The sequence below is a fragment of the Delphinapterus leucas genome, chromosome 1 (assembly GCF_059928025.1).
Source record: "Delphinapterus leucas isolate spDelLeu-1000000601 "Yukka" chromosome 1, BTC_Dleu_Yukka2, whole genome shotgun sequence".
NCBI lineage: Eukaryota > Metazoa > Chordata > Mammalia > Artiodactyla > Monodontidae > Delphinapterus > Delphinapterus leucas.
In genome coordinates, this window is record NC_143129.1 from 74,254,855 (window position 1) to 74,399,033 (window position 144,179).

At 39.1% G+C, this 144,179-nt stretch overlaps 2 protein-coding genes across 12 annotated transcripts; both read left to right on the forward strand.

Moving 5' to 3' along the window:
* Window positions 1–28,679: 28,679 nt before the first annotated feature.
* On the forward strand, window positions 28,680–66,669 carry CD84 (CD84 molecule). 4 transcript variants are annotated; one of them, XM_022559262.2, is made up of 8 exons: window positions 28,680–28,798; window positions 46,744–47,091; window positions 58,702–58,953; window positions 59,353–59,472; window positions 60,136–60,168; window positions 61,340–61,437; window positions 62,348–62,410; window positions 64,110–66,669. In XM_022559262.2, exons 1-8 carry the CDS (start codon window positions 28,753–28,755, stop codon window positions 64,173–64,175), a joined length of 1,026 nt encoding a protein of 341 aa, XP_022414970.1. In that variant the 5' UTR covers window positions 28,680–28,752; the 3' UTR covers window positions 64,176–66,669. The 4 variants fall into 4 exon arrangements, with proteins under 4 accessions (XP_022414970.1, XP_022414972.1, XP_022414973.1 ...); XM_022559263.2 differs by lacking the exon at window positions 28,680–28,798 and adding an exon at window positions 38,202–38,220; XM_022559264.2 differs by lacking the exon at window positions 62,348–62,410.
* Window positions 66,670–82,735: 16,066 nt separating this feature from the next.
* SLAMF6 (SLAM family member 6) lies at window positions 82,736–113,081 on the forward strand. Of its 8 annotated transcripts, none has more exons than XR_016393473.1 (9): window positions 82,736–82,959; window positions 102,978–103,301; window positions 106,057–106,320; window positions 106,792–106,908; window positions 107,233–107,271; window positions 108,297–108,376; window positions 110,183–110,375; window positions 110,930–111,004; window positions 111,354–111,391. XR_016393473.1 is itself a non-coding variant. In XM_089912736.1 (9 exons), exons 2-9 carry the CDS (start codon window positions 96,608–96,610, stop codon window positions 111,405–111,407), a joined length of 1,008 nt encoding a protein of 335 aa, XP_089768862.1. In that variant the 5' UTR covers window positions 82,877–82,959; window positions 96,569–96,607; the 3' UTR covers window positions 111,408–113,081. The 8 variants fall into 8 exon arrangements, 5 of the variants coding, with proteins under 5 accessions (XP_089768864.1, XP_089768857.1, XP_022414976.1 ...); XM_089912736.1 differs by lacking the exon at window positions 110,183–110,375 and adding an exon at window positions 96,569–96,662 and having other exon boundaries at window positions 82,877–82,959; window positions 111,354–113,081; XR_002642722.3 differs by lacking the exon at window positions 110,183–110,375 and having other exon boundaries at window positions 82,741–82,959; window positions 108,297–109,168; window positions 111,354–111,390.
* Window positions 113,082–144,179: the final 31,098 nt, after the last annotated feature.

Consider the following 144,179-nt stretch of genomic DNA (forward strand, 5'->3'; position numbering starts at 1 on the left):
AATTTTTCAGCAATAAAATTATCTTCATATGATATTGTCATAACTAATGAAAAAGAGGTAAATGGTAAAGATGTCTTACATGAAATCTTTAGAAATAATTATGTTTTAGTTTTTATAGATTCTTAGTAACTTGAAACTTTAGGGTTTTGCTAAGTTAACTTCAATGATAAAAATTCATTGAAAGTCTAGGTCATTTTAATTAAGATAAGATACTAGGACATTGTTTGCTAGACAAGCCATTTTATTAAGAGAAAAAAACTTAAAGATATTTGGGTTTATTAGGTACATGTTTTGTACCACATTAAAAATTATGCTATAAAAATGTGTGTTTTTAGAGGTTATGGTATATGTTGTTAAGTTCTTTGCTATTCAGGAAATACTGGTATGACATACGGTTCACAATTGCTTGTTTCTTGATTTTCATTTGAGATTAAGGTTTTAATGGTTAAAAATGGTAATATATGTAATTCACTCTACTAAAAATGACAAAGGAAGCATTTCAGTGTGTAAAGAATGTAGGAAATAGGTTGTCAGTGATATAAAATATGAAAACTAGATATACATTTGTTGGAGAAAAAAGAAGAATAATTTTTTCTTAGAGTTGATTATTTCTGGATGGAAAAATGGGACAAATTAATATGGATTCAGAAAACTATGAAAAAAATGTAGAAAAAGAACCTTGAAAAAAGAGTTTTGTACATGGTCAGGATTGATTAAGATTTTAGTGAATTTAATTAGTTAAATGAATTTTGTTATTAACAGTAAACTAATTTAAGGCTGGAATCTGATTCTCTCTCTCTGTTAAGAGAACAAAGTTTCCTTAGAATGCTGCTTTTGATAACAGGCTAAAGCTTTTTCTCTAGCTAACTTTAGGATGCTTTACAGGGTCCCTGAAGCATCTCAGAAAAATATTAAACTAACTAGGATTATTTGGTAGATTGGATTACAGGGGAAGCATTGTCAAATAAAAGGTAATGTTAAGCCTTCTTATGTTATGTCTATATAAATATATATTATAGGTGTTCCAGAAGTTATATGAAGTTCCTGGAAATCATATATGTCCTAACATAAAATATTATCTGTCATCAAAACTGAGGCTCACTCTAAGGGGACTGAACCCGAGTATTAAGGAAATGCGCTAGCTGACTTTCATGTAAAGGCAACAACAACAGAATCTATAAAGATTAGGGCACATATAGATAAAGTCCATTCTACTTCTACAAAAAATTAACCCCGCATGTCAGATTTTTGTCTTGTGTCATGGCAACAGTCTGCTCCTAAATCAGAGAAATTAAGATGGGTAAACAATAGTTGTGAATTAAATAATCAGGGCTATGGGAAACCTAATACAGCCAATTGGCTCTTCCCGGCTCCCTGGAAAACCCCATTTTCCTACTTGGTGGGTTAAAGCCTTCCCTTGATGCAACGCTGATGCTCTCACAATAAAAAAAAAGAAATGGTTAAAAATGTATTTTCTACTTGGGGTATACTTTCTACAATCTCCAGTGATCGAGGCATCCACTTCACTGGACAACATATACAAGCCTTAAAAAAATCCCACAAACTTGTTGAAATTATCACTGTCACTATCATTCTTAATCATCAGGCAAGGTCAACAAAACTAATGGAAAAAATGGACTCAAACAGAACAAAAATTAATTACATGGGACTGAATGAACTGAAAAATATGATTATAATTTTTATGACTTTTTGTCTGACATATTACTGGCTTTCAATCTTTGTTTTTCAGCTGTAAGGGAACCTTTCCCCTTAAGCTGATTATGATTTACAACAATTTGGTAAATTATACCTTATAAATTGAAATATTTATCTTTTCTCTCTACCTGATCTCTCCAGAAATTAGAAACTCTCAGGTTCCCAGAAGCCTAATCAGATGAATAAGGAAGGCCACCTCTTAACAAGTTCAAGAATCTCAAGGGAGTTCCCTGGTGGCCTAGCGTTTAGGATTCAGTGCTGTCACTGCTGTGGCATATATGTGTGTGTGTGTGTGTGTGTGTGTGTGTGTGTGTGTGTGTGTATGTGTGCACGCGCATGTAAAATCTCAAGCTATTTTGGGGACCTTGAGAAGAGAAGAATTCACCCAAATCTATAGATATTGCAGGCAGAATCTGTGACAACACTTGGTGTGGCTTTACTGGCCTTGAGATTCCTTTTAAAAGTTCAGTCTGAGATCCCTTATGAAAAGTTTAAGCACAGCCAATTTTTTAAAAGCCTATGTGATCAATGAATCAGACTTATTTTACAAACAAATTAATCTTAATTTGGCTATATTTGGTAAAAATGAGGGTAATTTTAGAGAGAAAAAGATTGTGTTTTGTTATATATTAAATTCTAGTTTTGTTAATTGACATCAGTATTTACTGTCTAAAACTCATTTCCCAAATAGCTCTTTGTTGCTATGTTACATTATTGTAAAGCTTAATTGAGTTATTAAGAAGATATTCTAAGCTTGTTTCTGATCACTGTAATCTATTTTTGGATGAAGATCAGATGTACCATGATCTATAACCAGGGGATTATGCATACAGGAAAAAGCATCATTTAAAGGACTATCTCCAAACTAGATGAAAGACTACTTATCAGGTATTCTTAAGTACATCATGGACAAAGAAACTGAAGTGAATTAACTCAGATTCATATTTCTTACTTAAGAAAGGCCTCTGTATTGGACTGGTCTATAGAAAGGACTGCTGACTCCAAACAATATTAATACCAGAATGAGAAGAAGACAACAGCAGTGGTAGGCAGTTGAACCAGACTGGACCTGTAAGGCCTATCATACAAATCTAATGGAACTGTTTACCAAATGTTTGTCTCCCTATCAACATCGAAAGTTACTGTTTTACTTTTAACGACACTGTTGCCCTCAGTGTTTAGGATAGGAATATAATTCTCTAATGGAGCTTTCACAGAGTATAACTACTCATGATGTAAAACTGCTGGCTTAAACCTATTGCTGAAAGCACATGTACAATGCTTATGTGACAACTGATTTTTGTGACAATTATTGATAAAATGTATAGCCTATAAAATGTTTCCCCATTAACATACCTCTGAGCCTGTTCACAATATCTGATTAGTTTCCCTCAATGTGCATAACTAGGCAAATATAAAGGAGGCCTAGCACCTAGGGACATGATCTAACCCTGGGGCAGGCAGCTGAACCACCCCAGCATCAAGGGACAGATATGCTGATTACCAATACTTTCTATTGAAAGATTTGCCATCAAAAGTTGAAAATAATGAAAGAAACTTTTACATATTGAGGTATGTGGAGGTCATTCTGGCTTTAGGCTAACCAGAACAGCCTGTTTGTGGGCTTTTAAACATGCATTGTATATCTGCTTTAGCCATTAAGGAAACATACATTAAAAAAATCAGGATGGAGTAACTGTGGTTCAGACATCCAAAATGGAGATAGGTGGCCATTGTGGACCTGGGTTCAGACACATTCCTATGTTACTGAGAACTTTGTTTCTAAACTTTATTAGACTTAAGGACATCACCAGCTGTTCTCAAAACAATATCTACTAACAGCTGCCAAGGGCAACCTTATGGTTTCAAGGTCTCCTTGTAACTATGAAACCTTTTCTCACTTTAGAAATAGTATTGGCAAATTAGACAGCTCAAGCTATAGCCTCCCAGCAAAAGGCACTTGTCTCTTTAGTCAGAATAATATTAGCTAATAAAATTGCTTTAAATTATATTTTGGCCAAAAATAAAGGGAGCCATGTATAGTGGCCAATAGTTACTGTTATGTATAATTAGTACCCCTGGAAAAGTTAAAACCCAAATATAGAACAATTCAAAAATCTACTTGATTACTGAATGTATGTAAAGAGGAAATACTCTAAAACTTATTTTCCTGGTTGCCATCTAAAGTAGGAGGACTCTTTTGAAAAATACTATAAACTATAGTTTGATCATTATCCTCATTGTAATATGTTTATTAATATTCAAATGTTTGTCCAGGTGGTATAACAAAACAATCAAAGATGGAAGTACTGTTTTCATAATACAAAATATTGATGCTGAGCTTGGAACTAGAGACTATTTCCAATTCTGTGTCCAGTTCCCAAATTAGGCAGGACTATGCCCCATTTCAGCAGGAAGAGGGGTCATCACCCCATTCCCTCAAAGAGTTGGGGAAAATTGAAACAGAAATGGAAACTAAAACTGAGTTCCTCTGCCAAGTTTATGATTAACCTCTCAATCCAAAACTATATTCCCTTTCTTGTTATGCATCTGTTCTCCCTCAAGATTGAGGAGTATCCAAGGAAAGGGGGGAATTGTAACTGAGCAGGTCTCTATGGGGCCTTTCCTGAACATACCACCCCCCATGTCTTCTGCCTGCATTTTGTCTGTAGAAAAACTTAGTCAAAGAATAAATTTAATCAGAGAAGTGAGAAAATGAAGAAAGAAGGAAAACAGTTTGGTTTAGTAACCTAGGATAAAGAGAAAGTCTTAAATATTTCCAGACAGAGAAATTACAGAACAAGAATAAAAATAGCATACTTTTTTATGCAAGTCTAAATGCTACTCACACATAAAAAAGAATAAAATTTTGCCATTTGCAACAACATGGATGAACCTGGAGGATATTGTGCTAAGTGAAATAAGGCAGACAGAGAAAGATAAATACTGGATGATATCATTTATATGTGGAATCTAAAAAATAAAACAAATGAATGAATATAACAAAACAAAAAAATTCACAGGCATAGAGAACAGACTGGTGTTTACCAGAGGGGAGAGGGAGGTGGGGAGAGGTGGGATGGGGTGCTGATTGAGAAATACAAATGTGTAAAACAGATAGGCTACAGGGATTTATTGTACAGCACAGAGAAATATAGTCATTATTTTATGGTGACTTTCAATGGAGTATAATCTATAAAAATGTTGAGTTGCTATGATGTACACCTGAAACTAGTATGATGTTGTAAATCAACTATACTTCAACTTAAAAAATAGATTAAAATAAATATTTCCAAAAAGAGGGGCAAGTTATGGAACTCAAGATAAACTGGTGAGAAAGAAAACAGTAATAGTAAATTCCCAAACTGCTGAGAATAAAATTTCTAACATAAGTATTACTAGGAGAGGATTCATAAAACAGGAAATGATTTTTTAAAGTAATAAAGGAATACAATTCCAGCTTATTTCAATGAAATGAAGAGATTGAGAGAAATAAATGCTAATATTTCATCTTGCTGGGAGTTAGGAATATCAACACTAATTAATTCTCATTACTGATAGAAAAATATAGATTTGTATGTTCCTTAAAATGCTATGTGTAACCACTAATAGAACAGATTAGTTTCAAAAGTTAGCCCAGTCTGTTAAGGCATTGACATATTGGTGAAAGAACTTGGCAGTAGAAAAACTGACTTCTGGCTAACCAGTTTGTGGATATGAGGCTAGGTAGCTCCACCAAATAGAAATTAGAAGAAAACACTGCAGTGAGCAGGACAAGAGACACCATCATGAGACTGTTAACTGGCCAAGTTAATTAGAATGAAAAGAAACATAACCATCCTTCTGACCAATTTTACTTGTATTCTAAGCTTTTTTTGTATAGGAATGTAAATGCTATGTTGTTAGGTGCCTAAAGTTTTATGATCACTATATCTTTTAAGCCTATTGTATATATTTTTTATCATCATGCATTTTCTCATTGAAACAACATACTACAATGTGCTTATTGCACAAAGCTCATATTAAAAAGGAAATTTAGAAATTATGTTGGAGGCTTGGTGACACCCAGAGTCTTGACAGTTTAATGTAAATTTGAGGACTTGGAACTAGATGATGCACAAGATGATGCACAATCTACCATTTTCCAAGGAGAGGTGAAACTGATTATTTAAAATGTCTAATAGTAATATTGAGAGTATGACATTTGGGGGTATTCAGTCAAATCTGAACACTTAAGACAAAAATTGAAAATAGCGTAAATTGAGTTTCAGGTACCCAAGTTGCTCTCTACTCAAGAGAACAGATGTAGGAGACTCCAAAAGTTCTTTGCTTAATTGTGTGAATACCTACATTTTTCACATATGTATACACAATGAAACATTACTACATTCAAGATAATGAACAGATCCATTACTGCCAAAAGTTTTTTTGTAACCACTAATCTTTTTTCTATCCCTATAGATGTCTCATTTTCTAAAAATTTTTATAACTGGAATTTAGAGTATGTTTTGTGTCTGGCTTCTTTCACTTGGCATAATTATGCTGATTCATCTATGTAGTCATATTTCATGTGTATTAATGGTTCATTCTTTTTTCCGCTGAGTAGTATTGTATTCAATTAGTATAACACAATTTATTTATTCATTCTCTTGTTGAGAGACATTGGGGTTGTTTCCAGTTTTTGGCTATTACAAATAAAGTTGTACCGAACATTCATCTACAAGACTTTGTACAGCCATATGCTTTCATTTTCTTTAATAAATACCCAGAAGTGGAATAGCTGAATTTTATGGTAGGTGTAGCTTAACTTTTTAAGAAATTGTCACTGTTTTCTAAGTGGTTGTCCATTGTCTTAAGTCCATTCAGGCTGCTATAAAAAAAAATACCATAAACTAGGCAGCTTATAAACACCAAAAACTTACTTCTTACAGTTTTAGACGCTGGGAAGTCCAAGATCAAAGAGCAAACAGATTCGGTGTCTGGTGGGGGCAAAATTCCTGGTTCATAGATGGCTGTCTTTTTGCTGTGTTCTCACATAGTGGAAGAGTGGAGGAAGCTCTCTGGGACCTCTTTTTTTTTTCTTTTAGATTTCATTTACTTTTTAATTCAGATATAATTGACATATGACATTATATTAGTTTTTCTAATAGATCTTTTTTGGAGTATAATTGTTTCACAGTACTGTGTTAGTTTCTCTTGCACAACAAAGCGAATCAGCCATATGCGTATGCATGTCCCCATATCTCCTCCCTCTTGAGCCTCCCTCCCATCCTCCCTATCCCACCCTCTCTAGGTCATGACAAAGCACCAAGCCGATTGCCCTGTGCTATGCTGCTGCTTCCCACCAGCCAACTATTTTACATTCTGTAGTATATATATGTCGATGCTACTCTCAGTTTGCCCCAGCTTCACCTTCCCATCCCATGTCCTCAAGTCCATTTCTTATGTCTACCTCTTTATTCCTGCCCTTTAACTAGGTTCATCAGTACCTTTTTTTTTTTTAGATTCCATATATATGCATTAGTATACAGTATTTGTTTTTCTCTTTCTGACTTACTTCACTCTGTGAAGTACAAATAACTCACTACAAATAACTCAATTTCATTTCTTTTTATGGATGAGTAATATTCCATTGTATATATATGCCATTTATGCATTAATCTGTCAATGCACATTTTGCTTGCTTCCATGTCCTGGCTATTGTAAATAGTGCTGCAATGGACATTGTGGTACATGACTCTTTTTGAATTATGGGTTTCTCAGGGTATCTGCCCAATAGTAGGATTGCTGGGTTGCTTGGTAGTTCTATTTTTAGTTTTTTAAGGAACACCGATACTGTTTTCCATAGTGGTTGTATCAATTTACATTCCCACAAAGAGTACAAGAGGGTTCCCTTTTCACCACACCCTTTTCAGCATTTATTGTTTCTAGATTTTTTGATCGTGGTCATTCTGACCAACATGAGGTGATACCACATTGTAATTTTGATTTGCATTTCACTAATAATAGTGATGTTGAGCATCTTTTATGTGCCTCTTGGCCATCTGTATGTCTTCCTTGGTGAAACGTCTATTTAGGTCTTCCACTCAGTTTTTAACTGGATTGTTTGTTTTTTTGATATTGAGCTCCATGAGCTGTTTGTATATTTTGGAGATTAATCCTTTGTCTGTTGTTTGATTTGCAAATATTTTCTCCCATTCTGAGGGCTGTCTTTTTCTCTTGTTTATGGTTTCCTTTGCTGTGCAAAAGCTTTTAAATTTAATTAAGTTCCATTTGTTTATTTTTATTTCTGTTACTCTAGTAAGTGTGTCAAAAAAGATCTTGTTGTGGTTTATGTCAAAGACTGTTTTTCCTATGTTTTCCTCTAAGAGTTTTATAGTGTCTGGTCTTACATTTAAGTCTTTAAGCCATTTGGAGTTTATTTTTGTGTATGGTGTTAGGTAGTGTTCTAATTTCATTCTTTTACATGTAGCTGTCCAGTTTTCCCAGCACCACTTATTGAACAAGCTGTCTTTTCTCCATTGTATGTTCTTGCCTCCTTTGTCATAAATTAGGTGCCCATATGTGGGTGGGTTTATCTCTGGGCATTCTATCTTGTACCATTGATCTATATTTCTGTTTTTGTACCATACCATACTGCCTTGATTACTATAGCTTTGTGGTATAGTTTGAAGTCAGGGAGCCTGATTCCTCCAACTCCGTTTTTCTTTCTCAAGATTGCTTTGGCTATTTGGAGGTCTTTTGTGTTTCCATACGAATTGCAAAAACTTTGGTTCTAATTCTGTGAAGAATACCATTGGTAGCTTGATAGGGATTGCATTGAATCTTTAGATTGTTTTAGGTAGTATAGTCATTTTCACAATATTGATTCTTCCAATCCAAGAACATGGTATATTCCTCCATCTGTTTATGTCATCTTTGATTTCTTTCATCAGTGTTTTATAGTTTTCTGAGTACAAGTGTTTTGCCTCCTTAGTCAGGTTTATTCCTAGGTATTTTATTCTTTTTGTTGCAACGGTGAATGGGATTGTTTCATTAATTTCTCTTTCCGATTTTTTGTTGGTGGTGTATAAGAATGCCAGAGATTTCTGTGCATTAATTTTGTATCCTGCAACCTTACCAAATTCATTGATTAGTTCTAGAAGTTTTCTGTGGCATCTTTAGGATTTTCTATGTATAGTATCATGTCATCAGCAAACAGTGGCAGTTTTACTTCTTCTTTTCTGATTTATATTCCTTTTATTTCATTTTCTTCTCTGATTGCTATGGCTAGGACTTCCAAAGCTATGTTGAATAAGAGTGGTGAGAGTGGACATACTTGTCTTGTTCCTAATCTTAGCGGAAATGCTTTCAATTTTTCACCATTAAATATGATGCCTCCTGTGGGTTTGTCATATATGGCCTATATTATGTTGAGGTAGGTTCCCTCTATGCCCATTTTATGGAGAGTTTTTATCATAAATGGGTGTTGAATTTTGTCAAAAGCTTTTTCTGCATTTATTGTGATGATCATATGGTTTTTATTCCTTAATTTGTTAATGTGGTATATCACATTGATTGATTTGTGTTAATTGAAGAATCCTTGCATCCCTGGGATAAATCTCACCTGATCATGGTGTACGATCCTTTTAATGTGTCATGGATTCTGTTTGTTAGTATTTTGTTCATCAGTGCATCTATGTTCATCAGTGATATTGGTCTATAATTTTCTTTTTTTGTGATATCTTTTTCTGGTTTGGGTATCAGGGTGATGGTGGCTTCAAAGAATGAATTTGAGAGTGTTTGTCCCTCTGCAATTTTTTTGTAAGACTTTGAAAAGGATCGGTGTTAGGTCTTCTCTAAATGTTTAATAGAATTCAGCTGTAAAGTCATCTGATCCTGGACTTTTGTTTGTTGGAAGATTTTTAATTACGGTTTCAGTTTCATTACTTGTGATAGGTCTGTTTATATTTTCTAATTCTTCCTGGTTCAGTCTTGGAAAGTTGTACCTTTCCAAGAATTTGCCCATTTCTTCGTGGTTGTCCATTTTATTGGCATGGAGTTGTTTTGTAGTAGTCTCTTATAATCCTTTGTATTTCTGAAGTGTCAGTTGTGATTTCTCCCTTTTCATTTCTAATTTTATTGATTTGCATCCTCTCCATTTTTTTCTTGATGAGTCTGGCTAATGGTTTATCAATTTTGTTTATTTTCTCAAAGAACCAGGTTTTAGTTTTATTGATCTTTGTTATTGTTTTCTTTCTTTCTATTTCATTTATTTCTACTCCAATCTTTAAGATTTCTTTCCTTCTACTGACTATGGGTTTTCTTTGTTCTTCATTCTCTCGTTGTTTTAAGTGTAGGGTTAGACTGTTTATTTGAGATTTTTCTCATTTCTTGAGATGAGATTGTATTGCTATAAACTTCCTTCTTAGAACTGCTTTTGCTGCGTCCCATAGGTTTTGGATCGTCATGTTTTCATTGTCATTTGTTTCTATGTATTTTTAAATTTCTTCTTTGATTTCTTCAGTGATCTCTTGGTTATTTAGTAGTGCACTGTTTACTCTCCATGTATTTGTGTTTTTTACAGTTTTTTTTCCTGTAATTGATTTCCAATCTCATAGCATTGTTGTCAGAAAAAATCCTTGATAGGATTTCAATTTTCTTAAATTTACTGAGCCTTGATTTGTTACCCAAGATCTGATCTATCCTGGAGAATGTTCCATGTGCACTTGGGAGGAAAGTGTATTCTGCCACTTTGGGGTGGAATGTTGTATAAATATCAATTAGATTTATCTGGTGTGTTGTGTCATTTAAAGCTTGTAGCTCCTTATTTATTTTCTGTTTGGATGATCTGTCCATTGCTGTAAGTGGGGTGTTAAAGTCCCCTACTGTTGTCTTACTGTTGATTTCTCCTTTCATGGTTGTTAGCATTTGTCTTATGTTTTGAGGTGTTCCTATCTTGGGTGCATAAACATTTATTATTGTTATAACTTCTTCTTGGATTGATCCCTTGATCATTACGTAGTGTCCCTTCTTATCTCTTGTAAGAGTCTTTATTTTAAAGTATATTTTGTCTGATACAAGTATTGCTACTCCAGCTTTCTTTTGATTTACATTTGCATGGAATATCTTTTTCCATCCCTTCACTTTTATTTATTTATTTATTTATTTAACATCTTTATTGGGGTATAATTGCTTTACAATGGTGTGTTAGTTTCTGCTTTATAACAAAGTGAATCAGTTATACATATACATATGTTCCCATATGTCTTCCCTCTTGCATCATCCCTTCACTTTTAGTCTGTATGTGTCCCTATGTTTGAAGTAGATCTCTTGTAGAAAGCATATATATGAGCCTTGTTTTTGTATCTCTTCAGCCAGGCTGTGTCTTTTGGTTGGGGCATTTAATCTATTTACATTCAAGGTTATTATTGATATGTATATTACTATTACCATTTTCTTAATTGTTTTGGGTTTGTTTTTGTGGGTCTTTTTCTTTTCTTGTGTTTCTTGCTTAGAGAAGTTTCTTTAGCATTTGTTGTAAAGTTGGTTTGGTGATGCTGAATTCTCTTAGCTTTTGTTTGTCTGAAAAGCTTTTGATTTCTCCATTGATTCTGAATGAGATCCTTGCTGGTAGATTAATCTTGGTTGTACATTTTTTCTCTTTCATCACTTCAAATATAGCCTGCCAATCCCTTCTTGCTTGCGGAGTTTCCATTGAAAAATCAGCTGATAACCTTATGGGGATTCCTTTGCATGTTATTTTTTGTTTTTCCCTTGCTGCTTTTAATATTTTTTCTTTGAATTTAATTTTTGCTATTTGATTAATGTGTGCCTTGGTGTGTTTTTCCTAGGGTTTATCCTGTATGGGACTCTCTGTGCTTCCTGGGCTTGATTAACTATTTCCTTTCCCAAGTAAGGGACATTTTCAACTATAATCTCTGCAAATATTTTCTTAGCCTCTTTCTTTTTCTCTTCTTCTTCTGGGACCCCTACAATTCGAATGTTGGTGTGTTTAGTGTTGTCCCAGAGGTCTCTGAGATTGTCTTCAATTCCTTTCATTCTTTTTTTCTTTATTCTGCCCCTCGGCAGTTATTTCCACCATTTTGTCTTTCAGCTTACTTATTCGTTTTTCTGCATCAGTTATTCTGTTATTGATTACTTCTAGTGTAGTTTTCATTTCAGTTGTTGTGTTGTTTATCTCTGTTTCTTCTTTAGTTCTTCTAGATCTTTGTTAAACATTTCTTGTATTTTCTCAATCCATGCCTCCATTCTATTTTCAAGATTCTGGATCATCTTTACTATCATTACTCTGAATTCTTTTCAGGTAGATTGCCTATTTCCCCTTCATTTATTTGGTCTTGTAGTTTTTTACCTTGCTTCTTCATCTGTGATATATTTTTTGCTGTCTCTCTTTTTTTTTTTTTTTTAATGAGTGGGATTGTGTTCCTCTCTTACTGTTTTTTTGGTCCGAGGCTTCCAAAACTGGGGTTTGTAAGCTATTGGGTAGAGCTGGGTCTTGGTGCTGAGATGAGAAACTCCATGAGACTTCACCCCGATGAATATTCCCTGGAGTCTGAGGTTCTCTGTTAGTCTAGTGGTTTGGACTCAGAGCTCCCACTGCAGGAGCTTTGGCTGGACACTGGGTTCATGAACCAAGATCCTGCAAGCTTCCTGAGGTGGCAAAAATAAATAAATAAATAACAAAGTAAAAACTAAAATTAGACTAGGAAACTAACAGACATGTTGGAAGAATATAAAAATTAAAATATAGATGAGTTGACAACTGGATGGTACATCAGTACCACAATAGTAAAAAAGAGGAAGAGAGAAAGAAAGAAAAAAAAAGGGGGAGGGATGGAAAGGCCTTGGCTGTGTTGGGCAGGGCCAATGCTCAGGATCCACAGGGCTGGAAAAGGCCCTGGGGGCTGTGGGGTGTGGGGCTTAGGCTCAAGGAACAGAAGAGACCCTGGTGTGCCCCCAACCCGTGGTCTCAGAGGGCAGGGGACCTCACCTGGGAGCCCAGCAGGTTTATTGGGCTCTAGTGGGTGGGGCAAATGCCCTCCTCTCCTCTCCTTCTCCTCTGGTTTGGGAGGGCCCCTCCTGTCTGCTTCTCCTGATCTCCCTGGCCTCCCTCCTATGCCCCCAAGGACCCATGCAGTCCAGAGGGGGCTTTGGAGGGCAGAGAGCTGGCCTGGAAGCTCAGCAGGCTCCCCAGCCCAAGTGGGCCAGGCAATCACCCTCCACTCCTCTCTCGCTCTTCCCGGAGAGTCCCTCCCACCTGCCTTTCCTGATCTCCCTGGCCTCAAGGGCACCAATCCTGCCTGGCCTCCACTTCTCCTCCCCCCTCAGTCACCCTACATCCTACCAGTTCAGTTTGGGGTTCCTTCCATCTCTTTGGGCATCAGAGTCTCCCACCAGTGGCCAGCAGGTGCCCTAGTTGTAGGGAGACGCTAACTCCACATCTTTCCACACCATCATCTTGACTCTGCCTCTCTAAGACCCCTTTTATAAGGGCACTAATTCCTTTTATGAGGGCTCCAGATTCATGATCAAATCATTTTCCATGGCCCCCACCTCTTAATACTGTCACATTGGAGGTTAGGTTTCAACATATGAATTATAGGGGGACACTAACATTCAGTTTATAGCAACCATTTAACATACATATACACCAAAAGTGTATAAAAGTTTTAGTTCCTCCATAACCTTGCCAACACTTGGTATGGTGAGTGTATTAGTCAAGGTTCTCTAGAGAAACAGAATCAATAGAATATATACATATATAACTAGAATGAGCGCTATTATAAGGAATTGACTCATATGATTATGGAAGCTGTAAAGTCCCACAGTCTGCTGTCTGCAAGCTGAAGAACCAGGAAAGCTGGTGGTGTAAATTCCAGTCTGAGTCTGAAGGCCTGAGAACCAAGAACACTGATGGTGTAAATCCCAGTCCAAGGGCAAAAGACAAATGGCTTAGCTCAAGCTGTCAGGCAGAGAGAGCCAGTTCAACCTTCCTCTACCTTTTTGTTCTATTCAGGTCCTCAACAGATTGGGTCATGCCCACTGACAATGGGGAGAGCAATCTACTTTACTCAGTCCACCAATTCAAATGCTAATCTCTTCCAGAAACACCCTCACAATACATTCAGAAATAATGTGCAACCAGATATCTGGGCATCTCATGGTCAAGTTGACATAAAACTAACCGTCACAGTGAGTATTTTTAATTTTAAAGGATGTTTAAATGTATCTCATTGTAGTTTTAATTCAATTTCCCTAAAGATTAATGAAGTTGAGCATCTTTTCATTTGCTTAGTTGACAGCCTTATATCTTCTTCGATGAAGTGTCTATTTAAACTTTTGTCCATTTATTTTATTGAGTTGTTTGTTTTTTTATTATTTAGTTTTGAGATCGCTGTATTTTCTGGATATAAGTCCTTTGACAGATACATAGTTTGCAAAAAATTCCTCTCTGTGGCTTTTCTTTTCATTCTCTTAACAGTGTCTTTTGCAAAGAAGAAGTTCTTAATTTTGGTCAGTTTGGATTTGTCAATTTATTCTTCTGTGGATTGTGATTTTGGTGGTGTGTCTAAGAAATCTTCATCTGCCACAAAATTAAAAATATTTGACAAATATGTTCTCTTATGTTTTCTTCTAGATGTTTTATAATTTTAGGTTTTACCTTTAGGTCATGATCTATTTTGAATGGATTTTTAAAATATGGTACAATGTATGAATCAAAGTTATTTTTCTATTTTTTCCTTTCCTTTCTCTCTCTCTCTCTCTTTTTTTTTTTGACTGCATTGGGTCTTCATTGCTGCACGCAGGCTTTCTCTAATTGCTGCGAGTGTGAGCTACTCTCCATTGCATTGCACAGGCTTCTCACTGCGGTGGCTTCTCTTGTATCAGAGCATGGGCTCTAGGTGCACGGGCTTCAGTAGTTGTAGCACGTGGGCCCTAGAGCATGTGCGCTTCAGTAGTTGTGGTGCATGGGCTCAGAAGTTGTGGCACACAGGCTCTAGAGTGCAGGCTTGGTAGCTGTGGTGCACAGGCTTAGTTGCTTCACAGCATGTGAGATCTTCCTGGACCAGGGATTGAACCCATTTCCCCTGCACTGGCAGGCAGATTCTTAACCACTGCACCACCAGGGAAGTCCCTCCTTTCTTTTCTTTCTTTCTATTTCTTTTTCTTCCTTCCTTTCTTTATCTTCTTTTTCATATGGATATTCAATTATTCTAAAATAATTTGTGGGGAAGACTGCCCTTTATGTACCTCATTTCTTTTGTGCTTTCATCAAAATCCATTTGTCCATATATGTGTGAGTCTGTTTCTGGACTCTCTATTCTATTCCATTGATCTGTTTGTCTATCTTTAAACCAATACTACACTCTTCAACTCTATATTCATAATTATTATTTGTACCTCTCCAACTTTGATTTTCTTTTTCATAGTTGTTTTGCCTATTTAGGTTTTTTGCATTTCCATTTTAGAATCAGCTTGTAAATTTCTGTTAAAAATCCTGCTGGTTATGAATAATTATACAACTACAAATTAGACAACTTAGAAGAAATGGATAAATTCCTAGAAACATACAACATACAATGTACATACATACATACATTCTTTCTTCATCATGAAGAAATAGAAAGTCTGAACAGACAAATAGTGAATAAGGAGATTGAATTAGTAATCAACAATCTTCCAACACATAAAACCCCAGGACCAGATGACTTCACTGGTGAATTCTTCCAAGCATTAAAAGAAGAATTAATATCAATCCTCAATCTCTTCCAAAAAATAGAAGAGAGAATACTTCCAAACTCGTTTTACAAAGTCAGTATTACCCTGATACCAAAACCAGACAAGGACAACAGAAGAAAAGAAAATTACAGAACAATATCCCAGATGAACATAGATGCAAAATTCCTCAACAAAATTTTAGAAAACCAATTCAACAATACATTAAAAAATCATACACCATGATCAGGTGGGATTTATCCCTGGAATTCAAGGGTGGCTTAACATCTGCAAATCAGTCAGTGTGACACATCACATTAATAGAGTGAAAAGTAAAAATAATATGATAATTTCAGTAGATGAAAAAAATTTTGGAAAAATTATCATTAATTCATGATAAAAATTCTCTAAAAAATGGATATAGAGGGAATGTACCTTAAATTATAGAGGCCATATATGACAAGCCCACAGCTAGTGTCATACTCAACAGTAAAAACATAAGTTCCTCTAAAATCAGGAACAAGACAAGAATGTCCACTCTCACCACTTTTATTCAATGTAGTACTAGAAAACTTAATACTAGCCAGAGTATTTAGACAAGAAAAAGAAATAAAGGCATTCCAATTGAAAAGGAAACAGTAAAGTTCTCTCTGTTTGCAGATGACATAATATATGTAGAAAACCCTAAAGGCTTCACCAAAATACTCTTAGAAGTAATAAGCAAATTCAGTAAAGATGCAGGGTACAAAACCAATCTGCAAAAATCATTTGCACTTATATACACTAGTAAACTATCAGAAAGAGAAATTAAGAAAACAATCTCATTTACAATTGAATCAAAAAGAATAAAATATCTAGGAATAAATTTAATGAAGGAGGTGAAAGGTCTGTACACAAAAACTATAAGACATTGATGAAAGAAAGTGAAGAAGACACAAATCAATGAAAATGTATTCCATGCCCATGAATTAGGAGAATGAATAGTTAAAATGCCCATACCATCCAAAGCAAAAAATAGAGTCAATGCAATCCCTACGAAAATTCCAATGGCATTTTCACAGAAATAGAAAAAACAATATAAAATTTATATGAAACCAAAAAACACCCTGAATAGCCAAAGCAATTCTGAGAAAGAAAAGCAAATCTGAGGCATTACAAGTCCTGTTTTCAAACTATATTACAAAGCTATAGTAATCAAAACAGTATGATATTGGCATAAAAACAGACACATAGATTAATAGAACAGGATAAAGAGCTTAGAAATAAACTTTATGGCCAATTACTTTGTAACAAAGGAGCCAAGAATGTGCAATGAAGTAAGGATAGTCTCTTCAATAAATTGTATTGGGAAAACTCGATATTCACATGCAAAAAAATGAAACTGGACCCCTAGTTTACATCATACCCAAAAATCAACTCAGAATGGATTAAAATATAAAACCTGAAACCATAAAACTCCTAGAAAAAAGCATAGGCAGTAAGCTCTTTGACAGCAGTATTGGCAATGATTTCTTGGATTTGACACCAAAAACAAAGGCAACAAAAGAAAAAAATTAAAAAGTTGTACTCATCAAACTAAAAACCTTCTGCACAGTGAAGGAAATCATCAACAAAATGCAAAGAAAGCCTAAGGAATTCGAGAAAATATTTGCAAAACACATATATTATAAGGGATTAGTATCCAAAACATGTAAAGACCAAAACATGTAAAGAACTCATACGAGTCAATAGCAAAAAAACCCCAAACAATCCAATTTAAAAATAGGCAGAGGTACTAACTAGAAATTTATCCAAAAATGGCATACAAAAGGCAAACAGGTACATGAAAATGTGCGTAAACATATCTGGTATTTTCACAGTAAGAATCTTTGCTGCAAGCAGTTTCATCACAGCAGTTTTGTTGCCCAACTAGTTAGCCATAAGACAATTTTGCCATAAAAGAAAATAACAAAAACAAATCAAAGACAGACATAAAAAAGGACATAATGAAACATGAAAAATCAATAACAAAAGATTTTATTGTGAAACAAATGAACCTGTCTATGAAACAGAAAGACTCACAGACATAGAGAACAGACTTGTGGTTGGCAAAGGGGAGGGGGAGTGGGAGAGGGCTGAACTGGGAGTTCAGGGTTAGCAAATGCAAACTATTATAAGTAGAATGGATAAAAAACAAGGTCCTACTGTATAGCACAGGGAACTATATTCAATACCCTGAGATAAACCACATGGAAAAGAACATAAAAAAGAATTATAGGTTTTGTGATGAGAGAGGAATAGTGGTAGTTCAGAGTACAGATCTCGAGATACACCAGAAATACATCTGCATGTGGAACAACTCCTACAGAACACCCACTGAACGCTGGCAGAAGACCTCAGACCTCCCAAAAGGCAAGAAAGTCCCCACGTACCCGGAGAGGGAAAAAGAAAAAAGAATAAACACAGACAAAATGATAGGACGGGACCTGCACCAGTGGGAGGGAGCTGTGAAGGAGGAAAGGTTTCCACACACTAGGAAGCCCCTTCACTGGTGGAGACGCGGGTGGCGGAGGGGGGAAGCTTCACAGCCACAGGGGTGCGGAGGGCAAAGCGGAGAGATTCCTGCATAGAGGATTGGTGCCGACCAACACTCACCAGCCCGAGAGGCTTGTCTGCTCACCCGCCGGGGTGGCGGGGGCTGGGAGCTGAGGTTCGGGCTTCGGTCAGAGCACAGGGAGAGGACTGGGGTTGGCGGCGTGAACACAGCCTGCAGGGGGTTAGTGCCCCACGGCTAGCCGCGAGGGAGTCCAGGAAAAAGTCTGGACTTGCCGAAGAGGCAAGAGACTTTTTCTTCCCTCTTTTGTTTCCTGGTGTGCGAGGAGAGGGGATTAAGAGCGCTGCTTAAAGGAGCTCCAGAGACGGGCTCAAGCTGCGGCTAACAGCGCAGACACCAGAGACGGGCATGAGACACTAAGGCTGCTGCTGCTGCCACCAAGAAGCCTGTGTGCGAGCACAGGTCACTATCCACACCTCCCTTCCGGGGAGCCTGTGCAGCCCACCACTGCTGGGGTCCCGGGATCCAGGGAAAACTTCCCGCGGAGAACGCACGGCACGCCTCTGGCTGGTGCAACATCATGTTGGCCTCTGCCGCCGCAGGCTCACCCCGCATCCGTGCACCTCCCTCCCCCCGGCCTGAGTGAGCCAGAGTCCCCGAAGCAGCTGCTCCTTTAACCCCATCCTGTCTGAGCGAAGAACAGACGCCCTCCAGCGACCTACACGAAGAGGCGGGGCCAAATACAAAGCTGAGCCCCGTGAGCTGTGAGAACAAAGAAGAGAAAGGGGCATCTCTCCCAGCAGCCTCAGAAACAGCGGATTAAAGCTCCACAATCAACTTGATGTACCCTGCATCTGTGGAATACATGAATAGACAACGAATCATCCCAAATTGAGGAGGTGGACTTTGAGAGCAAGATTTAGGATTTTTTCCCCTTTTCCTCTTTTTGTGAGTGTGTAAGTGTATGCTTCTGTGTGAGAATTTGTCTGTATAGCTTTGCTTCCACCATTTGTCCTAGGGTCCTATCCATCCATTTGTTTGTTTTTCTCCTTTTAAAATAATTCTATTTTTCTTAATAATTATTTTTTATTTTAATAACTTTATTTTATTTTATCTTCGTTCTTTCTTTCCTTCCTTCCCTCTTACCTTCCCTCCCTCCATCCTTCCTTCCTTGCTTCCTCCCTCCCTCCCTCCCTCCTTTCTTTCCTTTTCTTTCTTTCTTTCTTTCTTTCTTTCTTTCTTTCTTTCTTTCTTTCTTTCTTTCTTTCTTTCTACTTTTTCTCCCTTTCATTATGAGCTGTGTGGATGAAAGACTCTTGATGCCACAGCCAGGAGTCAGTGCTGTGCCTCTGAGGTGGGAGAGCCAACTTCAGGACACTGGTCCACAAGAGACCTCCCAGCTCCACGTAATATCAAACGGCGAAAATCTCCCAGAGATCTCCATCTCAACACCAGCACCCAGCTTCACTCAACGACCAGAAAGCTACAGTGCTGGACACCCTATGCCAAACAACTAGCAAAACAGGAACACAACCCCACCCATTAGCAGAGAGGCTGCCTAAAACCATAATAAGTCCACAGACACCCCAAAACACACAACCAGACATGGACCTGCCCACCAGAAAGACAAGATCCAGCTTCATCCACCAGAACACAGGCACTAGTCCCCTCCACCAGGAAGCCTACACAACCCACTGAACCAAATTTAGCCACTGGGGACAGACAACAAAAACAATGGGAACTACGAACCTGTAGCCTGCAGAAAGGAGATGTGAAACACAGTAAGATAAGCAAAATGAGAGGACAGAAAAACACACAGCAGATGAAGGAGCAAGGTAAAATCCCACCAGACCTAACAAATGAAGAGGAAATAGGCAGTCTACCTGAAAAAGAATTCAGAATAATGATAGTAAAGATAATCCAAAATCTTGGAAATAGAATAGAGAAAATTCAAGAAACATTTAACAAGGACCTAGAAGAACTAAAGAGGAAACAAGCAAATGATGAACAACACAATAAATGAAATTAAAAATACTCTAGAAGGGATCAACAGCAGAATAACTGCGGCAAAAGAACGGATAAGTGACCTGGAAGATAAAATAGTCTAAATAATTGCTGCAGAGCAAAATAAAGAAAAAAGAATGAAGAGAACTTAAGACAGTCTCAGAGAACGCTGGGACAACATTAAACACACCAACATTCGAATTATAGGGGTCCCAGAAGAAGAAGAGAAAAAGAAAGGAACTAAGAAAATATTTGAAGAGATTATAGTTGAAAACTTCCCTAATATGGGAAAGGAATTAGTTAATCAAGTCCAGGAAGCACAGAGAGTCCCATACAGGATAAATCCAAGGAGAAATATGCCAAGACACATATTAATCCAACTGTCAAAAATTAAATACAAAGAAAACACATTAAAAGCAGCAAGGGAAGAGCAACAAATAACACACAAGGGAATCCCCATAAGTTTAACAGGTGATCTTTCAGCAGAAACTCTGCAAGCCAGAAGGGACTGGCAGGACATATTTTAAGTGATGAAGGAGAAAAACCTGCAACCAAGATTACTCTACCCAGCAAGGATCTCACTCAGATTTGATGGAGAAATTAAAACCTTTACAGACAAGCAAAAGCTGAGAGAGTTCAGCACCACCAAACCAGCTTTACAACAAATGCTAAAGGAACTTCTCTAGGCAAGAAACACAACAGAAGGAAAAGACCTACAATAACGAACCCAAAACAATTAAGAAAATGGGAATAGGAACATACATATCAATAATTACCTTAAATGTAAATGGACTAAATGCTCCTACCAAAAGACACATATTGGCTGAATGGATACAAAAACAAGACCCATATATATGCTTTCTACAAGAGACCTACTTCAGACCTAGAGACACATACAGACTGAAAGTAAGGGGATGGAAAAAGATATCCCATGCAAATGGAAACCAAAAGAAAGCTGGAGTAGCAATTCTCATATCAGACAAAATAGACTTTAAAATAAAGACTATTACAAGAGACAAAGAAGGACACTACATAATGATCAAGGGATCAATCCAAGAAGGAGATATAACAATTGTAATTATTTATGTATCCAACATAGGAGCACCTCAATACATAAAGCAAATACTAACAATCATAAAAGGGGATATCGATAGTAACACATTCATAGTAGGGGACTTTAACACCCCACTTTCACCAATGGACAGATCATCCAAAATGAAAATAAATAAGGAAACAAAAGCTTTAAATGATACATTAAACAAGATGGACTTAATTGATATTTATAGGACATTCCATCCAAAAACAACAGAATACACATTTTTCCCAAGTGCTCATGGAACATTCTCCAGGATAGATCATATCTTGGGTCACAAATCAAGTCTTGGTAAATTTAAGAAAATTGAAATTGTATCAAGTATCTTTTCCCACCACAGCGCTATGAGACTAGATATCTGTTACAGGAGAAGATCTGTAAAAAATACAAACACATGGAGGCTAAACAATACACTACTTAATAACGAAGTGATCACTGAAGAAATCAAAGAGGAAATAAAAAATAACTAGGAACAAATGGCAATGGAGACACGAAGACCCAAAACCTATGGGATGCAGCAAAAACAGTTCTAAGAGCGAAGTTTATAGCAATACAATCCTACCTTAAGAAACAGGAAACATCTCGAATAAACAACCTAACCTTGCACCTAAAGCAATTAGAGAAAGAAGAACAAAAAAACCACAAAGTTAGCAGAAGGAAAGAAATCATAAAGATCAGATCAGAAATAAATGAAAAAGAAATGAAGGAAATGATAACAAAGATCAATAAAACTAAAAGCTTGTTCTTTGAGAAGATAAACAAAATTGATAAACCATTAGCCAGACTTATCAAGAAAAAAAGGGAGAAGATTCAAATCAATAGAATTAGAAATGAAAAAGGAAAAGTAACAACTGACACTGCAGAAACAAAAAAGATCATGAGAGATTACTACAAGTAACTCTATGCCAATAAAATGGACAACCTGGAAAAAATGGACAAATTCTTAGAAATGCACAACCTGCCAAGAGTGAATCAGGAAAAAATAGAAAATATGAACAGACCAATCACAAGCACTGAAATTGAAACTGTGATTAAAAATGTTCCAACAGACAAAAACCCAGGACCAGATGGCTTCACAGGCGAATTCTATCAAACATTTAGAGAAGAGCTAACACCTATCCTTCTCAAACTCTTCCAAAATATAGCAGACGGAGGAACACTCCCAAACTCATTCTACGAGGCCACCATCACCTTGATACCAAAACCAGACAAGGATGTCACAAAGAAAGAAAACTACAGGCCAAAGTCACTGATGAACATAGATGCAAAAATCCTCAACAAAATACTAGCAAACAGAATCCAACAGCACATTAAAAGGATCATACATCTTGATCAAGTGGGGTTTATTCCAGGAATGCAAGGATTCTTCAATATATGCAAAGCAATCAATGTGATACACCATATTAACAAATTGAAGGAGAAAAACCATATGATCATCTCAATAGATGCAGAGAAAGCTTTCGACAAAATTCAACACCATTTATGATAAAAACCCTCCAGAAAGTAGGCATAGAGGGAACTTTCCTCAACATAATAAAGGCCATATATGACAACTCCACAGCCAAAATCATTTTCAATGGTGAAAAACTGAAAGCATTTCCACTAAAATCAGGAACAAGACAAGGTTGCCCACTCTCACCACTCTTATTCAACATAGTTTTGGAAGTTTTAGCCACGGCAATCAGAGAAGAAAAGGAAATAAAAGGGATCCAAATCGGAAAAGAAGAAGTAAAGCTGTCACTGTTGGCAGATGACATGATACTATACATAGAGAATCCTAAAGATGCTTCCAGAAAACTACTAGAGCTAATCAATGAATTTGGTAAAGTAGCAGGATACAAAATTAATGCACAGAAATCTCTGGCATTCCTATATACTAATGATGAAAAATCTGAAAGTGAAATCAAGAAAACACTCCCATTTACCATTGCAACAAAAAGAATAAAATATCTAGGAATAAACATACCTAAGGAGACAAAAGACCTGTATGCAGAAAATTATAAGACACTGATGAAAGAAATTAAAGATGATACAAATAGATGGAGAGATATACCATGTTCTTGGATTGGAAGAATCAACATTGTAAAAATGACTCTACTACCCAAAGCAATCTACAGATTCAATGCAATCCCTATCAAACTACCACTGGCATTTTTCACAGAACTAGAACAAAAAATTTCACAATTTGTATGGAAACACAAAAGACCCCGAATAGCCAAAGCAATCTTGAGAACAAAAAACGGAGCTGGAGGAATCAGGCTCCCTGACTTCAGACTATACCACAAAGCTACAGTAATCAAGACAGTATGGTACTGGCACAAAAACAGAAAGATAGATTAATGGAACAGGATAGAAAGCCCAGAGATTAACCCACGCACATATGAACACCTTATCTTTGATAAAGGTGGCAGGAATGTACAGTGGACAGCCTCTTCAATACGTGGTGCTGTGAAAACTGGACAGGTACATGTAAAAGTATGAGATTAGATCACTCCCTAACACCATACACAAATACAAGCTCAAAATGGATTAAAGACGTAAATATAAGGCCAGAAACTATCAAACTCTTAGAGGAAAACATAGGCAGAACACTCTATGACATAAATCACAGCAAGATCCTTTTTGACCCACCTCCAAGAGAAATGGAAATAAAACCAAAAATAAACAAATGGGACCTAATGAAACTTCAAAGCTTTTGCACAGCAAAGGAAACCATAAACAATACCAAAAGACAACCCTCAGAATGGGAGAAAATATTTGCAAATGAAGCAACTGACAAAGGATTAATCTCCAAAATTTACAAGCAGCTCATGCAGCTCAATAACAAAAAAACAAACAACCCAATCCAAAAATGGGCAGAAGACCTAAATAGACATTTCTCCAAAGAAGATATACAGACTGCCAACAAACACATGAAAGAATGCTCAACATCATTAATCATTAGAGAAATGCAAATCAAAACTACAATGAGATATCATCCCACACCAGTCAGAATGGCCATCATCAAAAAATCTAGAAACAATAAATGCTGGAGAGGGTGTGGAGAAAAGGGAACACTCTTGCACTGCTGGTGGGAATGTGAATTGGTTCAGCCACTATGGAGAACAGTATGGAGGTTCCTTAAAAAACTAAAAATAGAACTACCATATGACCCAGCAATCCCACTACTGGGCATATACCGTGAGAAAACCAAAATTCAAAAAGAGTCATGTACCAAAATGTTCATTGCAGCTCTATTTACAATAGCCCGGAGATGGAAACAACCTAAGTGTCCATCATCGGATGAATGGATAAAGAAGATGTGGCACATATATACAATGGAATATTACTCAGCCATAAAAAGAAACGAAATTGACCTATTTGGATTGAGGTGGATAGACCTAGAGTCTGTCATACAGAGTGAAGTAAGTCAGAAAGAAAAAGACAAATACCGTATGCTAACACATATATATGGAATTTAAGAAAAAAAATGTCATGAAGAACCTAGGGGTAAGACAGGAATAAAGACACAGACCTACTGGAGAACGGACTTGAGGATATGGGGAGGGGGAAGGGTGAGCTGTGACAGGGCGAGAGAGAGGCATGGACATATATACACTAACAAACGTAAGGTAGATAGCTAGTGGGAAGCAGCCGTATGACACAGGGATATCGGCTTGGTGCTTTGTGACAGCCTGGAGGGGTGGGTTAGGGAGGGTGGGAGGGAGGGAGGCACAAGAGGGAAGAGATATGGGAACATATGTATATGTATAACTGATTCACTTTGTTATAAAGCAGAAACTAACACACCATTGTAAAGCAATTATACCCCAATAAAGATGTTTAAAAAAAAAGAATTATATATATATATATTTATATAAAATTATATATCTATAAAATTTTGCTCTACAGCAGAAATTAACACAACAGTGTAAATCAGCTACACTTCAATTAAAAATATTTTATTGTGGAAAATAAAATACAAAAATATTTGAAAACATGTTAAATGTGTAGATTCATGGTTGTAACTGTATTTAGGTATATCTTAAATTGAAGGATGATACTTCCTTTCTCAAGGTCAGCCCTTAAGGATTCAGGATCCAATGTTGGATTCAATGTAAGTTGTTTATAATATAAGAAAGTCTGCTGTAAATCTCTTCAGATTTCCCTAGAAGCAAAATGAACAGATGAGGAATGTTGTTATCTCTTATCAATGCATATAACGTATACAACTGGTAGAACACATCTGGACTACATTTAAATGTTCCATCACATGCCCAGTCCTCATATTTCACCAAATCATCTAAGCCAGATTCCGTGCCAAATGCAAAATTCTACATCACATTCTCCACTCTCAGGTAGAAAAAATTTCCACTATTTTCAAGAAACTTATACTCATCAGGAATCTTGTAATTTGGCAGGGGTAGGGAAAGTTTGATTCTTCTGTAGTCTCCAGCATCTAATATTGCTTGACACATTTGGTAAAGATGAGATTAGAGAACAAGTGGATGTATCTAAATCAGGTAAAGAATTGATAATTAATCCTCTTGAAGACTGTTGTGAATTACTAACCACCTCTTTTATATTTGCTATAGTTTGGTAAACTTTTCGTTTTGATGGAGGGAGGGATGACTGTGCTCACCAAAGGATTTTTCAATTTTAGTTTTTGCCACAGGTTTTCTCCAGATAGTATAGTAATCATCACAGTGATTATGAAGAACTAGGCTATAATAGGGTCTACATGTTTGTAATTATTACTTGTTTAATATAATTACAGCATTTTATTATATGTATTTAGAGAAATTTATTTACTAAATAAAACAAGTGTCTTACAATGTTCAAAAACAAAAATACCTACTGGGATTTTGAGTGGGATTTTGTTGGATCTATAGATCAATCTGGGGAGAACTAACATCTTAACAATATTGAATCTTCCAACACATCAATAGGCATTCCTTCCCACTTATTTCTAGTTTCCAGTATCTTTTGTCAGATTTATCCTTAAGCTTTCATCAAATTTATCTGTAAGTATTTCATATTTTTGATCTCCTCTCTACTTCAGTTTGAATAGTTTTTATTGTCTTGACGTTCACTGACCCTTTCTTCTGAAGTGCTTATTCTGATATTAAGTCCATCTAATTAAATTTGTTTCATATATCATATTTTTACACTTTAGAATTTCAAGTTGGTTCTTCGTTGGGATTTTGATTTCTCTCTGGAAACAGGCCATCTTTTCAAAGTTTCAACACATTTTCCTGTAAATTCTTCAAAATATTTACAGCAGTTGTTTTAAAGTCTTTACCTGCTATTTCTCAAACCTGCTCATCTGTAGTTTATTTCTATTGATTTAGCTTTCTCCTGATTATGAATCATATTTTCTTGCTTCTTAACAATTCTCATAATTTTTATTGTATTCAAATAGTTGTATAAAAGAAAATATATTGTTAAGTATAATGCTTTTTTTGTTTGTTTTACTTTATTTCCCTAGGAATGCAATCCCTTCCCTCTGCCTGGCATTTTGAGTGAGAAGGTGATCATTAATATTCTCCTTAGAATTAAATTGAGCTGGGATAGTGTCATAGCTTTAATGAGATTCAGTTCACTTACAGTTAGCCTAACCCCCAACCTCCTTCACCACCACTGCCTTTCAGATCTTACTAATATTTGAAGTGGGAAGGGGTTGGGCTGTAGTTTCATTATTTTTGGTTCACTTTTATATTAAAACTCCAACTACATGTGTCATACAATCTGCCTCTGTTTTCCAGATCTTTCTCAGTGCCACTTTCTCAGCAAAATTCTGGAGGGCATGGGAAATGTTGGACAAAAAGAATTTGTTTTTGCACTGGAGGCTTTTCCAGATTCCAGCTTGTCCTGCCATCCCACAGGGTCACCTAAGTTTTATCTAATCTTTCTGTCTTCTCAAATTTTCTGTCTGTCACAGACTCTCTCTTCTATTGGTCTGGCCCTACCCCAGACTGGCCTCCTGCCCCAGATCTCAAGGTATTTGGCTCTTTGCTCATCTACAAAGGGCACATCAAGAGAAGAAGTCTCAAAAGCTAGTATCTTCTTGATAAAAAAAAATACACTATTGTGTGGCAGGTTAAGGCTGAAAGACAGAGATAAGACACTGGTTCAAGCTTAAGAGAACATAAGCCCTTGAGTAAGATACCAATATAGGAGTTCTTGTCTATGGCCATACCACCCTGAATGTGCCCTATCTCATCCAATAAAGGAGTTCTAAAGACATACACATGAGACCAAGCAAGAGTTTTAAATGCAAGAGACGAAGAAACATTTTTTCAGAGACTGAAGAAGGGAAAAAGAGGATACAAAGTCAGGTTTCCAGCAGCTCTTGGCAACTTCATAGTCTTTCTTCCTTCTCTGTACAACTAATACAAGATAGATGTGTGGTTTTGCAAATGTATTAATTACATATTTCAGGAAGATATTCTTGCTAAAACTGTGAAAGTAATATGGTTTTATCTTGTGAAAGGAAAAAATAAAATTGGGAAATTTTATTTTTATTTTAATCCTTCTTTGGTCTCAGCTTCCCAGTTCACTATATCTACATAAAGGCACTCAACTATTCAATATTGAATAAGTATATATGGAGAATGATGAGCAGGATTGTTTTATGAATGACTCCAGATGCTCAGGACCCCTAGAAATGAGCTAGCTGGCTGAGGGAAAGGCTGCATAAAATCTTACTTCCCCAGGTCTCAGGACCTATCTCCTCAGTTTTCCCAGCACTTCCCAAAACATCTGGGTCCAAGTTCAAACTGCTTAGCATCTGGCCCCAAATATTTACTCATATTACCACTCTCCAACACACCCCACACAGACAAGGTCCTTGTTATACTTCTAACAGGGATTGGCTAGGAGCATAACTAGAGGAGTATCCTAGAAGTATACTAGAGAACAGTCCTGTGTTACATCTAGCTCAATCATAACATAATTATACAAATTATACACTATATATATTATTTATGTATATACATATATACATTACAATGTATAATGTAATTTATATATTATCTGATAATATACATTATATTACTATTACATATAATATAATTATACAGTATAAATAATTTTACAGTTATATACAATTATAAAACTGTATAATAGAATTATAAATAATTATTATTACATGCAACTATAATTATGTAATATTAACTGCTACCACTTATTAAGCTCCTATAGTGTTAAAACATTCTTCCTATTCATAATCCCTACCACCTTTCTCCTAATAATGTTAACTTACTCTTCAGACCTGACTCAGCTTGGTTGTCAGTTCCTTCAGGAAGCCTTCCCCACACTGTCCTAGTCTGGGTTAGAACTCCCTGCTGCCCTCTCAGTTCCCATTATTTTCTCTTCGGCAACACTTATCACACTATATTGCCTGTTAATATTGATCTCCCCAACAAGAATATGAGCTCCATGAAAGGAGGGTGATCAATTGCTTTGTTGTTCTTTATATTGCCAGTGCCCAGAAGAGTGTCTGACACATATTAGGCATTCAATAAATATTTGTGGAAAAAATAACTAATTATACAATAGAAAAAAAAAAACTAGCATGGCCTTCATCAGCTAACTCACTTCCTTTCTTCAATGCCTTCTATAAAAAGGGGCATGAAAACAGAAGTGAAACTGATTCTCCACTGGAAGAGAGCCATACTTTTGCACAGAGTTTATACTCTGGAAGAAGATGGCTCTTCACCACCTATGGATCTTGCTCCTTTGTCTACAAACCTGTGAGTTCTGACCCTTGATGATCCCCTCCTAATTTTCTGTTGTTTTAGAAATTTCCCTTAAGGAAGACATTGAAATGCCCTTTTGATCTGCTTTAACAGAAACACCCTGGGTCTCAAAAGGAATCCAACTGACTGGGGAGAGTCCTAAAATCCAAACCTAACTGTTTTTCAGCTTTAGAGTTTATATTTCCGAATTTTACTTTGTATTCAGTCTCTAAAGATCTGAGACAAACCCTTCTGCTCAGAAGAGTCGGCATATGGTAGACCTGCCCAGAAAACCAACAGAGGAACAGATAATCCAAAACCTTGAAAAACTTAAAAGCAATTTTTTTTTGGTGTTAGAATGTGTTATATAGACTTTAACAGAGATAGACCCTTCTCAATTATTTCATTTCTCCAGCAGATTAGAGAGATGCATGACTATAATTATCATTGTAAAAATTTCATTGCTATAAGCCCCCTTTATTTTCAAAGTAAATTCAGAGCTATTGCTCTGCTTCTGTCCTCCAAAAACCCTAAAATAAATGGAGAAGAGATTATCATCCCTGTTCTACAAATAAGTTAGTTCTCAAAAAAGAAACAGAGAAGTTGAACTGAAAATTCTGTTTTCCTTACTTATGGCTTAACAGTAAATTATAAAGGTTAAATGAATATTGGTTGTTGTTAGTACAAAGAAAACTATGTAACATCAACATAGTTATGGGAGTGCTTTGTCATTGCATATATTATCTCATTGAATCCTAACAATTGCCTTATTTATGTAAAAACTGACTATATTTGGCATTTCTAAACCTACTTATAGTGTCTCTTACCAGCTTTGGAAATGCATTAGCAAATTCCTGGCATGAGTTAGAACACAGAGAATCTAGTGGGTTAGGATTTCTTGAAAAGGTAGAATCCATGCACTTTGGTCTCTCTGGTTCCCTTAACCATTTAAAACTGTGGCTCATTTAATGTGAGCTTCATAGATATTGTATCCACTGGGCAGGTCAAGTTTTTAGAGCCTATGTTAGTCATCTGGACATACAAGTAGAAAATGCAAGTAGATGGGGAAAAAAGTTGAATAGAACCTAAGTGTAAATCTAGGGATGTCCCCCAATCTTCCAAAGAAGGGTTGGACAGGGTGGTACTTGATATCACTTAACTTGGAAAGCATTTTACAATTTTTATGCCCACATTCTTATGTGATACATACTAAAATCATTTAAATAAGCAAGATAGATATTATTAATTCCATTATGCAAAAAAGTGTAATCTAAGATTCAAGTTAAAAAATTCACCTGAAATTTCACAACCTGAAATTGGTAGAGCTGGAAATGGACATTTGTTCTGTTAACCCCAGGGCTATAGTTCTTTCTGCTGCACACTTTTCTGACCTCTTCACTCATTCAGTTTCCACGTCCTTGATACTCTTCAAAGGGCAAAACATGCTACGATGAAAGGCAGCTCTAAGATACACTTGCCTCATCTACTGAAACTGAAATCGAAGTTGTCAAATCAGCTAGCAGTGAATCATTCATCCATTAGTTTTAGGACTTTGGGAAAGTTATATAAACTCCACCTGTTGTCAGGAAGAGGACTATTTCCCCTCTTCCCCCTCTTGAGTTCTTGTGGCTGGACTAATAATAAAATTGACACAAGACAAATTATAGGAGAAAAGAGACAAATTCTAATTTGTGCACACAGAAGTCTCATAGAAATTAGACCTAACAAGTGGCCAACACAAACAGCTTTTATACTTTTTAGACAAAGAAAAAATAAACTTGTGAAGAATCAACAGGACAAAGAAACTTAGGCTTTGGGTGCTCAATCAGTGAAGAATGTAAACAGTTTGGGCTTGAAGTAGTAAATTAAAGTAACAAGGTTTGTTTATACAAGCTCCTTGCCCCAAATTCCCTGTCTCTGGTGATAAGGATGTCCTTGTACCTCCAGATATAGGGAGTGCACCTTTCATATGGGAGATTTATTTTCTGCTTTCAGGGGGACAGAGAAGAGTCAGAGTTTCCCTCTTGCATTGGCTGCTTCTTAAGGAACTTCAATTCAAAATAATCAACATTGGGAGTTACCTGGTGGCCTAATGGTTAGAATTCCGGGCTTTCACTGCCATGGCCCGGGTTCAATCCCTGGTAGGGGAACTGAGATCCCTGCAAGTGGCACGGCCAAAAAGTAATAATAATAATCAATATGCCATTGTGGCGTATTTGGGGACAGCCCATCCTGGGCCCCAAAAATGTTATTTAGATTTCAAAATGGGAGAACTATTAGTACAATAGGATTGTTTTGAGAACCAAAATGATAATCCATGTACAACACTTGGCACAGTATCTGAATATAGTAGGTGCTTAACAAATATTAGCTAATGCTGTTGTTTTTCACACTTGCTTTTCACGTGGTTTTAGGAGGAGCCAGGGCTTTCTTGCACTGAGATCCTGGGCGAGACTCCTCTGTTTAGGATGATCCAAGGAACATGAGCAGATGAAAAGATGGTGGGAATTTGAGCTTAGGTGTGGGATTTTGGGGTTCCATAAGAGAAAACCAGGGATGAAATATTCATTTTGTCAGGGATCCATAAATGAGGGGTGGGGACTTGTTTTTATAGCAGTAAAACTAAAAGTACTTTCAGGTACAATTTGCCTTTGCTGAATAGATCTGTTTACTTTTTAAAATTTATTCCACCAACATTTCCTGAGTCAAAAATATACCCGAAATCCCTCCTGCTGCTATTCCTGGCAAAGGTGGTCCCTTATATTTAGCACTGGGCTTAGACATCAACACTGACTTTACTTACTTCCCTGGAATTCAGAGCAGTGGAAGCAGCTGAAATGCAGTGGGAAAAGGGGGTTGGAAATCCCATTTTCCCTTGAAATCACTGAAAGAAGAGGAATCTGAGTGTGCAAAGCTCATGACCATTCCATGTTGGAAAAGTTTTCTCTAAGAACCAAGACTCACAGTCTTATGCTCTATAATCTCAACTTCCTCATCATGACCTGTGAACACTGTGACTCTGACTGTCCCTCCAAGTATTCTACTAGCTACCTACCCTTTGGGGTAGAAAACAAGAATCCACCACTTTTGCTTCATGCCCCTCTATGTGTTCTTTCTCACACTCCTTTAATTCTTCCTTTTCTCCACACCTTTCTCACTTCTCTTTCTTCAGCCCCTCCACTTGCTCCCTTATCCTCTCTCCTGTCAATAATAGTAATAATTAACCATTTATGAAGCAATCACTACATGTCTGGCATTACTCTAAGTAGCGTACGTTTGTTATTTTGTCTAATCCTCACAACACCTTATGAGATGGATACTATTAATATCCCAGTTTACAGATGAAGACATTAACACAGAAAATCAGAAGTCATTTAGCCAAAAAGTGGGGGAAGTATGATTTGAACTCCAGTGTCTTTAGGCTTAACCACTGAGCAGTGCTGCCTTCACCCACTTTGAGGCTGAAGTGGAATTGTCCCTGAGATTGATGGTTATCCCACTTTGGGATTTATCATGAATGGTGATTTATTCCCAACAAGAAAGGATTATTCAGCAGAAGCTGGGCCTATCTCTCCACCTACCTACAGAGGAGGTTGGGGGTTAGAGGCCAGACCTTTGCCAATAACAGAAGTTTAGGCAGGCCAGCAAGGCAGAATATCCAAGGAAATGACCATATCCAGACATGGTTCAGGTATCATTCACATGAACATGGTTATGTGTTGACTTGAATTTTCTTCTTCAAAACAAACAAGGGTCCAGTATCAACAAGGTCTTGATGTCTTGTTGAATGTAGAGCACATCATGGTGTGTTCCAGCAGGTGATACTTAAAAGTACAAGAGAAGTGAGCGGGCCCCTCTGGATATCTGTTCCTGGATAAGTAGGCCCCAACCATCATCCTGGGGGTTAGGGAGAGGACTTCATGCCTGGAGAAGGGTCCTGGCAAGAGTCAATTTGCCACTAGTCCAAAGTCCTAATGAAGAGGGGCCTTCAAGATAAAGACCAAGCCTCTGTTCTAGAAAGCGATTTGAGCAGACTACTACCATAGACACTCAGAAAGGGCTTAAAAGCAAAAGCCCAAACTAACACACCATTGTAAAACAATTATACTTCAATAAAGTTGTTAAAAAAGAAAAACAAACTACTATGTATAAAACAGACAAGCAAAAGGGTGTATTGTATAGCACAGGGGAATACAGCTATTATTTTCTAATAATTTTAAATGGAGTATAATCAATAAAAATATTGAAAAATATAAATAAATAAAGCAAATCATTGTAAAGATTCCATGATACAGACCTTAGCACAAATGTCTGGCACATAGTAAGTGCTCAATAAATATTGGCTATTGTTCAAAAAAAAAAAGAGCAAAAGCCCAATTATAGACAAGAAAAAATATATTAAGTATGGGGAAAACTAGGTGTCAGGACATTAGCTTAAAAATCCAATCTCCAAGTAGAGGCTCGAAGCTGCGTACTTGTGACAACACAGGACTCCAGTAGAGGGGGTAGTGACCCACCACACCAACCCAACCCACAAAGCAGCCCTAGAGATCAATATGGTGACCCACAAAGCAGCCAGATTGCCTTCACAATAGGAGCCCCAAAGTCAGTGCTAGGCCACTTGGGTTACTCAAGTATTTTCTAAATCAAACCTTTCTTCTCTTGATAAGAGAAGGATGAATCTGTAAGTTTGGGGGTATCTAAACTCATCTACGTGGAAGTTGGAAAAGAAAGAGGTGTGAACAATCAATTGGGGAGCTGATGTTAGTAGAGGTATGTACCCACATTTCCTTTGTTATACTCGATTTTTGATTATATGCTTACAGTGCTGAGTAGTGATAAAATAATGGGTGGTCAGGACCCCATCTCTGTTTTGAGAATCTGTGTGTGTGTGTGTGTGTGTGTTTTGCAGAAGTGGAATCAAGTCAACCCAAATCTCAATAAAGATAATATAAAGTAAAAAAAAAAAAAAATCCAGCAGAAAATAGCATACTATTGTATGGGGGTGGTAGGTTCCTTTTTTTTAAAACCTCATAACCAAGGACTTTCCATGCTCATGGAGAATACCACAAAACTTCTGGCTGCTAACACTTTGTTTCCTCTTTGTCTGCTACTTCACTTCACTCAGAATAACTGGTTACAACCACCTCTCTTCTGGGTGCCATTGGGTGGTGCTACGTCTGGTCACCCTTCCAGGCCTGGAATATTCAGGCAGGCAGTGAATGGGAGGAGAGGAGGGGAAGGTTAGCTGGAGTCAAAAAAAGGACAAGAAATACTGACTTGAAGAATCCTAAAGAAGTGAGGGGGTTTGGGTCACTATTAAGCAAGAGTCTACCCTTCCTTATTTCCACTCCCATGAATAGCTTCGTGTTGGCCTTCTCTAACATCTCCCCAATACTGCAGCTCTTCTTTTGGAACACATAAAAGTTGTCTGAGGATATTATCTTAATCTCCGTAATAATGCTTTCATTTTACATAACAAACACATATGGTGCCTAGTATATGCAAGGTACTTTTCCAAAAGGCTTACAAATATTAACTTGTTTAACTCTCATAATGCTTCTATGAAGTAAGTGCTACTATTAGTCTACTGGCTTCATTTAGAAGCTGATAAAACTGAGACACAGAGAGGTGGTTAAATTTCCCAAAGTCTCATGGCTAGAACCAGGGCAGAAGCAGGATTCAAGCTCAGGCAGTCTGGATCTTCATCACTAAGTCATGGTGCTTGACACAGGGGCAGAAGGAGGGTGCTCTACATGGCAAGACTCCCTTTGGGGGTTCTAGATTCTTCTCTGTTGATATACACATCTGAGAGCACTCTATTGTCATTTGTTTTTGGAATTTTTGAATTTTATTTTATATTTTTATACAGCAGGTTCTTATTAGTCATCAATTTTATACACATCAGTGTATACATGTCAATCCCAATCACCCAATTCAGCACATCACCATCCCCAAACCCCCGTGGCTTACCACTCTTGGTGTCCATACATTTGTTCTCTACATCTGTGTCTCAACTTCTGCCCTGCAAACTGGTTCATCTGCACCATTTTTCTAGGTTCCACGTACATGTGTTAATATACGATATTTGTTTTTCTCTTTCTGACTTACTTCACTCTGTATGACAGTCTCTAGGTCCATCCACATCTCAACAAATGACTCAATTTCGTTCCTTTTTATGGCTGAGTAATATTCCATTGTATATACGTACCACGACTTCTTTATCCATTCATCCATCGATGGACATTTAGGTTGCTTCCATGACCTGGCTATTGTAAATAGTGTTGCAATGAACATTAGGGTGCATGTGTCTTTTTGAATTATGGTTTTCTCTGGGTATATGCCCAGTAGTGGGATTGCTGGATCATATGGTAATTCTATTTTTAGTTTTTTAAGGAACCTCCATATTGTTCTCCATAGTGGCTGTATCAATTTACATTCCCACCAGCAGTGCAAGAGTGTTCCCTTTTCTCCACACCCTCTCCAGCATTTGTTGTTTGTAGATTTTCTGATGATGCCCATTCTAACTGGTGTGAGGTGATACTTCATTGTAGTTTTGATTTGCATTTCTCTAATAATTAGTGATGTTGAGCAGCTTTTCATGTGCTTCTTGGCCATCTGTATGTCTTCTTTGGAGAAACGTCTATTTAGGTCTTCTGCCCATTTTTGGATTGGGTTGTTTGTTTCTTTAATATTGAGCTGCATGGGCTGTTTATATATTTTGGAGATTAATCCTTTGTCCATTAATTCTTTTGCAAATATTTTTTCCCATTCTGAGGGCTGTCTTTTTGTCTTGTTTATGGTTTCCTTTGCTGTGCAAAAGCTTTGAAGTTTCATTAGGTCCCATTTGTTTATTTTTGTTTTTATTTCCATTTCTCTAGAAGGAGGGTCAAAAGTATCTTGCTGTGATTTATGTCAAATAATGTTCTTCCTATGTTTTTCTCTAAGAGTTTTATAGTGTTCTGTCTTACATTTAGGTCTTTAATCCATTTTGAATTTATTTTTGTGTGTGGTGTTAGGGAGTGTTCTAATTTCATTCTTTTCCATGTAGCTGTCCAGTTTTCCCAGCACCACTTATTGAAGAGACTCTCTTTTCTCCATTGTATATTCTTGCCTCCTTTGCAATAGATTAGTTGACCATAGGTGTGTGGGTTTATCTCTGGGCTTTCTATCTTGTTCCATTGATCTATATTTCTGTTTTTGTGCCAGTACCATATTGTCTTGATTATTGTAGCTTTGTAGTATAGTCTGAAGTCAGGGAGTCTGATTCCTCCAGCTCCGTTTTTCTCCCTCAAGACTGCTTTGGCTATTCGGGGTCTTTTGTGTCTCCATACAAATTTTAAGATTTTTTGTTCTAGTCCTGTAAAAAATGCCATTGGTAATTTGATAGGGATTGCATTGAATCTGTAGATTGCTTTGGGTAGTAGAGTCATTTTCACAATATTGATTCTTCCAATCCAAGAACATGGTATATCTCTCCATCTGTTGGTATCACCTTTAATTTCTTTCATCAGTATCTTATAGTTTTCTGCATACAGGTCTTTTGTCTCCCTAGGTAGGTTTATTCCTAGGTATTTCATTGTTTTCATTACAATGGTAGATGGGAGTGTTTCTGTAATTTCTCTTTCAGAATTTTCATCATTAGCGTATAGGAATGCAAGAGTTCTAATTTCTCTTGTGGTCAGCAACGATGCTAGATATGATTTCAATTTTCTTAAATTTACTGAGGCTTGATTTGTGACCCAAGATGTGATCTATCCTGGAGAATGTTCCATGCGCACTTGAGAAGAAAGTGTAATCTGTTGTTTTTGGATGGAATGTCCTATAAATATCAATTAAATCTATCTGGTTTATTGTGTCATTTAAAACTTCTGTTTCCTTATTTATTTTCATTTTGGATGATCTGCCCATTGGTGCAAGTGAGGTGTTAAAGTCCCCCACTATTATTGTGTTACTGTCGATTTCCTCTTTTATAGCTGTTAGCAGTTGCCTTGTGTATTGAGGTGCTCCTATGTTGGGTGTATATATATTTATAATTGTTATATCTTCTTCTTGGATTGATCCCTTAATCATTATGTAGTGTCCTTCCTTGTCTCTTGTAGCATTCTTTATTTTAAAGTCTATTTTTTCTGATATGAGTATTGCTACTCCAGCTTTCTTTTGATTTCCATTTGCATGGAATATCTTTTTCCATCCCCTCAATTTCAGTCTGTATGTGTCCCTAGGTCTGAAGTGGGTCTCTTGTAGACAGCATATATGTGGGTCTTGTTTTTGTTTCCATTCAGCAAGCCTGTGTCTTTTGGATGGAGCATTTAATCCATTCACATTTAAGGTGATTATCGATATGTATGTTCCTATAACCATTTTCTTAATTCTTTTGCATTTGTTTTTGTAGGTCCTTTTCTTGTCTTGTGTTTCCCACTTAGAGAAGTTCCTTTAGCATTTGTTGTAGAGCTGGTTTGGTGGTGCTGAATTCTCTTAGCTTTTGCTTCTCTGTAAAGCTTTTGATTTCTCCATCGAATCTGAATGAGATCCTTGCTGGGTAGAGTAATCTTGGTTGTAGGTTCTTCCCTTTCATCACTTTAAGTATATCATGCCACTCCCTTCTGCCTTGTAGAGTTTCTGCTGAGAAATCAGCTGTTAACCTTATGGGAGTTCCCTTGTATGTTATTTGTCATTTTTCCCTTGCTGCTTTCAATAATTTTTCTTTGTCTTTAATTTTTGCCAATTTGATTACTATGTGTCTTGGCGTGTTTCTCCTTGGGTTTATCCTGTATGGGACTCGCTACGCTTCCTGGACTTGGGTGCTATTTCCTTTCCCATGTTAGGGAAGTTTTTGACTCTAATCTCTTCAAATATTTTCTCTTGTCCCTTCTCTCTCTCTTCTCCTTCTGGGACCCCTATAATTCGAATGTTTGTGCATTTAATATTGTCCCAGCTGTCTCTTAGGCTGTCTTCATTTCTTTTCATTCTTTTTTCTTTATTCTGTTCTGCAGCAGTGAATTCCACCATTCTGTCTTCCAGGTCACTTATCCATTCTTCTGACTCAGTTATTCTGCTATTGATTCCTTCTAGTGTAGTTTTCATTTCAGTTATTGTATTGTTCATCTCTGTTTGATTGTTCTTTAATTCTTCTAGGTCTCTGTTAAATATTTCTTGCATCTTCTCGATCTTTTCCTCCATTCTTTTTCCGAGGTCCTGGATCATCTTCACTATCATTATTCTGAATTCTTTTTCTAGAAGGTTGCCTATCTCTACTTCATTTAGTTGTTTTTCTGGGGTTTTATCTTGTTCCTTCATCTGGTATATAGCCCTCTGCCTTTTCATCTTGTCTATCTTTCTGTGAATGTTGTTCTTGTTCCACAGGCTGCAGGATTGTAGTTCTTCTTGCTTCTGCTGTCTGACATCTGGTGGATGAGGCTATCTAAGAGGAATGTGTAAGTTTCCTGATGGGAGGGGCTGGTGGTGGGTAGAGCTGCCTAGTGTCATTTAATCTTCATAATTCCTCAAAGTGGTAGAGGAATTTTATTTCATTTACAAACTAGAATCATGAGGTTTGGCAGGTAAGTGACTTAGTCATGGTCATTTATCTGGTTGGCAACAGAGCCTTGACTAGAACATGTTTCTTCATCCCTAGTTCAGGACACTTTTACTAACCATGCTATGAAGCCCCAGCCTCTGGACCTATGCAATTTTTTTGTTGTTGTTAACAACATGAGAATATGGAAAGTAGTTACAGTTAGCCAACTGCTCCTTCTTATTAATCAGCTTACACCATGGACCTTCCACACCAAGACCCAGAGACCAGTAGAGTTATCTCTTGCCCTCACTCTTTCTTGCTCTGAGTTTTCTACCTTGCTTTTTATTGCTAGAAAAAGGGCAGCTGGGTCAGTAGCTAAAAAAGTATTTAGTCTTTCAACAAATATTTAATAATCATCCATTAATTGTTAGGGAAATACTAGTGACCAAAAAAGACAAGGACTGCATGGCAATTATATTCTCATGGGGGTGCAAAATGGGGAAGACAACAAGTAAATACGCACATACAATGCTTTAGTAGTCAAAACTACTATGAGGAAAAATAAAGTAAGGCAAGGTCATAGAGAGTGATGGGAAGGAGACTGCTACTTAAACACGGTGTTTAAGAAAGCTCTCTCTGATGAGATGACATTGGAGCAGAGTTTCACAGTAAGGGAGTGCTAGAAACAGTGTAGAAAAGGAGGACAGCAAGCACAAAGTCTCTAAGGCAACAGCAGCTGGTTTGAAGAATGAGGAAGTCAGTGTGGTTGGAGTGAGTAGGGGAGAGAAGGGTAGGAGATGAGGCAGGAGAGCAGGGGCAGACCAGACAGGACCTAGTAGATGGTGGCAAAGTATATGAAAGGAGACTAGGGAGCCCCTCAAAACCCCAAATGTACACTGTCTTTGTTTTTAATAGACTCTAAGGAGAACTATGAGGTTTAAGTCTAAACACCTTCTTTGTTGTCATCAATATTTGATATTTCAAAATCTCTTTAGATTCCACCCAACACTTCTTAGTAAGTTTCCCTTGCTCAGCTATGAAGAATTTCCCTCTATTCAGTTATTGTTCTCCTGCCCCATCAATATTTCTAACCCAGATGAAGTTTCTGATTCTTTATTTTTCCCAAACACATTTCTTATTCTCATATTCTCTATTGCCTTCTTCCAGTTAGTGAGTCAGTGATTTTTGGCAGCTACTTTATTATGAAATGTACATTTGTGAAGTCCACCCATTCACATGGGTTCATCCAGGGGAACAGGAGTTATCACCTAATACATGAAAGATATATTAGGCTGGAAAATGTGCCCAGCTTCCCTTCCAGGAGGGGAAATCCAGCTCCAGGGAATAGCCTGTCCACGGTGCTCTCTGTCTAAGCTGGTGTCATCCTGCCCCTCCGGTCCCCTCTTCACCATAGCTACCTAGGGGTCACAGCGAACATATTTTCCCATCCAAGCCCACATCCCAGGGTTCCAGGCTTTTCTTGCCTTTGCTTCTCCCCTAGAAGTAGTGCCTTTCTCCCACCCACCCCTGCTGTGGTCTGGCTATGGGAGTCAGGATATCACACACAGTGGGAGATGTTATAAATGTGGGTCATCTCTTCTTCGTTAGGCTCCCAAGACTGCTCAGCAGTACCTTCATCCACTTAATCAATCTCTTGTTAACTCCCTGAGGTGTTCCCTAGAGCAGCATTTCCTCAAAATTTTTACATTCATCAAAATAATAATAGCAACTACCATTTTTATGTGCTAGGCGTTGTGCTAAGTGCTCTATCTTTATAATTGCATTGAATAATTATCCACATTTTAAAGGTGAGGAACGTGAGGATCAGAGAATTTCAATAATTTTCTCAAGATAACATATGTAGGTTCAAATATACCTAGATTCAAAACATGTGTCCCTAACCTTTATACTTCCTAACTAGTCCCACTCTTGCCTCTTCTTATCTCCTACATTACTGAAGAGATGAAGGCCATCAACCATGACTGTCTACTATTTTATCTTCCCTACTCCAAAATGTCCACTATGTATTAGGCACCTTCTGTGTGCCCTCACAGCAATTCCATGAGGCAAGCATTATTATATCCTATATTGTAGTTAAGTAATATAAGGGCCTCAGTAAATATCAGGGATTGAACTTGAACACAGGTCCATCTGGCTCAAACCTATGTTTCCTCCACCTCACAAAGCCGCCTTTCTTCTATCACTACTCCCAACAGGACCTTAAAATACCCGTATGCTTTCACTCATCCTTTCCTTTTTTTCTTCCACTTCAGATGAAGGCATTACCCTCCTCTGATTGAAAACCTATACCTTTCTCTGCCCACCATTTCCATTCCATCTTTTGTTCCACACAAGCATTAGTGACCAGTGTATCCTGCACTGTGCTAGGTGCTTGGGATTTGAAGGCAAGGTCCCTGGGTTCAAGTGATTCACAGTGTCCAGAAACAGACACATGGATTCATGACTACCAGCCAGTGTGGCAAGAACTATTAGAGAGAAACACCAAACTCCATGAGTAGGAGCACGTAACCTAGAGCAGACATGATCAGGGAATCTCTATCTTCTCTCCCTCCTTACCACCCTTCCCCCACCAATACCTTCTATTTTAAAACAAAATCAAATAGTAGTTTTGCTTGACCCTCTAGCTATTATTCTATCTTATAACATTTCTTTCACTATTAAGCTTTTCCACTTCTTTACCACATATTCTATCCTCAATCCTCTGTACTCTGGGCTCCATTTGAATCATCTTAACTTGCACTACATTCTCAAGCACCATCAATAACCTCCTAATGGACAAATCTAAGGATCATTTTCAGTCTTTATCTTACTTGAAGACTCTGAATCATTAGACATCAGTTACAGCCCCCTTCTTGTGATTTTTTGTCCTCCTGGATTTCATGATATTGTCCACTATTGGTTCCTCTCTTGCCACTCCTACCACTTGGTCTATTCAGTTTCTTTTGACAGTGCCTCTTTTAGAACTGTGAGCACTGTTCACAAGGCTCAGCCTTGGACTTCAGCCAGCTCTTCCTGAGTGACCCTCTTCTTCAATCATCTTCTCTCCATAGATGATTTCTAAACCACTTGAATTTCAGTTTGATGGCAAATGACAGAGACTCAAAAAAAATTACTTAAAGAAGAAAAAAGTTTATTTCTTGCTCATGTAAAATGTCTGGAGTTGGCAGTTCGGTTGGTAGAATAGTTTACAAGGTCATCAGGAATCCACACTTTTTCAGTCTTCCTGCGCCACAATTCTCAGTACTTGGCTTCCTCTTCTTGATCCAAAATGTCCAAGATCCAGTTGTCATGGCATTTCAGCCTGCAAGAGACAAGGAAGAGATGAAGAAAACAAAGCATCCTCTTCTTAAAGATATAAAAGTTGATACAATACTTTCAGTTTCATCCTATGGACCTGAACTTAGTCACATGACCAAACTGAGCTAGCAGAAGGCTGGGCAATGTAGTCTTTTTTTTTTTTTTTTAACATCTTTATTGGAGTATAATTGTTTTACAATGGTGTGTTAGTTTCTGCTTTATAACAAATTGAATCAGCTATACATATACATATAACACCATATCTCTTCCCTCTTGCATCTCTCTCCCTCCCCCCCTCCCTATCCCACCCCTCTAGGTGGTCACAAAGCACCGAGCTGATCTCTCTGTGCTATGCGGCTGCTTCCCACTAGCTATGGGTTTTACATTTGATAGTGTATATATGTCCATGCCACTCTCTCACTTTGTCCCAGCTTACCCTTCCCCCTCCCCATGTCCTCAAGTCCATTCTCTAGTAGGTCTGCGTCTTTATTCCCGTCCTGCGCCTAGGTTCTTCATGACCTTTTTTTCTTTTTTTTTCTTTTAGATTCCATATATATGTGTTACGAAGAATGGGGATGAAAACAAATATTGGAAAACAACTAGCAGATTCTGTCACAGTCCCCCAAATAATACTTTGAATCCATTAACTTTTCTTATCTTCCATCCTTCCAACTCCTTATTTAGATTGTCCACCATCATCTCACATTCAATATTTCTGACACTAAACTTGTCTTCTCCTTTTGACTTCTTTCAAGCATAAACTTAATCGATTTCCAGTAGCTATTAGTTTTCCACTGACATGAAGTAGACACTCAAAATATATTGTTGGATTCTGTGCCATGTCTCCTTATTCCTTGCCTTTATTTGTGCTCTCTCTCAAATTCAGCCCTTCCTTTCCACTCTCATCATCATTCCCCGATTCATGCCCAGATGGCTACAATAGCCCATGAAATGGTTTCTTAAGCCCAGCTTCTCTTTCCTCTTATTCTTCCTACATGTTATTACCATATTACTACGACCCTAAAACATCATTTAATTTTTATTCTCAAAAACTTTAATAGCTCCCCTCTGCCTGTGGTGTAGACTTCAAACTCAGGGCTGTCCCAAATCTAAACAATTTATATCTCCAGCCTTATTGCTCTCTACTCTGTTAGGCAAATCTATACTTATGCAACCTATATCACACATTCTCCTGCTTCTAAACTTTTATTCAGAACCTGAGGACCCGAGACACCCATCCTTTCCCTTTCTATCCAATAAAATTCTATTCACTCTTCAAGGTCTTCCTCAAATTCTCTTTCCTCCAAGAAGTTTTCTCTAACAACTGCAGATCAAAGTGATCTCTCCCTTCTTTGAAATCCTACTGCAATTATTGTCTCTACCATTTGCTTAAATTTATCATTTACCACTTCATATTGTAAAGGAGATTTTTGTGTGTCTGTGTGTGTGTCTCATTTCCTTAAGCATATATGAAATTTCTAAAAAAGACAAGGAACTTGTCTTGGTCATAGAGTTGCATAGTACATTTCATAGTAAGTCCTTAAGACATTTTTGTGCCACAAATTCTCTCTGAAATTGAGTTTTCTTAAGGTCTCCTCCAACACTAATATAATGTTTGAGTCCCCTCAGCACCTAGAAAAATAAATATTAGGGTTGGTTGATATGGAGATTCTTTTTTTAAAAGACTGAAGTCTTTAAGAGAAGAATAAAGGCCACCAAGTGGAGTGGTACTGAAAACTCTATCCCTCTGTGCTTTACTTGAATTAGCCCTTAATAATGGCTCTTCATACATTCTTCAGTATGGCCCTGGTGTCATGAAGGTCATCAGAGAGAGGGACTAGGGAAGCCCTAAAGGGCATGTCCTAATTGTTAAGGTGAGGATGAGAATGAGAATCATTACTAACATTTATTTTGGCTTGATGGTTACCAGAGTTTCTACTCATATGATTTTCTGATCACTAATTAGATAGGCAATTTTATAGTTATTATTTCCATTCTGTAGATGAAAATACTGAGACTCAGAAAAGTCTTCTGGCTTTATTAAGTTTGCCCAGCTCATAAGTAGAAGTACTAGCACCTATGTCTTCAAGGCTCCTTATCTTTCCGCTGCATGCTATGGTTTTGCAGCTGCCTCAGACCTCAGATGGAATGTCCAAAGGTGCATATTACGTTTGGGCAAGCCCTACACCTTTTCTCAGCAAGCCCAGGAATCTCATCCCCAACACCACAGCACAAAATAGCAACAGGGCTTCCGCTAGCTTAACGTATCTGCCACCCCCACTGCCTTGTCCTTTGATGCCCCAGCATCGCTTCCTGAATGACTTGCTGCAGAAGACAAGACATACTTCAAAAACAACACCACACACCAATCATTTTGTGACCACACAATTGTGTTCCTATTAAGAAGGCCTCAGCCTTAGCAAACTTCCCACCACTTCCTGGGGTTTGATAAGAGAATTATGAGTCTATGGAACCCACACCCTTTCCATCTTCTCACACTGAACCTGAATCCAAAGAGCAGAATGGAAATTAGGCACAAGGACCTGACTAAAAAAAAAAGCCTTATGAGACGTGGGAGATCTGGCACCAGGACCAGCCATATAATTTGTGGAACCCAGTAGAACATGAAAATATGGGGTCCCTTGTTCAAATAATATTAAGAAGTTCAAAGTGACATGGCAGCATTAAATCAAGTTCAGGTCCTTCTGAGCTCAAGGCTCTGTACGACTGCACAGGTCACATGTTCATATCTGGCACATCCAAGAATTCAGGCTGGGAAACTCTAAGTGCCCCTCTACCTGACCTTATCAGCCCAGAGGAAGAGTTTTTCTGGGGAGAATTAATGTTCAAGGAATGGATTTTAATAAACTCTGACTCCTGTCACTGAAGGCAAGCTTAGTCTCTCCTGTTCCCCTAGTGGTTTGTTCCTTTTGCTTTTACCATTTAGTACTCATCATATTGTATTATTGTTTACTTGAATGCTCATGTGTCTTATTCTCTGGGCTGTGAGCTCCTCAGGGCTGCCACCATGTTCTATTCATCCCTGAGTCCCTAACACAGCATCTGACACTTAATTAGCACTTAATAAATGTTTGTAGATAGGGATCATTTGTGTCGCTCTTTCCCTCAGGGCCCTGTTACGTCTCATTCTGTACTTAGCCCACCCCAACTAAGTCACCACTTCTTGCCTGGGATATTCCTCCTAAGGGAAAATCTTGGATGTTCTGAAAGGAAAGAGGTCTATATTAGAAGTCCCTGGCTCATTAAGGAGTTACTGTGTTGGAGAGCGGGGGTGGCCATAGTGAGACAGCACCATCAGGTTAAGAAATATCTTTGCTTTTCTGACACTTCAAAATGACTTGTATTCTCAATGACCTTTATTCTTGACCTCTTTTCTGTTTTTAATTAATTTATTTTTATTTTTGGCTGTGTTGGGTCTTCATTGCTGCACATGCGCTTTCTCTAGTTGTGGCGAGCGGGGGCTATACTTCGTTGTGGTGCGCAGGCTTCTCATTGTGGTGGCTTCTGTTTGTTGTGGAACACGGGCTCTAGGAATGCGGGCTTCTGTAGTTGTGGCACATGGGCTCAGTAGTTGTGGCACACGGGCTTAGTTGCTCCATGGCATGTGGATCTTCCTGGACCAGGGCTCGGACCTGTGTCCCCTGCATTGGCAGGCAGATTCTTAACCACTGTGCCACCAGGGAAGCCCTATTCTTGCCCTCTTTATGCCAAGCCTGGATAAACTTTAGGGTCAGCCTGAACTCACTTACATGGGAAACTTTTGTTCTGCTCTTCGGGGCTTACATGCAACCAGTACTCATCAGAATGGCCCTGTTACTGTTTATGGCTGAAGCCCTACTTGATTGGTCAAGGCCTGTACTTATTGGTTATTAAGCATTTTGAATATCATACATGCTGGCTTAATACACTATTTCACACTATATAGCTCAGTGAGAATAACAAAGTGATGAAAGAATAGAAGGAAAAGGAGAAAAAACACCCTATAGTTATATTGCCTTTCATTTTACAAACTATGTATTAAATCAATTTATCTTCATAAGGTAATAGAGGAGAAGAGAAAAAAATAAACATTTCATTTTTTTCCATGTTAGATTTTAAAAGCATTCATCCTTCAGCTTTTACCCGAAAGTATTCCTGGATTCCCAGAACAAATCAAGTCCCCTTCTTATTCTCTCTCAAAGTACCATAACACTTAATACCATTTGCACTTATCCAATCAAACCAGTTCTCTTCAATTAACTGTTAAGTTCCAGAGAGCAGGAACTACGTCTATTTTTACTCACCATTGTACCTCCATCTCCTTACGTCATGCTTTAAGGAGTAGATGCTCAACAAACTTTTGTATTATAATTAAATTAATAAATACCTGCCATAGTATCTGGAACAAAGCTGACCTTGAATAAATACATTCATTCATTCATAAAAGTATAAATGAATAAACGAACTTTGCTTACTTCAGAAGTTGCTCCAAAAGATCCTAGGCAACACATAACTTAATTCCATTTATTAACTCATTCCACAAATATTTACTAAGCGCCCACTATGTGTCAAGTACTTGTCTAAAGACTGGGGATATAGCAATGAACAAAAAAGCCCCCCCAAAATCACCAGCTTGGGGAATATTTACTCCAGAGCCTCTAAAGCACTCTCTGCCTATATCTTCTAGGAATAGAGGCATACGTGTAGCTCTTTATTTGCAAAGACCACAGTAGCCATCGTAGGCTCTTGTCCCAGCTCTTTGACCACTTGGCAATATGACTTGGGAAAGAAAGAACATTTAATATCTCAGACCTCATGGAAGTTTATGGCCTTCATCTCTCAAATTCCATCTAGCTCTCAGAGTCTATATGTCTAGATAAATAAATTTTAATGAAATGGATCGCTTAAAATTCACTGGGAAACTTAGTTTTTGAAAGAGAATCCTTTAGAATATTTAGCCATCATATTAAATATATTTAAAGCAGAATGCCCCCCCACAAAAAAGAAGATATCATCAAGAAACTGGATGAGATGCTCCTTGGGGAGATTCAAGCCTGGGGAAACAGGGAATTCTAAAAGGTGCAACAGTCAAATGGTTATGATTTTCTATTTATGTCCTCAGGTCTGGAAGCAGCTGGAAGTGACACAGACATCTTCATGGTGAATGGGATTCTGGGGGAGTCAGTTACTTTCCCCTTAAATATCCAACAATCACAGAAAGTTATCAGCATTTCTTGGAATTCCAAAACATCTGTCGCTTTTGTAACACCAGGAAACTCAGGAACAGCACCCACAATTTCCATAACCCACCAAAATTACCATAAACGAATAAATGTCTCAGGTCAGAACTATAACCTGGAGCTCAGAAATCTGAGGTTGGAAGACTCAGGGATCTACAAAGCCGACATAAATGTAAAGACCTCTGAAATGATCACCACCACCACCAGGTGCTACAATCTTCAAGTCTATCGTAAGTTGTGGGAAGACAGAGGGCTTGTTTTTTTATTTTTACTTTGCAATTTGCTGTCTAAAGAACACTTTTATTTCTGACAGCTGGGTTCCCTAAATCTTTTTATACTTATAAATACTTACATAAATATATCAGTACTTAAGAGGATGTGGCTTTGTTTGCTTTTAGCTACGTACTCTTCCTGTGGACCTTGTTTCTCTTTTCTATAAAATGTAAATAATCATACTATCTATTTCCCATAGTTATTGTGAAGATCAAGTAAGACAGTGTATGCAAAGTACTTTTTAAAAACCTTTTTATTTTGAAATAATTATAGATGCATAGAAAGGTGTAAAGAAATGTATAGGGAGGGCCTGTGTGCATTTCACCCCCACCTCTCCCAATGGTAACATCTTACATAACTAGAGTACAATATCAAAACCAGGAAATCGACATTGGTACAATCTGTAGAGCTTATTTATTGAATAGATTTCACCAGTTATATAGGCACTTATTTGTGTGTATGTGTGTAGCTCTGTACAGTTTATTCACAAAAATAGCCTTATGTAAACACTACCATAATCAAGATACTTAACTGTACCGATGTCACAAGATTCCTTCATCCCCTTATAGTCACTCATTGCCACCCCCTTTCCTCTCCCAAACTCCTGGAAGACATTAATCCATTCTTCATATCTAAAATTATATTACTTCACAAATGTTACATAGATAGAATCATGCAGTATGCAAGCTTTGGAGATTGGCTTTTTTCATTCAGCATAATTTCTTTGAGCCATCCTAATTGCTGCAAGTATCAATAGGTTATATATTTTTATTGTTGGATAGTATTTCATGGTACAGATGTACTACTTTGTTTAACTATTCACCTATTGAGGGATATATTAGTTGTTTCTAGTTTGGGGGTTATTACAAATAAAACTGCTATGAATATTTGTGTACAAGTTTCTGCATGAAGTAAGTTTTTGTTTCTTTAAGATAAATGTCCAAGAATGAAATCATATGGTAAGTCCATTTGTCTTTCTTTAAATGGTTTATTGTGATAAAATATACATAACATTTAACATGTTAATCATTTTTAAGTGTAACATTCAGTGGCATTAAGTACGTTTACATTGTTGTGCAATCATCACCACTCTTCAACTCCAGAAATTTTTTTCCCCTTTTAGATAGATTCTATTTTTTAGAGCAGTTCAAGGTTCATACAAAAGTTAAGTAAAAAGTACGGAGTTCCCATATGCACCCTGCCTCCTACGACATACACAGCCTCCTACATTATCTACATCCCCCACCAGAGTGATATATTTATTACAATTAATAATGTACATTGATACATCGTTAGCAACCAAAATCCACAGTTTACATTAGGGTTCACTCTTGGTGTTATACATTCTATGGGTAATGACAAATATATAATGACATTTATCCACCATGACAGTATCATTCAGAATAGTTTCACTGCCCTAAAATCCCTCTGTGTTCTGTTATTCATCCCTCCCCCCAAGCCCTGGCAACCACTGATCTTCCCGTCTCCATGGTTTTGTCTTTTTCAGAATGTCATGTAGTTGGAATCAGACAGTATGTAACCCTTTCAGGTTGGCTTCGTCCACTTAGTAATATGCATTTAAGTTATCTTCGTATCTTTTCATGGCTTCATAGCTCTCTCCAGAACTTTTGAGTCATTTTTAGTGTTAAAAGGATTGCCAAATTATTTTGCATTCCCACCAAAAATGTACGAATGATCAGTATCTCCACATCCTCACAGCATTTAGTGTTGTCACTGTTATTTTGGTCATTCTGATGAGTGAGTAGTATATTTCATTTTGGTTTTTAATTTTAATTTCTCCAGTAGCTAATGCAAAATGCCTTTAAAAGATAAAATATTAGTACTGTTATCATCACTAAAATTACCGCAATTCACTAGGAGATGTGTGTGGTGTGTTACGCAATGCTACTCAAAGTGTGGTCTGTGTGCTGGCAGCATCAGCATCACCTGGGAACTTATTGGAAATGCAGATTCTCAGGCCACAATCCTTACCATTGGTGGTGAAGCCCAGGAATCTGTGTTTTAACATTCTCTCTGAACTATTCCTATGTGTGCTGAAGTTTGAGAAGTGCTAATCTAGAACTGCCCTGTCCAACATGGTAGTCAGTAGCTACATGTAGCTATTAAGTATTTGAAATGTGGTGAGTACAAATTGAAATGTGCTCTAAGTGTAAAATACACACTAGATTTAGCGTCAATAAAGGAACCCATAAAATATCTCATTAATCAATTTTATATTGGTTCCAGGTTAAGATAACATTTTGGATATATTGAGTTAAATAAAATACATTATTATATCACCTGTTTATTTTCACTATTTTTAATGTGGCTATTAGAAAAATTTTAATTACATAAGTGATTAACATTTTATTTCAGCACTAATTTCTAGCATAGAGAATATTTGAGCCATGTCTCAAGGATTTTACTGTCCATCTACCCCACGGCAGAAAAACACAGAAATGCGACTAATAGATAAAATTCAGGTATACGGTTAATCCACTAAAGTTCAAGCTCCATAAAGGCAGAGACTGGTATAGGATACACTTCATGTTCCCAGCTCCTACCTTGCCAGGCACATAGTGGGTGCTGCAGAAGTATTTGTTGAATGGAAAAGTGAATTAATCATAATAGTCCCAGGTCCTAATACAGTGCCTGACAATTGTAAGTGCTCAATTAATATAGCATAATTCAATCAGGTTGCATCTGGATAGGACGCATACTGTAAAGAGCATTAATGTCAGAATTAGAACCCTTGCCAACTGTGTGACCCTGGCAAAGTTGTTTACCTTGTCTGGGCCTAAATTTCCTTGTCTATAGAATGTAGATTGTAATAGGTGGGATTAATTGAGATAGGGTTAGTTGAGCTCCTAGCACAGTGCAAGCCTTAAAGTAGATGCTCAATAACTAGCTGTTGTTATTAATTTTTTAACCCTTGTCCCCTTTTTAGATTCTAGTTAGGAAGAACTTCCTACATGAAGAAGGCTCTGAACTGGGCATGAGCGACAGAGTCAAAGAACCATACCCAAGTGTGGACACTTCAGAAAATATCTGACTCATTCAAGAACTTTGGCTGAGAAAATATAGAGGGCGTTCAATTTTATGATGTTTGTTTTCATCCCGTTATATGTTTAGTTTTACCCACTCAGTCTTTAAGGGGTGTTAAACCACCTGCAATTAGGGCAGACTACTGTAAAATCTTAGAGAAAGTCCATACAACAAAATCTTCATTTTTTGGGTAGTTAGCTGAGAAGATAAAGAGAGAGAAACTGACATTTAATGAACACTATCTATTTGTATGGCATTCTACCACCTAATTTTTTAAAATACATAAAGATTATACATATTTAGGCAATATATGCACAAACAGAGCAAAAGATAATACAATGAAATGCAACTCTTTCTTTTCAGAGGCAGTCACTATTGCCAGTTTATTTTGCTTCTTCAGTAGAAAATTAAAGTACATATAAGCATAGATAGATTGATGCTGGATAGATAGATAGATAGATAGATGATAGATGGATAGTAGAGTGGTCTTTGTATATAATAGCTCATCTAATCCTCACAACCACCCTAGCTAGAGAAAATTGTTGTCCCCGTGTTATAATTGAGGAAGCCAAAGCTCAATGCAGCTGGATACCTTCTCCACCATTCCATAGTTAGAGAACAGTGGAGCATGGATTCTGAACCTAGTCTCCAATGGCTTCTCCACACTTTTACTTTGGAGGATGAAGGCCTGTCAGCCACAACCCTGACCTTCTCTGCCCATCAGCTTTGTGTAGGTAACATCTCTGTTCCTGCAGAGAAAAATGAGATGGAATCCTATTCTTCACCACTATCCCCCACCTTGACACCCACAAAAAAAAAAAGTCTTTTTAAAAATAAGTGAACAACAAGCAGAGACTTAAACACTGTTGTAAATCAAGTTTCTACGGAAACACACACACACCATTTGGTTCCTTTTTCACTATACATATCTGTATCTATCACTGTTATAGCTAATCAAGGTCTTTACTCCAAACTTGTTTAGAAGCTCTTTGGCAAGTTATCACTAATTCTGATTTGGAATGGTCCCCTCTAAGAGACTCTTAGGACCAGAGTATCTGGTTAGGTTGGAATCAAAGACTTTACAGCTCTTAGTTCCCATGTTCTACTCCCTCACAGGTACAGACAAATGGTTCCTATATTTACAGTGCTGCATTTATTGCCTTTACAGACTTCACATTAATTAGAAAGTTATGTGCCATTTCCTTCCTCTATTTCCTCCATCACATGGCAATAGTGGGAGGAGCAAACCACATTGCAGCAGTTTTGACAAGAATGAACTAAACTTACCAGCTCTGAATGTGGTCCTTTTCTTATCTCCTGGTAAAATGTTTTTCCTTTCCTTCTGCCAGCTCCAGATCTAGATATTGCCTCAACTTTTATATAATTGGATTTTTGGTAACCTTTTACTACTTACAACTTTTATCATTTACTTTTTCATTGCTTTAGTAAAAACATTTTTTAAAATGAACTTTTATTTTTTTATTATTATTTTTTAAACATCTTTATTGGAGTATAATTGCTTCACAATGGTGTGTTAGTTTCTGCTTTACAACAAAGTGAATCAGCTATACATATACATACATCCCCATATCTCTTCCATCTTGCGGCTCTCTCCCACCCTCCCTATCCCACCCCTCTAGGTGGTCACAAAGCACCGAGCTGATCTCCCTGTGCTATGCGGCTGCTCCCCACTAGCTATCTATTTTACGTTTGGTAGTGTATATATGCCCATGCCACTCTCTCACTTTGTCACAGCTTACCCTTCCCCCTGCCCATATCTTCAAGTCCATTCTCTAGTAGGTCTGTGTCTTTATTCCCATCTTACCCCTAGGTTCTTCATGACATTATTTTTACTTAGATTCCATATATATGTGTTAGCATACGGTATTTGTCTTTCTCTTTCTGACTTACTTCGCTCTGTATGACAGACTCTAGGTCCATCCACTTCACTACAAATAACTCAATTTCGTTTCTTTTTATGGCTGAGTAATATTCCATTGTATATATGTGCCACATCTTCTTTATCCATTCATCTGTCGATGGACACTTAGGTTGCTTCCATGTCCTGGTTATTGTAAATAGAGCTGCAATGAACATTGTGGTACATGACTCTTTTTGAATTATGGTTTTCTCAGGGAATATGCTTAGTAGTGGGATTGCTGGCTTGTATGGTAGTCCTATTTTTAGTTTTCTGAGGAACCTCCATACTATTCTCCATAGTGGCTGTATCAATTTAAATTTCCACCAACAATGCAAGAGGGTTCCTTTTCTCCACACACTCTCCAGCATTTATTGTTTGTAGATTTTTTTTGATGATGGCCATTCTGACTGGAGTGAGGTGATACCTCATTGTAGTTTTGATTTGCATTTCTCTAATGATTAGGGATGTTGAGCATTCTTTCACGTGTTTGTTGGCAATCTGTGTATCTTCTTTGGGGAAATGTCTATTTAGGTCTTCTGCCCATTTTTGGATTGGGTTGTTTGTTATTTTGATATTGAGTTGCATGAGCTGCTTATAAATTTTGGAGGTTAATCCTTTGTCAGTTGCTTCATTTGCAAATATTTTCTCCCATTCTGAGGGTTGTCGTTTCGTCTTGTTTATGGTTTCCTTTGCTGTACAAAAGCTTTTAAGTTTCATTAGGTCCCAATAGTTTATTTTTGTTTTTATTTCCATTTTTCTAGGAGGTGGGTCAAAAAGACCTTGCTCTGATTTATGTCATAGATTGTTCTGCCTATGCTTTCCTCTAAAGTTTTATACTGTCTGTCCTTACATTTAGATCTTTAATCCATTTTGAGTTTATTTTTGTGTATGGTGTTAGGGAGTGCTCTAATTTCATTCTTTTACATGTAGCTGTCCAGTTTTCCCAGCACCACTTATTGAAGAGGTTGTCTTTTCTCTATTGTATATTCTTGCCTCCTTTATCAAAGTTAAGGTGACCATATGTGCATGGGTTTATGTCTGGGTTTACTATCCTGTTCCATTGATCTATATTTCTATTTCTGTGCAAGTACCATACTGTCTTAATTACTGTAGCTTTGTAGTGTAGTCTGAAGTCTGGGAGCCTGATTCCTCCAGTTCCGTTTTTCTTTTCTGAAGATTCCTTTGGCTATTCAGGTCTTTTGTGTTTCAGTACAAATTTTGAAAATCTTTTTCTAGTTCTGTGAAAAATGCCATTTGTAATTTGATAGGGATTGCACTGAATCTGTAGATTACTTTGGGTAGTAGAGTCATTTTCACAAGGTTGATTCTTCCAATCCAAGAACATGGTATATCTCTCCATCTGTTTGGGGTTTTTTGTTTGTTTTTGTGGTAAACGGGCTTCTCACTGTTGTGGCCTCCCCCATTGCAGAGCACAGGCTCTGGACGCACAGGCTCAGCGGCCATGGCTCATGGGCCCGGCTGCTCCGCGGCATGTGGGATCTTCCTGGACCAGGGCACAAACCCGTGTCCCCTGCATTGGCAGCCGGACTTTCGACCACTGCGCCACCAGGGAAGCCCTCTCTATTTGTTTGAATCATCTTTAATTTCTTTCATCAGTGTCTTATACTTTTCTGCATACAGGTCTTTTGCCTCCTTAGGTAGGTATATTCCTAGGTATTTTATTCTTATTTTTGCAATGGTAAATGTGAGTGTTTCCTTAATTTCTCTTTCAGATTTTTCATCATTATTGTATAGGAATGCAAGAGATTTCTGTGCATTAATTTTGTATCCTGCTACTTTACGAAATTCATTGATTAGCTCTAGTAGTTTTCTGGTGGCATCTCTAGGATTCTCTATGTATGGTATCATGTCATCTGCAAACAGTGACAGCTTTATTCTTCTTTTCTGATTTGTATTCCTTTTATTTCTTTTTCTTCTCTGATTGCTGTGGCTAAAACTTCCAAAACTATGTTGAATAATAGTGGTGAGAGTGGACAACCTTGTCTTCTTCCCACTCCTAGAGGAAATGGTTTCAGTTTTTCACCATTGAGGACGATGTTGGCTGTGGGTTTGTCATATATGACCTTTATTATGTTGAGGTAAGTTCCCTCCATGCTTACTTTCTGGAGGGCTTTTATCATAAATGGGTGTTGAATTTTGTCAAAAGCTTTTTCTACATCTATTGAAATGATCATATGGTTTTTCTCCTTCTATTTGTTAATATGATTTATCACATTGATTGATTTGCATATATTGAAGAATCCTTGCATTCCTGGGATAAACCCCACTTGATCATGGTGTATGATCATTTAAATGTGCTGTTGGATTCTGTTTGCTAGTATTTTGTTGAGGATTTTTGCAACTGTGTTCATCAGTGATATTGGTCTGTACTTTTATTTCTTTGTGATATCTTTGGTTTTGGTATCAGGGTGATGGTGGCCTTGTAGAATGAGTTCATCAGTGTTCCTCCTTCTGCTATATTTTGGAAGAGTTTGAGGAGGATAGGTGTTAGCTCTTCTCTAAATGTTTGATAGAATTTTCCTGTGAAGCCATCTGGTCCTGGGCTTTTGTTTGTTGCAAGATTTTTAATCACAGTCTCAATTTCAGTGCTTGTGATTCATTTGTTTATACTTTCTATTTCTTCCTGGATCAGTCTCAGATGGTTGTGCTTTTCTAAGAATGTGTCCCTTTCTTCCTGGTTGTCCATTTTATTGGCATATAATTGCTTGTAGTAATCTCTCATGATCCTTTGTATTTCTTCAGTGTCAGTTATTACTTCTTTTTCATTTCTAATTCTATTGATTTGAGTCTTACCCCTTTTTTTCCTGAATGAATCTGGCTAATGGTTTATCAATTTTGTTTACCTTCTCAAAGGACCAGCTTTTAGTTTTACTGATCTTTGCTATTGTTTCCTTCATTTCTTTATCATTTATTTCTGATCTGATCTTAATGATTTCTTTCCTTCTGCTAACTTTGGAGTTTTTTTGTTCTTCTTTCTCTAATTGCTGTAGGTGTAAGGTTAGGTTGTTTATTTGAGATGTTTCTTGTTTCTTCAGGTAGGATTGTATTGCTATAAACTTCCCTCATAACACTGCTTTTGCTGCATCCCATAAGTTTTGGGTTATCGTGTTTTCATTGTCATTTGTTTCTAGGTATTTTTTGATTTCCTCTTTGATTTTTTCAGTGATCTCTTGGTTATTAAGTAGTGCATTGTTTAGCCTCCATGTGTTTGTATTTTTTACAGATTGTTTCTTTTAATTGATATCTAGTCTCATAGTGTTGTGGTTGGAAAACACACTTGATATGATTTCAATTTTCTTGAATTTACCAAGGCTTGATTTGTGACCCAAGATGTGATCTATCTTGGAGGATGTTCCCTGAGCACATGAGAAGAAAGTGAAATCTGCTGTTTTGGGAAGGCATGTCCTATAAATATCAATTAAGTTTATCTTCTTTAATGTATCATTTAAAGCTTGTGTTTCCTTATTTATTTTCATTTTATATGATTGGTCCATTGGTGAAAGTGGGGTGTTAAAGTCCCCTACTATGATTGTGTTACTGTTGATTTCCCCTTTTATGGCTGTTAGCAGTTGCCTTACATATTGAGGTGCACCTATGTTGAGTGCATAAATATTTACAATTGTTATATCTTCTTCTTGGATTGATCGCTTGATCATTATGTAGTGTCCTTCTTTGTCTCTTGTAATATTCTTTATTTTAATGTCTATTTTGTCTGATATGAGAATTGCTACTCCAGCTTTCTTTTGATATCCATTTTCATAGAATATCTTTCTATCCCCTCACTTTCAATGCGTATGTATCCCTAGGTCTGAAGTGGGTCTCTTGTAGACAGCATATATAAGGGTCTTGTTTTTGTATGCATTCAGCCAGTCTATGACTTTCGGTTGGAACATTGAATCCATTTACATTTAAGGTAATTATCCATATGTATGTTCCTGTTACCAGTTTCTGAATTGTTTTTGGATTTGTTATTGTACGTCTTTTCCTTCTCTTGCGTTTCCTGCTTAATGAAGTTCCTTTTGCATTTGTTGTAAAGCTGGCTTGGTGGTGCTGAACTCTCTTAGCTTTTGTCTGTCTGTAAAGCTTTACATTTCTCTGTTGAATGTGAATGAGATCCTTGCTGGGTAGAGTAATCTTGGTTGTAGGTCTTTCCCTTTCATTACTTTAAATATGTCCTGCCAGTCCCTTCTGGCTTGCAGAGTTTCTGCTGAAAGATCAGCTGTTAACCTTGTGGAGATTCCCTTGTATGTTATTTGTTGTTTTTCCCTTGCTGCTTGTAATATTTTTTTCTTGGTATTTAATTTTTGATAGTTTGATTAATATGTGTCTTGGCATGTTTCTCCTTGGATTTATCCTGTATGGGACTCTCTGCACTTCCTGGACTTGATTGATTATTTCCTTTCCTGTATTAGAAAACTTTTCAACTATAATCTCTTCAAATATTTTCTCAGTCCCTTTCTTTTTCTCTTCTTATTCTGGGATCCTGATAATTCACATGTTGGTGCCTTTAATGTTGTCCCAGAGGTCTCTGAGACTATACTCAATTCTTTTCTTTCTTTTTTCTTTATTCTGCTCTGAAGTAGTTATTTCCACTATTCTACCTTCCTGGTCACTTACCCATTCTTCTGCCTCAGTTATTCTGCTATTGATTCCTTCTAGAGAATTTTTAATTTCATTTATAGTGCTGTTCAACATTGTTTGTTTGCTGTTTAGTTCTTCTAGGTCCTTGTTAAATGTTTCTTGTATGTTCTCCATTCTTTTTCCAGGATTTTGGATCACCTTTACTATCATTATTTTGAATTTTTTTTCAGGTAGACTGCCTATTTCCTCTTCATTTGTTTGGTCTGGTGGGTTTTTATCTTGCTCCTTCATCTGCTGTATTTTTCTGTCTTCTCATTTTGCTTCACTTACTGTGTTTTGGGTCTCCTTTTCACAGGCTGTAGGTTCGTAACTCCCATTGTTTTTGGTGTCTGTCCCCAGTGGCTAAGTTTGGTTCAGTGGGTTGTGTAGGTTTCCTAGTGGAGGGGACTAGTGCCTGTGTTCTGGTGGATGAGGCTGGATCTTGTCTTTATGGTCGGCACGACTGCATCTGGTGGTGTGTTTTGCAGTGCCTGTGACCTTATTATGATTTTAGGCAGCCTCTCTGCTACTGGATGGGGTTGTGTTCCTGTCTTGGTAGTTGTTTGGCATAGGGTGTCCAGCACTGTAGCTTTCTCATCGTTGAGTGAAGTGGGTCTTAGCATTGAGATGGAGATCTCTGGGAGAGCCTTCGCTGTTTGATACTACATGGAGCTGGGAGGTCTCTGGTGGACCCATGTCCTGAACTCAGCACTCCCACCTCAGAGGCACAGACCTGACACTCAGCTGGAGCACCAAGACCCTGTCAGCCTCACAGCTCAGAAGAAAAGGGAGAAAAAAAGGAAGAATGAAAAAATAAAATAAAGTTATTAATATAAAAAATAATTATTAACAATAGAAAAAATTTAAAAAGTAATAAAAAAAGAAAAAAAAAGAAAGAAAGAAGAGAGCAACCAAACCAAAAAACAAATCCACCAATGATAACAAGCACTAAAATCTATACTAAAAAAAAAAAAAGAAAAGAAATAAACCGGACAGACAGAACCCTAGGTCAAAGCTATACAGACAAGATCACACCAAGAATCATACACATACACACTCACAAAAAGAGGAAAAGGAAAAAAATACATATATCTTTTGAGAAGTCTGAGGTCTTCTGCCAACGTTCAATAGGTAGGTGTTCTGTAGGAGTTGTTCCACATGTAGATGTATTTCTGATATATTTGTGGGGAAGAAGGTGATCTCCACATCTTACTCCTCCTCCATCTTGAAGGTCTCCCCCCTTTCAAATGCTTTGTTGAACATTTATATCCCTAGCCAACATATGGTTGCAAATGATGAAGGAACCAACATGAGGAGTGGATAAACACAACCAACATATATATTGGTTGATACTTTCATTTAAGTTCAGTAATAAGAAAAAAGTGATTGAACAAAGACATATATTGGAACTTCACTTGTTCATCAATGACGTGAGCAACTTCTTTGCTGAACTGGATAGTGGTTTTCAAATACTGGAAGAACATTTCCAATTTTTTGTGTGCTATTCACAATATAATGGCTACAGACAGGATGCATTGTTATTTTAATCTGCTTCAGTACCCTCTCCTCCATTGCTTTCTTAAGTCTAGTGTGACAATCAAGAAAACAATAAGTCAAGCCCTAGTTTGCAGCATTTGCCAATTTCTTTGGTGTAAATACTCCCACTTTGGCTGATTTCAAGACCTGCAGAGTTGGGAAGACTTTGTATTGATACATCATTACAAGGGATAGATACAATAGATGTAAATAACCTCTAGAGCATAGATTATAGTAAATTGTCCAAAAAAAATTAGTAAGTGATGAGTTTTAAAGAGTTATTAGATTGTTTTTAATATAATTTATTTCATTGTAAGTTTTTAACATCCATCATGAAAATTTCTGAAAATTTAACAGTTGGCTCGCACAAGCTGGTATAGGCCAGCTCCAGCTTACCACTGGCTCATGTGTTTTCTCCTCATAGGTCGGCTTGGGAAGCCAAAAATTACTCAGAGTTTAATGACATCTGTGAATAGCACCTGCAATGTCACACTGACGTGTTCTGTCGAGAAAGAAGAAAAGAATGTGACATACAGCTGGAGTCCACTGGGGGAAGAAGGCAATGTTCTTCGAGTCTTCCAGACCCCTGACAACCAAGAGCTGATTTACACGTGTACAGCATGGAACCCTGTCAGCAACAATTCTGACTCCATCTCTGCCCAGCAGCTCTGTGCAGGTAACCATCTCTGTCCGTCTCTCCTGGAGTCTCAGAAATCACTCTAACCTGCTGCAAGGCCTGAATCGGCCCTAGTTCTCCAGGGAAAAGTGCCTCCCTTATACCAGGGCTGGACTCAGGGGAATTCTCTTCCCAAGAAGCCCTGGAAAAGAATCCAAAGCCTTCTGGGTGATGCTGGGCATTTCAGGGTGTTCTGAGGCAGCCCCCGCTCAGCTCCCCAATTCAGCTTCTGATCTTGACCTTTAATAGCAGGAAGTACAGTTTCCCTCTGAGCTTTGGCACTCCCCTCTATCCATATTGAGTGTCCTTCAGGGGAGTGCCCCTGAATGTGGATAAGCTTGCCCAGCCTCTAAGGCCTATTTCCTGAGAGTCAAGTCTCACCACATCTTCTATTTCCAGACATCGCAATGGGCCTCCATACTCACCGCACTGGGCTGCTGAGTGGGCTGGCTGTGCTCTCTCTGCTTCTAATCATTCTACCTTCAGTGATTTTGTTCCTTTTGCACAAAAGAGGACAAGGTAAGATTTTCTCAGAAGTTAAAATGTGGAAATGCACCTGCCTTCTTCCTTCTTCCTGGGACTGAAGTCATTTATCCAAGGTGGGGTGGAAATGTCCTTTGTTCCAGGGAATTAGCCTTCCTAAAATCCCCAGCCCCTCACCTTACCATCTCCCAGAAAGATGGTCCCGAGGACTATATAACATTACCCTGAATGGTCTTCAAAATATGTTACTGGGGTCACCAAGATGTCGTGGGCCCAGAACATGGGTTCGAGTTTAGCACTGCCATTAACAAGCAGTGCTTCATGGGATGCATGTCTTTACCTCTCTGACTTAGTGTTCTCACATGTGAAATGAGGTTTGGACTAGGTCTCCAAGGTCACTTCCAATTCCATCAAAACTGTGACCTTTGAAATGTCATTGAGGCACATGTACTAATTTTATATTCCATGGTTGTCACTAGATCCCTTTGGGTCCCTCTGGATCACTCTGTAATTGTAACCATTCTCAATTCAGAAAACCTGATCTGGGGTTCTAGGGGATCATTATACCCTCCTATTCCTCCTAACTCCGTGTCCACCCAAAATCTTGCTTTCCCACCGATCGTAATAACAAGCCTGTACGTAGCGAGGCTCTACATCTGATTCCATGTTCCTGACTCTCCTTTGTGTCTGATTCCTCAGGTTCCTACTTGAAGACCTTCAGTAAGAACCCTGGTAAGTTCTCAGCCACAAGTTTCCCTGTATGATGGAAGAGATGCATTCACAGCACAGTGATTAAGCCTAAGCTTGTACTTTGCAGGCAGTCTGGGATGAAGGTGCCAGCTTGACCATTTATCAACTACCAGTTATTTTATCACTGTCTCAGTTTTCTCTGTTGTAAAATATACATAAAAATAGGATTGCTGCATATACTTATTAAATGGATTTAATGAATTACACATATAAAATACTTGGCCCAGTGTCTGGTACCTCGTAAGTACTCAGTCAGTGTTAGATACTATACTTACAATTGACCAACCTGGGCTTGGCACAGAAGGAGGCATTCTGGGGGCAGAGAGTTTGTGACATGAACTGTAACTCAAATGGCCTCATGATGGGGAGAAATCACACAACCTGCTGTAATATCACTCAGCTCAGGCTTGTTGTCTGCAGATATGTTGGTGCCCTGGAATATGAAGGCCCCAAATTCTGGCTATCTCTTTTCAACTTGACCCTCAAATGTTCCATGTTAGGAGCAAAGAAAAGCAGTACACTGGGAGGAATTCCCACGAATTCTTAAAAGTAGGGACTTATCTCTCTTGTCTGCTGCTCCGTGACCTCATACATAGCTTGGCATGTGGAGAGAGCTTAACAAATCTTTGACTCTGTGAATCAGTCAAGCAACAAATATTTGTGGAGCATCTACTACAGGTCTAACATTGAGGTGGTAAAAGAAAGGTGTGCACCAGAAGAGGCCAACACAGTGTATAACTAGAGAGAATCATTCTAGTCAAAAAATTAAGACCCTCACATGAAAAGAAAACTAGCCATGCAAGGTAGTGGATGCTAAGTGCCAGAGACACTAAGACCCTGGGTGGAAAAGCTACCTTCAGTGCCCACACAGGGATTGGGTAGAATCTCTTTACCCTAATGTGGGCTTTGGAGCAGAAAAGAATTCCCACTGAGCTCTGGGTGAAACCTGAGCCAGGTGTCTCCCATACCACATGCCATCCCTAGAAAAGGAAAAGACAGTCAAGGATCCAAGCATCCATCTCAAGAGAATGGGAGTCATTTAACTTCTTTGGGTTTTATTTCTTCATTTGAAAAAGAGAACATTAGAATAGATCACCTCGAAAACTTCATCCACATTTCACATACTGTGGTTCTATGTTTGTTTGTGACACAGATGCTGCCTCAAAGAAAACAATATACACATATGTCACAGTTCCAAGAGACACCCAGACAGCAGAGCTCAGGATCTATGATGAAATCCCCCAGTCCAAGGTGAGGTGGTGCTACTCGTGGGTCTCCACCACAGGCCCCCAGGACAGGGAGTCATGGGCAGCAGGCACAACCAAGAGCCTGACGGGGTCCAACCAGGAAATACCAGGTCAGGGAAATGATGCCATGAGTCTTTCTATGAGGACAAGAATGTGGTCAAGTGTCACCCCATGACAGCTTCCCAGGGTTGAAGCCTCATGCTTCCACATGAGAGCCTCACTCCAGGTTAGATGAGAGTCATGACTAAGAGCAAAGCACCTTCTATAGGGGACCCACAACAGGGGAGTCCCTGATGTGAGGTGAGAGCTGTTATGTGGCCACTGACAGGTGAACAAGTTGCTAAGCAGGGTTCAAGGACACAGAACTGAGAGAGGTCCCCTTGAACTTGACTTCTTGGTCTGGCTGTGGCAACAGCTTGCTTTCCTCAGGCTGCTTCGCTCTGTTCCACAGCCTCCCCTCTTGCCTGCCTTTTACCTGCCTGTCTCTCCCTCACCTCCACCCTGAACCAGGCTTCTACATGGTATTGCCTTTCTCTGTGCCCCCACCAGCCTGCTCTCCTAAAGTCTCCAAGGAGTGAAAGGGAAACTGAGGTCTGCCCGGTCAATCCAGCCTTGTACTTGGACTGATAGGTCAGCTGGGTCCATAGAGCCCATGGAAAGCTAAAATTCTGACTAAGCAAGACTCAGTCTGACCCCTCCTCTTGGCTCCTGAAGATTTTGCCCAATGGCTGCCAACTGTCCCATGCTCACCCCCACCTGAACCTGATCCTCTCCAAAGCTGAATGGAACCAAAGTTGAAGCTGGAGAGGAGGCCACCTAGTGAAAGTGCAACCAGGGAGGGCTGATGGGCAGGAGAGGGGACTCATAAGATTTTGCCTGGGCTCCCTCACTGAGGGAAGATGGGTGTTTTACAGGTGCTCCCCACCAAGGAGGAGCCAGTGAACACGATTTATTCCATAGTGCAGTACTCTGATAAGGTAAAGACTTTCTGAATTTTAGCCCTGTTGTCCTGTCTATTCCAACCTTTCTGCTGTATCTTGTCCATCCAACCAGGAGTCAGCTGGTTCCCTTGGGACTCTATGCTTCTCAGGATTAATTGCTGAGGGCCTTGGTCTCATTCCACACATGCACACAGCCTTACTCCCCAGGTCCATGACCATCCACAAGCTGGCCTCCTTGATGCTGATCCCACACTTTATATGCGGGAGCCCCTAGGCCTCTGAACTACAGTGTGGAAACTCCAGCCTCTATAACATCCAAGGCCATTGCTAGCTCACAGTGTGGAAATTAGAAAGCAGGTGTCCCCCACCTTCCCCCTACCCTGGGCAGACACAGGTCCACACCAAGTGCACAGTACGTAGAACACAGGCTGAACCCCAGTTCCCATTTGCTCCCTCAGCAGACCCTCACAGTGTGCAACATGCCCAACCATTTGTAGAGCTCTAGTGACACTCACATTCCCTGTGCCTCAGTGTCCCTCTCTCAGTTATGCAAAGAGAGAAGGTAAGTCCTGATCTTTGACAGGACTTTCAGTTTGGGGAATCTGGTGAGGAGTTGAGACCCTGTCTGAGGGTCCTGATTTCTGCTACAGTAAGGACAGCTGTGGGGTATCTGGGTGAATCAAATATTTTGGAAGTGTTTCTGTTTAATAGCTGAGCTAATAGGTAGGAAGCTAATCATGAAAGGTAAATTTGAACCCGGAAGTGTCGGAGGAAAGGGACAATAATGATAACAAATGAAGAGTGAGAAGAAATATCGGGATACCAAAATGGAATGCAAATGAATCCATGAATAAGAATTAAGAGCTGATTCTACGAGGCATCTATGAATTGGCCAAATAGGAAGGTCGTAAGGGAACTCAATGCACAGGTCAGTTTGAATGTAAAGATAAGCCAAGTGTCCTGGAGAACAAGATAAAAGGACCTTGACTTCCTCAGTGATCAGGAGATGAAAGGAGGGAGAAGGAAAAGAAGGAGGTGAGTGAGGAAAGAGGAGGAGGAGGGAAAAGGAAGGAGAATCAGGAAGCGGGAAGCAAGGTGTCCACATGTTTGAACCAGGATTGGAAGGAGAGCGGGAGGAAACAGAGAAGAAAATACAACTGGAAAAGACTAGACTTGAGGGATTAATCAGGGACTCTTGGACTGAGACATCTCAAAGTAAACCCTCTAGACAAGTTGGATGACAATTATTAATTTGGATAATGTGTAATTTAAAACCTAGGACTCTGCAAGCCAATGGGAGGGTTGTCTGCAGTATTCTAAGTAACTAGAGCATATGACACCAGTGGAGGTGACTCACCACTAAATATAGGCCAAGGTGCAGTTACCGGGGTACAGAAGGAATGAAGGCTGAACTAGGAACATGGAACATGGGTAGCTTGAGCCTGGATGTTGCCTCAAGCCTATAATAAAAATCAGTGCAGATATCCACATTCTCTACTGCTGCTTTTTCCAAGCTAAGAAGTTGATTACCCAAGGGCTTCCAAATTGGGTGGCTGGCACAGAGGCGAGGGACTCAGCAAAGGGCAAGGCCCTGCTACCCCTGTTTACCCCAGAACCAGGGAAATCTAAGGCATCGGTCTGTGCCATTTGCATGACTCTAGAGGGCTCCTCGTGGGACTGGAATTCCCTACCAGCACCTTTCAGTCAACATGTCCTCCTTCTCCCTTTTGTGCAGATGGGGAAAACCAACACTCAGGACAGCAAACCTCCTGGGACTTCAAGCTATGAAATTGTGATCTAGGCTCCCAGATGGAATTCTCCCCATGGAAACTGAGCTACAACCATACCTACTGGCAGATGCTCCAGACCTAGACTTGCTCTGCCCAGATCTTACCTGGAGATTGCAAATCACCAGATCCCAACACGTAAGCAAAGAAGCAGACACTTTGTTGCTGGGCATAGCTCATGCCTAGATAAGCAAATGGATACATGCCCTTTCTGAAATTGCTCCCTTCCTGATGAATGACAAGGAAGGTCCTTTGGCACAGTGCTTCCCACCCTTCTTCACATCGCAGCACATGGAGAAAATATTTTTGTGGCCCAATGGGGTAAACAGTAAAGATTGCTCATGGCTGGAGGCTGTGTATGACCAGAGGTGATGACTCTTCCCAGCAACCCCATATGTGAAGGATCCACATTTTGCACACCTATAATCTGCCATGACACACCACTTAGGAGCCTCTTCTCACACTCAATATATGGGAGGAGCCCTGGTCCATGGCTTCCCCAAGTCCACACAGCACCTTGGGCAGATGAGCCCCTCACTTGAGTACATGGCTTGGCGTGTACTGCATTTCAGCCTCTGTTTGTCCCTTTGCCTGGGAAACTTTGTTCAGGGTACACCTGGCTGGACCAGCCCAACCCTATGTAACTGTGTGGCATGGGAAGCCATCAGAGTTGTGGCTCTCAGCTGTGCAGACACAGTCTCCCAATAGAGTGTTGGAAAATGCTCTTTCTGTAGGAACTAGACTGCTGAGGCATTTTTCTTCAGGCTCCACTTCAGAAACCTCATAATATATTTTTTCTGGCCAAGTTTTCCTTCTATATCACTCTGTGATTGTTAATTTTATGCATCAACTTGATTGGACCATGGGGTGCCCAGATATCTGGTTAAACATTATTCAGGCTGTGAGTTTGAGGGAAGAGGTAAACATTTGAATTGGTAGACTGAGTAAAGCAGATTAATTTTCCCCTCCAGTGTAGGTGGGCATCACCAAACCCATTGAAAACCTGAATAGAACAAAAAGGCAGAGTAAGGGAAAATCCATTCTCTCTCTCTGCCTGTCTTTGAAATGGGACATCAGTCTTCTCCTGCCTTAGGACTTGCACATGGACTGGAATGTCCACGATCAGCTCTCCTGGTTCTCAGGCCTTTGGACTCAGACCAGAACTATACCATCACCTCTCCAGCTTGCTGACTACAGATCTTGGAATTTTTCAATCTCCATAACCACATGAGTCAATTCCTTTATAGCTATTTCCTGTTAGATCTGTTTCTCTGCAGAACCAGGCTAATAGACACTCCAAACAGCCTCATCAAGAAGAAGAAGCCAGGGCTTCCTGGTGGCGCAGTGGTTGAGAGTCCACCTGCCGATGCAGGGGACACGGGTTCATGCCCCAGTCCGGGAAGATCCCACATGCCTCGGAGTGGCTAGGCCCGTGAGCCATGGCTGCTGAGCCTGCGCGTCTGCAGCCTGTGCTCTGCAACGGGAGAAGCCACAACAGTGAGAGGCCCGTGTATGGCCAAAAAAAAAAAAAGAAGTAGAAGCCATATCCAGTAACCTCATTCTCTAAAAAGAATTGCTAAGCTATATTTCTGGCACTTTAGGGGAACCCAACCATCAAAACAATAGACCTTGAAGGAAGCAGTCATTCTCTAGAGGGAACTTCGTAGATGACAGTATAGATGATGAAATTGGATTCACCTCAGTTCCTAAGGCTCATCCCAGAAAGTCGTGGAGTTCAAGCTGATGTTAATGACCCTCCCTCTTTCCCTGACCACACTAAGGAGGAATCACCTATGGCTGAGCAGAACATTGAAGTAAGCATTTGAAAAATTGTTTCCCTTATGTGTTAGCAAACATAACCAGCTAAATCCTAAAACCCCATAAAAAATCCCAGGCTGGATAGCAGAAATAAACTGCATTTAGGCAGAATGAAGTTGTTAGTCCCCATTAATGGGTCCATAGAACCACCTAGCCCTGACTCTCATTAGCACTGTGTTGGGGGTTGCAAGGCCTCCAAAGAGTAAGATGAGCATGATGTCTGCCCTGGTCTAACTACAGTACAAATACTACAGTTAAATTCTGAACTACATGCTACAGAGAGTGGCATGAGCTAGCACAGTCAGAAAAAATCTTACGGAGGAAGTGCTGCTGAAGCTGGACCTCAAAGGATGGATGGAATTTGGCAGAGAATGAAGAAGACAGAAGGCATCCAAGTGAGGAAGGCATGAAAGAAAGAAAAGGACTGGATCTGTGTCATGTATTTGGGATACCTCCCCAGATATACCATGCATGTTCACAGTCTCTTGCCTGTGTGTGGCACAGTGCTCAGCTGGAATGTATGCCCCCATCCCCTGTCCATTTACACATCCTTCAATGCCCAGCTCAAATGTCACCTCATCTATGAAGCTTTCCCGGGTATCACTAGTCAAATTAACTATGGTTCTTTTTGCACTCCTTCCCCCACCCCTTTGGTCTTTCCGTCATTAAAACTCATTTCATTTTACCTTACAGTATAGATTATTATTTGCTTCCCTCTATGTTGCCCATTACTTAAAGGCAAGGCCCGTGACTTCATGATCATGAAGAGGTAATAGCTTTATTCATCTCTGCATCTACCGCCAGCCAGCATGGTGTCTTGTACCTTGCTTGTGAGCTATAAATGCTGTTGAATAGAATTGAAAGTGACCAGCCAGCTTGCAAAGAAGATACATATTGGAAATACTGATGGATAGGAGCCAATAAGCACAGTGGAATCAAATCATGGCAAGCATTACATATCAAGAGGCAGACATCAGAGGCTATTCCTAGTATAAGGACACTTTGGAGGGAGAAGATTTTCAGAGTTAGACAGACCAGCTAAGACATCAAGTGATGCAATGAACCAGGTGTGAAGAGGTGAAAGGCAGTCACCCTAGGGAAGGGTATGAAGGAGGAAATAAAAAGATGTGGTCCTAAAGGATGAAGAAGTTCCAAAGTCACACTAACAGGCTGTTTTTTCTAAAATAAAAGTACTCTTTTATGTGAGTTGAGGGATTGCTCCTGAATATCTTCATTCTGTAACTGCTGTCCCTGCCTTTCTCTGGTGTGCTCACTCAGTCACATTCTTAGTATACTAACACTCCAGTGGAAAGGTGGGGCGGGAGAGAAAGGAAAGAAAGAAAGAAAGAAAGAAAGAAAAGAAGGAAGGAAGGAAGAGAGAGAGAGAGAAAGGAAGGAAGGAAGAAAGAAAGGGAGAGAGAGAAAGAAATGGGGGAGGAAAGAAAGAAAGAAAGAAAGGGAGAGAGAGAAAGAAAGGGGGAAAGAAAGAAAGGAAGGAAGAAAGAAAGAAGGGGGAAGGAAAGGGGGAAGGAAGGGGGAAGAGAAAGGAAGGAAGGAAGCAAGAGGGAGAAAGGAAAGAAGAAAGGAAAGAACCAGAGATAAGTGTTCCTTAGGTCTTCCAGGAGAACTAACCTGGGATGGAACCAGTGCACAGAAATTCTTCAAGTGGGCTTTGGGACTCAGGACCACCGTGTTTGATTCTTTCCTGTGAGTCTTCTGATTTATGAAGACGTAAGCTACTTACCCCATTCCCAAGGGCTCAGTTCTCAGATAATCCTTCTGTAAAATGACTGTGATCTTATTTTCCCCTTCACATATTTCCGTACAACCTAGATTATGAACAACAGGTCTATAAAATCAAAGTATTCTTTCAATGGAGAGGATCTTGTATCAGACAAAGATGTGCTAGTTTAAAAATATGCATTGAAATTGAAATCTCAGGGGCAGGGCCCTCTAGTGGAAAGCAGAGGTAAGACAGGACACTCCCTCGCAAGTCAGCATGGGCTTTACCAGGGAACTGAGTTAATGCCTCTCAGAAAAAGAAAGTGAAGCTGATTTAAAATGAGAGTTTTTTAAAGCTATAGAACATTATGAACTGCACAGCCCACAAGAGAAGATCTGGACTGGGCCACCTATGGAAAGTGGGCATAGGAAGGAGCCTGGCTTGTCCAGGCTATGTAAACAGAGAGCACTTCTCATGGTTACTCCTGGAGAAAAGAAATGACCGGGCTATATTTTCTTCAAGATCCATTACTTTCCTTCTATTTGAATTTTCTCTGAATTTCACTTGATTTGTAAAATTTTCTCACATGTAATTAGTGACAATACCTATTGGCTGTAAAATGAAGCTTAAGGACACAATAGGAAAAAGTGTAATGAGTGGTCACAAATGTGGGCTCTGATGCTAGAGTACCTGGGTCTGAATCCTGGTTTCTTAGATATGTGACCTTGGGCAAGTTATTTTAACCTCTCTGTGCCTCAGTTTGCCCATCTGTAAAATAGGTATAATACTGGCTCCTACCTTGTAGGGTTGATGTGGGGATTAAATGAGGTGTTCCGTGCCTGCACACAGTAAAACCCTGGATCATTATATTAGCTGTTCTTATAGGCCTGAAACCATCATAAGATGCTAAACCAAAATTATGAAATAAGGTTCTTGCAACGCAAATGTATCTGATATTGTGCTAGATTAACATGGTATGTCAAACTTTTAACTCTCAATCCTCAACTCAATACCTGCTCCTATTATTTCACTTATTACACTACATCTTAATTACCTGATAGCATACCTGTCTCCTCAACTAGTGAGAGCACAGGGGCTATGTCTGAATAATAGTGATGGAAATAAAGAGCTATTTGAGGGCAGGGAGCCTGTAATAGTTAATTGAGGGCTTACTTTGTACACCAACTGCTACACTAGATGCTGCAAAATAGAAATTAACTCTTCTAGTTTACATTAAGGCTGAGGGAGTAAATACCTTAGCAAAGCCAGTAAGCTTAGGAAGACAGGATTTGAACTCAGGACTTCTTGTCATCAAGGCCTAAGTACTTGCACTCTACCATGCTGCCTCCTTTACCTGCTGTGGATTCCCAACACCTGGCACTTTGCTTCAAGTATATCACACACCTGGCACCTTGCTTGACACATAATAGGTGGCCCACAAATATTTGTTGAATGAATATGTACATATAATAATATTTTAAAGACAATAACTGCAGCTCCAAGTCAACATGTTCATATATTAATTCCATTGTTCTCTGGATAACCACCCAGCTTTCCTTTTGGAAACAGCCATTAAAGAAGCTTGGATAGAAGCCCCCTCTGCATTTTGGACAGAGCTAGTTTCCTAGCAAACAAGGAATCCAGGTCTTAAGCATTTCTGATGAGTTGTTACAAAATGAGAAAAACACAGTGTAAATTTCCACTATTTACACCACAAGAAAAACAGGAACATAAGAGGTAAGAACTGGGGAGTTGTGCTATACTAGTTCATGGTTAAGAAACAGCTACGCACCTTGAGATTTTAATGATCCTCCATCCAAGTGTGAGGAGCCCTTGATGGTTTTTCACATTAAAGTGTTAATACATTTTGACAAAGGCCCATTAGTAAAAGTCCTGAAGTTCTGATTTGAGGAAGCAAAGTAGTGACTAGTATATTCTTTAGAGGCTTGTAGACTTTGAGAAATTTATTTAGAGGATGCATAAGAGAACTATCCTCTCTTCGGATGATAATTATTATCATCACTCTTGCTGGCTGATTGCCCAGGCAGTTCTGATTAGCCCTACACAAGCCTCTGGGTTTAGCGGCATCAACTCTGGGACCTGAAAGTGGCCATATCTTTGCAAGTGGGAAATAGAGATTTTTTTCTTATGAGGTTTTATCATAGGCAAATAATTACATAAATTATCTGTCAGGGAATTTTTAAAAATACACATAATCTCAATCACTAATTTATAATCTATATTTCCAACTGTTTATGGGTCATTTCTGCATGGATGTCAGAAGCCACCTTAAATTCAGTGTGCCCAAAATTGAACTCACAGGTCTTTCCTTGACCTCCCCAACTTGCTTTCTGTCTGTTTCCACTGTGCTAGTTAATGGCCCACCAAATCATAATAGCTGACACTTACTGAGTGCTTACTATGTACCATTCCCGCCCTGATGTTTTATATGTATTCACTCATCTAAAGCCCATAAGAAACATTAAAACTTATCTACCCCCAAAATAGTTGCAATCATCCTCCATTTTACAAGTTAAGAAACTGAGTCACAGAAAGGCTAAGTAACTCAGACAAACAAATATTAAAACCAGGAATCAATTCCTAGTCTTCCAACTCCAGGGGCTGTGCCCTGAACTGCTATTCTTCACTGCTTCACCAGTCAGCTGCCACCCAAAGCAAAGAAATCTTTTATCCTTGAGTCTTCTTTCTTTCTTCCCATCACCTCACCTCCCCACTACATCTAATCAGCTATTAGGTCCTGTCAATTCCAACTCCTCATCTGTCATACAGAGTGAAGTAAGTCAGAAGGAGAAAAACAAATACCATATGTTAACACATATATATGGAATCTAAGAAAAAAGAATGTCATGAAGAGCCTAGGGGTAGGATGGGAATAAAGACACAGACCTACTAGAGAATGGACTTGAGGACATGGGGAGGGGGAAGGGTAAGCTGTGACGAAGTGAGAGAGTGGCATGGACATATATACACTACCAAAGGTAAAATAGATAGCTAGTGGGAAGCAGCCGCATAGCACAGGGAGATCAGCTAGGTGGTTTGTGACCACCTAGACGGTGGGATAGGGAGGGTGGGAGGGAGGGAGACGCAAGAGGGAAGAGATATGGGAACATATGTATATGTATAACTGATTCACTTTGTTGTAAAGCAGAAACTAACACACCATTGTAAAGCAATTATACTCCAATAAAGATGTTAAATAAATAAATTAATTAATTAAAAAAAAATTCCAACTCCTCTATTTGGCCCCTCTCAACCATGTCTCCTCAATCTGTCTAATTCTCAAACACACCCTCCCTCTCTATCCCAGTCTCTCAGTTCATTCCTTTATCCTTTATTACCTGGGCTGCTATCACACAAAGAGCAATCTTTCTAAAACATGGAAGTTATCACTTCATTTTCCTGTGGGACCAGACTCCTTAGCAATCTAACCTATCAGATTTTCCAGGCCCCTCACCTGCCTCTTCCCTAGGCTCCAGCCACATAGAATATCGTGGGTCCATAAACTCACCAAATCCTTTCCCACTCCCATGCCTTTGCCTATGCTGCGTCCCCCACCTGAAATGCCTTTCTCTCCATTCCATCTCTGGCTCTTTCATATTTCAAGGATCAGACCAAGTATCCCCTCTTTGTGTAGCCTTCCAAAACCTCCCACTCAAAGCTAAATATATAGCTCCTTATTTACACTCCTGCAGCATTTAGTACATAAGTGCATAATAGTAGTCTTTATCATATTCTTTTATAATTATATAGCTGTGGCATTTTTTAAACTGTCTCCCCAACTGGCCAATAAGTTGTTTTGGCTCAGAAGACTTTCTCCTCTTCTTTGTGTCCACAGTACCTAATAAACCTTGGATCCTCAAAAACTTGGATTAATTAATACAAGCATGAAGATTATGCTTACTAGTAGCAAATGCTGCTAAACCTATTTCAGAAGCCAGGTGCCATGTTTGTAACAGGGTATTTTATCCTTTCTACATGTTACCTTTTATTTCATGTATTTGTAAATTTCCATTAATAAAGTATTGTCCGCACCTTGTAAGTGCCTAAGAAATGAGACTACAAGCTCCATTTCAGCAAGTAAACACACAAATATTTGATGATGCATCTATTCTGTTTGTGTCTTACTTGGCTTTTTCAGGAAAAGAAGAGATAAAATAAGTAGCTGAAACATCAAAAACTATCAACAATATGATAAAGGCTCTGTGCAGCTGAGAACTCAGACCCTGAATAGACACAAAGTTACCATGGATTGAGGTAGTCAGACAGAGAATGGGGAAAAGGAAGTCTGCTGTGAGAGAGATGACCAGGATCCTGAGAGAAGGTGGAAAACCTAAAGATAAGGAGGACCAGGACCAGAAACAAGAAACCAGAGCACAGCAGAGACATATGTCTAGAGGTAGAGCAGGGAGTTCTGCCTTGATCATCCTAGAAACAGAGAAACTGGGCACTTAAATCATATGTTTTGGGGTCCCTCTCCCTCTAGTATAAGAGTTTTGTCTTATTCATCTTTTCAGTAAGAGCGCTCATCACAGAAGCCAATGCCTAGGAGAGCTTAATAAGTGTTTGTTTATAAAGCAGAAGCTAGCACACCATTGTAGAGCAATTATACTCCAATAAAGAATAAAGATGTTAATAAATAAATAAATAAATAAATAATTTGTTGAACTGAACTCAGATTGGGACCCAGACATCAAGAGTAGAATAGAAGTCCTGGAAACCACTTTGAGTCTGTTTCTAGGGGATTTGAGAGTAAGATTGTATAGGTCACCCACAGTGCCCCTTGGAGAAAAGGGATAAAAGGACTAGGTTTTTCAACGACGAGACTAGGGTGTGGTTCCCTCAGAACTATGGGTGCAGGGCCTCAGGATGTTTTGTAAAACTTTGAAGAAATGACTTGCTAAGAGGTGGTATGTGAGACAGCAAACAGTATCTTCTAGATCTGAAACCACTTCCTTTACTCTCTACTTATTAAAGAAGCTTCAGATCCTCTGCTCTGAGCAACTCTTTGCAAATACGCTTGGGCTCCCAGCTCCCACAGTTACATCTCTTCATCCGTTTTTTGTTGGGCTGAAATGGAACCACTACCCAGAACAATTTCAGTGCCACCTGTGTAGCAACTTTATAAACAGATACAGATAATCTTGAAAAGATTTTTTAAAATTTTTGGTGGTGTTTTTCTAGTGCCCTCTGAGGTTCTGGCACATTTCATTTAATTTAATCTACACATTAGCCTTAGGACTCTCCCTCTGTCTGAAATGCTTTACCACCCACTCCGTACCTTCACTACCTCTAATACACACTTCACTTAGTTAATACCCAGTTATCCCTCAGGACTCAGCTCAAATGTCCCTTCCTGAGGGAAGTCTTCCTGTTCGTCAATCCATGTCTGATGCCCATTTTTACTCTCATTATACTAGATCTCTTTCCACCACAGCAGTTTTCAAATTTTGTCTTTAAATATTTCTCCTTGTGATTATCTGATCAATGTCTCTGTTTCCCCACTAGACTGTGAGCTCCATCAGGGCACAGATCACATCTGATTTTGTTCATCATTTGTATCCACAACGTCTGATCCTGTGCAAGTTACAGAGGAAGTCCTCAATGTATAATATTTTGATTAACTAGTGAAGATGCAACAGTTTGTACAGCTTTTAACTGTCTTACCTTACCTGGAATGAGTAATTCTTTGGCACATGTCTCAATGACAAAGCTATTTATTCCAAAGTATATTCCCTTAATAAGTTTCCAACCTTCAGATGGAAATGCAATAGAAAAATACTGGCTTTACTTCCTGTGTATAAAACATAGTTAGGAATTAGAAAACACAGAAAAGAGTTAACATTAACAATGTGGGCCTAAGACTGCTATCCTTTGAAAGGTGTGCTTACAAGGTTGGCCCTTGGCTGGTGTCTGGGAACTTGGATTTGGGGAGAGTTCTACCATTCCCTGATAAGAGGGAGTCACTGAACTTAAACTGCTTATACAAACAATTTGCTTTGTGCTAAACACCTGCTTTCCTTCTGGGATTCTGAAATTTTACACACGCTAGGTAGATAGCGCCTGCATGACTACTGATAAAAACCCTGGAATCCTAGGCTCAGACAAACTTCTCTAGTAGAAAATATTTCACACATGTTGTCATCACATGTCACTAGAGGAATTAAGCATATCTTATGTGACTCCACTGGGAGAAGCCTCTTGGAAGCTTGTACCTTGGTTTCTCCTGGACACCACTCTATATACCATCTCTTTTTACTGATTTTGCTTTTTATCTATTCACTGCAATAACTCACAGCCATGCGTATAACTATACGCTGAATCCTGTAAGTCCTCGTAGTGAACCATTGAACGTGGAAGTGGTCTTGAAAATCCCTGACATACCTCGTTGAATGTTTTTATAATCCATCCAACTTTTCTTCTTCCATCCAGCAGTAGCTACAGCAGTCAAGGCACTATCTTCTCTTACCTGGACAACAGCCCTTTACCTCCTGAAGTCACACTTGCCGTGGTCCAATTCATTCTCTACACCACAGCCAGAGTGATCTTTCCAAAACACAAACAATGTCATCTTGTGGCAGGAAGAACAAATGGATTGCTCTGGTATATAGCTTTACACTCATAATAGTTCATAAGTTGAAAGGTTATAACTGGAAGAACTTCTTTAACCAGAGATAAAATGGAAAATATACTCAGTTATCTAATTCCCCAAGAGGCACCAAGCCTAGATGGTCTTATGAGCTAACTCCACCACCTTCAATGAAAGGATAATTTCTATGTAATTTTAACTGTTCCAAAGTGTAAAAACTAGTGGAAATTTTCAAAATTCATTGAGCACTATTAATATAGCACTGATTCCAAACTAGATGAGGACGATTCCCAAAAAAGAAAAATATAGACCAGGGATCAGCAAACTACTTCCTGTGGACAAATCCAGTCTGCCAAGTGTTTTTATATAGCTCGTGGGTTAAGAATAGTTTTTACAATTTTTAAAAGTTGGAAAAACTCAAAAGAAGAATAATATTTGGTGACATGCAAAAATTATATGAAATTCAAATTTCAGTGTTAATAAATAAATTTTTTCTGGAACACCCCCAATACTCATTCATTTACATATTGACTGGGGCTGCTTTCATGCTACAACAGCGAAGTTGAATAGTTGCAGTGGAGACTGTACAGCCCCCAAAGTCTAAAAGTATTCACTATCTTGACCTTTATGGAAAAAATTTGTCAATTCCTGATATTGATCAGTCTCACTTATTAATATAATTGTTAAAAATGTTAATTCAAATTTTAGTAAATTGAACCAAGCAAGGAATTAAAAGGAAAAAAATGTAATCAAGTAGGGGTTCTCTCCAGAATGCAGAAATTAGTTATCTTTAAGAAATCTTTAAAAAAAATTTTTTATTGAAGTATAGTGGATTTACAATGGTGTGCCAATCTCTGCTGTACAGCAAAGTGACTCAGTTATACTCATATAGACATTTTTTTAATATTCTTTTCCATTATGGTTTATCATAGGATATTGAACATAGTTCCCTGTGCTATATATTAGAACCTTGTTGTTTATCCATCCTAAATGTAACGGTTTTCATCTACCAACCCCAAACTCCCAGTCCATCTCTCTCCCTCCCCACTCCCCCTTGGCAACCACAAGTCTGTTCTCTATGGCTATGAGTCTGTTTCTGTTTTGTAGATAGGTTCATTTGTGCCATATTTTAGATCCCACATATAAGTGATATCATATGGTGTTTGTCTTTCTCTTTCTGACTTACTTCACTTAGTATAATAAGCTCTAGATGCATCCATGTTCCTGTAAATGGCATTATTTTGTTCTTTTTTACGGCTGAGTAGTATTCCATTGTATATATGTACCACATCTTCTTTATCCATTCATCTGTCGATGGACATTTAGGTTGTCTCCATGTTTTGGCTATTGTGAATAGTGCTGCTATGAACATAGGGGTGCATGTATCTTTTTGAATTATAGCTTTATCCAGGTATATGCCCAGGAGTGGGATTGCTAGATCATATGATAATTCTATTTTTAGTTTTCTGAGGAACCTCCATAATGTTTTCCATAGTGGCTGTACCAACTTACATTCCCACCAACAGTGTAGGTGGGTTCCCTTTTCTCCACACTTTCTCTAGCATTTGTTATTTGTAGACTTTTTAATGATAGCCATTCTGACTGGTGTGAGGTGGTACCTCATTGTAGTTTTGATTTGCATTTCTTTAATAATTAGTGATGTTGAGCATCTTTTCATGTGCCTACTGGCCATCTGTGTGTCTTCTTTGGAGAAATGTCTATTAAGGTCTTCTGTCCATTTTTTGATTGGACTGTTTGTTTTTTTGTTGTTGAGTTGTATGAGCTGTTTGTGTATTTTGGAGATTATGCCTTTGTCTATCGCATCATTTGCAAATATTTTCTCCCATCCATTCCGTAGGTTGTCTTTTGTTTTTTGTTTGGTTTTTTGTTTGTTTTTATGGTCTGCTGTGCAAAAGTTTGTAAGTTTGGTTAGGTCCCATTTGTTTATTTTTGCTTTTATTTCTATTGCCTTAGGAGACTGGCCTAAGAAAACATTGGTACAGTTTACATCAGAGAATGTTTTGTCTATGCTTTTTTCTAGGAGCTTTATGGTGTTATGTCTTATGTTTAAGTCTTTAAGCCATTTGAGTTTATTTTTGTGCATGGTGTGCGGGTGTGTTCTAACTTCATTGATTTACATGAAACTGTCCAACTTTCCCAGCACCACTTGCTGAAGAAACTGTCTTTTCCCCATTTTATATTCTTGCCTCCTTTGTTGAAGATTAATTGACTGTAGGTGTGTGGGTTTATTTCTGGGCTCTCTGTTCTGTTCCATTGATCCATATGCCTGTTTTTGTACCAATACTACACTGTTTTGATTACTGTAGCTTTGCAGTATTGTCTGAAGTCTGGAAGAGTTATGCCTCCTGCTTTGTTTTTTTCCCCTCATGATTGCTCTGGTAATTCTGGGTCTTTTATGGTTCCATATAAATTTTTGGATTATTTGTTCTAGTTCTGTGAAAAAATGTCATAGGTAATTTGATAGGAATCACATTAAATCTGTAGATTGCTTTGGGTAGTATTGCCATTTTAACAATATTAATTCTTCCAATCCAAGAGCATGGGATATCTTTCCATTTCTTTGAATCCTATTTTACTTCCTTTATTAATGTTTTATAGTACTCAGCATATAAATACTTCACCTCCTTGGTCAGGTTTACTCCAGGTATTTTTCTTTCTTTGGTGCAATTTTAAAAAGTGTCTTTTTTTTGAATTCCCTTTCTAATATTTCATTGTTAGTGTAAAGGAATATAACTGATTTCTGAATGTTAATCTTCTATCATCCTACTTTGCTGAATTCATTTATTAGATCTAGTAGTTTTTGCGTGGAATCCCTAGGTTTTCTATATATAGTATCATGTCATTTGCATACAGTGACAATTTTACCTCTTCCCTTCCAATTTGGATAACTTTTCTTTTTCTTGTCTGATTGCTGTGGATGGGATTTCCAATACTATGTTGAATAGAAGTGGTGAGAGTGTGCATCCTTGTCTTGTTCCAGATTTTAGCAGGAAGGCTTTCAACTTCTCACCATTGACTGTTATATTGGCTGTGGGTTTGTCATAAATGACTTTTATTATCTTGAGATATGTTCCCTCTAGTCTCACTTTGGTAAGAGTTTTTTTTTCATGAATTCATGTTGAATTTTGTCAAATGGTTTCTCTGCATCTATTGAGATGATCATGTGGTTTTTGACTTTTCTGACTTTTCTCTTGTTAATGTGGTGTATTACATTGATTGATTGATTTGCATATGTTGAACCATCCTTGTGAACCTGGGATGAATCCCACTTGGTCGTGGTGTATGATGATTTTTATGTGTTGCTGGATTCTGTTTCCTAATATTTTGTTGAGAATTTTTGCATCTATATTCATCAAAGATATTGGCCTGTAATTTTCTTTTGTGGTGGTGTCTTTGTCTGGTTTTGGTATCAGGGTGATGGTGGCTTCATAGGATGTCTTTGGGAGTGTTCCCTCCTCTTCAATCTTTTGGAAGAATTTGGAAGAATCAGTATAAGTTCTTCTTTGTATATTTGGTAGAATTCACCTGTGAAGACATCTGGTCCTGGACTTTTGTTTGTAGAAAGTTTTTTAATTACAGATTCTATTTCACTTCTAGTAATAGGTCTGTTCAAATTATCTATTTCTGCTTGATTGAATTTTGCTGGGCTGTATGTTTCTAGGAAGCTGTCCATTTCTTCTAGGTTGTCAAATTTGTTGGCATATAATTGTTCATAGTATTCTCTTATTTTTTTTTTAATTTCTGTGCTATCAGTTGAGATTTCTCCTTTTTCATTTCTTATTTTGTTTATTTGGGTTCTCTTTCTTTTCTTCTTTGTGAGTCTGGCCAGTGATTTGTTAATTTTGTTTATGCTTTCAAAGAACAAGCTCTTGGTTTTGTTGCTTTTTTCTATTGTATTTTTAAAATCTCTATTTATTTATTTTCTCCCTGATCTTTATTATTTCCTTCCTTCTGCTAACTTTAGGTTTTGTTCTTCTTTTTCTAATTCTTTTAGGTGGTAGGTTAAGTTGTTTATTTGAGATTTTTCTTTCTTTGGATGAAAGTCTGTATCGCTATGAACTTCCCTCTGAGAAATGTTTTTGCTGCATCCCATAGATTTTGTAGGTTGTGTTTTCATTGTCATTTGTCTCAAGGCATTTTTTAATTTCCTTTGTGACTTCTTCATTGACCCATTGGTTATTTAGTGTCATGTTATTTAGTCTCCATATAATCTTTTTTTTTTTCTCATTTCTTTTCCTGTGGTTGATTTCTAGTTTCATGCCATTGTGGTCAGAGAAGATGCTTGAAATAATTTCTATACTCTTAAATTTCTTGAAGTTAGTTTTGTGCCCTAGGATTTGGTCAATTCTAGAGAATGTTCCATGTGCACTTGAAAAGAATGTATATTCTGTGGGGTTTTTTTGATGTAGTGCCCTGAAAATATCAATTAAGTCTAACTGTTCTATTGTATCATTTAGGACCTCTGTTGCCTCATTGGTTCTCTGTCTGGAAGGTCTGTCCATTGATGTGAGTGGGATGTTAACCTCTCCTAGTATTATTGTATTCATATCAATTTCTCCGTTTATGTCTGTTAGTATTTGTTTTATGTATTTGGGTCTTCCTATATTAGGTGCATATATGTTGATGAGTGTAAAAATCTCATCTTGTATTGATTCTTTTATCATTATATAGTGTACTTCTTTATCTTTATAGCCTTTGCTTTAAAGACTATTTTGTCTGATATGAGTATTGCAACTCCCACTTCCTTGTCATGTCCATTTGCATGAAATAACTTTTTTTGTTTTTTTGGCTGCATTAGGTCTCCATTGTTGCATGTGGGCTTTCTCTAGTTGTGGCAAACGGGGGCTACTCTTTGTTGTGGTGTGCAGGCTTCTCATTGTGGTGGCTTCTCTTGTTGTGGAGCACAGGGTCTAAGAAAGTGGGCTTCATTAGTTGCAGCATGTGGGCTCAGTAGTTGTGGCACATGGGCCCTAGAGCACAGGCTCAGTAGTTGTGGTGCACAGGTTTAGTTAATCCGTGGCATGTGGGATCTTCCCAGAGCAGGGATCAAGCCCATGTCCCCTTCATTGGTAAGCAGATTCTTAACTACTGAACCACCAGGGAAGTCCCTGAATGAAATCTTTTTCCAACCCCTCACTTTCAATCTATGTGTGCCTTTTTCCCTAAAGTGGGTCTCTTGTAGGCAGCATACTGTAAGCTCTTGTCTTTCAAATCCAATCTGCCACTCTATGTCTTTTGATTGGAACATTCAGTCCATCAACATTTAAGGTAATTGTTGATATATATGTATTTATTGCCATTTCAAACCTTGCTTTCTAGTTGATTCTTTATTTCTTCTGTGTTCCTTTCTTTTTTCTTTTTGTTTTTCTTTTTGTGGTTTGATGATTTCCTTTTATTTTATACTTGTATTCTCTTCTGTTAGGTTTTTGTGACTCTATTGTAAGTTTTTTATCTATTGTAAGTTTTTTATTTGTGGTTGCCCTGTTTTTCCAATATGTTAACCCATTCCTATATCTGCTTGCTTTGGACTGATAGTGATATAGACTCAAACACGTTCTAAAAAAAAGGAAAAAGAGGGCTTCCCTGGTGGCACAGTGGTTAAGAATCTGCCTGCCAATGCAGGGAACATGGGTTCGAGCCCTGGTCTGGGAAGATCCCACATGCCACAGAACAACTAAGCCTGTGTGCCACAACTACTGAACCTGTGCTCTAGAGCCCACAAGCCACAACTACTGAGCCTGCATGCCTAAAGCCCATGCTCCGCAACAAGAGAAGCCACCACAATGAGAAGCTCATGCACTGCCGTGAAGAGTAGCCCCTGCTCGCTGCAACTAGAGAAAGCCTCTGCGCAGCAACGAAGACCCAACACAACCAAAAAAAGTAAAAATACATAAAATAAATAAATGTTTAAAAATAAAGAAAAAGAATATGGATTTTCTTACTCTCCTTCCCCACACTTTATGATTTTGATGTCCCTTTTTACATCTTCATGTTTATCCTTTTGCTGTTCCTTGTGTTTATCATTGCTTTCACAAATAGTTTTTTTTTTCTTTTTGATCTGTATACTGGGTAATTTAAGTGATTTACTTTCCAGCTGGATTTACTCCTTCCTATTTCTTCTTGCTTCTCTTCTATTTAGAGATGGCCTTTCAATATATCTTTTAGGATAGGTTTAGTATTGCTGTATTCTTTTAGTTTTTGCTTGTCTGAGAAATTCTTTATTTCTCCACCTATTCTAAATGGCAATCTTGCTGGATAGAGTATTCTAGGTGGAAGATTTTTCTCTTTTAAGACTTTGAATATATTTTGCAAAAGAAATCATTTATTGCAAGATTTGTTTAAACAAATTAAAGGGGAGAAAAGAAATAATCATCTGGAGAGATTCCAAAACATGTATTTGATTAAATTCAACCCTGAATGGCCAAAACAATCCTGAAAAGGAACAAAGTTAGAGGACTCACACTTTCTGATTTCAAAACTTACTACAAAGCTACAGTAATCAAAAGAGTGTGGCAGGGGCATAAGACAGACACAGGGTGCTGTAGAATAAAACAGAAGAGACCAGATATAAACCCTCAAATATATGTCCAAATGATTTTTGACAAGGATGCCAAGAACATTCAATAGGGAAAGGACAGCCTTTTCAACAAATGGTACTGGGAAAATAAGACATCCTAATGCAAAAGAATGCAGGTGAATCTTGCCTTAAATAATATAGAAAAATCAACTCAAATGTATCAAAGAGATAAATATAAAAACTAAGACTATAAAACTCTTAGAGGAAACACAGGGGAAAATCTTCATTACATTGGATTTGGCACAATTTCTTGAATATGACACCAAAAGCATAGGCAACAAAAGAAAAAAACAAATAAACCAGCCTTCATTAAAACGAAAAACTTTTGTGCATCAAATGATACTATCAGGGACTTCCCTGGTGGCACAGTGGTTAAGAATCTGCCTGTGACATATGGTCACCTTATCTTTGATAAATGAGGCAAGAATATACAATGGAGAAAAGACAGCCTCTTCAATAAGTGGTGTTGGGAAAACCAGACAGTTACATGTAAAAGAATGAAATTAGAACACTCCCTAACACCATACCCAAAAATAAACTCAAAATGTATTAAAGACCTAAATGTAAGATCAGACACTGCCAAACTCTTAGAGGAAAACATAGGCAGAACACTCTGACATAAATCACAGCAAGATCCTTTTTGACCCACCTCCTAGAGAAATGGAAATAAAAATAAACAAATGGGACCTAATGAAACTTAAAAGCTTTTGCACAGCAAAGGAAACCATAAACAAGATGAAAAGACAGCCTTCAGAATTGGAGAAAATATATGCAAATGAACCAACTGACAAAAGATTAATCTCCAAAATATACAAGCAGCTCATGCAGCTCAATATCAAAAAAACAAACAACCCAATCCAAAAATGGGCAGAAGACTTAAATAGACATTTCTCCAAAGAAGGTATACAGATTGCCAACAAACACAGGAAAGGATGCTCAACATCATTAATCATTAGAAAAATGCAAATCAAAGCTATAATGTGGTATCACCTCACACCAGTCAGGATGGCCATCATCAAAAAATCTATGAACAATAAATGCTGGAGAGGGTGTGGAGAAAAGGGAACCCTCCTGCGCTCTTGGTGGGAATGTATATTGATACAGCCACTATGGAGAACAGTATAGAATTTCCTTAAAAAACTAAAAATAGAATTACCATATGACCCAGCAATCCTAAAACTGGGCATATACCCAGAGAAAACCATAATTCAAAAAGACACATGCACCCCAATGTTCATTGCAGCTCTATTTACAATAGCCAGGTCATGGAAGCAACCTAAATATCCATCGATGGATGAATGGATAATGAAGATGTGATACATATATACAATGGAATATTAATCAGCCATAAAAAGGAACAAAATTTGGTCATTTGTAGAGACGTGGATGGATCTAGAGACTGTCATACAGAGTGAAGTAAGTCAGAAAGAGAAGAACAAATATCGTGTATTAATGCATATATATGGAACCAAGAAAAATGGTACAGATGAACCGGTTTGCAGGGCAGAAATGGAGGCACAGTTGTAGAGAACAAACATATGGACACCAAGGGGAGAAAGTGGCAGGGGGTTGGGGGTGGGGGTGTGATGAATTGGGAGATTGAGATTGACATATATACACTAATATGTATAAAATGGATAACTAATAAGAACCTGCTGTATAAAAAAATAAAATAAAATTCAAAAAAAAACCCAGTTAATTTTAGGTTGCATAACCACAATATGTAATTTAGGTTGTTTTACTACCATACAAAAGAAAGAAAAAAGGATATAGATAGTGAAAATTCCAATTCACATCACACACAAGATTTTTGCACTTTGCTCAGAAAAAAAATAAGTAGAGTAATAAAATAAAACTGGAACTCTTTGTATGGGGGAAGAAAGCCTTGCCACGCCTCTGAGAGGAAGAGGGCAGTTTCAGTAGAAGCACTTTCAGTCTATGAGAGAATGCCAAGAACATTGACTGCCTTGAGGTCTCCAGCACCATTCTCCACTGCTAAGAGCATGATCTGGCTGCTCCAGTCTCTCACGCTTGTCTCCTGCCTTGGCCCAGGTAAATGCTGAAGCGGACCCATGTAGTCATGAGTCACTCCTGGTTTTGTGCAGCTTGCTCAATCTAAATCACCTATTTATAGGTGTCTGTCTGTCTCTCTGCCAAGGGATCCGGTGGGGCTCACAGTGGTGCCTGATAAACTGCCATTGCCTCTCAACCTAAAAGCTTATGGCCTGAGATGGTTCAGAGTTAAGAGCTTCAACTGTGCTTTCATTTAAGTGAATTATCTGCTGGGGCATGGTAAATGTGCTTTTATGAGACAAGACTCTTTGGGTTTTATGACCAGCATGTTGTGATATAAAGAGACCTAAAGTTAAGAGGCCTTCTCACTCACTGTGGTATCACAGGTAGGTTACACGTTCCTCCTGAGCCTCACGATCTTCATTGGAAATATTGAAACTCTATGGTTGGGCTTAGCTGAAATTTCTGAACCCAACTAAAACACTAGAAATAGTCCTCTCAGTTTTTGCTTACTGTGATAAAAAGCGTTCTCCAGCTTTCCTTTCCTTTGATGCAAATCAGGGGCTATCTAGTCCAGCAGCACCCAATTTGGCAGACAGAAAGGAATTATCTGATCCTGCCTGCTTCTCAGTCCCTGCTGTCCATTCCATGGAAAGCATGAAGGTTCATGTCAGGTTTGGAGAACCACAAGTGGTCAGCTGGGGCCAAAGTATAGGATGGGGCAGAAGACAAAACAGGAAAGCTAGCCCAGAACTAGCCCAGGGTAGCAGATAAAAATAGTTAATATTCATTGAGGGCTCATACTGTTCCAGAAACTGGGTCAAATATTGTACATACATCATATACATAAGCCTTATGATAGTTCTATGAGTCTATACTATTATTATCCCCTTTTTGAATAACTTGCCCAAATTTCATTAGACAGTAGGTGGCAAGCTCTTGCAATATTTTTGAGGAACAGTGACAGTTGAATAAACACGGTAGCAGCACAAGAGGAAGAAGGACAGAAGCAAAAATCATCATAGATGTAGAATTAACTAGATTAACTGGCAATGGGAATTAGGGGGGAAGAGAATTCACTGTCATCCAATAAATATTCATTGAGCACCTACTGGATGCCTGGCACTGTTCTAGTTCCTGGGGATACACCATGAACAAAGGAGGCAAAAATTCCTGCTCTCGTGGAGTTAACTTTTTAGCGGGGGAGACAAACTATAAACAAGATAAATAAGTGAAATAGTATATTTGATAGTGATAAATGATAAGAAGGAAATAAATCAAGCAGGGAAAGGAGATATGAAATATTGGGGGGGGTGAAATTTCAGGGTAGCCAAAGAAGGTTACAAAGTTGCGGGGATGAGGGAGCAGCCATGAAGAGAAGGTGATTTCTATTTTGGAGCTACTAATTTTAAGATGTTAGTGTGATATCCATGAGAAGATTTCCTGAAAGCAGCTGGAAATTTAGGACTGGAGGTAGAGCTGAGGCTGGAAGCTTAGAAGTCACAGCATAGAAGTAATAAATGAAGTTAAGGAGAAAAGTGTAAGGACAGAAACTTGGGAAATAAGTATAAGATGTAGAAAGAGGGAGAATTTACTTACACATTCAAGAGCCACTCCCCAGCATGGGAGCAGAGACCCGTGTCTTTGCCTACTTGCAAAATTGAACCCATCTCTAGAATTAAATGTTCTGAACGTCCTCAGGTTAAAATTCCCCTGCTTCTCCTCATTCCCATCAATACTTCTCATAGGGCCCTATGAAATATACACTATCCTCACTTTAAGGAAGAGTAAAGAAGGCATACAACACTTAAGTAACTTGCTTAATGTCACACTGTTATGGGGGAAGTGGGGATGGTGCAGAAAAGAAACATGCTTGAATGTGATTTCCAGGGTTAGAAATCAGGGAACCTGGCTCCAGAGTCTGTATTCATAACCACTTTACTCTGCTAGTTAGTTTATACACAGTTATATATTCACATAAATGTATATATAATTATAAACTGTGATACTAGGAAGAAAATAAGCAGGGTATTGATGCCAAAAACTTGGCTTCTGTACACTGGTGCTGAATTGAATCTCAGAGACAGAGTTTTAGGTGAAATAGAAAAGTGTAGCTTTATTGCTTTGCCAGACAAGGGAGACACAGCAGGCTCCTGTCCTCAAAAACTGTGTGTCCCAACCTGGGACCATTTGGTGAGGAGTTTTTTGGGGTTTTTTTTCTGTGGTATGCGGGCCTCTCACTGCTGTGGCCTCTCCCGCCGTGGAGCACAGGCTCCTGACGCGCAGGCCCAGCAGCCATGGCCCACGGGCCCAGCCGCTCCGTGGCATGTGGGACCCTCCCGGACTGGGGCACGAACCCATGTCCCCTGCATCGGCAGGCGGACTCCCAACCACTGCACCACCAGGGAAGCCCTGGTGAGGAGTTTTATAGCAACGGTTCAAGGTTGGGGTTGCTGATAAGATTAGGGTGTGTGCAGGACCTGCACTCCTTCAATTTGATCTCAGGTAATCTGATGAGTTTCTATGGTTCCTTTAATCTGGCCTCAGGTGGTCTTCTTGAAGAGCTTCTCTGGTTCCTTAATCTGGAATGAAGAATGCTGATATATTCCATTTTGGGGGTTTTAGTTCTGCAGAAGAGCTCAAAGATATTGCTGTTTAACCCTTGAGGCGGAACCAGGACTCTGCCCCGAGGTTGCACTATATTTTCTTGGCTGCTCCTCTCTCGTCTCTGCATCCCCTCTCTTCCTTGATTAGCAACTATTCTAATCCGCCCTTAGGAACTCAGGGAAGGTCATGGAGGCTGGAGTCTATTCCCTACAAACAAGAAATGGGGGACATAAAGCCTTCCATGCCCAGGAGTCCCCACAGTGTCCTTCTTGGTTTCAGTACCATTGCAGAGAAAAACAAGAGGATCTGCTTTGGATGAGGTGATGTGGAATGGATTTCCTGGAAAGGTAGCATCTCCTCTGATATTTAAGGAGTGTGAGAAGTCAAACAGGGGAGGAGTCTAATGAAGAAGCATTCAAAGCAGTGGGAATTACATGTGCGAAGGCCCTGGTGCAGGGAAGAGTTTGGAGTGATTAAGGAAGGGAAAGAAAACTACTGTGACAAGAGTATGGCACAAATAAAATCAGTCTTGAAAACAAGCATGAAGGAAGATGACTCATGCCAGCCTACATTCTTTCAAGGGGCTGGACACCATAACTTGCTCCTTTTAAGAAATGTATCTGAAAAGATAAACCATGTTAAGAAAGAATCCCAATTGGTATAACTGAAATCAGACATTATCATGCCCTGGAGAAAATGAATCTCATTTGCTTCCCCGTTTTATTCTTTATAGGTGGGAACTTACTTATCAAATGTCAATATGCATACAAATTATTAGGAAATCTTATTATAGTGCTGATTCTGGAATGGAGACTAAGATTCTGCATTTATAACAAGCTCCCAGGCAACCCCAATGCTGCTTCATGAACCACACTCATGAGACTTTAGTCACAGTGGGGTTGGAGGGATGGAGAAATAAGAACAAATTCTTCAAGTGTGTTTGCAGGAAGCAGATACAGGTATTCTGATGCTGAAGAGAGAACAGTGGTAGGAAATATATGTACAGCCAATACACATGGGCCAACCAAATGATTCTGACGTTTTGAGTCAAAAACTTACAGGCTCTTCTGCTAAGAGATTGTAATCCGATGACTCCCCTTCCCCTGAGCAGCATTATCTACTTCTTACTAACCATCCACACCTTCAAATGTTTATTGTTGCTCACCACAGGCAGAGAGTTGTTTATATTTTGTCACTATCCTCAAAGGCAACTGTGTCTTTCCACCTCTCAGAATCTGTGGTCTGTGCCCACTGGACTACCAGCCTTCCACACCTCCCAATTTTCAGTCTCCCACTACAGATCTAGCCTCAGTTGTGTCTCCATGTGCACACAAAATTTTTGTCTTTCTTTTTTTTCATTAAGGTGAAATTCACAAAACAAAATAATAATATTAAAATGTACAATTCAGTGACATTTAGTAAATTCACAATGTTGGGCAACCACCACTTCTGTTGCTCCAAAACATTTAGTCACCCCAAAAGGAAACCTTGTACCCATTAAACAATCACTTCTCATTTCTCCTTCCCCCTATCCCTCTTAAAACACCAATCTGCTTTCTGGCTCAATGGGTTTACCTATCTGAATATTTCCTATAAATGAAGTCATGCAACATGTGACTTTTTATGTCTGACTTCTTTCACTTAGTACAATGTTTTCAATGTTTATTCATATTGTAACATGTATCAGTACTTTGTTCCTCTTTATTGCTGAATAATATTCCATTGTATGTGTGTACCATATTTATTTATCCACTCATCTACAGATGGACATTTGTGTTGTTTCCACCTTTTGGCTTTTGCAAATAGTTCTATTATGAAGACTTTTGGACAAGTATTGTTTTCAATTCTTCTGGGTATATAACCAGGAATGAAATTGCTGGATCATATGGTAATGTTGTACTTAATTTTTTGAGGGATCACTAAATAGTTTTTTCCACAGTGGCTGTACCAGTTTACAATCCCACCAGCAATGTATAAGGGTTCTAATTTCTCCACATCCTTACCAAAACTTATTTTCCAATTATTTACTATTATTATTGTTGTTATCATTATTAATCACCATCTTAATACATGTAAAGTGTATTGTGGTTTTGATTTGCATTTCCCTAACAGCAAATGATATTGAGCATCTTTTCATGTGCTTATTGGCCATTTGTATATTTTCTTTGGAGAAATGTCTATTCAAGTCCTTTGTCCCTTTTTGATTGGATTATTTGTCTTTCTTTTTTTTGAGCTATAAGATCTGTTTAACTACGTTGAATACTAGACCCTTATCAGATATATGATTTAAAAATATTTTCTCCTATTCTGTAAGTTTTATTTTCATTACCTGATAATGTCCTTTGATGCACAAAAGTTTTTAATTTTGATGAAGTCTAATTTATCTATTTTTTCTTCTCCTGCTCACATTTTTGTTGTGATATCTAAGAATTCATTGCCAAATCCAAGATCATGTAAATTTACACCTATGTTTTCTTCTAAGAGTTTCATAATGTTTTGCTTTCATATTTAGTTATTGAAACATTTTGAGTTGATTTTTGTATAGGTGTGAGGGAGGTGTTCAACTTCATTCTTTTGTTTATAGACATCCGGTTGTCCCAGCACTATTTATTGAAGCAAACATTCTTTCCCCATTGAAAGATCTTGGCATTCTTGTCAAAAATTAATTGTCCATAAATGTATGGGTTTATTTATGAACTCTCAATTCAATTCCATATAGACATCTATATGTCTATCCTGATACCAGCAATGCACTGGCATGTGATTAATGTAGCTGTGAAAATTTCTAAATTGGGAAGTGCGAGTTCTTCAATTTGTTTTTATTTTTCAATATAGTTTTGGCTATTTGGGGTCTCTTACAATTCCATATGAATTTGAAGAATGGCTTTTCTATTTATGAAAAAGAAAGTCACAAAAGTCGTTGGAATTTTGATAGAGATTGAACTGAATCTGTAACTTGCTTTGGGTAGTATTGCCAAATACTTAATCTTAAATCCTACAATCCATGAACATAGGATGTCTTTCCATTTATTTAGGTACTCTTTAATTTCTTTCAAAACGTTTCATAGTTTTCAGCATATAAGTCTTGAATCTCCTTGGCTAAATTATTCATAGATATTTAATTATTTTAGATGTTATTATGTACGGAATTGTTCTCCTAATTTCCTTTTCAGATTGTTCATTGCTAGTGTTTAAAAATACAATGTGTAAAAAATTAATTAATTAATTAATTAATTAAAATAATAAAAATACAATGTGTATTTGTAAAATACAAATTTAAACTATACAATTGTAAATTTACAATTGTAAAAATACGTGTTGTAATTGTAAAGTTTTGTAAATTGATCTTCTGTGCTACAACTTTGCTTAATTCATTTATTAGCTCTGATAGATTTTTTGTGGATTCTTTTTTTTCTATATATACTTTTTGTTTTATATTGAAGTGTAGCTGATTAACAGTGTTGTGATAGGTTCAGGTGCACAGCAAAGGGACTCAGTCAGCCATACATATACATGTAACCATTCTCACCCAAACTTCCCTCCCATCCAGGCTGCCACATAACATTGAGCAGAGTTCCCTGTGTAATACAGTAGGTCCTTGTTGGTTATCCATTTTTAATATAGCAGTGTGAACATGTCGGTCCCAAACTCCCTGACTATCCCTTCCCCTGATCCTTCCCCCCAGTAACCATAAGTTCATTTTCTAAGTCTGTGAGTCTGTTTCTGTTTTGTAAATAAGTCCATTTGTATCATTTCTGTTTAGATTCTGCATATAAGGGATATCATACAATATTTTTCTTCCTCTGTCTGACTTACTTCACTCTGTATGACATTCTCTAGGTCCATCTATTTTGCTGCAAATGGCATTATTTCATTCTTTTTAATGTCTGAGTAATATTCCATCGTATATATATACCACATCTTCTTTATCCATTGCTCTGTTGATGGACATTTAGGTTGCTTCCATGTCTTAGCTATTGTAAACAGTGCCTCAATGAACATTGGGGTACATGTATCCTTTCAGACCATGTTTTTCTCTGGATATATCCCCAGGAGTGGGATTGCAGAGTCATATGGTAGCTGTATTTTTAGTTTTTTAAGGAACTTCCATACTGTTCTTCACAGTGGCTGTACCAGTTTACATTCCCACCAACAGTGTAAGAGGGTTCCCTTCTCTACACACCCTCTCCAGCATTTATTGTTTGTGGATTTTTTGATGATAGCCATTTTGACTGGTGTGAGGTGATGTCTTGTAGTTTTGATTTGCATTTCTCTAATAATTAGCAATGTTGAGCATCGTTTCATGTGCCTGTTGGCCATCTGTATGTCTTCTTTGGAGAAATGTCTATTTAGGTCTTCTGCACATTTTTTTAAATTGGGTTGTTTGTTTTGATGATATTAAGCCTTGTGAGCTGTTTGTAAATTTTGGAGACTAATCCCTTGTTGGTCACATCATTTGTAAATATTTTCTCCCAATATGTGTGTTGTATTTTCATTTTGTTTATGGTTCCCTTTTCTGTGCAAAATCTTTTAAGTTTAATTAGGTCCCATTCATTTATTTTTGTTTTTATTTCCATTATTCTGAGAGATGGATCAAAAAAGATATTGCTGTGATTTATGTCAGAGAGTGTTCTGCCTATGTTTTCCTCTAGGAGTTTTATAGGTTAGGCCTTTAATCCATTTTGAGTTTATTTTTGTGTATGGTGTTAAAGAATTATCTGATTTCATTTTTTCACATGTAGCTGTCCAGTTTTCCCAACACCGTTTGTTGAAGAAACCGTCTTTCCACCATTGTGTAGTCTTGCCTCCTTTGTCATAGATTAATTGACCATAGGTGTGTGGGTTTATTTCTGGGCTTTCCATCCTGTTCCATTGATCTATATTTCTATTTTTGTGCCAGCAGCATACTCTTTTGATGACTGTAGCTTTGTAGTATAGTCTGAAGTCAAGGAGCCTGATCCTTCCAGCTCTAGTTTTCTTTCTCAAGATTGTTTTGGATATTTGGGGTCTTTTGTGTTTCCATACAAATTAAGATTTTCTTTGTTCCAGTTCTGTGAAACTTGCCATTGGTAATTTGATAGGAATTGCATTGAATCTGTAGATTGCCTTGGGTAGTATTGTCATTTTAACAGTACTGATTCCTCCAATCCAAGAACATGGTATATCTTTCCATCTGTTTGTGTCATCTTCGATTTCTTTCATCAGTATCTTACAGTTTTCAAAGTACAGGTCTTTTCTCTCCTTAGGTAGATATATTCCTAGGTATTTTATTCTTTTTCATGTGGTGGTAAATGGGATTGTTTCTTAGATTTCTCTTTCTGAATTTCATTGTTAGTATATAGAAATGCAGCAGGTTTCTGTGTATTAATTTTACATTGTGCAACTTTACGGAATTCATTGATTATCTCTAGTAGTTTTCTGGTAACATATTTACGATTCTCTATGTATAGTATCATGTCATCTGCAAACAGAGACAGTTTTACTTCTTCTTTGCCAATTTGGATTAGTTTTATTTCTTTTTCTTCTCTGATTGCCATGGCTAGGACTTCCAAAACTATGCTGAATGAAAGTGGTGAGAGTGGACATCCTTGTCTTTTTCCTGATCTTAGAGGAAATGCTTTCAGCTTTTCACCAGTGAGTATGATGTTAGCTATAGTTTTGTCATATATGGCCTTTATTATGTTGCAGTATGTTCCCTCTTTGCCTACTTTCTGGGAAGTTTTTATCATAAACGGGTGCTGAATTTGTCAAAATATTTTTCTGCATCTATTGAGATGATCACATGGTGTTTTTCTTCAATTTGTTGATGTGGTGTATCACACTGGTTGATTTGTGGATATTGAAAAATCCTTGCACTCCTGGGATAAATCCCACTTGATCATGGTGTATGATCCTTTTAATGTACTGTTGGATTCAAATTGCTAGTATTTTATTGAGGATTTTTGAGTCTATGTTCATCAGTGATATTGGCCTGTAATTTTCCTTTTTTGCGGTATCTTTGTCTTGTGTCAGGGTGATGGTGGCCTCATAGAATGAGTTTGGGAATTTTCCTTCCTCTGCAATTTTTCACAACAGTTTCAGAAGGATAGGTGTGAGCTCTTCCCTCAATGTTTGATTGAATTCGCCTGTGAAGCCATCAGGTCCTGGACTTTTGCTCTTTGGGAGTTTTTAAATCACAGTTTCCATTTCAGTACTTGTGATTGGTCTGTTCATATTTTCTATTTCTTCCTGGTTCATTCTTGGGTGACTGTTCCTTTCTAAGAATTTTTCCATTTCTTCCAGGTTGTCCATTTTATTGGCATACAGTTGCTTGTAGTAGTCTCTTATGATCCTTTGTATTTCTGTGGTGTCATTTGTAACTCCTCCTTTTTCATTTCAAATATTATTGTTTTGAATCCTCTCCCTTTTCTTCTTGATGAGCCTGGCTAAATGTTTATCAATTTTGTTTATCTTTTCAAGGAACCAGCTTTTAGTTTCATTGATCTTTGCTACTGTTTTCCTTGTCTCTGTTTGTTTATTTCTGCTCTGATCTTTATGATTTCTTTCCTCTTTGGGGTTTTTTTTGTTGTTGTTGTTCTTCTTCTTTCTCTAATAGCTTTAGGTGTAAGGTTAGGTTGCTCATTTGAGATTTTTATTGTTTCCTGAGGTAAGATTGTATTGCTATAAACTCCCCTTTTAGAACGGCTTTTGAGGTATCCCATAGGTTTTGAATCATTGTGCTTTCATTTTCATTTGTCTCTAGGTATTTTTTAATTTCCTCTTTAATTTCTTTAACGATCCATTTGTTCTTTTTTTTTTTTTTTTCGGTACACGGGCCTCTCACTGTTGTGGCCTCTCCTGTTGCAGAGCACAGGCTCCAGACTTGCAGGCTCAGCAGCCATGGCTCATGGACCTAGCTGCTCCACGGCATGTGGGATCTTCCCGGACCGGGGCACGAACCCGTGTCCCCTGCAATGGCAGGCAGACTCTCAACCACTGCACCACCAAGGAAGCCCCCATTTGTTCTTTAGTAGCATATTTTTTAGCCTCCACATATTTGTGTTTTTTATAGTTTTTTTCCTGTGGTTTATTTTTAATCTCATAACATTGTGATCAGAAAAGATGCTTAATATGATTTCAATATTCTTAAATTTACTGAGGCTTGCCTTGTGGCCCAGCATGTGGTCAATCCTGGAGAAGGTTCCATGTACACTTGAGAAGAATATGTATTCTGCTGCTTTTGGATGGAATGCTCTATAAATATAAATTAAGTCCATTTGGTCTAATGTGTCATTTAAGGCCTGTATTTCCTTATTGATTTTCTGTCTGGATGATCTGTCCATTGATGAAAGTGGGGTGTTAAAGTCCCCCATTATTATCGTGTTACTGTTGATTTCTCCCTTTATGGCTGTTAGTACTTGCCTTATATATTGAGGTGCTCCTATGTTGGGTGCATATATATTTACAATTGTTATATCTTCTTGGACTGATCCCTTGATCATTGTGTAGTGTCCTTCTTTATCTCTTATAACAGTCTTTATTTTAAAGTCTATTTTGTCTGATATGAGTATTGCTACTCCAGCTTTATTTTGGTTTCCATTTGCATTGAATACCTTCTTCCATCCCCTCACTTTCAGTCTGTATGTGTCCCTAGGTCTGAGGTGGGTCCCTTGTAGACAGCATATATACAAGTCTTGTTTTTGTATCCATTCAGCCAGTCTATGTCTTTTGGTTGGCATATTTAACCCATTTACATTTAAGATAATTATCAATATGTGCATTCGTGGGCTTCCCTGGTGGTGCAGTGGTTGAGAGTCCTCCTGCCAATGCAGGGGACACGGGTTCATGCCCCGGTCCGGGAAGATCCCACATGCCGCAGAGCGGCTGGGCCCGTGAGCCATGGCCACTGAGCCTGCACGTCTGGAGACTGTGCTCTGCAGTGGGAGAGGCCACGACAGTGAGAGGTTTGTGTACCACAAAGAAAAAAAAAATATATATATATATATATGTGCATTCGTATTGCCATTTTCTTAGTTGTTTTGGGTTTGTTTTTGTTGGTCTTTTTTTTTCCCTTCCTCTTTTGCTCTTTTCTCTTGTGATTTGATGACTGTCTTTAGTGTTGTGTTTGGGTTGCTTTTTCTTTTGTGTGTGGGTATCAGTTGCAGTTTTTGGGTTTGCTGTTCCCATGAGGTTTTGATATATCAGTCTATATATGTGCAAGTTTATTTTGTGGTTATTGGTTTTGTTTGTTTGTTTTAAGTTGCTAGTCTCTTTCCTGCGTAGAGGAGTTTCTTTAACATTTGTTGCAAGGCTGGTCTGGTGGTGCTGAATTCTCTTAGCTTTTGCTTGTCTGTAAAGGTTTTGACTTCTTGTCCAAATCTGAATGAGAGTCTTGCTGGGTAGAGTATTCTTGATTGTAGGTTCTTCCCTTCCATCATTTTAAATATATCATGCCAGAGAGACCTTCAAGATGGTGGAGGAGTAAGACGTGGAGATCACCTTCCTCCCCACAAATACATCAGAAATACATCTATATGTGGAACAACTCCTACAGAACACCTACTGACACTGGCAGAAGACCTTAGACTTCCCAAAAGGCAAGAAACTCCCCACGTTCTTGGGTAGGGCAAAAGAAAAAAGAAAAAACAGAGATAAAAGAATAGGGAAGGGACCTGCACCTCTGGGAGGGAGCTGTGAAGGAGGAAAAGTTTCCACACACTAGGAAGCTCCTTCACTGGTGGAGATGGGGGATGGGCGGGGGGGGGGTGGAAGCTTCAGAGCCATGGAGGAGAGCACAGCAACAGGGGTGCAGAGGGCAAAGTGGAGAGATTCCCACACAGAGAATCGGTGCCAACCAGCACTCACCAGCCTGACAGGCTTGTCTGCTTACCAGCCGGGGTGGGTGGAGGCTGGGAGCTGAGGCTCGGGCTTTGGAGGTCGGGTCCCAGGGAGAGGACTGGGGTTGGCTGCATGAACACAGCCTGAAGGGAGCTAGTGCTCCACAGCTAGCAGGGAAGGAGTCCGGGAAAATGTCTGGACCTGACTACGAGGTAAGAGACCATTGTTTAGGGGTGCATGAGGACAGGGGATTCACAGCACCCCCTAAATAAGCTCCAGAGACAGGTGCGAGCTATCAACACAGACACCAGAGACAGGCATGAGATGCTAAGGCTGCTGCTGCAGCCACCAAGAAGCCTGTGTGCAAGCAGGTCACTATCCACACCTCCCCTCCCTGGAGTCTGTGCAGCCCGCCAGGCCAGGGTCCCGTGATCCAGGGACAACTTCCCCAGAAGAACACACGGTGCGCCTCAGGCTGCTGCAACGTCACGCTGGCCTCTGCCGCCGCAGGCTCACCTGGCATTCCGTACCCTCCCTCCCCCTGCCCTGGGTGAGTCAGAGCCCCCTAATCAGCGGCTCCTTTAACCCCGTCCTCTCCGAGCGAAGAACAGATGCCCTCAGGTGACCTACACACAGAGGCGGGGCCAAATCCAAAGCTGAACCCCAGGAGCTGTGCGAACAAAGAAGAGAAAGGGAAATTTCTTCCAGCCGCCTCAGGAGCAGTGGATTATATCTCCACAGTCAACTTGATGTACCCTGCATCTGTGGAATACCTGAATAGACAACAAATCATCCCAAAATTGAGGCGGTGGATTTGGGGAGCAACTGTAGACTTGGGGTTTGCTTTCTGCATCTAATTTGATCCTGGCTTTGTGTTTATCTTAGTTTAGTATTTAGAGTTTATTATCATTGGAAGATTTGTTTATTGATTTGGTTGCTCTCTTCCTCCTTTTATAGATAGATAGATAGATAGATAGATAGATAGATTTTTTCCTTTTTCTCTTTTTGTGAATGTGTATGTGTATGTTTCTTTGTGTGACTTCGTCTGTATAGTTTTGCTTTTACCATTTGTCCTAGGGTTCTGTCTGTCCGTTATTTTGTTGTTGTTTTTTTTAGTATAGTTTTTTAACACTTGTTATCATTGGTGGATTTGTTTTTTGTTTTTGTTGCTCTCTTCTTTCTTTCTTCTTTTTTTATAATTTTTTATTTTTAATAATTATTTTTAATTTTAATATCTTTTCTTTTCTTTTTTTTCTTTTTTCTTTTTCTTTTTTTTTTTTTTTTTCCCTTTTCTTCTGAGCCATGTGGCTGGCAGGGTCTTGGTGCTCCATCCGTATGTCAGGCCTGTGCCTCTGAGGTGGGAGAACTGAGTTCAGGACATTGGTCCACCAGAGATCTCCCAGCTCCATGTAATATCAAACGGCAAAAGCTCTCCCAGAGATCTCCATCTCAACACTAAGACCCAGCTCCACTCAATGATGAGCAAGATACAGTGCTGGACACCCTATGCCAAACAACTACCAAGACAGGAACACAACCCCATCCATTAGCAGAGAGGCTGCCTAAAATCATAATAAGGTCACAGGCACCCCAAAACACAGCACCAGAAAGACTAGATCCAGCCTCATCCACCAGAACACAAGCACTAGTCCCCTCCACCAGGAAGCCTACACAACCCACTGAACCAACCTTAGCCACTGGGCCACTGGGGGCAGACACCAAAAACAACGGGAACTACGGACTTGCAGCCTGTGAAAAGGAGACCCCAAACACAGTAAGTGAAGCAAAATGAGAAGACAAAGAAACACACAGCAGATGAAGGAGCAAGGTAAAAACCACCAGACCAAACAAGTGAAGAGGAAATAGGCAGTCTACCTGAAAAAGAATTCAGAATAATGATAGTTCTTCTGCCTCAGTTATTCTGCTATTGATTCCTTCTAGTATAGTTTACACTTCAGTTGTTATATTGTTCATCTCTGTTCTTTAGTTCTTCTTGGTCTTTGTTAAACATTTCTTGCATCTTCTCAATCTTTGCCTCCATTCTTTTTCCAGGATCCTTGATCATCTTCATTATCATTATTCTGAATTCTTTTTCTGGGAGGTTGCCTAGCTCCACTTCATTTTGTTGTTTTTCTGGGGTTTTATCTTGTTCCTTCATCTGGGACATAGTCCTCTGCCTTTTCATTTTGTCTATCTTTCTGTGACTATGGTTTTTGTTCTGCAGGCTGTAGGTTTGCTTCTTGCTTCTGCTGTCTGCCTTCTGATGGATGAGACTACCCAAGAGGCTTATGCAAGCTTCCTGATAGGAGGGACTGGAGGTGGGTAGAACTGGGTCTTGCTCTGGTGGGCAGAGCCTGTGCTCAGTAAAACTTTAATCCACTTGTCTGCTGTTGGGTGGGGCTGTGCTCCCTCCCTGTTGTTTGTCCTGAGGTGACCCAGCACTGGAGCCTACAGGCTATATGGTGGGGCTAGTGGCAGCCTCTGGGAGGGCTCACGCCAGTGGGTACTTCCCAGAACTGCTGCTGCCAATGACCTTGTCCCTGTAGTGAGCCACAGCTGCCCACTGTCTCTGCAGGAGACCCTCCAACACTAGCAGGTAGGTTTGGTTCAGTCTCCTATGGGGTCACTGCTCCTTTAGCCAGGTCCTCATGCACACAAGACTTTGTGTGTGACCTCCAAGAGTGGAGTCTCTGTTTCCCCCAGTCCTTTGGAAGTCCTGAAATCAAATCCCACTGATCTTCAAAGTCAGATTGCCTGGGGATTCCTAGTCCCATTGCCAGACCCCCAGGCTCGGAAGCCTGACATTGGGCTCAGAACCTTCTCTCCAGTGGGAGAACTTTTGTGGTATAATTGTTCTCCAGTTTGTGGATCGCCCACCTAGCAGGTATGGGATTTGATTTTATCGTGATTGTGCCCCTCCCACTGTCTCAGTGCAGCTTCTCCTTTGTCTTTGGATGTAGGGTATCTTTTTTGGTGGGTTCCAGCATCCTCCTGTCAATGTTGTTCAGCAGTTAGTTGTGATTTCAGTGCTCTTGCAAGAGGAGGTGAGCCCATGTCCTTCTACTCCACCATTTTGCACCAATCTATTTTTGTGGACTCTTTAGGATTTTCTATCTATAAGATCACGTCACCTGTGAATAGGAATAGTTTCACTTTTTCCTTTCCTATTAAGATACCTTTTATTCTTTTTCTTGTCTAATTGCTGTAACTAGAACTTCCAGTACAATGTTAAATAGAAGTGATGAAAGTAGGTATTGTTATCTTGTTCCTGGCCTTATGTGGAAGGCTTTCAGTCTTTCATTCTTTTTTTAAAAAATCTATTTATTTATTTATTTATTTTTGGCTGCATTGGGTCTTTGTTGCTGTGGGTGGGCTTTCTCTAGTTGCAGTGAGCTGGGGTTACTGTTCATTGCAGTAGGCAGGCTTCTCATTGCAGTGGCTTCTCTTGTTGTGGAGCACGGGCTCTAGGCATGCAGGCTTCAGTAGTTGTGGCACACGGGCTCAGTAGTTGTGGCTCACGGGCTCTAGAGCACAGGCTCAGTAGTTGTGGTGCACAGGCTTTGTTGTTCCACGGCATGTGGGATCTTCTGAGATCAGGGATCGAACCCATGTCCCCTGCATTGGCAGGTGGATTCTTAACCACTGCACCACCAGGGAAGTCCCTTCCATTCTTGAATAGAATGTTAGATGTGGGTTTCTCAAATGCCCTTTATCAAGGTGAGGAATTTCCCTTCTATTTTTAGATTCTTATGTGTGAAACAGTGTTGGATTTTGTTAAATGTTTTTTTCTGTATTAATTGAGATGATCATGTGTCTTTTTTCCTTAATTATATTAATGTAGCATATTGCATTGATTGATTTTCATATGTTGAATCACTCTTACATTCCTGAAATAAATTCCAATTAGTCTTGGTGTATAATCCTTTTAATATGCAGCTGGATTCAGTTTGTTAATATTTTGTTGAGGGTTTTTACATCAATGCTTATAAGGGATAATGGTCCATAGTTTGTGTGTGCATGCGTGTGTGTGTGTGTGTGTATGATATCTTTGGCTTTGGTAAAGGTAATGCCGGCCTCATAGGATGAATTAGAAAGTGTTTTCTCCTCTTCTTTTTTGGGGAAGTGTTTGAGAAATATTGACATTAATTATTCTTTAAATATTTGGTAGAATTCACCAGTGAAGCCATCTGGTCCTGGACTTTTCTTTGCCAGAAGGTTTTTGATTACTGATTCAATCTCTTTACTTGTTAAAGGTCCTCTTAGATTTTCTATTTCTTCTTAAGTCAGTCTTGGTAATCTGTTTGTTTATAGAAATTTGTCTATTTCATCTAGGCTATCTAATTTGTTACCATACAGTTATTCATATTATTCTCTTATAATCGTTTTTATTTCTATAAGGTCTGCAGTAATGTCCACTCTTCCATTTCTAATTTTAGTAATTTGAGCCTTCTCTATTGTTCTCTCAATTAATCTAGCTAAAATTATGTCAATCTTCCTGATCTTTTCAAAGAACAAATTTTCCCTCTGAGCACTGTGTTCGCTGCACCCTGTAAGTTTTGGTGTGTTGTATTTTCATTTTCACTTGTCTTACTCAAGATCCTGCCTTATATATCTCTTCCCTTCTCTATTAAATCTCTTGAGAAATCAGCCCCTACCCTCCTTCTGAACTTGTTTCATGCTGAGCTGAAACAACCCACTACATCTCTTTTTCCTATAGATAGGCCTAAGCCAGTCCTAGGCCTAAGCCATTCCCCTAGGTTAGATATCCCAAAGTTTCTCTGACTTTTCTCTTTTTCAGAATCAGTTCAGCCTTACCTGCTTTCTTTATTCCTTTGCATTTCTCAAAAATACTCCATGTTTCTTAATATATTCAAAAAAAATCATTCAGATAATCATTCAAGACACTTTACATTCTGATCTCAACCTATTTAGTATTCCAAGTTCCCTGGGCCAGATTCTGGGGGCATAAAGAGCTGACTGATACATTACTCATGTTTCCAGAGTGAGTGAAACATGTAAACAAACATACTTCAAATTTCTGCTGACTGAACATCCACACCAGGGGATGGACCTCAGCACCACCCCCATGCTCCAAGTGGCTCCCAGTGACTTATAAGGGATGCTCCCCATAGGCCCCCAAAGCAGCCTTCTGTTAAGGTCATGAGGCATCCTCCCAATTCTTAGTCTCTTCTGGTTCTAGTCCTCCAAATCTGCAGCCAGCTGAACCACTTACAGAAGACCTCAATGCTCTGCAGAGAACGTGGATATCCATGCCAAGGATGCTGACCCAGGACATTCCCAAAGCATCAGTGCTGATCCCAGGCAGAGTAGAGAAAAAGGCCTTCTTGTGCCTTCTGGGCCACACCACGTCATCTGGGTCCCAAAGCAGCTCTCCTAGAGTCCAAAGTCTTTCAGAGGAGCCTTTGAACTTTTTCAGTAACTTCTTACCTTCACCTTCCTTAAGCACAGTGGCTCTTATCTTCTTTTTTTTCTTAGACTTGCAGGGAATTACTTCTACCAACCCCTTCTCCTCCTTCTATAACTTCTCCTCTTCTCCAACCACAAACTCCTGTCTCCTCCCCTGTACCAATGCAAACCCCATAAATATAAGCAAAGGCAAACAGATATTTGAACTTATCCTTGAAGAATAAATAGGAGCTCACCAGATGGGAAAATGTGAGCAAGGTATTTCAGGCAAAGGGAACAATGGAGCAAAGAAAGAGCCGGGCATTCTTGAAATAATCAAGCAATGGAGAACTTCTTGTTTTTATTCAAAACCCAACTACAATGTTACCTTCTCTGCAAAGTGTTCCCTGACAACCCCCAACCCTTTCTACCCCATCATTTTCACTATTTGTGCTCCTATAGAGCAGTTATCTCTATCAATTCAACATTTATTGAGCTCAAAATTGTGGTAAATGCTAGGAATACAGAGATAATAAGCATAATCCCTACCCTCAAGATTATGAAAAATAGAGGAAAAGAACATTTTAACTATATCTAAGAGAAAGAAACCCTCGATATTGAGTGTGCAGGGTGCAATTAGTGGTGTGAGGGCAATGCAGAAGAAAACCCTATCCTAGGTCAACGCCTAACTCACCACACCATAGCTACATGTTTACCTGTCAGACTCCTCTACCACACGGTGAGTCCAGAGAACAGATAATGTCTTATTCATTTCTATATTCAGTCTTCAGTCCAGAAACTGGTACATAAAATGAATCTGATAAGTATGGTCTGAATGCCATGATTTCTAAGGCTTTTACTCACTGAATTGGCATAAAGCTGAGCAAATAGTACAATGAATGGCCTGTTAAATAAATGAATGATTTCAATCTATAACAACAAAGGAAACTTAAAGGTCTGTGCTAGAGAAGGAAGAACAGTTCTTGGAGAGTTTTTGGGCCACAGGGTATGCCGAGACCCGTTACAAAGAGAAACTGGTCCTAAACATCCTGGGCAGAGAACCTGCAAAACAAGGGATGGAGCTGTGCTCATTCACTCAGCAGTATTCATTGGGTGCCTACTCTGTGCCAAGCACTGTTCAAGAATGTCCAGCACCGTGAACAAGACAGAAAAAATCCTTGCTTTCATGGAGCTTACATTCTTATAGAAGGGGAAAAGAACAAAAAAACAAATATGCAAATTACAGAGTATGGTAGAAAGTAAGTATTACAGAGAAAAACAAATTCAAAGGCAATGAGTACACAGGAGTGAGGGCTTGTGGTGAGGAAAGCGTGGTCACAGAAGGCCTCCTTGAGAGGAGATGTTTGCATTAAAGACCTTATGGAGACAAAAGAGTGAGCCATGTGGACACCTGGGGGAAGAGTATTCTAGGCAGAGGGAATTACAAGTGTACAACTCTGGCCTGTCCAAGGAATGACCAGGCCAGCATAGTGTGAGCAAAGGGAATAAGGGGGAGAGTTATAGGAAATTAGGCTAAAAAGAGAAAAATGACCAGATCATTCTGGCCCTCATAGGCCATTGTAATTGCTTTGTTTTGTTTTTTCTTGTTGTTTTAACCTCTTTCACTGAAATATAGTATACAAAGAGAAAATTACAAATCCTAAGTGTCAGCTCAAGGAATAATCATAAAATGAATAAATCTGTGTATCCAGACACAGGTTAAGGAATGGCACATTACCAGCAGCCCAGAAAACCCCCTCTATGCTCCCTCCTATTTGCTATCCCTCCCTCCTCCTCAAAGGTAACCCTATCCTGACTTCTAAAATAATAGATTTGTTTTGCCTGTTTTTTAACTTTAAATAAATGTAAGCATGCCACTGTATTCTATTTGTATTTGTATTTTCTTTTTTCACTCAAGATTTTGCTTGTGATATTCACCCATGTGATTCTGAGAAGGAAGAATGGTCAAATGACAAACAACAGCATGTTAAAGTGCTGATGGGAAAGATGTAGTAAAGAGGGGGAATTGATGGCAGTGTTCATGTGATGGGCATGCATGTGACAATTTGAGAAAAAGAGAGGAAGTGTGAGGTCACGCAGGAGCTGAGTACAAAGATCCTAAGAGACATTTCCTCCCCTACTCAGATCCTCTCCTGAGAATTAAGAGATCTTGAGAAGGTTGAGGTTGTGGTAATGGTTACCTATTCATTGATTCACTCAAACATTTCCATATCCTACTTTGTGTTAGGCACAGTGCTGAGATATAAAGATAATTAAGACATGGTCAGCTGGACAAACAAGTAAACAGAGGGCCAAAAAATGGTATGATAAATGCTAGGAATTTGGCAAAGGATGGTAAAGAAACATCTTCTTTAAGAATGACTGTGACTATTTCACCTTTTTTGCTTGAACATTAATGGCTCTGAGAGAGGCTCATGAGAGTATAGTCATTGTATGTTACTTTGAGGTTAAATGTATTATTTTTATGCTTATCAGTTTTTATCTCCTCAACTACTAGACAATAATCTTTTGGGAGAATAAAAGATATCTTCTGGTATCATGGAAAGAGCACAAAGTAGTTAGAGTCAAAGGAGTTGGGTCTGAATCCCGACTCTGTTATTCCTTAGCTAGGTAACCCTGGGAAAACTAGGTAACCTCTCTGTGCCTCAGATCCTTTCTATAAATGGAGATGGTAATATTCATCCTACTGCCTCACAGAATTGTTGTCAGCGTCGAATGAAATAATGTATAAGAACTGTAAATTCCTATTACTAGTCCTCTAAATCTCACAAGCCTACTATGCTGAACACAGTAAGTATTTAATAAATGTCAAGCTTTGATTATATTTCATCAGTAAAGACTTGTGGGTTTTGAAGTCTGTGCCAGAGAGTTGATATAGTTGTCCCTCTCTATCTCATGCCCAGATAACTCAGAAGCTGGGATCAGATAGTGCGGCCATGACTCAGGAGTGACCAGCTAGTGTGGGAGGGTAGACTTGCCAGGATCATCTGGACCAACTACTCATTAAACAAGAGTGCCAGACATTTTGCTGGGGTGGAGCCTCTGTGATTGCCCATTTCAACACTCCTCCTAACCGTTTCCCTTTTCATCATATTTCTGGACTTCAGTATCAGAGAGCTCTAACTGACTGGCAGAGGATGGAGAAAGGGTGTGGGGAGCAGGGGGAGGGCAGGAGAGTTATAGCAGTTTCCTTTCTGTGTTCACAGGGAACACAGTTTCACAAACCAGCTCAACCCCATTGATTGTGAACGGGGTCCTGGGGGAGTCTGTAACACTTACCCTGAAGTTTCCTGTGGAAGAGAAGATCATGTCCATCACCTGGCTACATGATGGAAAATCTGCCGTCTTCATAGAGCCAAATGAAGCACTAAACAGGGTGACTGACCCAAAGCGGAAAAATCGATTGAATGTCACCGAGTCCTATTCCTTGCAGCTCAGCAACCTGACGATGGCAGACTCAGGACATTACAAAGCCCAGATAACCACACTGACCTCTTTACTGTTTACCAGTTATGATCTGAGGATCTTCAGTGAGTCAAATCATGGGGTTTAATTGTGTATGGACTGAAAAATAGTACATATTTCAATTCTATGTGACTGCAAGTGTGCACTATAGCTTAGTGGTAAAAAACATGGCATTTGGAGCTAGACTGAGGTCCAGCAACAAAACTATTCAATGGCATTGCACAACAGTTAGTGACAGAGCTAAGATTAGAACCTAAATCTTGTGACTTCTAGACCCTGTATTAGGCTCCATTACACTTGTTGAGACAAGTTTCTTCTGCCACTATTTAGAAGACCAAGCACAACTTCTTCTGCAACAACCACACTCCTGAGGCTGAATGCCAATGGATTCTCAGGGCCTTTTGGAGTGCCTCTCCTTCAAAGGCACATACACAGAGAGATGTGTAAGCTACACCAACATGTTTTACAATTGTGCAAAGGTATTTTAAGATATAAATTATATAGGTTTTCTTTTAAAAAAACACTGGCCAATTGTTCTGTATGTACTAGGCTAGGGATGGCAAAGATTTGATCTTATGGGCCAATATCAATTAATTGGGAGTAACTGTCTAGGGTTCAGTGTTAAGAAAGATATCAGAGTCATGTTGTTTATTCACTGAGTCAACAATATTTGTTAACCAGGGATAATATACGAGACACTGTTTTAGGCCCTTGAAATACATCAGTGAACAAAACAAAGGTCCCTGCCCTCATGGAACTGACATTCTGGGTAGGGAATATGGGAGCAATAATAAACAGTACACATAATATATAAACAAATGACACAGTAAGCTGCGAGTGCTATGGAGAAAGAGAGATTAGAACAGAATAAGGAGCATCAGAAGTGCCAGAAAGCAGTGGTCAGTTTTAAATGGAGTGATCATAATAGGCCTCATTGAGAAGATGACATTAGAGCCAAGACATGTTGGAGGTAAAAGAGTGAGCCATGCAGATATCTGGATGAAGAGCCATCCTGCACAAGCACTCCCTGTGTCTGGCAGCTCAAGGAATATAAAGAAGGTCAAACATCAAGGAGCAGAGTAAGAGAGAGCAATAGGAAATGAGGTCAGTAAGGAAGTAGGGGGCCATATCTTCTAAGGCTATGAGAGCCATCACAAGGACTTTGGCTTCTATTTTGGGGGAATGGACAACAATTGGAGGGTTTTGCAGAGAAGTAATATAATTTAACTTACTTATTTAAAGGATCTCTTTGGACAAGGGCGGAAGCCACTGAACCAATTAGGAAGCCATTGCAACTATCTAAGCAAGAGGTAATACTGGCTTGGACCAGAGTGGTAGCAGTGGAGGTAGTGAGAAGTGGTTGGATTCTGGATATATTTTAGAAGTAAAGCCACCAGGATTTTGTGATGTGGGAGTACGAGAGGAAAAGATGAGTCAGGTATGACTCCAGGGCTTTTGGCTTGGTTGACTGGGAGGATGCAGTTGTTGTCAACTAAGATGGGGAAAGTTGCAGATTGAGAAGGTTTTGGAGAGAAAAACAGGAGTCTTTTTGAACATGTTGAGTTGGAGATACACATATCCAGGTGGAAATGTCAAGTCAGTAGTTATATATTCATCAAGTGGAGAAAGATATCAAGATAGATTTTTGAGGTCAGCAACAGACATTGGCTGAAGGAGATGTAATATTCATGCCAAATATTTGCCATTTCTGTGCTACATGCTGTCTCATTTAATCCTCATAATTACCTAAGAAGTAAGTATTATTGCCCAGTTTTATAGATGAGGAAACTTAGGCATGAAGAGACTAAAATTTGTCCATGTAGCCAGTAAATGACAAAGCCGTGATTCTAACCTAGGTCTTCCTAACTCCAAATCCAACATTCTTGCCATGACATGAAAATTCTGTTCTAGCAAGGTATGTTCCACCACCCCTACTCAGTTAGCTAAGCTTAAAGCATTACTTAATCTCTTCTAATCAGACAGTTGGAGTCATTCTGTTTCTATTGGGTCACCTTTATTTCAACCCTTGGGCGGAGTCTAGGTCAGAGGGCTTTTCTGTACTGCTTTCATGTCCTCATTGATTCACAGCCACTGACACCTTAGAGGTGATATTTTCTGGTCTCTGCTCTCAGATATTTCTGCAACATATGTAGTCCCAAATATATTGCACTTCTTTCTTCCCCAGAATTTCTTGCTTTCTCTCTGTTTCTTCACTTCTTCCTTTCCTAATTCTTTAATTCTCAACATTTCCCTTTCTGACTTGGTGACACTCTACATCAAGGTCTCTTTGTCATCATTTGAGCCAGCATCAGCTCCAGTGAGAACCAATATTCCCACAGATGTGGGAAATACAGTTCTCCAAGAGTGTTAAGCTTTTATCTTCCATCCCATCTAGGGAATTCTGACAATGGAGAAGTATGCCTGGTCTTCTGGTTTCGGACCTGGCTGAGGTAGGGCTGGCCCTTAGCTTAGTCTCCAAATTATCTTTACATGAGGGGCAGTGAACAAGTGTTAGAAGGACCCCCAGGAAGAAACTGGAGCTCCAAAAATTAAAGTGATCAGCTTAAAATCACCCGACTAGTTGGCAACAACCCCAGTCTTTCCCTTCCCTCTCTCCCACTGCCTACTCTGTCTCATACTGACTGTTATCATTTGGTCACCCCATACCTTGATGTCATCAATTAGGCAGTACATGCAGAGTTATTTACAGAGTACACAGCTGTGTCAGGTGGAATACAGAAACATCGAGGTGAGAGTATTTTTCACAGAGGGCTGAGCCAAGACATTTGTCCTTAATCCAGGCCTCTTCTCTGCACACAGGACGACTGAGGAACTTACAAGTTGTCCCTCACACCAAATGGTCTAATAATAGGACCTGTGAGATCCTCCTGACCTGCTCTGTGGAGAATCCAAATGATAACATCTTATTCAGGTGGCAGGTCTCAGGAAAAACACTTCAAAGTGAAGCAAACCTTACTATCTCCTGGGACCCCAAGAGTTTCAATGAAGAGACCTACACCTGCATAGCTGAGAATCCTGTCAGCAATTCATCCTTCTCTGTCTCTGTCCAGAGTCTCTGCAAAAGTAAGTATGTCTCAGGTCTCTCTGAGAGCCTTGAGTGGCTGTGAGGTGTGGGGTGTCTCTTGTGCTCTTTATGATTCCTAAAACAGCAGCCCAGTAGGAGACAGCCAAGTTACACTGGGAAGGGACAGACATCCCCTGGGGCTCCATGCCTCACACTCCCCCAGAGGTCTCTCCTTCCTCCCTCCCCCTCCACCAACCCTTTCTCCAGCCCACTCAGATCCCAAGAGCAAAGTCCTTGGGAAGGCAGGATTGCTTCCTCACACTGGCTCTACCAGGCTCCACCATGCCCTGTCTGCCTAAATGGGACTCCCACTCCCAGAAAGCCTGCTCATACCCCCAGAGCCTCTGGGTATAGATGAACCCACCCAACTCCCAAAGATGGTCTAGAAGAGATGCAGTAGAGGCTCTAAAAAACCACTCTGGGCCTCACTCGATGTGTCTCAAGTGCAACTTCTTTTTTTTTCTTTTTAGGTGTTACTAATGAAAAAAATGAACACCTGGATACCATGTGGATTGTAGTGGCAGTTTCTTCAATATGTATAGTTGTGGTCATCATCGTGCTGTTATTTGTTTGGAGGAAAAAAATAGGTTTCCTTTCTTCCTACTTACTGTTTCTTCTCCAAGGTTCCAGAGACTTAGCATTTGGGGCCTCCAAAAGACTCTGTCTTGTAGAAGACAGATAAAGGGAGGGAGCATGCAAACCCTGGCTCAGCTGGTCCACTGGGACAACACCTGGGTTGTGAATACACATGTGCTAATCTCCTAGAAAAGTGTCTTACTGGAAAATGCAGGACCCTTTCAGGTCCCCTTCCACCACACCCTCTAGAGAGACACATCTAGGGGTAGGGGGTGGAAGGCTTCTCTCACTATAGTCACAGATTTCAACAGATTTCAATTAATTTTATTTTTCAGGTTTCTTTCAGTTCTCTACTCAGCAAACCCAGTGTCCTGGTGAGCTTCCAGACTCTTAACTCCCAATCATAAAACAGATGGGAAGAACCAAGTGAAAAGGAAAGGGGGGCAGTCAGAGGGCTGTATAATGAGAGAGGAGGGAGTCAGAATGTCATTACTCAGATGGACCAGATGGTGCAAGGGGATAACACCTGGAACTGTGCAAGTTTGTCCCCTGTGTGACTTACAGGGTCCCTTACAAGCATGCAAACCGGTCACTCATGCAATTTCTTGGGGTAGGATTAGGGTCATTCCCCACTCTGCCAACGGAGAGACTAAGCGCCAGTGAAAGGACTCATGACCTGTTCATTATCAACAGGAGGTGCAGGGTAAAGACAAACTGCCTGACCCCATCACTCTCTTCAGCCAGGGTTTGGGCATTGAGTGGACACAGTCAAAAGAGAAAGTATGATATAGAGACAGAAACACAGGCTCTGGACTCAGACTGGCATTGAGTCTTATTTCATGGGTGAGAGATACATGACTTCATGCATGGAGGACCTGGCATGAGGTTTGGAGTGAGAAGGCATGCATTCAAATTCGTGTCTGATCATTTCCTGTGTGAGTTTGCACCAAGTCTGTAAAACTTTCTGAGCCTCCAGTTCCTCATCTCTAATATAATCAAACCCACTCTAAGGAGCTCTGAAAAGTTTAATAGTATTATATATGTGAAATAATCTGGCTCCATTATGCTCACCAGTGAGGTTCTCTAGCTCCTGTGTAGGCAGTGTTATTTGGTCCCAGAAGCTTCCCTTCCTGTGAAGCCAGAGGGAGACTCTGAGGCTTTAGGATAGCTCAAGACCATGTGCCCCTGAGGAGATGAGGTCAGAAATAGATCACATGGCTGAGAATGTTCTGGTTCAACCCAGAACTCCAAAGACTGTCAAAAATGAATGAACCCTAAGGAAGGGCCATGCTTTGAACAATTGCCTCTCTGGGGTCAGAGAATGGCCTGGGGTAGACAAGGTCCTGGGAGAGCAGACCAGAGTCCTTCAGCTACTGACTGTGCCTTCCTGTGTTAACAGCAGAGACTGTGAGGAACTTAGAGTATGCTTCCTTCTCTCCAGGGAGCACTGTGTATGCTCAGGTCACCCATTCAAAGAGGGTGAGTACTTTCAGGTTTATACTCCTTCATGGTCATTATTTTCACAGTCATTATACATGAACTTGTCACCAAATTTTTCTAAATTCAAATGACATACACCATTGAGGAGAGGCAAAGGCAGCGACAAGAACTGCAGAGTTATGTGCGGGACCTTTCTAGACCTCAATGCTCACACCTCAGTAGAATGTTGACTCATACCCTGCTTTACATTGCTTAATCTAACTGCTTAACGCATCAGTGAGTCTTGTCCCTTCAGCTTAATTACAAGCTGCCTGGAAGTGAAAATTATGTCTTCCTCTCTCTTCCCCTATGTCTTAGCATGATGCTCAGTAAATACTTGCTGGATGGATCAGAGTTCATTTAAGCTTGAGAGCCCCCAGAGGGCATGATTTTGTATCAGGGGCTTTCTCATCCTGGATGTAGGGGAAATAGGGGAGCCCAGAAGAGTCTCTCAAGAGGGAAGAGGGGCAAGAATTTGCAATCCCTCAACAGTAGAGGACACTAAAGGCATGAGCGGTCCTCAATCGTCCCCTGCCCTCTAGCAACATAACAGGATGGCTTTGGTCAGGCACCAGGAACTCCTCGCCATGCATCAGTAATTCCCCATCAACCGCAAAATAAAGCACCTGCAGGTGGTACATTTCTAAATAACACTACACATCCTGGGAGGCCATCTTCCATGTCTTCTGAAAAATAAGCCGAGAGCCAGCATTCTTCAGTTGATGGAAACAATGGTCTGGCTAGAAATCTTGGATTCCACAAGCAAATCTCCCTTCACAAAGCCCCTCACAGGTATTTGCAAAGTAGACTCTGAAGCTAGCCAACAATAAGAAGTGCTCTCACTTCAGATATTTCAATTGCCTTTCCAATTTCCTCTTGAAGACAAGATGAATTACTCTCAACAAACAAAGAAACTCTCCGGCAAGTTTGTTAACTTTTGCTTAGCAAAACATGGTACTTTGGAGAGTTTCAGAGGTTTTGATAACACCCCAAATATGCCTTAGTTAATTTAAAATGCCAAAAACTATGAGGATGGGGGACTTCTGTTACTGCCACACTTTTTATTCCAAGCAGAGCCATTCTCTTTTTTTTTTTTTTTTTTTTTTTAGAGCCATTCTTAAGACAAGATATTCCTGCTCTACCAGTTCCCCATGCTTGAGGAGAACCCCAGTGACATGATGACCAGGCAAATAGAATCACAGGGGTAAAATGAAGCAGGCAATAACTCCAGTTATAGGTAGTAAAGATCTGAGACAAAAGATGTAATACAATAACCATCTGGTGTGTAGGTTAGTTCCTAAAAATAGAGGAAGGAGAGTAGAGTTGGATGCAGGACAAGAATGTTTTCTTTCCTTCACACCACCTGCCAACAAGGTCGCCCTTCTCTCTCTCTCTGGTTCTTGAGACCACCAGTTTGCTGGAGTGTTGTGCTTCTGTTTGGGGCTCAGGAAAGGTGACTAATCCTTCACAGGTTTAAGAGCTAGTGGTGCTTTGTTTCCAGCTTCTCTTGCTGGACACTCCCTAGCCTTCCTCCTAAAGAACTTTGACATCATCCCTCATTTGTCACACTGCCTTTCCCAAGAATATACAGTAAGTCCCTTACATACAAATGAGTTCCATTCCGAGAGCATGCTCGTAAGTCCAATTTGTTCTTACGTCCAACAAAAGTAACCTAGATACCCAACTAACACAATCAGCTATATAGTACTGTACTGTACTGTAATAGGTTTATAATACTTTTCACAAAAATAATGCATAAAAAACAAAAAAACAAAAAAAATAAAGAAAACATTTTTAATCTTACAGTACAGTACCTTGAAAAGTACAGTAATACGGTACAAGAGCTGGCATACAGGGGCTGGCATCGAGTGAACAGGCAAGAAGAGTTACTGACTGGCAGAGGAAGAGGACATGGGAGATGGCAGAGCTGAAGGATCTCCTGCAATAGGAGGTGGAGGGCAAGCTGCAATTTCACCCATGCCTGACGTTGATGTCACAGGTTCTGGTTCCTTGCTGCATTCAATTTTAACTATTCTCTTGAAAAAATGATCCTGTGATGTCTGGGTAGTAGCTTTTTTTTCTCACCATAAATGACACGGTAGCACTGGATCGCATTCTGAACGGCTGCTGCAACCTTCATGTACTGTTCTATATTTGGGTCCTGTGCCTCAAAAACTAACAGTGCCTCTTCAAATAAAGAAAATCCCCTTTCCATTTCCTGTATCGTGAATCTCTTCAGTTCTTCAATTACTTCTTCTTCCTCTTGTCTCTCTTCTTTCTTTGAGCCTCCAATTCTATCTAGTCTTCATTAGTAAGCTACATAAAGTAAGTACACAAAAGCTTGTGCACTTACTTTGTTGTCAAGTACGCAACCATTTGACATGACAATGTACACCAGACGCGTGAACTAACTTACGTGATTGGACATGTGAACACACGTTCACATCTTTGAAATATCACAACTTGAAGTCTCATAAGTAGGGGACTTACTGTATCTGTGCATGAGTACATTTCTCTTTATGTGAGCCAAATTGGTATGATTGTGTTTTATAGGAAATGGAAATCCCAAAACCTGTGAAAAACAATGACTCCACCACAATTTACTCTGAAGTTCAACAGTCCCAAGGGGTAAGCCTATGATTGGCACATCTTTTTACATTCTTACCTCTCTTCTCAGACCTATGACTTTGCAAATATGGTAAAAGTAAAGGGGCCATTTTACAGATGCACAAATACCAGCAGGATACAGAAAGTCTCAGGACAGCTCCAAAACATATCCAAGAAGCTACCTTGTATTAGGATCACCACACATAACTGAGTTTTTAACCTACTTGTTTTTTAAATTTAATCCTGCTTATGCTGTCAATATCCCTTACTGCCTGTTAGTGCTCTCCAAACCACCTCCATATCCATGAGGAGTGGCCTGACACTCTAGTCCCTATTTACCTACTTTATTTTTCTCCTTTTTCCATTACAGAAAGCCCATCTATTCCAGGACAACTGCCCTTCACAATGTCATGTAATTTGCTGAAAGTCTTCAAAGGAATTCAGGAACGACACATCTTCTAATCCTACGGGAGAGAACAGAGCTTGGTTTCTGTCTGACAACAGAATTTGAATATCTAAGATTATCAGACTTGAATCTGCTTACCTAGGTCAAACATGTAAGGAATAACATCATCTCCAGCATATGACCCAAATAACAATTTCTAATCAGCTCCAAGTGAAAACATACATCAGATACCATGCTTGAAAAAATCCTCAACAAAATACTAGCAATCCGAATCCAACAATACATTAAAAGGATCCTACCCCATGATCACTATCAATTGATCAGTTTCAATACCTGCAAATCAATCGATGTGATACACCACATCAACAAACTGAAGAATAAAAACCATACGATAAGGGGGTGGAGTCAAGATGGCATACTAGGAGGATGCGGAATTCGCATCTCCTCACAACTAGGGCACCTACCGGGCACTGGTAGGGGACCACGAACACCTAAGTGGACAGGAGGAACCCCCAGCAACCAGGTAGGGTGTGGGGGGAGTGTAAGGGTAGAAGAAGTGGAGGTCAGAGGGGACTGGCGTCCCTGAGGGTTGGCTGGAGGAGGCGAAGGGATCCCACGCTCGAAGGGGGAAATTGGGGAACCACTGGGGGGGCAGAGGATCAACAAGGAGTGTGGCCAGGTTTCTCCTGCCCACTTGGGCCCCCAGGAACCTGCTGAGATACTGGGCCTGATCCTCTGACCACCTAGGGATCCTCCAGCCACATGGATCTGAGGGAGAGGGAGGGAGGGAAGGGGGAGCAAAAGTAAAGGCCCGACCTCTAGGACCGGCACCCCTGAGGGGTGGCTGGGGGAGGGGAGGAGTTCCTACACCTAGCGGCACCCACCCATGGTTAGGGGTCCAGTGGCTACAGGGAAGACCCTGGAGGTGACAGTGGGGGAGGGGTGCAAAGGAATGGAAGGGAATGTGGCCAGTGCTTTCCCTGTCCACTTAGGCACTGGAGAGCTTGTTGGGCTCCCTGGCCTACTCCTCTGCCCTTGGAGTCTCCCGCCTTACCCGCAGAGCTCAAGCCCTGTTCCTACACCCCCACCCAGGGCTCTACCTCTACAATCGGAGACCCCCTTCAATGTGCTGGGCCTAAACACCACCCACACACCCTCACTCAGGGCCCTACCTCCAAACTCCGGAACTCCACACTCCAGAGGCCCTCCTTTCTACGTGCTGCCTCTTCCCTTCCATGCAGGTCCTAAGCAGAGGCCCCGCCCCATGCTTGAACATCGCCCAGCCTAAACCCCGCCCCCGGGGCCTTTTCTGGCTATGTGGTCCTGAGCCTAGGCCCCGGGCCACACAAAAACATCATGCTCCCACCTGCCTAAGTCCCACCCCACCCTAAACTCCACCCCTGCCTTAGTTCCACCACTGCCTAAACTCCACCCCAATAGCCAAGGCTGTTTTTTTTTTTTTTCTTTTTTCTTCTTTTAGATTGGGGTTCTGTTTTACCTTGTTGATTCTCTTATATTTTCATTTTTCCTAATAAATCTTTTATTTTTCTAATTTTATTTTATTCTTTATACTTTGTTATTGTTCTCTACTTTTGGCTCGTTCCCCACTACCACCCTTTTTTTCTTTTTTCTATTGTGGTTTTATTTTACCTTGTTGCAGTTGTTTCAATTAAACTTTTATTTTTCCTAATATATTTTTTATCTTTCTAATTTTATTTCGTTTTTAACTTTGATACTGTACTGCTCCTTTTTATCTTTCTTTCTTTCTTTCTTTCTTTTTTTTTACCATGTCACGAAACTTGCAGGATCTTGGTTTCAAGGCCAGAGGCTGGGCCTGAGCTCCTGTGGTGGGAGCTCTAAGACCAAATCACTGGACTAACAGAGAACGTCAAACCCCAGGGAATATCAGTAGGAGTGAGAACTTCTGGAGGTCCTCATCTCAGCACCAAGACCCAGCTCTATCCAACTGTCTGTAAAATCCAGTGCTGGACATCTCAGGCCATACAACCAGTAAAACAGGAATACAGCACCACTCAGCAAAAAAAAAAAGAAACGACAAAAAATTATGTTACAGATGAAAGAGCAAGGTAAAAACCTATAAGCCCACATAAATGAAGATGAAAGAGGCAACGGACCTGAAAAAGAACTCAGAGTAATTACAGTAAACATAATCCAAAATCTCGGAAACAGAATGGAGAAAATACAAGAAATATTTAACAAGGATCTAGAAGAACCAAAGAGCAAAAAAACAGTGATGAACAACACAATTACTGACATTAAAAATACTCTAGAAGGAATCAATAGCAGAATAACTGAGTCATAAGAACGGATAAGTGAGCTGGAAGATAAAATGGTGGAATTAACTGCCAGGAAGCAAAATAAAGAAAAAGAGAATGAAAAGAATTGAGGACAGTCTCAGAGACCTCTGGGACAATATTAAACGCACCAACATTCGAATTATAGGGGTCCCAGAAAAAAAAGACAAAAAGAAAAGCTCTGAGAAAATATTTGAAGAGATTATAGTCAAAAACTTCCCCAATATGGGAAAGGAAATAGTCAATCAAATCCATACAGGATAAACCCAAAGAGAAACAAGCCAAGACACATATTAAGCAAACTATCAAAAATTAAACACAAAGAAAAAATATTAAAAACAGGAAGAGAAAAGCAACAAATAACATACACAGGAATCCCCATAAGGTTAACAGCTAACTTTTCAGCAGAAATTCTTCAAGCCAGAAGGGAGTGGTAGGACATATTTAAAGTGATGAAAGGGAAAAAACCTACAACCAAGATTACTCTACCCAACAAGGACCTCATTCACATTCAGTGGAGAAAAAAAAACTTCTACAGATAAGCAAAAGTTAAGAGAATTCAGCACCACCAAACCAGCTTTACAACAAATGCTAAAGGAACTTCTCTAGGCAGGAAATACAAGAGAAGGAAAAGACCTACAAAAACAAACCCAAAACTATTAAGAAAATGGTAATAGGAACATACATATCGATAATTACTTTAAATGTAAATGGATTAAATGCTCCAACACACATAGACTGGCTGAAGGGATACAAAAACAAGACCCATACATATGTTGTCTACAGGAGACTCACTTCAGACCTAGGGACAAAACAGACTGAAAGTGAGGGGACAAAAAAGATATTACATGCAAATGGAAATCAAAAGAAAGCTGGAGTAGCAATTCTCATTGAAGACAAAATAGAATATTACAAGAGACAAAGAAGGACGCTATACAATGATCAAAGGATCAATCCAAGAAGAAGTAATAACAATTGTAAATATACACCCAACATAGGAGCACCTCAATACATAAGGCAAATGCTAACAGCCATAAAAGGGGAAATCAAAAGTACAACAATCATAGTAGGGGACTTTAACACCCCACTTTCACCAATGGACAAATCAGCCAAAATGAAAATAAATAAGGAAACAAAAGCTTTAAATGACACATTAAACAAGATGGACTTAATTGATATTTATAGGATATTCCATCCAAAAACACCACAATATATTTTCTTCTCAAGTGCTCATGGAACATTCTCCAGGATAGACCATATCTTGGGTCACATATCAAGCCTTGGTAAATTTAAGAAAATTGATATCATATCATGTATCTTTGTCAACCACAGTGCTATGAGAAGATATCAATAACAGGGAAAAAACTGTAAAAAATACCAACACATGTAGGCTAAACAATAAACTACTAAATAACCAAGAGATCATTGGAGAAATCAAAGTGGAAATTGACAAATACCTAGAAACAAATGACAATGAATACACGACCACCCAAAACCTATGGGTTGTAGCAAAAGCAGTTCTTACAGGGAAGTTTATAGCAATACAAGCCTACCTCAAGAAACAAGAAACATCTCAAATAAACAACCAAACCTTACACCAAAAGCAATTCGAGAAAGAAGAACAACAACAGGGCTTCCCTGTTGGCGCAGTGATTGAGAGTCCGCCTGCCGATGCAGGGGACACGGGTTCTTGCCCTGGTCCAGGAAGATCCCACATGCCATGGAGTGGCTAGGCCCAAGAGCCATGGCCACGGAGCCTGCGTGTCTGGAGCCTGTGCTCCACAACAGTCAGAGACCTGCGTAACAACAACAACAAAAAAACAGAACAACAACAACAAAAAAAACCAAAGTTAGCAGAAGAAAAGAAATCATAAAGATCAGATCAGAAATAAATGAAAAAGAAATGAAGGAAACAGTAGCAAAGATCAATAAAACTAAAAGTTGGTTCTTTGAGAAGATAAACAAAATTGATAAATCATTAGCCAGACTCATCAGATAAAAAGGGAGAAGACTCAAATCAACAGAATTAGACATGAAAAAGGAGAAGTAACAACAAACACTGCAGAAACACAAAGCATCATGAGAGATTACTACAAGCAACCATATGCCAATAAAATGGACAACCTGGAAGAAATGGACAAATTCTTAGAAAAGCACAACTTTCTGAGACTGAACCAGGTAGAAATAGAAAATATAGATGGACCATTCACAAGCACTGAAATTGAAACTGTGATTAAAAATCTTCCAAGAAACAAAAGCCCAGGACCAGATGGCTTCACAGGCGAATTCTATCAAACATTTAGAGAAGAGCTAACACCCATCCTTCTCAAACTCTTCCAAAATATAGCTGAGGGAGGAACACTGCTGAACTCATTCTACAAGGCCACCATCACCCTGATACCAAAACCCAACAAATATGTCACAAAAAAAGAAAACTACAGGCCAATATCTCTGATAAACATAGCTGAAAACATCCTCAACAAAATACTAGCAAACAGAATCCAACAGCACATTAAAAGGATCATACACCATCATCAAGTGGGTTTTATAGCAGGGATGGAAGAATTATTCAGTATATGCAAATCAATTAATGTGATACACCATACTAACAAATTGAAGGATAAAAACCATATGATAATCTCAGTAGATGCAGAAAAAGCTTTTGACAAAATTCAACACAGATTTATGATAAAAATTCTCCAGAAAGTAGACATAGAGGGGACCTACCTCAACCTAATAAAGGCCATATATGACAAACCCACAGCCAACATTATTCTCAATGGTGAAAAACTGAAACAATTTACACTAAGATCAGGAACAAGGCAAGGTTGCCCACTCTCACCACTATTATTCAACATAGTTTTGGAAGTTTTATCCACAGCAATCAGAAAAGAAAAAGAAATAAAAGGAATCCAAATCGAAAAAGAAGAAGTATAGCTGTCACTGTTTGCAGATGACATGGTACTATACAGACAGAATCCTAAAGATGCTACCAGAATATTACTAGAGCTAATCAATTAATTTGGTAGAGTAGCAGGGTACAGAATTAATGCACAGAAATCTCTTGCATTCCTATACACTAATGATGAAAAAAATCTGAAAGAGAAATTAAGGAAACACTCCCATTTACCATTGCAGCAAAAAGAATAAAATACCTAGGAATAAACCTACCTAAGGAGACAAAGACCCATATGCAGAAAACTATAAGACACTGATGAAAGAAATTAAAGATGATACAAACAGATGGAGAGATATACCATGTTCTTGGATTGGAAGAACCAATACTGTGAAAATGACTATACTACCTAAAACAATCTACAGATTCAGTGCAATCCCTATCAAACTACCAATGGCATTTTTCACAGAACTAGTACAAAAAATTGCACAATTTGTATGGAAACATGAAAGATGCCGAATAGCAAAAGCAATCTTGAGAAAGAAAAATGGAGCTGGAGTAATCAGGCCCCCGGACTTCAGACTATACCACAAAGCTACAGTAATCAAGACAGTATGGTACTGGCACAAAAACAGAAATATAGATCAATGGAACATGATAGAAAGCCCAGAGATAAACCCACGCACATATGGTCACCTTATTTTTGATAAAGGAGGCAAGAATATACAATGAAGAAAAGACAACCTCTTCAATAAGTGCTGCTAGGAAAACTGGACAGCTACATGTAAAAGAATGCAATTAGAACACTCCCGAACACCATACACAGAAATAAACTCAAAATGGATTAAAGACCTAAATGTAAGACCAGACACTATAAAACTCTTAGGGGAAAACATAGGCAGAACACTCTATGACATAAATCACAGGAAGATCCTTTTGACCCTCCTCCTATAGAAATGGAAATAAAAACAAAAATAAACAAATGGGACCTAATGAAACTTAAAAGCTTTTCCACAGCAAAGGAAACCATAAAAACAATGAAAAGACAACCTTCACAATGGGAGAAAATATTTGCAAATGAAGCAACTGACAAAGGATTAATCTCCAAAATATACAAGCAGCTCATGCACCTCAATATCAAAAAAACAAACAACCCAATCCAAAAATGGGCAGAAGACCTAAATAGACATTCCTCCAAAGAACATATACAGATTGCCAACAAACACATGAAAGGATGCTCAACATCACTAATCATTAGAGAAATGCAAATCAGAACTACAGTGAAGTATCACCTCACACTGGCCAGAATGGCCATCATCAAATAATCTACAAACAATAAATGCTGGAGAGGGTGTGGAGAAAAGGGAACCCTCTTGTTCTGTTTGTAGAAATGTAAACTGATAGAGCCACTATGGAGACCAGTACGGAGGTTCCTTAAAAAACGAAAAATAGAACTACCATATGACCCAGCAATCCCACTACTGGGCAAATATCCTGAGAAAATCATAATTCAAAAAGAGTCATGTATATGGAAAGCTGATTCACTTTGTTATAAAGCAGAAATTAACACACGATTGTAAAGCAATTATACTCCAACAAAGATGTTAAAAATAAAATAAAATAAACAAAAAGAGTCATGTACCACAATGTTCACTGCAGCACTATCTACAATAGCCAGGACATGGAAGCAACCTAAGTGTCCATCAACAGATGAATGGCTAAAGAAGATGTGGCACATATACACAATGGAATATTGCTCAGCCATAAAAAGAAACGAAATTGAGTTATTTGTAGTGAGGTGGATGAACCTAGAGTCTGTCATACAGAGTGAAATAAGTCAGAAATAGAAAACAAATACCGTATGCTATCACATATATATTCAATCTAAAAAAAAAAATCCTAAAAAAAGAACCTAGGGGCAGGACAGGAATAAAGACGCAGACATAGAGTATGGACTTGAGGACACGTGGAGTGGGAAGGGTAAGCTGGGACGAAGTTAGAGAGTGGCATGCACTTATATATACTACCAAATATACATGCACTTATGTATACTACCACATAGCTAGCAGGAAGCAGCCTCATAGCACAGGGAGAGCAGCTCTATGCTTTGTGACCACCTAGAGGGGTGGTATATGGAGGGTGGGAGGGAGACGCAAGAGGGAGGAGATATGGGGATGTATGTATGTGTATAGCTGATTCACTTTGTTATACAGTAGAAACTAGCACTCCATTTTAAAGCAATTATACTCCAATAAAGATGTTAAAAAAAAAAGAAAAAATTCCACATATAAGCAAAAAAAAAAAAATGAAATTAGATTATTCTTTAACACCATACACAAAAATAAACTCCAAATGGATTAAAGACCTAAATATAAGACCAGATACTATAAAACTCATAGCGGAAAACATGGGTAGAACCCTCTTTGACATAAATTGCAGCAATATCTTTTTCAATCTGTCTCCCAGTGTAATGGAAATACAAATAAACAAATGGGATCTAATTAAACTCAAAAGCTTTTGCACATCAAAGGGAACCATAAGCAAAACAAAGAAAACCCACACAATGGGAGAAAATATTTTCAAACAATGTGACAGACGAGATATTAGTCTCCAAAATTTACAAACAGCTCATGCAGCTCAATATCAAAAGAAACACAACCCAATCCAAAAATAGGGAGAAGACCTAAATAGACATTTCTCCAAAGAAGACATACAGATGGCCAACATCGCTAATTATTATAGAATTGCAAATCAAAACTACAGTGAGATGTCCCCTCACACCAGTCAGAATGGCCATCATTAAAAATCCACAAATGGGCTTCCATGGTGGTGCAGTCATTACGAATCTGTCTGCCAATGCTGGAGGTATGGGTTCAAGCTCTGGTCCAGGAAGATCCCACATGCCATGGAGCAACTATGCCCATGAGCCACAACTACTGAAGCCTGTGCACCTAGAGCCCATGCTCCTCAACAAGAGAAGCCACAGCAATAACCCCACGCAAAGTATTTTTTTATTTCCTCTTTGATTTCTTCAGTGATCACTTCATTATTAAGTAGTGTATTGTTTAGCCTCCATGTGTTTGTATTTTTTACAGATCTTTTCCTGTAATTGATATCTAGTCTCATGGCGTTGTGGTCAGAAGAGATACTTGATACAATTTCAATTTTCTTAAATTTACCAAGGCTTGATTTGTGACCCAAGATATGATCTATCCTGGAGAATGTTCCATGAGCACTTGAGGAAAATGTGTATTCTGTTGTTTTTCGATGGACTGTCCTATAAATATCAATTAAGTCCATCTTGTTTAATGTATCATTTAAAGCTTGTGTTTCCTTATTTATTTTCATTTTGGATGATCTTTCCATTGGTGAAAGTGGGGTGTTAAAGTCCCCTACTATGAATGTGTTACTGTCAATTTCCCCTTTTATGGGTGTTAGTATTTGCCTTACGTATTGAGGTGCTCCTATGTTGGGTGCATAAATATTTACAATTGTTATATCTTCTTCTTGGATCGATCCCTTGATCATTATGTAGTGTCCTTCTTTGTCTCTTCTAATAGTCTTTATTTTAAAGTCTATTTTGTCTGATATGAGAATTGCTACTCCAGCTTTCTTTTGGTTTCCATTTGCATGGAATATCGTTTCCAATCCCCTCACTTTCAGTCTGTATGTGTCCCTAGGTCTGAAGTGGGTCTCTTGTAGACAGCATATATATGGGTCTTGTTTTTGTATCCATTCAGCCAGTCTGTGTCTTTTGGTGGGAGCATTTAATCCATTTACATTTAAGGCAATTATCGATATGTATGTTCCTATTCCCATTTTCTTAATTGTTTTGGGTTTGTTATGGTAGGTCTTTTCCTTCTCTTGTGTTTCTTGCCTAGAGAAGATCCTTTAGCATTTGTTGTAAAGCTGGTTTGGTGGTGCTGAACTCTCTCAGCTTTTGCAGGTTGTAATTTCTCCATCAAATCTGAATGAGATCCTTGCTGGGTAGAGTAATATTGTTGTAGGTTTTTCTCCTTCATCACTTTAAATATGTCCTGCCAGTCCCTTCTGGCTTGCAGAGTTTCTGCTGAAAGATCAGCTGTTAACCTTATGGGGATTCCCTTGTGTGTTATTTGTTGTTTTTCCCTTGCTGCTTTTAATATGTTTTCTTTGTAATTAATTTTTGACAGTTTGATTAATATGTGTCTTGGCATGTTTCTCCTTGGATTTATCCTTATGGAACTCTCTGTGCTTCCTGAACTTGATTAACTATTTCCTTTCCCATATTAGGGAAGTTTTCAACTATAATCTCTTCAAATATTTTCTCAGTCCCTTTCTTTTTCTCTTCTTCTTCTGAAACCCCTATAATTTGAATGTTGGTGTGTTTAATGTTGTCCCAGAGGTCTCTGAGACTGTCCTCAGTTCTTTTCATTCTTCTTTCTTTATTCTGCTCTGCAGTAGTTATTTCCACTATTTTATCTTCCAGGTCACTTATCCGTTCTTCTGCCTCAGTTATTCTGCTGTCGCTCCCTTCTAGAGTATTTTAAATTTCATTTATTGTGTTGTTCATCGTTGCTTGCTTCATCTTTAGTTCTTCTAGGTCCTTGTTAAATGTTTCTTGGATTTCCTCTATTCTATTTCCAAGATTTTGGATCATCTTTACTATCATTATTCTGAATTCTTTTTCATATGGACTGCCTATTTCCTCTTCATTTGTTAGGTCTGGTGGGTTTTTATCTTGCTCCTTCATCTGCTGTGTGTTTTTCTGTCTTCTCATTTTGCTTAACTTACTGTGTTTGGGGTCTCCGTTTTGCAGGCTGCAGGTTCGTAGTTCCCGTTGTTTTTGGTGTCTGTCCCCAGTGGCTAAAGTTGGTTCAGTGGGCTGTGTAGGTTTCTGGGTGGAGGGGACTAGTGCCTGTGTTCTGGTGGATGAGCCTGGATCTTGTCTTTCTGGTGGGCAGGTCCACGTCTGGTGGTGTGTTTTGGGGTGTCTGTGGACTTATTATGGTTTTAGGCAGCCACTCTGCTAATGGGTGGGGTTGTGTTCCTATCTTGCTAGTTGCTTGGCATAGGGTGTCCAGCACTGTAGCTTTCTGGTCGTTGAGTGAAGCTGGGTGCTGGTGTTGAGATGGAGATCTCTGGGAGATTTTCGCTGTTTGATATTACGTGGAGCTGGGAGGTCTCTTGTGGACCAGTGTCTTGACGTTGGCTCTCCCACCTCAGAGGCACAGCACTGACTCCTGGCTGCAGCACCAAGAGCCTTTCATCCACACAGCTCAGAATAAAAGGGAGAAAAAGTAGAAAGAAAGAAAGAAAGAGGATAAAAGAAAAGAAAATAAAGTAAGGAAAAATAAAATAAAGTTATTAAAAATATAATTATTAAGAAAAAAAAATTTTTTTAATTCAAAAAACGGACAGATAGAACCCTAGGACAAATGGTGAAAGCAAAGCTATACAGACAAAATCTCACACAGAAACATACACACTCACTAAAAGAGGAAAAGGGGAAAAAATAATAAATCTTGCTCTCAAAGTCCACCTCCTCAATTTGGGATGATTCGTTGTCTATTCAGGTATTCCACAGATGCAGGGTACATCAAGTTGATTGTGGAGCTTTAATCCACTTCTTCTGAGGCTGCTGGGAGACATTTCCCTTTCTCTTCTTTGTTCGCACAGCTCCCGGGGCTCAGCTTTGGATTTGGCCCCGCCTCTAAGTGTAGGTCGCTGGAGAGCATCTGTTCTTCGCTCAGACAGGACGGGGTTAAAGAAGCAGCTGGTTCGGGCGCTCTGGCTCACTCAGGCCGGGGGGAGGGAGGGGCACAATACTTGGCGAGCCTGCGGCGGCAGAGGCCGGCATGACGTTGCACCAGCCTGAGGCGCGGCTTCTGTTCTCCCAGGGAAGTTTTCCCTGGATCCAGGGACCCTGGTGGTGGCGGGCTGCACAGGGTCCCGGAAGGGAGGTGTGGAGAGTGACCTGTGCTCACACACAGGCTTCTTGGTGGCTGCAGCAGCAGCCTTAGCGTCTCATGCCCGTCTCTGGCATCCGCGCTGATAGCCGCGGCTCGCGCCCATCTCTGGAGCTCCTTTAAGCAGCGCTCTTAATCCCCTCTCCTTGCGCACCAGGAAACAAAGAGGGAAGAAAAAGTCTCTTGCCTCTTCGGCAGGTCCAGACTTTTTCCCGGACTCCCTCCCGGCTATCCGTGGGGCACTAACCCTCTGCAGGCTGTGTTCACGCCACCAACCCCAGTCCTCTCCCTACGCTCAGACCGAAGCCCAAGCCTCCGCTTCCAGCCCACGCCCGCCCGGGCTGGTGAGTGCTGGTCAGCACCGATCCTCTGTGCGGGAATCTCTCCGCTTTGCCCTCCGCACCCTGTGGCTGCGCTCTCCTCTGTGGCTCCGAAACTCCCCTCCTCCGCCACCCGCAGTCTCCGCCTGCGAAGGGGCTTCTAGTGTGTGGAAACCTTTCCTCCTTCATGGCTCCCTCCCACTGGTGCAGGTCCCGTCCCTATTCTTTTGTCTCTGTTTATTCTTTTTTCTTTTGCCCTACCCAGGTAGGTGGGGAGTTTCTTGCCTTTAGGGAGGTCTGAGGTCTTCTGCCAGCGTTCAGTAGGTGTTCTGTAGGAGTTGTTCCATGTGTAGATGTATTTCTGATGTATCTGTGGGGAGGAAGGTGATCTCCGCATCTTACTCTTCTACCATCTTCCCAATCCTCCTAAACCATTTTTTAAATAAAGTATTCCTTAAATATTTAAACCAAATGTTTTTTCTCTTGTTGTTTAGTTTTTTTTTTTTTGGCTGCCTTGGGTCTTCGTTGCTACACATGGGCTTTTTCTAGTTGTCGTGAGCAGGGACTACTCTTTGTTGTGGTGGATGGGCTTCTCGTTGCAGTGGCTTCTCTTGTTGTGGGGCACGGGCTCTAGACACATGGGCTTCAGTAGTTGCAGCACCCGGGCCCTAGAGCGCACAGGGTTCAGTAGTTGTGGCACGTGGGCACAGTAGTTGCGGCTCGTGGGCTCTGGAGTGCAGGCTCAGTAGATGTGGCACACAGGCTTATTTGCTCCGCGGCATGTGGGATCCTCCCAGACCAGGGATCAAACCCATGTCCCCTGCATTGGCAGGCAAACTCTCAACCACTGCACCACCAGGGAAGTCCAAGCCAAATGTTTTTAATTCTTCTAGACTTCTAGGGTCACCCTTTCCTTTAACACCCAGATAAAACACCTCAAGCCCCATCCTACACTCAGAAATTCCTGTTCCAGGGGATTGCTGTATGGCTGGGAAGGAAGCAGTGCTTATACTCACCTGGTAACCTCACTCCAAATTGCTACACCTATAGAGTTTCCATTTCCTATTGTCCTTTCACCTTCTACAGCTGTGTTCTCTCCATACTATTTCATCACTAGTGTTGACTGAAAAAAAATACATGTCAGAGCTTTGAGTTGAATTTTATTCAGGGTCTTACTGAGAACTATAGCCAGGGAAACAGCCTCTCAGGTAGCTCTGGCTAACTGCTCTGAGGAGGTAGGAGGACCAGCCAGTATATATATATATATATATATATATATATATATACACACACATACACACCTCAGTAAAAGGTAACTGCTAGTCACGAGGAACAGGTATCTCTGTTAATGATCTAAGTGTTTTTTAAAATATATATGTGGGAAAACACAAGAATTTGGGTTCTTTAAAATTATTTCTGGGATCTCTAACTAACTAAGGGGCTTGTTTTTCCAAAGCACAGAGTGACTTATGCTGTTTTTCATCTGGAATTCCTTTCAGGGCATACTGTCAGTCAGCAACTGCAGTGGCTAATGACTTAATCCTCACAGACAGCCCAAGGATGGTGGGCAACATTCTTTGTTTTACATTTGCATGGACCCTGACCCTGAAAGTACCACCAAACACTAGTCTGTGTGTCTATCACACTTTCACCTGTTCAAATAACTTTCTAGGCCCAAGATGGAGCTCTGCCTGCCCCAGATGCCATGTCATCAAACCAAAACTTTGACAACTTTCATGTCCTAGTAAATGCTCTTGTCAGGAAGGAAGAAATTTTCCTTGTAGGTTCTTCTGGCTGACCCAAGAATTAAATTGACATGAGACAGATGAACAGGAGAAAATAAAACAAAAGTTTAATAGCATATACAACTGGGAGACATCCTGGAAAACTGAGTAACTTACCAAAATGGTCAAAACCCTCACCTTAAATATCATCTTCAGGTAAAGACAAAAAAGGATGCTGGGTGTAGTGGTTTGGGACTTCAAAGGGGAGGTAGGCAATTCACATGGAGATTGAAAAGCAAACGTTTGGTAAGCAAATGTTTGCTGGGCCACCTGAGACAATAGTTCACAGAGTGGACTCTTATCAATAGGCCCTGCTGAGTTTCCCCAGCACCCCTAGCCCATATTCTTTGCAGATTATCTCTGGTGACAGCCCTATTCCAGGAACAGTCTATCTAAATTCTTTTAGGCAATTAGTGGGAAGGTCAAAATTTCTTCCTGAGTCTTTTAAGACTTGATTGTTTTCAGGTCAAAATAATCCTCATGCGAAAGAGACGTTTTGGGGTGGCAAGTTTTGCTCACCTACACTCTGTTTGACCAGAAACACAGTATATCCAGTCAGCCAGTCCCTAAACACCAAGCCAACTCTGGGTTCTATACTTACTTGCTTTTGCCTTAGTCTTTACCCTGTAAAAGCTGCTGCAAAAAAGAATCTGAAATATATATATATATATATATATATATATATATATATATAACTGAATCACTTTGCTGTACACCTGAAACTAACACAACATTGTAAATCAATGATACTTCAAGAAAAAAAGAAAAAGAAAGAAAGAAAAAAAAAAGAAATCTCCTGCCCTCTGCCCCATATTGCAGCTCTCCAAATGGAGACATTCCACTTCATAAAACGGTAGGTAAAGATTGTTTGTATCACCTAAATTGTCTTCTTTAATCATTATTTAACACACTTAAAGACTTGAGGAAAAAGGCTGGAATAAAAAACAAATTAAAATTGAGTTATTTAAATCACTGTCCTCAAAGTCCATTGGTCATCTCTGCACAGAGAGTTTCTCATTGGGTATCGCTTTTTTGTTGTTGTTCTGGCATGTACCCTTCCTGAGAGACCATTCTCTTTCTCCTCTTAAAGTTTCAGGCCCCCAAAGCTAGTGGTATGCCATAGCTGCATACAGGTACACATAAGTCCATTGCTAAAATTTCAGGAATTTCACAAGCCTGTTGTTAAACACAGCCGTTATTAAAAACTAAATTATATAAGCTTACGTTCAAATAAATTATATTTTTAAAAGATAGTAAGTATTCACTTCCTAATTATTTTACTACACTTTAGTATTCGATGCTCTTGAGACTATTTACATCTATTTTACCTGTTGAGTGGAAATACTGTATAATGGTACACATCTTTATGCAAATGCTACCACAGAATGGACAAGTGCTATAAATCAGGGTTTTGTGGGTTTTCTGTTCGTCTGTAGTTTTTATTAGAGAAGTGGTTTTTTGCTTTGTCTTTTTTTAAAACCCACATTTGTTTATTTATTTATTTTTGGCTGTGTTGGGTCTTTGTTTCTGTGCGAGGGTTTTCTCTAGTTGTGGCAAGCGGGGGCCACCCTTCATCGCGGTGTGCGGGCCTCTCACTATCGCGGCCTCTCTTGTTGCGGAGCACAGGCTTCAGGCGCACAGGCTCAGTGGTTGTGGCTCACGGGCTTAGTTGCTCCGCGACATGTGGGATCTTCCTAGACCAGGGCTCGAACCCATGTTCCCTGAATTAGCAGGCAGATTCTCAACCACTGCGCCACCAGGGAAGCCCAGAGAAGTGGCTTTTAAACATTTGCTAGCACACCACTTGCCTTCCCCCAAGGGGAAAACTGAAACACACCTGTTACTTTATTATGCAGACCAATTTGAACTCTGTCACAGTTGTTCCCTTTTCAGAACAGGATCAGAACAGGATCTGAACCAAACAGGCCTGTTGAGGAGCTTTTCTAAACCCATCACTTATCTAAATGATTTTACCAGACCCATAAAATTTGCAGCTGCTGCTGTGCTTTTTTATAAGCAATGCATTTACAAATCTTTGACTAATCCTGTTTTCTTCAATAGCAAAAACTCAACACAACTATTCAGTATGCTTGAAAGAAGTCAGAGTGAAAGAAGAGGCCAGAGAGATTGGTCATGACTTCTTCGGAAAAACTGAATTTGCCTCATAGGAGGGAGTTAAGAGAGTTTGAGCTGTTGAGGGAAAAATCCTAAAAACAAAGATAATGGAAATGCTTCTTTCTGTGAGAGGAATGATCAAGGTAAAGGGAGTGCCCCCTTCTATGGTCTATGAGTCATTTCCTGTTTTAATTCTTCCTGTTTATCCTTGGTTTTTCCACAAGTAACAGTTGAGTCTGTACCCTTCACCCTTGCCTCCCCTCCCAGGTCGTGATTACTGGAGCCCTGCTGTTGAGTGAATACACTGGGGAGTCTGAAGCACTTTGATGTTGAAAGCTGCTAGGGAGTCAGAAATAACCTAAATTTGCAAACTTTCCATTCACTGTGAGCCTATCTGATTAAACTGTAGAAACAAAGCTCCAGAACTAGCCCTGTTCTGAATGCTTTCTTTCTTGCTGGCTTTTTTTCTTCTCTCCCTCCTTCTTTCCTTCCTTTCTTCTCTGTCCTTCTCTGACTCCCTTTCTTTCTTTTTGATCTGTTCCCCCACTGTCCTTCTTTCTTTTTCTTTTGTATTGCTCTCAGTAATGCACATGTATCTTGATTGGGGAGCACTGTCACAAGGAGAGGAAGGAAGATTCTGTACATAAGATTTTGTATTACTTTTATGTTCCACAGCTCACATAAAGGAAACCTGAGACACAAAGGCAAATGGACTAGCACCATAGTGAGTCCTAGGCACCAGCACTTGATCAAGGCTCCTCACGCCTGATTCAGAGCATTAACCACAAGACGCTCGGCCTCCCTGGTAATCAGTTAACACTTTTAAAGTGGAAGGAGCATAAAGTTTGAAGTCAGAAAGATCTGCGTTCACATTCTATCCCTGCCACTTACTATCTATATGATCTCATACAAGTCACGTAACCTTTTTAAACCTGTTTTCTCATGTGTAAAATGGGACCAATATATTGAAATGTTTAAGTGAGGTAATGCTTGTGTAAAAGGAGCTTAAAACAGTATTCTTTCTTTGTTAGTTTGGGCTAAGTCTACAAAACCAAAAATAAAACGGTAGATGCCAAGCTCTCCTCACAGTACAAAGCTTGCCCTCTTTTTCAGGAATTTACTAAGGAGATGATCAAAAGCTGGGTTTGTGACCCTTAGCACATCTCCTGTATCAGGAGTTAAAGTTGAAGAGAAGGGGAAGCACAGAATTTCTTTAAAAGAGTTGTGTAAATACTCGTGTTCACAGCACGAGGAAGGGGGACTTCCCTTCACCCTAAGCCAACTGGATGGGCTTCAATAGAATCATAAACAGCAGATCATTCAGAGTGACCTGTGTCCTCTGGAGTTTGGGGTTTATAAGGACTGTGAAGAGAGGCTGTGGATAGATGGGCCTGAGGCCACAGAGCAGAGAAAAAAGAAGGCTGACCATCCACAGAGGGCAGAACAGAAATAAGAATGTTTCCTCATACCAGACACAGGTTTTCTAAAATGGAGTTGACCTGGAGCCAGTTTGAAAACTCATGACTCCATAGAGGTACCTTATGTTTACTATACGAGGCTCATTCCTAGGAGTTGAAGTTAAAGCCGGCCTGTCAGATAAGAAGCATCAACCACATGACAGGAATTACACTTACAGATTCCCAGCAGGGGAATCTTTGAAGAACTTACAATACCCCATTTTAATAAGCCAACAATATTAATCTGCCCGTTCCCAGGTCACAGAACTACATAAGACGGCCTCAAATCTCCACCTACATCTTTTAGTAATCCGGTGCCCTCTTTCATGGCATTGTTCTCATTGTCACTTCTGGCTCCAAATTCCTGCTTCCGCTAAATTAGTTCAGTTTATGGATCATTTGACCACCTATGTGTGTTTCCCTACCCCTTACTACCTTAAACCCAGACAAGAGGACTTCCCTGGCGGTCCAGTGGGTAAGACTCTGTACTCCCAATGCAGGGGACCCAGGTTCAATCCCTGGTTGGGGAACTAGACCCAGCTTGCATGCTGCAACTGAGAGTCCACATGCTGCAACTATGAGCCTGCATGCTGCAACAAAGATCCTGCATGCTGCAACTAAGACCCAGTGCAGCCTAAATAAATAAATAAATAGGTATTTTTTTTAAAAAGAGCCGACAAGGCCTAAGATCCTTTCCAAAATTCCCACCTGAAAAGCTCCATTTACACAAAGCTGTTGCATGGATAGAAGATTGTACTGAAGGTTTTTGGAAGAGAGCAACACAAAGTTCCACTCTTATTTTTATCTTCCCAGTAAGTATTTTTGTTCCCATTCTTCTGGTAATAGACCCTTCCCCTCTAGGCAAAAATGTAGTCACATGACTTCTGTAGGACAATCATAGTGCCTAGTATCACTGGCACTGATGATTGATCCAAGGGATGGAAATGTAATCCAAGCAAGGCTAATTAGAGAAGGTCCCTAGGATTGTTATATGCATACTTGGAACCCAAAAAGCTCTGTTTCCGTGGTCACTGAGCTGGGTCTGGCAGGAACCATGTTTCCTACCACATGGCAAAGTCCTGTCTGCAGTAAAGAGTGAAGTCAGCATGGAAAGAAAAAGTCAAGCAGAGATGAGAAAGATAGGAAAAGAAGGAAGGGGGGAAGAAGAGAAAGAGGGAGAGAGATGGCAATGTTTTTTGTTTGTTTGTTTTTTAACATCTTTATTAGAGTATATTTGCTTTACAATGGTGTGTCACTTTCTGCTTTATAACAAAGTGAATCAGTTATACATATGTCCCCAATATCTCTTCCCTCTTGCATCTCCCTCCCTCCCACCCCCCCTATCCCACCCCTCTAGGTGGTCAAAAAGCACCAAGCTGATCTTCCTGTTCTATGCGGCTGCTTCCCACTAGCTATCTATTTTACGTTTGCTAGTGTATATATGTCCATGCCACTCTCTCACTTTGTCACAGCTTACACTTCCCTCTCCCCGTATCCTCAAGTCCATTCTCTAGTAGGTCTGCATCTTTATTCCCATCTTACCCCTAGGTTCTTCTGATCATTTTCTTCTTTCTTTTCTTTTTTTTAGATTCCATATATATGTGTTAGCATATGGTATTTGCTTTTCTCCTTCTGACTTATTTCACTCTGTATGACAGTCTCTAGGTCCATCGACCTCACTACAAATAACAGTTTCATTCCTTTTATGGCTGAGTAATATTCCATTGTATATATGTGCCACAACTTCTTTATCCATCCATCTGTTGATGGACACTTAGGTTGCTTCTATGTCCTGGCTATTGTAAATAGAGCTGCAATGAATATTTTGGTACATGACTCTTTTTGAATTATGTTTTTTTCAGGGTATATGCCCAGTAGTGGGATTGCTGGGTCATATGGTAGTTCTATTTTTAGTTTTTTAAGGAACCTCCATATTGTTCTCCATAGTGGCTGTATGACTTTACATTCCCACCAACAGTGAAAGAGGGTTCCCTTTTCTCCACACACTCTCCAGCATTTATTGTTTGTAGATTTTTTTGATGATGGCCATTCTGACCGGTGTGAGATGATATCTCATTGCAGTTTTGATTTGCATTTCTCTAATGATTAATGATGTTGAGCGTTCTTTCATGTGTTTGTTGGCAATCTGTATATCTTCTTTGGAGAAATGTCTATTTAGGTCTTCTGCCCATTTTTGGATTGGGTTGTTTGTTTTTTTTGATATTGAGCTGCATGAGTTGCTTGTATATTTTGGAGATTAATCCTTTGTCAGTTGCTTCATTTGCAAATATTTTCTCCCATTCTGAGGGCTGTTTTTCATCTTGTTTATGGTTTCCTTTGCTGTGCAAAAGCTTTTAAGTTTCAATAGGTCCCATTTGTTTATTTTTGTTTTTATTTCCATTTCTCTAGGAGGTGGGTCAAAAAGGATCTTCCTGTGATTTATGTCATAGACTGTTCTGCCTATGTTTTCCTCTAAGAGTTTGTTGGTGTCTAGCCTTAAATTTAGGTCTTTAATCCATTTTGAGTTTATTTTTGTGTATGGTATTAGGGAGTGTTCTAATTTAATTCTTTTACATGTAGCTGTCCAGTTTTCCCAGCACCACTTATTGAAGAGGCTGTTTTTTCTCCACTGTATATTCTTGCCTCCTTTATCAAAGATAAGGTGACCATATGTGCCTGGGTTTATCTCTGGGCTTTCTATCCTGTTCCATTGATCTATATTTCTGTTTTTGTGCCAGTACCACACTGCCTTGATTACTGTAGCTTTGTAGTATAGTCTGAAGTCAGGGAGCCTGATTCCTCTAGCTCCATTTTTCTTTCTCAAGATTGCTTTGGCTATTTGGGGCCTTTTGTGTTTCCATATAAATTGTGAAATTTTTTGTTCTAGTTCTATGAAAGATGCCAGTGGTAGTTTGATAGGGAATGCATTGAATCTGTAGATTGCTTTGGGTAGTAGAGTCATTTTCACAATGTTGATTCTTCCAATTCAAGAACATGGTATATCTCTCTATCTATTTGTGTCATCTTTAATTTCCTTCATCAGTGCCTTATAATTTTCTGCATACAGGTCTTTTGTCTCCATAAGTAGGTTTATTCCTAGATATTTTATTCTTTTTATTGCAGTGGTAAATGGGAGTGTTTTCTTAATTTCATTTTCAGATTTTTCATCATTATTGTACAGGAATGTAAGAGATTTCTGTGCATTAATTTTGTATCCTGCTACTTTAACAAATTCATTGATTAGCTCTAGTAGTATTCTGGTAGCATCTTTACGATTCTCTATGTATAGTATCCTGTCATCTGCAAACAGTAACAGCTTTACTTCTTTTCCGATTTGGATTCCTTTTTTTTCCTTTTCTTCTCTGACTGCTGTGGCTAAAACTTCCAAAACTATGTTGAATAATAGTGGTGAGAATGGGCAACCTTGTATTGTTCCTGATCTTATTGTAAATGGTTTCAGTTTTTCACCATTGAAGATGATGTTGGCTGTGGGTTTGTCATATATAGCCATTATTATGTTGAGGAAATTTCCCTCTATGCCTACTTTCTGGATGGTTTTTATCATAAATTGGTGTTGAATTTTGTCGAAAGCTTTCTCTGCATCTATTGAGATGATCATATGGTTTTTTTCCTTCAATTTGTTAATATGGTGTATCACGTTGATTGATTTGCATATATTGAAGAATCCTTGTATTCCTGGGATAAACCCCACTTGATCATAGTGTATGATCCTTTTAATGTGCTGTTGGATTCTGTTTGCTAGTATTTTGTTGAGGATTTTTGCATCTATGTTCATCAGTGATATTGGCCTGTAGTTTTCTTTCTTTGTGACATATTTGTCTGGGTTTGGTATCAGGGGGATGGTGGCCTCATAGAATGAGTTTGGGAGTGTTCCTCCCTTTGCTATATTTTGGAAGAGTTTGAGAAGGATAGGTGTTAGCTCTTCTCTAAATGTTTGAGAGAATTCGCCTGTGAAGCCATCTGGTCCTGGGCTTGTGTTTGTTGGAAGATTTTTAATCACAGTTTTAATTTCATTGCTTGTGATTGGTCTGTTCATATTTTCTATTTCTTCCTGGTTCAGTTTTGGCAGGTTGTGCATTTCTAAGAATTTGTCCATTTCTTCCAGGTTGTCCATTTAATGGCATAGAGTTGCTTGTAGTAATCTCTCATGATCCTTTGTATTTCTGCAGTGTCAGTTGTTACTTCTCCTTTTTCATTTCTAATTCTATTGATTTTAGTCTTCTCCCTGTTTTTCTTGATAGTCTGGCTAATGGTTTATCAATTTTGTTTATCTTCTCAAAGAACCAGCTTTTAGTTTTATTGATCTTTGCTATCATTTCCTTCATTTATTTCTGATCTGATTTTTATGATTTCTTTCCTTCTGCTAAATTGGGGTTTTTTTGTTCTTCTTTCTCTAATTGCTTTAGGTGTAAGGTTAGGTTGTTTATTTGAGATATTTCTTGTTTCTTAAGGTAGGTTGTATAGCTAGAAACTTCCCTCTTAAAACTGCTTTTGTTGCATCCCATAGGTTTTTGGTCATTGTGTTTTCATTGTCACTTGTTTCTAGGTATTTTTTGATTTCCTCTTTGATTTCTTCAGTGATCTCTTGGTTATTAAGTAGTGTGCTGTTTAGCTTCTTGTGTTTGTATTTCTTACAGATTTTTTCCTGTAATTGATATCTAGTCTCATAGCGTTGTGGTCAGAAAAGATACTTGATACGATTTCAACTTTCTTAAATTTACCAAGGCTTGATTTGTGACCCAAGATATGATCTATCCTGGGAATGTTCCATGAGCACTTGAGAAAAATGTGTATTCTGTTGTTTTTGGATGGAATGTCCTATAAATATCAATTAAGTCCATCTTGTTTAATGTATCACTTAAAGCTTTTGTTTCCTTATTTATTTTCATTTTGGATGATCTGTCCATTGGTGAAAGTGGGGTGTTAAAGTCCCCTACTATGATTGTGTTACTGTCGATTTCCCCTTTTATGACTGTTAGTATTTGCCTTATGTATTGAGGTGCTCCTCTATTGGGTGCATAAATATTTACAGTTGTTTTATCTTCTTGGATTGATCATTATCCCTTGATCATTATGTAGTGTCCTTCTTTGTCTCTTTTAATAGTCTTTGTTTTAAAGTCTATTTTGTCTGATATGAGAATTGCTACTCCAGCTTTCTTTTGGTTTCCATTTGCATGGAATATCTTTTTCCATCCCCTTACTTTCAGTCTGTATGTGTCTGTAGGTCTGAAGTAGGTCTCTTGTAGAAAGCATATATATGGGTCTTATTTTTGTATCCATTCAGCCAGTCTGTGTCTTTTGGTAGGAGCATTTAGTCCATTTACATTTAAGGTAATTATCGATATGTATGTTCCTATTCCCATTTTCTTAATTGTTTTGGGTTCGTTATTGTAGGTCTTTTCCTTCTCTTGTGTTTCTTGCCTAGAGAAGTTCCTTTAGCATTTGTTGTAAAGCTGGTTTGGTGGTGCTGAACTCTCTCAGCTTTTGCTTGTCTGTAAAGGTTTTAATTTCTCCATCAAATCTGAATGAGATCCTTGCTGGGTAGAGTAATCTTGGTTGCAGGTTTTCTCCTTCATCACTTAAAATATGTCCTGCCAGTCCCTTCTGGCTTGCAGAGTTTCTGCTGAAAGATCAACTGTTAACCTTATGGGGATTCCCTTTTGTGTTACTTGTTGTTTTTCTCTTGCTGCTTTTAATATTTTTTCTTTGTATTTAATTTTTGATATTTTGATTATTATGTGTCTTGGAGTGTTTCTCCTTGGATTTACCCTGTATGGGACTCTGTGTGCTTCCTGGACTTGATTAACTAATTCCTTTCCCATATTAGGGAAGTTTTCAACTATAATCACTTCAAATATTTTCTCAGTCCCTTTCTTTTTCTCTTCTTCTTCTGGGACCCCTATAATTCGAATGTTGGTGCATTTAATGTTGCCCCAGAGGTCTCTGAGACTGTCCTCAATTCTTTTCATTCATTTTTCTTTATTCTGCTCTGCAGTAGTTATTTCCATTATTTTATCTTCCAGGTCACTTATCCGTTTTTCTGCCTCAGTTATTCTGCTATTGATCCCTTCTAGAGAATTTTTAATTTCATTTATTGTGTTGTTCATCTTTGTTTGTTTGTTCTTTAGTTCTTCTAGGTCTTTGTTAATTGTTTCTTTATTTTCTCCATGCTATTTCCAAGATTTTGGATCATCTTTACTATCATTATTCTGAATTCTTTTTCTGGTAAACTGCCTATTTCCTCTTCATTTGTTAGGTCTGGTGGGTCTTTGCCTTGCTCCTTCATCTGCTGTGTGTTTCTCTGTCTTCTCATTTTGCTTAACTTACTGTGTTTGGGGTCTCCTTTTTGCAGCCTGCAGGTTCATAGTTTCTGGTAATTTTGGTGTCTTCCCCCAGTTGCTAAGGTTGGTTCAGTGGGTTGTGTAGGCTTCCGGGTGGAGGGGACTAGTGCCTGTGTTCTGGTGGATGAGGCTGGATCTTGTATTTCTGGTAAGCAGGTCCACACCTGGTGGTGTGTTTTGGGGTGTCTGTGGCCTTATTATGATTTTAGGTAGCCTCTGTCCTAATGGATTGGGTTGTGTTCCTGTGTTGCTAGTTGTTTGGCATAGGGTGTCCTGCACTGTAGCTTGCTGGTCGTTGAGTGGAGCTGGGCCTTGGCCTTGAGATGGAGATCTCTGGGAGATTTTCACCGTTTGATTTTACGTGGAGCTGGGAGGTCTCTTGTGGACCAGTGTCCTGAACTTGGCTCTCCCACCTCAGTGGCACAGCCCTGACTCCTGGCTGGAGCACCAAGAGCCTGTCCTCTACATGGCTCAGAATAAAAGTGAGAAAAAAAAGAAAGAAAGAAAGAAGAAGATAAAATAAAATAGAATAAAATAAAATTATTAAAATAAAAAAGAGTGAAGAAAAAAATTTTTAAGTAAAATAATAAAAAATAAATGGACAGACAGAACCCTAAGACAAATGGTAAAAACAAAGCTATACAGACAAAATGACACACAGAAGCATACACATACACACTCACAAAATGAGAAAAAGGGTTAAAAATATATATATTGTTGCTCCCAAAGTCCACTTCCTCAATTTGGGCTGATTTGTTGTCTATTCAGGTATTCCATAGATGCAGCGTACATCAAGTTGATTGTGGAGATTTAATCCACTGCTCCTGAGGCTGCTGGGAGAGATTTCCCTTTCTCTTCTTTTTTCGCACAGCTCCCGCGGTTCAGTTTTGGATTTGGCCCCGCCTCTGCATGTAGGTGGCCGGAGGGCATCTGTTCTTCACTCAGACAGGACGGGGTTAAAGGAGCAGCTGGTTTCGGGCGCTCTGGCTCACTCAGGCCGGGGTGACGGAGGGGTACGGAGTGCGGGGTGAGCCTGCACCGGAAGAGGCCAGCATGACATTGCAACAGTCTGAGATGCACCGTGTGTTCTTCCGGGGAAGTTTTCCCTGGATCCCGGGACCCTGGCAGTGGTGGGCTGCACAGGCTCCTCATAAGGGAGGTGTGGAGAGTGACCTGTGCTCGCACACAGGCTTCTTGGTGGCAGCAGCAGCAGCCTTAGCGTCTCATGCCCATCTCTGGGGTCCGCGCTGATAACCGTGGCTCGCGCAAGTCTCTGGAACTCCTTTAAGCAGCGCTCTTAATGCCCTCTCCTCGTGCACCAGGAAACAAAGAGGCAAGAAAAAGTCTCTTGTCTCTTCGGCAGCTCCAGACTTTTTCCTGGGCTCCCTCCCGGCTAGCTGTGGCGCACTAGCCCCCTTCAGGCTGTGTTCACACAGCCAACAACCACAGTCCTCTCCCTGGGGTCCAACCTCCGAAGCCCGAGCCTCACCTCCCAGCCTCCAACCATCCCAGCGGGTGAGCAGACAAGCCTCTTGGGCTGGTGAGTGCCGGTCCGCACTGATCCTCTGGGCGGGAATCTCTCCACTTTGCCCGGCACACCCCTCTTGCTGCACTCTCCTTCATGGTTCTGAAGCTCACCCCCTCCGCCACCCGCAGTCTCCGCCTGCGAAGGGGCTTCTAGTGTGTGGAAACCTTTCCTCCTTCATGGCTCCCTCCCACTGGTGCAGGTCCCGTCCCTATTCTTTTGTCTCTGTTTTTTCTGTTTTCTTTTACCCTACCTAGGTACATGGGGAGTTTCCTGCCTTTTGGGAGGTCTGAGGTCTTCTGCCAGCGTTCAGGAGGTGTTCTGTAGGAGCTGTTCCACATGTAGATGTATTTCTGATGTATTTGTGGGGAGGAAGTTGATCTCTGCGTCTTACTCTTCTGCCATCTTGAAGCTCCTCCCGAGATCTGGCAATTTTAAATCAAGTTTCTGGTTCCAGTTCCTGCAGCTCTGGTTTCTGTAACTCTTCCTTAGATGCTACAAACTCTCCTAGTATCTTTCCAAACTTTGTGAGCCACTAAGATTTTTTTTATTGAAGCTTCTTTGAGTTGGGTTTGTGTTACTTTCAAACGCAGAAACCTAATTCATACAGAGAAAACAAAAAAAAGCTTCAATTAAATGTTGTGTATCTCTAGGCTTAAAAACCCTTTCCCCATTCTACACCCAGGAATGTTCACCCCATGTAGCTCTCTAGCTTCTTACTCTTTTGATAGCTTCACTCTTTTTCCTTGCTTCTTCCTTCTCTTTTCTATTCCCTCCTAGAGTGAAAACCAAATGCCTTCTCTTTTTATACAGAACAGTTCAGCCACTTTTTTCATTATATTGGCCCCAAAATCCATGTTCTCAGATTACATCCTTTACCATGAGTGGTTTATCAAGGTATTTTCCTAAAGACAGTTCAATACAAAAAAAGTCTTGGGCCATTTGTTGGCTGTTAGGAAAAAAAGTCCAATCCAGATATTCACTAACAAGACTTTGGATAATTGGACAGGTAAATTACTTAAGCTTTCTCTTCTATAAAATTACATTTTAGAGTTAAAGGGTCTATATAGGTGAGCTAGCCCAAACCTTTTAATAAACTTAGAGAAGTTAAGTGTCTTGTCTAGGTACAAAAGAGAGTTAGCAGTAATGTCAGGGCTCCTGATTCTTTATCCAGGACCTCAGGTCACCAGATAGGAGAACAAGCCTTTATCATCTATTGCCATAATATAGGTTGGTTTTGCTTCACAAACTCAATATTCAGAAGGACCCTCTGAGCTTCAGTATCTAAACTATAAATGATATAAAATAGATCACTAGTTCTCAAAAACTTTTAGATCTGTAAACTTTTATTTAAATGAAATTCTATACTGGCTGAAAACAAAAATAAAAAAATAATAAATATATTTGTTCAGATCCTCCAATGAACAAGATGCCAAAGATTTACTGAGGGAGATGCCTATGAGAAAAAGAGAAGGAACTGGAGAAGGAGGGAGGGTTTTCAGACCATGATGTAGATCTGACCCTTAGGAAAAAGAGAGGAAAGGAAGAAGAATTGGATTAGTAGAGTTTCCAACTGCCATGCAGTTCTAAGAAAGTCTCGGCTAGGCTAATGAGTCCTCAAGCCAAAATCACCCATCAGAGGAGTCTGCATCTTACAAGAAAAGGCCTGCATTAGTATACAAACCACATTCAATCACTGACTAAGAGCAGCCCATGAAAACCATGACTTCAGTACAAACACAATGCTGGCTTCAGAGCATGCTGCTGGAGTCATCAATCAATTAGCCTTTCTGCAACAAAAGATCTCAGTGACATACTTTCAGGACTACATCAATTTTTTAAAAATGTTTTAAGCTGATGTTGCATTTGGTTCTTTCCTATACTTCTACTTCTCTCCTTATTGTGTTCATATGGGAAAAAATAGAAGACACAGAAAACAATTAAATGGAAGTTATAGAGTTAAAAAAATACAATATCTGAAATAAAAATTCCCTAGCTGGGCTTAACAGTTACAAAAGAAATGACCAGTGAACTTGATAACATAGTAATAAAAACCATTAACAACATTAAACCATTAAAACCATTAACAACACTCTCAAGAAACATCTTGAGAGTGAGAGACAAACTGAATAATACAGAGAAAAAATTACTTTAAAAAAGAGACAAGGACAGTACCTCAGCGAAGTGTGGCACTGTTAAGCAGAGTAACATAAATGTAATCAGAGACCCAAAAGAGGGAGCAGAGAAATATTTCAAGGTATAATGGCCAAAAATATTCCAAATCTGATAAAACTATAAACTCACAGAAGCTCAGTCAGCACCAAGAAGCTCAGTCAACCCCAAGCAAGATACACATAAAAACCACAAAAAGTAATATCATAAACAAATTGTTGAAAACCAGTGATAAAAAAATCTTAAAAGCAGTCAAGGGAAAAAGGAGCCTTACATACAGGGGAAGAAAGATAAGAATTATTGCAGATGTCTAGTAAAAAAATTTTGTAAGCAAGCAGACAAAAAACATCTTTACAGTGTTGAAAGAAAAAACACTAAATCTAGAGTTCTTTCCAGAGAAAATATCTTTTAGAAAATAAGGCAAAATAAAGACTTTTTAAGAAGAATAAAAGGATAGAAGAATTCATGACCTGAAGACATACACTACAAGAAATATTAAAATAAGTTCTTAAGGCTAAAATAAAAAGATTGCAGATGGAAATTTGGATGTACACTAAGGAATAAAGAGGATTGGCTCTAATCTCACCTAACAAACTCAAAAGCAAAACTGAAAATATTAAATAGTCTCCAAATAAATTAACAACACACACAACTCAGAATTATTTTTAAAAAATACAAAAACCTCCAATAACCTAAAGTTCACAAAACTGGCATCCAATAAAAAAAAATTATCAGACATGCAAAGAATCAGGGTCATATGACTCATTTTGAGGACAAAAAAAAAAAAAGAGCCAAAAAATGACACCAATGATAAAAATAATAGAACAGGACATTTAAACAGCTGTTATAAACATATTCTATATGTCCAAGAAGGTAGAAGAAAGCATGAGCATATTAAGGAGAGACATGGAAGGGAATTCCCTGGTGGTCCAGTGGTTAGGACTTGGCACTTTCACTGCCGTGACCTGGGTTCAATCCCTGGTTGGGGAACTAAGATTCTGCAAGTCATACAGCATGGCCAGGAAAAAAAAAAAAAAAAAGGAGAAACATGGAAGATATAAAACAGGCCCAAACTGAACTACTAGAGATGAAAAAATGCACTGGCTGAAAGTAAGAACTTATTAAACTCTGCATTAAAAAAAAAAAGATTAGTGAACTTAAACTCTGCATAAAAAATGATTAGCAATAGAAACTACCCAAAATGAAACATAGAGAAAAGACTGAAAACAAAATAACCAAGAATTATTGACATTTAGGGCAACTTCAAATGGACCAATATACATGTACCTTGAGTCCAGGAAAAGGGGAGGGGGAAAATGTCTGAAGTAAAATTAACAGTAAAATTTTTCAAGTTTGATGAAATTATAAACCCAGAGATCCAAGAAACTCAATAAATTCCAACCACAAAAAAACGTAAGAAAATTATGCCAAGGTGCATCATAATCAAATTGTTTAAAACCAGTGATACAGAGAGAAGCTTAGAAGCAGCCAAAGGAAAAAGGACATATGTACAGAGGAATAAAGGTAATAACAACAGCAGATTTCTCATTGGAAACAATGCAAGACAGTAGACAATGGAGCAACATCTTGAGAGTGAGAGACAAAAACTGTCAACCTAGAATTCTATACCCAGTGAAAATAGCCTTCAGAAACAAAGCTGAAATAAAGACTGTTTCAGACATGCAAAAGCTGAATCATCACCAGCAGATTGGCACCACAAGAAATGTTAAAGGAAGCCTTTCAGGAAGAATGATAATGATACCAAGTGGTTTCATCAGAGGAGGTAGCACAGCTACCACTCAGCCCCTTTCTTTACCCCTTTACTAAGGTGCTCCAGGTGGGGACTCTACAGATGCCTAACAATGCCTCAGAACCACCTCAAATGATCTATAAAGGCCTTTCTTGTTCTCACCATTTAAAATGACTTGATCACTGTACAGTAGAAACTAACACAACATTGTAAAACAACTATACCCCAATTAAAAAAAAAACTTTATCTCTCTGACCATAAAAAATAAAATAAAATGATTTGAGTCTGGATTGTGTGTTTTCTCTTGGGCATTTTTCCTATAAGCAGAATGAACAGCCACCAAATACATATTAATTAGTGAGTTACTGAAATAGTTTCGTGATGCAAAGAGTCAGGAATTAACAATGAGATGGTAGTCCAAAACCATCCTTTTTCCAGTATTAGTGATATATACCAAGTATTGCTTTGATCATCAGCAATCAGGAATGTGGCAGAGGAAGTACAAAAAGGCAGAATTTGTGCTAGAACTGAAAGTCAGACAAAACCAATAGTAAAAATCGTGTTATATAATAGTTAAAAGCATACTTAATCTGACTGTTAAGAAACTGAGTGCTAATATAGAGATTAACACTATGCAATGCAATCCCTATCAAATTACCAATGGCATTTTTCACAGAACTGGAACAAAAAAAATTTTAATTTGTGTGGAAACACAAAAGACCCCAAATAACCAAAACAATCTTGGGAAAGAAGAACAGAGCTGAAGGAATCATGCTCTCTGACTTCAGGCTATACTGCAATGCTACAGTAATCAAAACAGTGTGGTACTGGCACAAAAACAGACACATAGATCAATGGAATAGGGTAGAAAGCCCAGAACTAAACCCAAACACTTATAGTCAATTAATCTGCAACAAAGGAGGCAAAAATATACAATGGAGAAAAGGCAGTCTCTTGAAAAAGTGGTGCTGGTAAAACTGGACAGATACAAGTAAAAGAATAAATTAGAACATTCTCTAACACCATATACAAAAATAAACTCAAAATGGATTAAAGGCCTAAATGTAAGACCTGATACTCTAAAACTCCTAGAAGAAAACATAGGCAGAAAACTCTTTGACATAAATCACAGAAATATTTTTTTGGATCCATCTCCTAGAGAAATGGAAACAAAAGCAAAAATAAACAAGTGGGACCTAATTAAGTTTAAAAGCTTTTGCACAGGAAAGGAAACCATAAACAAAAGAAAGAAAACCTACAGAATGGGAGAAAATATTTGTAAATAATGCAATTGACAAGGGATTAAACTCCAAAATATGCAAACAGCTCATACAGCTCAATATCAAGAAAACAAACAACCCAATCAAAAAATGGGCAGAAGACCTAAGCAGACATTTCTCCAAAGAAGACATACAGATGGCTAATAGGCACATGAAAAGATGCTCATCATTACTTATTAGAGAAATGCAAATCAAAACTGCAATGAGATATCACCTCACACCAGTCAGAATGACCATCAAAAAGTCTACAAATAAAAAATGCTGGAGAGGGTATGGAGAAAAGGGAACACTCATATACTATTGGTGGGAATGTAAACTGGTGCAGCCACTATGGAGAACAGTATGGAATTTCTTTAAAAACATAAGAATAGAGTAACCATTTGATCCAGCAATCCCACTCCTGGACATATACCCTGAAAAGATGAAAACGCTAATTTGAAAAGATACATGCACCCCAATGTTCATAACAACACTATTTACAATAGCCAGGTCATGGAAGTATCATAAATATCTATCAACAGATGAATGGATAAAGAAGATGTGATATATACATAAAATGGCATACTACCCAGCAATTAAAAAGAATGAAATAATGTCATTTACAGCAACATGAATGAACCTAGAGATTATCATACTAAGTTGTCAGGCAAAGAAAGACAAACACCATATGATATCACTTATATGTAGAATCTAAAAAAAAAATGATACAAATGAACCTATTTACAAAACAGAAATATACTCACAGACATAGAAAACAAACTTATGGTTACCAAAGGGGAAAGGGGTGGGGAGGGATAAATTAGGAATTTGGTATTAACTGATACTTACTACTCTATATAAAATAGATAACCAGCAAGGACCTACTATATAGCACAGGGAACTATATTTAATTTCTTGTAATAACCTATAATGGAGAAGAATCTGAAATATTTACATATACATAACTTTGCTATACACCTGAAACACTGTAAATCATCTATACTTCAATTTTTTAAATTAAATTTAAAAAAAAAGAAACTGAGTGCCAGGTCAATTCTACTACTAGTTACATAAGCTTGAGATTCACTCTTGTCTTCTGGACCTCAGTTTCTTTATATTTAAAATTAGGATTTTGGCTAAATAACTCTAAAAATCCTTCCAGCTCTGAGTGTGAGCCTATGAGAATAACTGAATTCAGACTAACCTCATCCTGTCTGTGACTATCTCAGGCTTCTCAATCTGACTAGTTATCAGCAGGGAAATTCCCACAACCCCAAAATAGCCATTATTTTTGTAATTCAAAAATTAAAATTCGACAGCCTAAACGGATCTTGAGGGCATTATGCTAAGTGAAATAAATCAGAGAGAGAAAGACAAATGCCATATGATCTTACTTATATGTGGAATCTAAACTTTCCCCCCACCCCCCTCCAAAGAACAAAAACAAGCTTATGGGTACAGAGAGCAGATTGGTGGTGTCATTGGAAGGGGGGGTGGGTGCAATATGGGTGAAGCTGGTCACAAAATAAAAACTTCCAGTTATAAAATACGTAAGTCATAAGGATGTAATGCACAGCATGGTGACTATAATTAATAATACTTTATTGTATATTTGAAAGTTGCTAAAAGAGTGGCTCTTAAAAGTTCTCATCACAAGAAAAAAAGTTTGTTACGACTTTTTCTGTGAGGTGACAGATGTTTAGTAAACTAAACCTATTGTAGTGATCATTTCACAATATATACAAACATTGAATCATTATTTTGTATGCTTGAAACTAATGTAATGTTATATGTCAATTATATCTCAGTTAAAAATTAAAATTAGTAATTGCTGTTTGAAAATCTTTTCAAAATGTATATATCATGTAATGTCCTTGAAAAGACAACACTATAGAGACAGAGAACAGCTCAGTGGTTGCCAGGGTCTGCAGGTGGGAGACAGGCTGACTACAGATGGGCAGCACAAGAGGATTTTTGAATGTGATAGAGCTGTTCCATATCTTGATTGTGGTGGTGGTTATATAACTATATGCATTTGAGCAGACCCACAGAAGTATATATCACAAAGAATGAATTTTACTGTGTGTAAATTTAAAACTAATTAAATAATTTTTTAAAGAATGAGTCAGTAACTTCAGTGGTGATTCACATACATTTTTTTACGTTTACATCATTTTAACATATTCCAGATAAATTTCCAGGCATTAGATTTAACTTATTTGAGTATCTAGTCTCTTAAAACTATCCCAATTCTTAGCATATACTTTAAACATATATAATGTATAATGTTAAATAAATATATTGTTTTAAAAATATGACAGTGTATGTTCTCAAGACTTTTTAAAAGCAGATTTATTGGGGTATAATTTATGTACCATAATTCATCCATTTCAAATGTACAGTTCAATGATTTTTAGTAAATTTGCAAACTTGTGCAATCATCATTATAATCCAATTTTAAAACATTCCATCACTCCAAAAAAGAACCTTATGCCCATTTGCAGTTTAAGAGATTTTCAAAAAAGTAAAGGAGGAGGAGTCAACCTGATAATAACTTTGCTAACACAGAATCACCAGACTGTCAGTGTTATAGACCTTTTAAGACCATCTCACTCAAACTTCCACCCATGCTCAAATGCCTCTATAGTTACCGAGCCTAGTTAGACAACATTCAGCGATAGGTAAGTAACTGTCTTATTTAACAAACCGTTTCATCCTTGGTCAGGTCCATTTATTGCAGTTATTCTTTAAAGCATTGAAGCCTCACATGGGCTACCTCCTGTAAGCCCTAACCCTCAGCTCAAAAACTTCAAGAAGTCCTAACTCCAGAAAACTTAAGACTGTAAAAATCAAAACTATCTGTTCTAGGAAAAAGTTGGGGATCTCT

Bases quoted from the DNA above. Each gene is read 5' to 3' on its own strand.
- CD84 (XM_022559262.2), top strand. From the start codon at position 28,753: ATGGCTCTTCACCACCTATGGATCTTGCTCCTTTGTCTACAAACCT. The intron at 59,473-60,135 runs GTAAGATTTTCT...CTGATTCCTCAG, and splicing joins TTTGCACAAAAGAGGACAAG to GTTCCTACTTGAAGACCTTC. The intron at 60,169-61,339 runs GTAAGTTCTCAG...TTTGTGACACAG, and splicing joins GACCTTCAGTAAGAACCCTG to ATGCTGCCTCAAAGAAAACA.
- SLAMF6 (XM_030759529.2), top strand. From the start codon at position 82,854: ATGCCAAGAACATTGACTGCCTTGAGGTCTCCAGCACCATTCTCCACT. The intron at 103,302-106,056 runs GTGAGTCAAATC...CTCTGCACACAG, and splicing joins TTATGATCTGAGGATCTTCA to GACGACTGAGGAACTTACAA. The intron at 107,272-108,296 runs GTGAGCTTCCAG...CTGTGTTAACAG, and splicing joins TCAGCAAACCCAGTGTCCTG to CAGAGACTGTGAGGAACTTA.